At 40.0% G+C, this 109,959-nt stretch overlaps 4 protein-coding genes and 1 long non-coding RNA gene across 5 annotated transcripts; 3 read left to right on the forward strand and 2 right to left on the reverse strand.

Annotated features, from left to right (window-relative positions):
• Nucleotides 1-22,690: 22,690 nt before the first annotated feature.
• LOC134675203 (fumarylacetoacetate hydrolase domain-containing protein 2-like) lies at nucleotides 22,691-41,650 on the reverse strand. The gene is made up of 6 exons (XM_063533412.1): nucleotides 41,141-41,650; nucleotides 38,611-38,699; nucleotides 35,230-35,357; nucleotides 33,544-33,708; nucleotides 23,455-23,621; nucleotides 22,691-22,982 (listed from the first exon to the last, which is right to left on the reverse strand). The coding sequence occupies exons 1-6, from the start codon at nucleotides 41,446-41,448 to the stop codon at nucleotides 22,826-22,828; spliced, it is 1,014 nt and encodes a 337-aa protein (XP_063389482.1). The 5' UTR covers nucleotides 41,449-41,650; the 3' UTR covers nucleotides 22,691-22,825.
• Nucleotides 41,651-42,197: 547 nt separating this feature from the next.
• On the reverse strand, nucleotides 42,198-43,075 carry LOC134675241 (large ribosomal subunit protein bL35m). Its single transcript, XM_063533459.1, has 2 exons — nucleotides 42,954-43,075; nucleotides 42,198-42,818 (listed from the first exon to the last, which is right to left on the reverse strand). Exons 1-2 carry the CDS (start codon nucleotides 42,973-42,975, stop codon nucleotides 42,322-42,324), a joined length of 519 nt encoding a protein of 172 aa, XP_063389529.1. The 5' UTR covers nucleotides 42,976-43,075; the 3' UTR covers nucleotides 42,198-42,321.
• Nucleotides 43,076-43,235: 160 nt separating this feature from the next.
• On the forward strand, nucleotides 43,236-71,396 carry LOC134675264 (MICOS complex subunit Mic60). Its single transcript, XM_063533484.1, has 19 exons — nucleotides 43,236-43,390; nucleotides 45,346-45,524; nucleotides 47,400-47,556; nucleotides 49,590-49,680; nucleotides 50,607-50,678; nucleotides 51,118-51,287; nucleotides 52,617-52,743; nucleotides 53,627-53,790; nucleotides 54,739-54,864; nucleotides 55,694-55,766; nucleotides 56,481-56,569; nucleotides 56,943-57,053; nucleotides 57,760-57,877; nucleotides 60,201-60,335; nucleotides 67,000-67,103; nucleotides 67,796-67,897; nucleotides 68,364-68,449; nucleotides 69,073-69,266; nucleotides 70,563-71,396. Exons 1-18 carry the CDS (start codon nucleotides 43,346-43,348, stop codon nucleotides 69,248-69,250), a joined length of 2,127 nt encoding a protein of 708 aa, XP_063389554.1. The 5' UTR covers nucleotides 43,236-43,345; the 3' UTR covers nucleotides 69,251-69,266; nucleotides 70,563-71,396.
• Nucleotides 71,397-71,678: 282 nt separating this feature from the next.
• Nucleotides 71,679-73,116, forward strand: LOC134675286 (uncharacterized). Its single transcript, XR_010099715.1, has 2 exons — nucleotides 71,679-72,827; nucleotides 72,903-73,116. It is a non-coding gene; the product is annotated as an uncharacterized LOC134675286 (long non-coding RNA).
• A 707-nt stretch (nucleotides 73,117-73,823) lies between these two features.
• On the forward strand, nucleotides 73,824-104,826 carry LOC134674978 (uncharacterized). Its single transcript, XM_063533121.1, has 21 exons — nucleotides 73,824-73,866; nucleotides 74,699-74,788; nucleotides 76,202-76,323; nucleotides 79,435-79,625; nucleotides 81,750-81,812; nucleotides 82,303-82,445; nucleotides 84,065-84,191; nucleotides 84,837-85,000; nucleotides 85,036-85,155; nucleotides 85,191-85,310; nucleotides 85,346-85,465; nucleotides 85,898-86,023; nucleotides 86,720-86,792; nucleotides 93,217-93,317; nucleotides 95,919-96,029; nucleotides 98,194-98,311; nucleotides 100,853-100,990; nucleotides 102,420-102,517; nucleotides 103,112-103,213; nucleotides 104,028-104,122; nucleotides 104,649-104,826. The coding sequence occupies exons 1-21, from the start codon at nucleotides 73,834-73,836 to the stop codon at nucleotides 104,824-104,826; spliced, it is 2,433 nt and encodes an 810-aa protein (XP_063389191.1). The 5' UTR covers nucleotides 73,824-73,833.
• Nucleotides 104,827-109,959: the final 5,133 nt, after the last annotated feature.

Below are 109,959 nucleotides of genomic sequence, written 5' to 3' on the forward strand. Positions count from 1 at the left end.
TCCCTTGCTTGCCGTCCTTCATGCTAAAAATCTTTGAAAACTGCAAGTTTTCAGAATATTTAGGGTACTTTTCGCTTTTGTCTCCCCTTTTCACAAAGTTTGCGGTCGAGTATCACTTAAAGCTCTCAGCAGTTCTTTAGCGTGATTATCTAGCTGTATAGTTCAGGTTTCAAAAATCTCTTGCTGGCCGTTTCAGCACTTGTAGCTCTCAGCAGCCACTTAAGTAAGAAAATCTTAATATTATAATTTTCTGTTAATTGACTAGTCTTATCGATCGAGTATCAACTTGCGACGCACAATCGTTTGTAGGTTATGACAGTAGCTATCTGTCACATAGGTCGAAAATCCCTTGCTTGCCGTCCTTCATGGTAAAAATCTTTGAAAACTGCAACTTTTCAGAATATTTTGGGTACATTTCGCTTTGGTATCCCCTTTTCACAATGTTTGCGGTCGAGTATCACTTAAAGCTCTCAGCAGTTATTTAGCATGATTATCTAGCTGTATAGTTCAGGTTTCAAAAATCTCTTGCTGGCCGTTTCAGCACTTGTAGCTCTCAGCAGCCACTTAAGTAAGAAAATCTTAATTTTATAATTTTCTGTTAATTGACTAGTCTTATCGATCGAGTATCAACTTGCGACGCACAATCGATTGTAGGTTATGACAGTAGCTATCTGTCACATAGGTCGAAAATCCCTTGCTTGCCGTCCTTCATGGTAAAAATCTTTGAAAACTGCAACTTTTCAGAATATTTTGGGTACATTTCGCTTTGGTATCCCCTTTTCACACTGTTTGCGGTAGAGTATCACATAAAGCTCTCAGCAGTTCTTTAGCATGATTATCTAGCTGTATAGTTCATGTTTCAAAAATCTCTTGCTGGCCGTTTCAGCACTTGTAGCTCTCATCAGCCACTTAAGTAAGAAAATCTTAATTTTATAATTTTCTGTTAATTGACTAGTCTTATCGATCGAGTATCAACTTGCGACGCACAATCGTTTGTAGGTAATGACAGTAGCTATCTGTCACATAGGTCGAAAATCCCTTGCTTGCCGTCCTTCATGCTAAAAATCTTTGAAAACTGCAAGTTTTCAGAATATTTAGGGTACTTTTCGCTTTTGTCTCCCCTTTTCACAATGTTTGCGGTCAAGTATCACTTAAAGCTCTCAACAGTTCTTTAGCGTGATTATCTAGCTGTATAGTTCATGTTTCAAAAATCTCTTGCTGGCCGTTTCAGCACTTGTAGCTCTCATCAGCCACTTAAGTAAGAAAATTTGAATTTTATAAATTTCTGTAAATTTACTAGTCTTATCGATCGAGTATCAATTTGCGATGCACAATCATTTGTAGGTTATGACAGTAGCTATCTGTCACATAGGTCGAAAATCCCTTGCTTGCCGTCCTTCATGGTAAAAATCTTTGAAAACTGCAACTTTTCAGAATATTTTGGGTACATTTCGCTTTGGTATCCCCTTTTCACAATGTTTGCGGTCGAGTATCACCTAAAGCTCTCAGCAGTTCTTTAGCAGGATTATCTAGCTGTATAGTTCAGGTTTCAAAAATCTCTTGCTGGCCGTTTCAGCACTTGTAGCTCTCATCAGCCACTTAAGTAAGAAAATTTTAATTTTATAATTTTCTGTTAATTGACTAGTCTTATCGATCGAGTATCAACTTGCGACGCACAATCGTTTGTAGGTTATGACAGTAGCTATCTGTCACATAGGTCGAAAATCCCTTGCTTGCCGTCCTTCATGGTAAAAATCTTTGAAAACTACCACTTTTCAGAATATTTTGGGTACATTTCGCTTTGGTATCCCCTTTTCACAATGTTTACGGTCGAGTATCACTTAAATCTCTCAGCAGTTCTTTAGCATGATTATCTAGCTGTATAGTTCAGGTTTCAAAAATCTCTTGCTGGCCGTTTCAGCACTTGTAGCTCTCATCAGCCACTTAAGTAAGAAAATCTTAATTTTGTAAATTTCGGTAAATTTACTAGTCTTATCGATCGAGTATCAATTTGCGATGCACAATCATTTGTAGGTTATGGCAGTAGCTATCTGTCACATAGGTCGAAAATCCCTTGCTTGCCGTCCTTCATGGTAAAAATCTTTGAAAACTGCAACTTTTGAGAATATTTTGGGTACATTTCGCTTTGGTATCCCCTTTTCACAATGTTTGCGGTCGAGTATCACTTAAAGCTCTCAGCAGTTCTTTAGCATGATTATCTAGCTGTATAGTTCAGGTTTCAAAAATCTCTTGCTGGCCGTTTCAGCACTTGTAGCTCTCAGCAGCCACTTAAGTAAGAAAATCTTAATTTTATAATTTTCTGTTAATTGACTAGTCTTATCGATCGAGTATCAACTTGCGACGCACAATCGTTTGTAGGTTATGACAGTAGCTATCTGTCACATAGGTCGAAAATCCCTTGCTTGCCGTCCTTCATGGTAAAAATCTTTGAAAACTGCAACTTTTGAGAATATTTTGGGTACATTTCGCTTTGGTATCCCCTTTTCACAATGTTTGCGGTCGAGTATCACTTAAAGCTCTCAGCAGTTCTTTAGCATGATTATCTAGCTATATAGTTCAGGTTTCAAAAATCTCTTGCTTGCCGTTTCAGCACTTGTAGCTCTCATCAGCCACTTAAGTAAGAAAATATTAATTTTATAATTTTCTGTTAATTGACTAGTCTTATCGATCGAGTATCAACTTGCGACGCACAATCATTTGTAGGTTATGTCAGTAGCTATCTGTCACATAGGTCGAAAATCCCTTGCTTGCCGTCCTTCATGGTAAAAATCTTTGAAAACTGCAACTTTTCAGAATATTTTGGGTACATTTGACTTTGGTATCCCCTTTTCACAATGTTTGCGGTCGAGTATCACCTAAAGCTCTCAGCAGTTCTTTAGCATGATTATCTAGCTGTATAGTTCAGGTTTCAAAAATCTCTTGCTGGCCGTTTCAGCACTTGTAGCTCTCAGCAGCCACTTAAGTAAGAAAATCTTAATTTTATAATTTTCTGTTAATTGACTAGTCTTATCGATAGAGTATCAACTTGCGACGCACAATCGTTTGTAGGTTATGACAGTAGCTATCTGTCACATAGGTCGAAAATCCCTTGCTTGCCGTCCTTCATGGTAAAAATCTTTGAAAACTGCAACTTTTCAGAATATTTTGGGTACATTTTGCTTTGGTATCCCCTTTTCACAATGTTTGCGGTCGAGTATCACTTAAAGCTCTCAGCAGTTCTTTAGCGTGATTATCTAGCTGTATAGTTCATGTTTCAAAAATCTCTTGCTGGCCGTTTCAGCACTTGTAGCTCTCATCAGCCACTTAAGTAAGAAAATCTGAATTTTATAAATTTCTGTAAATTGACTAGTCTTATCGATCGAGTATCAATTCGCGATGCACAATCATTTGTAGGTTATGACAGTAGCTATCTGTCACATAGGTCGAAAATCCCTTGCTTGCCGTCCTTCATGGTAAAAATCTTTGAAAACTGCAACTTTTCAGAATATTTTGGGTACATTTCGCCTTGGTATCCCTTTTTCACAATGTTTGCGGTCGAGTATCACTTAAAGCTCTCAGCAGTTATTTAGCATGATTATCTAGCTGTATAGTTCAGGTTTCAAAAATCTCTTTCTGGCCGTTTCAGCACTTGTAGCTCTCAGCAGCCACTTAAGTAAGAAAATCTTAATTTTATAATTTTCTGTTAATTGACTAGTCTTATCGATCGAGTATCAACTTGCGACGCACAATCGTTTCTAAGTTATGACAGTAGCTATCTGTCACATAGGTCGAAAATCCCTTGCTTGCCGTCCTTCATGGTAAAAATCTTTGAAAACTGCAACTTTTCAGAATATTTTGGGTACATTTCGCTTTGGTATCCCCTTTTCACAATGTTTGCGGTCGAGTATCACTTAAAGCTCTCAGCAGTTATTTAGCATGATTATCTAGCTGTATAGTTCAGGTTTCAAAAATCTCTTGCTGGCCGTTTCAGCACTTGTAGCTCTCAGCAGCCACTTAAGTAAGAAAATCTTAATTTTATAATTTTCTGTTAATTGACTAGTCTTATCGATCGAGTATCAACTTGCGACGCACAATCATTTGTAGGTTATGTCAGTAGCTATCTGTCACATAGGTCGAAAATCCCTTGCTTGCCGTCCTTCATGGTAAAAATCTTTGAAAACTGCAACTTTTCAGAATATTTTGGGTACATTTCGCTTTGGTATCCCCTTTTCACAATGTTTGCGGTCGAGTATCACCTAAAGCTCTCAGCAGTTCTTTAGCATGATTATCTAGCTGTATAGTTCAGGTTTCAAAAATCTCTTGCTGGCCGTTTCAGCACTTGTAGCTCTCAGCAGCCACTTAAGTAAGAAAATCTTAATTTTATAATTTTCTGTTAATTGACTAGTCTTATCGATCGAGTATCAACTTGCGACGCACAATCGTTTGTAGGTTATGACAGTAGCTATCTGTCACATAGGTCGAAAATCCCTTGCTTGCCGTCCTTCATGGTAAAAATCTTTGAAAACTGCAACTTTTCAGAATATTTTGGGTACATTTCGCTTTGGTATCCCCTTTTCACAATGTTTGCGGTCGAGTATCACTTAAAGCTCTCAGCAGTTCTTTAGCATGATTATCTAGCTGTATAGTTCAGGTTTCAAAAATCTCTTGCTGGCCGTTTCAGCACTTGTAGCTCTCATCAGCCACTTAAGTAAGAAAATCTTAATTTTATAAATTTTTGTTAATTGACTAGTCTTATCTATCGAGTATCAACTTGCGACGCACAATCATTTGTAGGTTATGTCAGTAGCTATCTGTCACATAGGTCGAAAATCCCTTGCTTGCCGTCCTTCATGGTAAAAATCTTTGAAAACTGCAACTTTTCAGAATATTTTGGGTACATTTCGCTTTGGTATCCCCTTTTCACAATGTTTGCGGTCGAGTATCACCTAAAGCTCTCAGCAGTTCTTTAGCATGATTATCTAGCTGTATAGTTCAGGTTTCAAAAATCTCTTGCTGGCCGTTTCAGCACTTGTAGCTCTCAGCAGCCACTTAAGTAAGAAAATCTTAATTTTATAATTTTCTGTTAATTGACTAGTCTTATCGATCGAGTATCAACTTGCGACGCACAATCGTTTGTAGGTTATGACAGTAGCTATCTGTCACATAGGTCGAAAATCCCTTGCTTGCCGTCCTTCATGGTAAAAATCTTTGAAAACTGCAACTTTTCAGAATATTTTGGGTACATTTCGCTTTGGTATCCCCTTTTCACAATGTTTGCGGTCGAGTATCACTTAAAGCTCTCAGCAGTTCTTTAGCGTGATTATCTAGCTGTATAGTTCATGTTTCAAAAATCTCTTGCTGGCCGTTTCAGCACTTGTAGCTCTCATCAGCCACTTAAGTAAGAAAATCTGAATTTTATAAATTTCTGTAAATTTACTAGTCTTATCGATCGAGTATCAATTCGCGATGCACAATCATTTGTAGGTTATGACAGTAGCTATCTGTCACATAGGTCTAAAATCCCTTGCTTGCCGTCCTTCATGGTAAAAATCTTTGAAAACTGCAACTTTTCAGAATATTTTGGGTACATTTCGCCTTGGTATCCCTTTTTCACAATGTTTGCGGTCGAGTATCACTTAAAGCTCTCAGCAGTTATTTAGCATGATTATCTAGCTGTATAGTTCAGGTTTCAAAAATCTCTTGCTGGCCGTTTCAGCACTTGTAGCTCTCAGCAGCCACTTAAGTAAGAAAATCTTAATTTTATAATTTTCTGTTAATTGACTAGTCTTATCGATCGAGTATCAACTTGCGACGCACAATCGTTTCTAAGTTATGACAGTAGCTATCTGTCACATACTTAGGTCGAAAATCCCTTGCTTGCCGTCCTTCATGGTAAAAATCTTTGAAAACTGCAACTTTTCAGAATATTTTGGGTACATTTCGCTTTGGTATCCCCTTTTCACAATGTTTGCGGTCGAGTATCACTTAAAGCTCTCAGCAGTTATTTAGCATGATTATCTAGCTGTATAGTTCAGGTTTCAAAAATCTCTTGCTGGCCGTTTCAGCACTTGTAGCTCTCAGCAGCCACTTAAGTAAGAAAATCTTAATTTTATAATTTTCTGTTAATTGACTAGTCTTATCGATCGAGTATCAACTTGCGACGCACAATCGTTTGTAGGTTATGACAGTAGCTATCTGTCACATAGGTCGTAAAATCCCTTGCTTGCCGTCCTTCATGGTAAAAATCTTTGAAAACTGCAACTTTTCAGAATATTTTGGGTACATTTCGCTTTGGTATCCCCTTTTTACACTGTTTGCGGTAGAGTATCACTAAAAGCTCTCAGCAGTTCTTTAGCGTGATTATCTAGCTGTATAGTTCAGGTTTCAAAAATCTCTTGCTGGCCGTTTCAGCACTTGTAGCTCTCAGCAGCCACTTAAGTAAGAAAATCTTGTTTTATAATTTTCTGTTAATTGACTAGTCTTATCGATCGAGTATCAACTTGCGACGCACAATCGTTTGTAGGTTATGACAGTAGCTATCTGTCACATAGGTCGAAAATCCCTTGCTTGCCGTCCTTCATGGTAAAAATCTTTGAAAACTGCAACTTTTCAGAATATTTTGGGTACATTTCGCTTTGGTATCCCCTTTTCACACTGTTTGCGGTAGAGTATCACATAAAGCTCTCAGCAGTTCTTTAGCATGATTATCTAGCTGTATAGTTCATGTTTCAAAAATCTCTTGCTGGCCGTTTCAGCACTTGTAGCTCTCATCAGCCACTTAAGTAAGAAAATCTTAATTTTATAATTTTCTGTTAATTGACTAGTCTTATCGATCGAGTATCAACTTGCGACGCACAATCGTTTGTAGGTTATGACAGTAGCTATCTGTCACATAGGTCGAAAATCCCTTGCTTGCCGTCCTTCATGGTAAAAATCTTTGAAAACTGCAACTTTTCAGAATATTTTGGGTACATTTCGCTTTGGTATCCCCTTTTCACAATGTTTGCGGTCGAGTATCACTTAAAGCTCTCAGCAGTTCTTTAGCGTGATTATCTAGCTGTATAGTTCATGTTTCAAAAATCTCTTGCTGGCCGTTTCAGCACTTGTAGCTCTCATCAGCCACTTAAGTAAGAAAATCTGAATTTTATAAATTTCTGTAAATTTACTAGTCTTATCGATCGAGTATCAACTTGCGACGCACAATCGTTTGTAGGTTATGACAGTAGCTATCTGTCACATAGGTCGAAAATCCCTTGCTTGCCGTCCTTCATGGTAAAAATCTTTGAAAACTGCAACTTTTCAGAATATTTTGGGTACATTTCGCTTTGGTATCCCCTTTTCACACTGTTTGCGGTAGAGTATCACATAAAGCTCTCAGCAGTTCTTTAGCATGATTATCTAGCTGTATAGTTCATGTTTCAAAAATCTCTTGCTGGCCGTTTCAGCACTTGTAGCTCTCAGCAGCCACTTAAGTAAGAAAATCTTAATTTTATAATTTTCTGTTAATTGACTAGTCTTATCGATCGAGTATCAACTTGCGACGCACAATCCTTTGTAGGTTATGACAGTAGCTATCTGTCACATAGGTCGAAAATCCCTTGCTTGCCGTCCTTCATGGTAAAAATCTTTGAAAACTGCAACTTTTCAGAATATTTTGGGTACATTTCGCTTTGGTATCCCCTTTTCACAATGTTTGCGGTCGAGTATCACTTAAAGCTCTCAGCAGTTCTTTAGCGTGATTATCTAGCTGTATAGTTCATGTTTCAAAAATCTCTTGCTGGCCGGTTCAGCACTTGTAGCTCTCATCAGCCACTTAAGTAAGAAAATCTTAATTTTATAATTTTCTGTTAATTTACTAGTCTTATCGATCGAGTATCAATTTGCGATGCACAATCATTTGTAGGTTATGACAATAGCTATCTGTCACATAGGTCGAAAATCCCTTGCTTGCCGTCCTTCATGGTAAAAATCTTTGAAAACTGCAACTTTTCAGAATATTTTGGGTACATTTCGCTTTGGTATCCCCTTTTCACAATGTTTGCGGTCGAGTATCACTTAAAGCTCTCAGCAGTTATTTAGCATGATTATCTAGCTGTATAGTTCAGGTTTCAAAAATCTCTTGCTGGCCGTTTCAGCACTTGTAGCTCTCATCAGCCACTTAAGTAAGAAAATTTTAATTTTATAATTTTCTGTTAATTGACTAGTCTTATCGATCGAGTATCAACTTGCGACGCACAATCGTTTGTAGGTTATGACAGTAGCTATCTGTCACATAGGTCGAAAATCCCTTGCTTGCCGTCCTTCATGGTAAAAATCTTTGAAAACTGCAACTTTTCAGAATATTTTGGGTACATTTCGCTTTGGTATCCCCTTTTCACAATGTTTGCGGTCGAGTATCACTTAAAGCTCTCAGCAGTTCTTTAGCATGATTATCTAGCTATATAGTTCAGGTTTCAAAAATCTCTTGCTAGCCGTTTCAGCACTTGTAGCTCTCAGCAGCCACTTAAGTAAGAAAATCTTAATTTTATAATTTTTTGTTAATTGACTAGTCTTATCGATCGAGTATCAACTTGCGACGCACAATCGTTTGTAGGTTATGACAGTAGCTATCTGTCACATAGGTCGAAAATCCCTTGCTTGCCGTCCTTCATGGTAAAAATCTTTGAAAACTGCAACTTTTCAGAATATTTTGGGTACATTTCGCTTTGGTAACCCCTTTTCACAATGTTTGCGGTCGAGTATCACCTAAAGCTCTCAGCAGTTCTTTAGCATGATTATCTAGCTGTATAGTTCAGGTTTCAAAAATTTCTTGCTGGCCGTTTCAGCACTTGTAGCTCTCAGCAGCCACTTAAGTAAGAAAATCTTAATTTTATAATTTTCTGTTAATTGACTAGTCTTATCGATCGAGTATCAACTTGCGACGCACAATCGTTTGTAGGTTATGACAGTAGCTATCTGTCACATAGGTCGAAAATCCCTTGCTTGCCGTCCTTCATGGTAAAAATCTTTGAAAACTATCCCTTTTCAGAATATTTTGGGTACATTTCGCTTTGGTATCCCCTTTTCACAATGTTTACGGTCGAGTATCACTTAAAGCTCTCAGCAGTTCTTTAGCATGATTATCTAGCTGTATAGTTCAGGTTTCAAAAATCTCTTGCTGGCCGTTTCAGCACTTGTAGCTCTCATCAGCCACTTAAGTAAGAAAATCTTAATTTTGTAAATTTCGGTAAATTTACTAGTCTTATCGATCGAGTATCAATTTGCGATGCACAATCATTTGTAGGTTATGACAGTAGCTATCTGTCACATAGGTCGAAAATCCCTTGCTTGCCGTCCTTCATGGTAAAAATCTTTGAAAACTGCAACTTTTCAGAATATTTTGGGTACATTTTGCTTTGGTATCCCCTTTTCACAATGTTTGCGGTCGAGTATCACTTAAAGCTCTCAGCAGTTCTTTAGCGTGATTATCCTAGCTGTATAGTTCAGGTTTCAAAAATCTCTTGCTGGCCGTTTCAGCACTTGTAGCTCTCATCAGCCACTTAAGTAAGAAAATCTTAATTTTGTAAATTTCGGTAAATTTACTAGTCTTATCGATCGAGTATCAATTTGCGATGCACAATCATTTGTAGGTTATGACAGTAGCTATCTGTCACATAGGTCGAAAATCCCTTGCTTGCCGTCCTTCATGGTAAAAATCTTTGAAAACTGCAACTTTTGAGAATATTTTGGGTACATTTCGCTTTGGTATCCCCTTTTCACAATGTTTGCGGTCGAGTATCACTTAAAGCTCTCAGCAGTTCTTTAGCATGATTATCTAGCTATATAGTTCAGGTTTCAAAAATCTCTTGCTGGCCGTTTCAGCACTTGTAGCTCTCATCAGCCACTTAAGTAAGAAAATCTTAATTTTATAATTTTCTGTTAATTGACTAGTCTTATCGATCGAGTATCAACTTGCGACGCACAATCATTTGTAGGTTATGTCAGTAGCTATCTGTCACATAGGTCGAAAATCCCTTGCTTGCCGTCCTTCATGGTAAAAATCTTTGAAAACTGCAACTGTTGAGAATATTTTGGGTACATTTCGCTTTGGTATCCCCTTTTCACAATGTTTGCGGTCGAGTATCACTTAAAGCTCTCAGCAGTTCTTTAGCATGATTATCTAGCTATATAGTTCAGGTTTCAAAAATCTCTTGCTTGCCGTTTCAGCACTTGTAGCTCTCATCAGCCACTTAAGTAAGAAAATCTTAATTTTATAATTTTCTGTTAATTGACTAGTCTTATCGATCGAGTATCAACTTGCGACGCACAATCATTTGTAGGTTATGTCAGTAGCTATCTGTCACATAGGTCGAAAATCCCTTGCTTGCCGTCCTTCATGGTAAAAATCTTTGAAAACTGCAACTTTTCAGAATATTTTGGGTACATTTCGCTTTGGTATCCCCTTTTCACAATGTTTGCGGTCGAGTATCACCTAAAGCTCTCAGCAGTTCTTTAGCATGATTATCTAGCTGTATAGTTCAGGTTTCAAAAATCTCTTGCTGGCCGTTTCAGCACTTGTAGCTCTCAGCAGCCACTTAAGTAAGAAAATCTTAATTTTATAATTTTCTGTTAATTGACTAGTCTTATCGATCGAGTATCAACTTGCGACGCACAATCGTTTGTAGGTTATGACAGTAGCTATCTGTCACATAGGTCGAAAATCCCTTGCTTGCCGTCCTTCATGGTAAAAATCTTTGAAAACTGCAACTTTTCAGAATATTTTGGGTACATTTCGCTTTGGTATCCCCTTTTCACAATGTTTGCGGTCGAGTATCACCTAAAGCTCTCAGCAGTTCTTTAGCATGATTATCTAGCTGTATAGTTCAGGTTTCAAAAATCTCTTGCTGGCCGTTTCAGCACTTGTAGCTCTCAGCAGCCACTTAAGTAAGAAAATCTTAATTTTATAATTTTCTGTTAATTGACTAGTCTTATCGATCGAGTATCAACTTGCGACGCACAATCGTTTGTAGGTTATGACAGTAGCTATCTGTCACATAGGTCGAAAATCCCTTGCTTGCCGTCCTTCATGGTAAAAATCTTTGAAAACTGCAACTTTTCAGAATATTTTGTGTACATTTCGCTTTGGTATCCCCTTTTCACAATGTTTACGGTCGAGTATCACTTAAAGCTCTCAGCAGTTCTTTAGCGTGATTATCTAGCTGTATAGTTCAGGTTTCAAAAATCTCTTGCTGGCCGTTTCAGCACTTGTAGCTCTCATCAGCCACTTAAGTAAGAAAATCTTAATTTTGTAAATTTCTGTAAATTTACTAGTCTTATCGATCGAGTATCAATTTGCGATGCACAGTCATTTGTAGGTTATGACAGTAGCTATCTGTCACATAGGTCGAAAATCCCTTGCTTGCCGTCCTTCATGGTAAAAATCTTTGAAAACTGCAACTTTTCAGAATATTTTGGGTACATTTCGCTTTGGTATCCCCTTTTCACAATGTTTGCGGTCGAGTATCACTTAAAGCTCTCAGCAGTTCTTTAGCATGATTATCTAGCTGTATAGTTCAGGTTTCAAAAATCTCTTGCTGGCCGTTTCAGCACTTGTAGCTCTCAGCAGCCACTTAAGTAAGAAAATCTTAATTTTATAATTTTCTGTTAATTGACTAGTCTTATCGATCGAGTATCAACTTGCGACGCACAATCGTTTGTAGGTTATGACAGTAGCTATCTGTCACATAGGTCGAAAATCCCTTGCTTGCCGTCCTTCATGGTAAAAATCTTTGAATACTGCAACTATTTAGAATATTTTGGGTTCAGTTTGCGTTTGTCTCCCCTTTTCTCCAAGTTTATGGTCGAGTATCACTTATAGATCCCAGCAGCTTTTGCTGCATGCTGCATGGAACCGGTTTTAAAAACCTCTAGAGCTAGCTTGCCGTTTTATTAGGCGATATTACAGATAGCATGAGTTCTGTGGTTAAAATGTACATATTTTAGTTTTTCATCACTTGTAGTCTTGTTCGGTCTGTTTACTTTGTAATTACATGTATCAGGTGCTCTTTTAGTGGTTTTCTATGACATTTTTTACATTAAAAATGTTGACTTCTTAATTTGGTTGGGTTATCGGCGGCTGCTAACTTTGGCTGCTAACTTCACACCGGTAGTTCAATTTCCTAATGCTCGCGAGTGCGTAAAGCGATGTATGTTTATATTTAAAAATACTGGCCACTTACAGCAATTAAAACGAATATTTTTAAATTTCGAACAACGAACGCTCCCGAACGATCATCCCGCGTGCACATGTGTAACCACGTATTTCATTCATGACATGTTAAGCGATTCTGAATTTAGTCATAATGGCAGTAGAGTCCAATTTAAATTGCCTTAGTAGGATGAATCTATGGCTTGTAATAAAATAGAAGTGACACGTGCATTATTTGCATAATTGTTTTTTGTCGTGGTAGCCCAGACGTTTTTTTGAAAGTAATTCTTAAGACGAAACAGGAGCTGAGATTTAAATATTTTAGGTAAATATACCCGTCTCGCCAACGGAAGCGGCTCCTAAAACTATAGTGCGATAAGGACAAGGCGAAAAATCTCAAAAATCGAGGTTTCGTACTCGACTGTTTCCTCCTCCAAAACTTAACCAATCGTAATTCGTAAACAAATTTGGAAATCTAAATATCTGTGTCGGACCGTTTTGCTTTTTTGTCTAATTGATATAAGTTTGGAATACCACGCCTCTCATCGCTGCATAGTCAATTAGGCCATTTTGGCCATTTTTGAAAGACTCTAGCGCCTTAAAAAACAAAAATATAAAAATAGCTGAACGGTGCAACACAGATATTGACAATATTAATCTGTGTTGAAAAAATCATTGCTCTAGCTTCAAAACCCACGGAGGAAACAGTCGAGTACGTTTGTATGGAGAAATGACTGTTGGCTCTTAAGAGAAACTTTAGACAAGTATAGAGTTAGACCAAGACAAGTCTGCAACAATTTTGATAACACACGCAGTGCAAGTGTTATACGTCATATTTTCATAGAAGTTTGACGGTTAAAATAACACTAGCACTGCGTGTGCTATCAGAATCGTCGCAGACTTATCTTGGTCTAGAACAGCGGTCGGCAACCTGCGGCCCGCGGGCCGCATGCGGCTCGTGAACCTGTCACTTGCGGCCCGAGTGCCGCCTTGGTTATTTTGTAAGTATGTAATAGTGACAAACGGCAATGTCTCATGAAGTTATAAATATTAACTAAGTACGGCCCGCGACACCTCCGATAACTACTATGTGGCCCTTTGGCTGCTAAAAGGTTGGCGACCGCTGGTCTAGAGTGTTCTAGTAATAATAGCTTCTCAAGTTGGTAAACTAAGAATTGATATTTTTTGGCAGTCTATGAAATTTAAAGTATGACCGATTTCATATTATTTACGTATTTATTCCAAACTTACGAGTGCTTCTGTCTTTATTAATTAAATTGCATTATGTATACCTACGTCAAATCCGGCAAAAATAGTACAAATGAAATAAAAATAACCTACAGACTACAGACGGCTCGATTCGGGAAATGAATTAGAGACTCACTAGATATGAAATAGTAAAGATATGTGAAGTTCCATTGCAAAAGGTACCTTATGGCGGCTGGCTCCGCGATTCGGGAAATGAATTAGATATTCAATAGGTAGATATGAAAATAGTGAAGATACGTGACGTTCCATAGAAAAAGGTACCTTATGGCGGCCGGCGCTTACGTTGCACAGCGCTGCAATAATATTGGAGCGGCGTTATTGATAGCGTAAGCGCCAACTGCCATAAGGTACCTTTACCCGTGGGACGTCACATATCTTTACTATATCGTTTCTAGTTAATCTCTAATTCATTCCCCGAATCGCGCCGAGAGTTAATGCTTGACATATCTCTGGCCCAATATTACAGGGTTCTATGTTACCTTTTCAAGATAGTTAAAATTTGACTTAATGTCACCATGATAATGTTCCAGTTCGATAAAAGTTAAACATAATAGAACCCTGTAATATTGGGCCAGCGAAATGTCAAGTTACTATATTTTGGCCATACAATACCGGGCACTTTTCAACCAATACGGCTTGGGGATTCCTAGAATAATTAATTAACTATATTTAAAATATTAAATACATTGCACCCAGGCTAACCCAAACAACCGTGTAAATAAATAATTACTTAATGGCTATAATTAATACCGACGACATTTAGTTTATCGGTTGTTTACAACTCATCTCTACACGTCAACATGCTTTAATAGACCGATTGACTCAGTTATGTACATGCAGTCGCCATCAGATATATCGGAGCGGCTGAGGTGCTCAAAAATATCTGAACACGCACTCTATCGCCTTGACAATAGAGGCGTGTTCAGATATTTGTGAGCACCTTGGCAGCTCCGATATATCTGATGGGGACTGTACTAGACCAGAGTTCGTGTGAGCTAACTGTGTACCAACTTTGCACTGAGGAAGTGGAAACGTAATATGGTGCATTATCTATGAAAAGGGACCAGGACCCCTATTCGACAAACGACGTTTGACGTATCGTGATCTCCCGTTGTTGTGGGTAAATTCATAAGTTCTCGAATACGTACAATGTCAAAATTTGACATTAACAATCCACAGTTAGGGTGACAAGCAAACCAAACCGAACCACCCTTATAGTTCGTTTTTTTTAGCATTAGAAAGAACTCCACAGAAGTAAGCGTACAGTTTTTATCAGGCTCTTTAATTGTTAATAATTATTGAATTTTCTAATGTAGCACGGTCAATACATATAATTTACTTCAAATTATTACCGCTAAAAGTGCCGGATTTGGAACCACAAGCTTACTTCTGCGAAGTTCTTTCTAATGCTAAAAAAAACGAACTATAGTTTAGAGTTGAGTTTTAGCTGTACCAAATGATATTATCCACCGTTGATAGAATCAACACTCAGTATGCAATAAAATCAACTGTTGATTTGACGTGGATGCGAAATTTGACAGTTGTACGTGTCGAATTTGGCCCCTTATTGTCGATGGCGCTTACGCCGCACAGCGTCGCGCGGCATTGTATTGATATGGGAGCATCGTTAAGAGCCAACAGAAGTGGTAATTTCTCCATACAAACGTACTCGACTGTTTCCTCCGTGGGTTTTGATGCTAGAGCAATGATTTTTTCAACACAAATTAATATTGTCAATATCTGTGTCGGACCGATTTGCTTTTTTTGATATTTTTTTTAAGGCGCTAGAGGCCTTCAAAAATGACCAAAATGGCCTAATTGACTATGCCGCAATGAGAGGCGTAGTATTCAAAACTGATATCAATTAGCCAAAAAAGCAAAACGGTCCGACACAGATAATTTCATAATCATTTAGATTTCCAAGTTTGGTTAGGATTGGTTATGTTTTGGAGGAGGAAACAGTCAAGTACAGAACCTCGATTTTTGTCGATCGAGTACGAAACACAAATACATATATCCCATAGCTCTTACAAGTAGGTCGGTGCGTTAATAACTACGCCATACTTAAAAAAAGTAAGCTGTGTTCACCCATTTTTTTACACTAGACAATACAATACCTAGATATGTTTGGCCCAGTAGTTGACTGATAGAGAATGCCTCAAGGCGTTCAGTCCGCCTTTTGTACTTTTTACTTGTTTTTGTGCAATCAAGTTAAAAATAATAAATAATAGAAGCAAATAAAATCCTTAAAAAAAATTACAATGACAATAATTTAACATTTTTTATAACCTATTAATCCTACAATATAGCGATACGATTTTTGCTTGTGATTTATTTCCTCTATTGTCGACTTGCGATGATTACAAAAACCGGGCAAGTGCGAGTCGGACTCGCGCACGAAAGATTCCGTACCATAATGCAAAAAAAAACAAAAAAAGCAAAAAAAAAAAACGGTCACCCATCCAAGTACTGACCACTCCCGACGTTGCTTAACTTTGGTCAAAAATCACGTTTGTTGTATGGGAGCCCCATTTAAATCTTAATTTTATTCTGTTTTTAGTATTTGTTGTTATAGCGGCAACAGAAATACATCATCTGTGAAAATTTCAACTGTCTAGCTATCACGGTTCGTGAGATACAGCCTGGTGACAGACGGACGGACGGACAGCGAAGTCTTAGTAATAGGGTCCCGTTTTACCCTTTGGGTACGGAACCCTAATAATAGGGTCCCGTTTTACCCTTTGGGTACGGAACCCTTAAAAGTATAGCGAATTTGAACATCAATTAATTATTATTAGAGATGCCCCGAATAGTGAATTTGGCCGAATACCGAATACCGAATATTCGGCCCCACCTCTCGGCCGAATACCGAATATTCGGCATGAAATGCGAACATTTTTGAGTCACAATTATTATGAAAACTGTTCGCCAACAAATCACAACGTTTGCTAACATATATGTTTATGTTGAACAAAATCAATTAATGTAGTTAGAGTCAATCAAATCAGACCCATGATAAAAATAAAATAATCTGTAATCAACAAATGCTCAAAACCGTACCATGGTATTTAACTAACTTTCCAAGAATACATTATATACCTAGTTTTTGGTTATTTTTTGTGCAAATTTTCTTTTTAGGTAGGTGCAACAGGTAGGTATTCGGTATTCGGCCGAATAGTAGGCAACATTCGGCCGAATACCGAATATTCGGCAAAGTGGCCGAATAGGCCGAATACCGAATAGTTGCCGAATATTCGTGGCATCCCTAATTAAGTTTTTACATAAATAAAAGAATTAACTAAATAATTAAACTAAAAATTAAAATTATAACTAAACTCTAACAACTATACTATACACATATTTACAGATAAAAAATGGGAGCTAGCTCGGCGCCGGATGGTAGGGTGCCCAGAAGGCTGGTGGCATTGCCGCGCTGAATGGCAATGCCAATTCGTTGGGCAAGGAAGTACCCAGCCCTCTGGTCACCCGTAGCAAGACGCTTCGCCAGCTCCCTAAATATTTGGTGTGCCCCGGGTCCCCAAGGCCCGAGGGTTTCCACCCCAAACGGCTCAAACATGCATCCCTAATTATTATTGTGTGATGTACTTAGTGAAATAGGGGCTACCAGCTATAACCATTAATTTCCGCTAGGAGCAGATAAGTATACCCGCATCATAAATGCAGTTTTTGGGTTAGGGTCTTTTGCGTGTAGTGTATGTGTCCGAGTCTAATTTAATTCGACTTTCCCATAGAATTAGGTAGAGTCAGACCAAGAAAAGCCTGCAGCGGATTTGATAGCCCACGCAGTGTAAGTGTTATTTTAATCGTCAAACTCTATGAAATCATGACGTATAAATAACACTTGCACTGCGTGGGCTATTAAATCCGCTGCAGACTTCTTGGTCCGACTCTAACACTCATTACAAAAATATTTGGAATTGAAGTGTAAAATTGGAAATCGGGAGCGTTATTTAACACATTCATTGCCACTAAAGTGCTACGGGTTACGCTCGTAGCGCGTAACCACGTCTTTGCCGTATGGAGCGCGTAGTCGCTACGAACAGTGTACGCAACAGTCGGGTCCTTGGCGCTGAATTTGTTAAACCCGCTTTCTTTTTTCACAAACGATTGGCATGTTGGCTAGGGCCCCAGACCTTGCACCAATCGCATGTAATTTTAGCCACAGTGCCGGCTTAGTAGATTCAACACATATTAAACCATATATATGTTAAACGAATTCAATTATTAATAGGTCAAATTCCGCAATGTACTTATCAAAAATTGCATGCGATTGTTCGCAAGGTAAGGGCCCCCACATCTGGCGTCTTTCGAGCGTCGGCGTCTGTCGGCGTCGGTCCAGCGCTATGGAAAATGACGTCGCTGCGCAGTTGCGTCGACGCTGCGTCGACGTTGCGTCGACGTCGGCCATAGAATTGTAGACGCTGACGCTCGAAAGACGCCAGATGTGGGGGGGCCCTAAGTAGAAACCTAAGCCTAAAGCCACTTCTACAGATGTGCTCTAATTGATCTTTGCTCATCGATCATCACCATTTAATTTTAAATCACATCTTGCAATTTATCGAATTATACAAGTGTCACCTAATTGTTCTGATTGAGATTTTCCGCCCACTTCTGTCTGTTCTTCGCTCTATGGCGGACGCGGCCAATTGAGCAATTATATTGTCCAGTATATTTTGAATCCTGCGTGTGTTATAAGTTTATAAAAGCAGGGGTCAATGTATATTGGTGACTATTTAAGGAGCTAAGCGTTGTACGTTACATATTGCAATGCAGAAAAGATAAATTATATCAGTAGGAATTAAAGTCTGCTGAAAGCTGCGGCACTTCTAAAAAGATAAAATTACAATTTGATTATTGCAGTGGGCGCTTTGGGAAATACCTAGATTTTCATCTTTAAAACACTTCAAAATCGGATCACAAGGCCTACCGCCAAAATCGAAAATTCGTTAAGATAGACCAAGAAAAGTCTGCGGCGATTTTGATAGCCCAGCACGCAATGCAAGTGTTATTTTAAACGTCAAACTTATATGAAATTATGACGTAAAAAATAACACACTTCGTGGGCTATCAAAATCGCTGCAGACTTTTCATGGTTTAACTCTAGTAGCAGTAGAGAGGAAAATAACGAGTTACGATTTTTCGATGTAGGCCAGGGGACCGATTTTTGAAATTCGACCACTCGACTTTGTGTATTTCGTTAAATGATATCTCCACTACTAGGCGTTTAAATTCTACTAATAGAATTGAAATCGAGTGGTCAATACCACTAGATTCCAAATTTCGATCGCTCGTATTTCAAAAATTAGCATTTCGCCGTTTTCCGCTGATTTTCGAGTGACGAAATCGGCCGATCGAAATTCAAAAATCGGGTCCCAGGCATGACAATCGTATAGTTTCAGATAAACGCCAATCAAAAATCAAGGATGACAGAATATAGGGTATTATACTGTTTTTAAAATAAATTATTTTACACCCTGCATGAAATAAAGCACCAGATAATTATTAGAAAAACACAGACAGAAGTTATTTTTAAACACAAGTTCTATTTAATAAATCGGATAGAAATATAAAAAGTAGGTGAGTTGACCGTGACGTCACGATGTAATATTTCATATAAATTCTATATGAACAAATCGTTTTGACAGTTCTAAAAAAGTAACTGATTTGACTAGTAGGAAAATACCCTATTGGAGTCTCCTAAACGATAATCATTTGGCTGGACCCCGAGACGCCTCGAATACCACACGCGCTACCACCAATTTTCAATAGAAGCAGTGATGTGAACGATTCTTTTTCACCCCTCCTACATACTTTTGATCAGAACAGCAACATTAAAATTCCTGGAATAATATAAATAATCCCCCTTCTTTGGCGCTGGTCGCTGCCCATTCCACGTTGAGCCCTAACTTACAAGCAAGTCATATGTTCCAAGGGCCAAGTTATGTTGGTCGTCGGTAATACTTGATTATGATTGCAGACAGAGTTTAATTGAGCTTTATGGCCGCGTTATGTTGGCGGTTCGTTGGAGTATTTGACGAGATGTATATTACTTTGAAAAATCACCATGAGGCATGGGCGCCGCCAGGATTACTTTCAAGGAGGTGCATGTGTAATAGAAGCACTCGATGCCGTCATTTAAGTACGTGTCAATGTTATTAACAATACTTAATATGCAATTTTATTCAAACAATAATAGGGATGTAACGATACCGATACCGATACGATATATCGGCCGATATAATCGGCAGACCGATATATCGGCATCGCCGATTTAAATTCAGCCGATATTACAGTTTGAAAAGCGCGCGAAACGAATGACGCTGCTAATAATTTGAATACACTTTGTTTCCATAACAAATAACCCTCCTTTTGCGTTGCCGTAGTCGGGTAAAAACTACCTAAAGTGAACTATAATTACTGATTTGGATTTACTTTTGCATTGATTGCTTGGTGGTTACCTAAATAAATGTTTTCTTTGATTTTGATTTGGCATTTTTCTTTATTAGTTTTACAGTTTTTCACGCTTCACAAAATCGAGTGTCTATTAATACATATGTATGTTTTATGCATAATAAGTATATAATTCCTTAGGAATTTGTTATATCTATTAGCTAACTACTGTGCCATTGATATCGGTATCTGTATCGGTATCGCCGATTATTTACTTCAAAAATCGGTATCGGTATCGTATCGGCAAAATCATGTATCGTTACATCCCTAAACAATAACATAATAATGCTGGCGTATTCAGGTAAAAAATATTTATTTTGTACATTTTCCTACGTGTTTTCTTTCTTGCCAGGGGGGTGCACCCCCTTGCACCCCGCTGCCGGCGCCCATGCCATCAGCTAGAACTAAAAATTTTATACTTAATAGCTGTTTAACTTTTTCATGTGTGTAGGTACACTAGTGTCCGAAATGAATGAATTGCGAAAAAAAAACCTAATTAAGCACATTTAAGAAGCTGAGATTAGTCTTAACTTAATTGATTCATCTGTGTTACGAAAATTAACTATGTAAATTGTATTTATTGTACTTAAATCGTACACATACTCGTATAAGTCTATAAGCATACGCTAACACACTTTCATGCATCTAACTTAAATAGAAATGGCTTAGCTGTCGAAACACAATGGAATCAATTAACTTTAGACTAATTACAGGTGCTTAATTACCTATGTAAAATTTTTTTGCAATTCACTCAAATCATGTTACGACCGAAAGTTCGGTATTAGGTATCAGCATCGGCTAAAATTCGGTAGCGCCAAAACTGTATTTTCGGTAGTGTCTAGCCTAAGTTTCGGTTCGGGTATAAAAATAAGGATTCGGTCGAGGGTTCGGTTAAATTATGTTTTATTTTATATAGGCATTATTTGATTTAGTCTGCAAAATTCGATATAGTGATAATTGTAACATTTCACAGGTTAAGAAACATCAAGAAGAACAGAAGAGAATAGAATAACTAAATCTTGTTCCTAAGTACTAGTGCCGCAGGAGTTGTTTGGATATCTCCTGCTGCTTAAGTGCTTATCAATGAGTGTTTAGTGCTCGACAGAGACGGAAGAGACAGCCAGATTGTGAAGATTTGAAGATCTGCAACTCAATATTTCAAGACTTGCAAGATAGAAGTACCTAATAGTTACCTAAATCAGTAGTCTGGTCGGGGTACATTACTTTGACTCTACAAGGTTACTTTGTAATGATAACCTATTTTATTATATTAATAAATTCTTTAAAACTAGGACCTACATTATGTGATTCATCGGTTTTTGTGTCAGCGTCAAGTGTCGGTTTTAAGAATTTCTTAATTTAATAAAATAGGTTTAGGTATCATTTCGTACAAATTTAGATAAAACAAATTGCCCTTTTGTGCACACATCAAAAATGCATAAACCACTCTCACGTATTGTCACCCTCAATAACCTATAACAACATAATACACCAATATATCTCAATGACAAAATTACTCTAAATCTATTCACTTCCCGTTTCGCTAGTTTTAGACACCATTTTATACGGACTCGCCTGCCTCGCGTCATATAAACGGCCTCGGAGGCCGCGCGCCAGCCCGTATCCCACTTAACTCAATAAGTCCATAAGTCCCCTTGGCATTATATTTAATGGACTATGAAAGGGAGCACGGCAAATGGCTCTTCCTGTGGTGAACGGAAGACAGCCATTGGTTCAATTGGCTGAGCTGTTCGCCAATCAGCGACGGTTTACGTTCGTAATTCGAAGATGTTGGGTGACATAATTTTTTGATGGAGTCAGGTGGATATTACTTGAAAGTTGTGTGTAGGTAGTTATACTCTGTATCTTTAGGTATTTAAATAAAAGTAAACAAAATCTACCCTCAAATGGCTCCATAAGCCAGTTAAGGGTAGATGAAAACATTACACGATCAAATAATGTAGGTTAAAGTCAGGTCGTTAAGTGACTGATCCAGGCGGTTTTGAAATTGGTCGGTTAGCCAATAAATGTTAGAACTACCCGAAAATTTACAAATTGTTTGTATACTTTTATTTAAACACCTAAAGATACAGACTATAGGATGTCTAAAATATTGGGTCTTGAAGTCTTGAATAGGTATAGCCATGGTAGCCTTATTTACTAGTAGTATTTAGACAGTTTACATTGACGTGGACTTTTTAGGTTCTTGACATAGCCTCCTAAGGCCCAGCCATACAAATGAAAAATCCAAAATTTGCCACTGCAATTTGAACCTATCTTGTAAGAAATAGAGTTGATTTTGCTTTGTATAAAAATTTAACGAAACAATACAAATGCGACTCTGTTCCATTTGGGTATGATTTAAATTTCATCGAACTGAATAAGTACTTTAGGTAGGACCTTGGGCCTTACGAGGCTAAATAGGTACTGCAACTGCACGGTACTAAGTACTTTGATTTCATCGTAATTCAAATGACGCTATACAGCGCCATCTATGCCAGCAGATAAATTGGTGTTGTAATAGGATGCACTATACAACGCCCTCTATGATGAGATGCTTAAAGCCGTAACAGACTACCGCACTAACTCTCTCGTTGTCACTTATGGGTGCGGCGCACCAAGGTCGCGGTGCGGTAGTCTGTTACGGTCTTTACAGTAGTTTAGATTTTTTGTTTTTTAAGCTGTTGGTACGTATGTTTTTTTTTAATTAGGTAGGTAAAGCAAGATAACATTCAATTGAATTTTAATAATAAAACAAATATATTATTGAACAGTCGTATTATAATATTATAAAACCTTTATACATTATAAACTATTTTATATACAATATTACTCATACAATGAAAACGGAACACTGTGCAACTGTTTCACACAAACTGGCCCGTTTTTATTGCAATCTTAGAAGGCCTCAACTCTTGTGACGAGTTCGCCGATATTCTCTATCTCGCTCTTGATGACGTCACCCGGCTTGAGGTATTCAGGGGGGGAGCGGTACATGCCTACTCCTCCTGGGGTCCCGGTTAGGATAATATCCCCTGGCAATAATGTGATCACACTGCGAAAAAAATAACAAATAATTATAAAAAAAGAACATCCCAATATAAATGTACGAGTAGGGGTGCCAAAAATCATTGACTTGTAACGAAAAACCTGAAGCCAGAGAATATAATGGCTTAGGTATGGTCGAAAGTATTAATTTATGACTCAAATTTAAACCAAAATATTACTTTGCTAATCCGCGTAAAAGATAACGTGCTAGTCAATCAGTGCTAACCCGTTATACTTAGTTGCGTATTTTTTACATGCAATTACTGTTCCCACCGTCCCACCGCAAAAATAAATACGCAAATAAATATAACAAACCACCAGATATTTATTTTTTAAGGACACTTCCTATAAAACCGAAGTTTGAGAGCGATTCAGGGACGCATCATGCTATCGCATTCTTATTTATGGCACTATCTTTTACGGCTATTTAGGGTTGTCAAGAAAGTTAATAATGTAGTTAAATAAAATAGCCCACTTACGAGGTCAGCCTCTCGATGACATCTTGTATCTTATGGACAAGTTGATCAGTATTACTGGTCTGTTTGACCACACCGTTCACAGAACACTGGATTTTCAGTTTCTGCGGGTCACCGATTTCGTCGCTAGTGGTGACGCATGGCCCGATGGGGCAGAATGTGTCCATCGCCTGAAAAGAAAAAACATTAAATTAAAAATAATAAAAAAAACTACCAAACAATGTAGTTGTTTAATTTTATTACTTCCTATCCTAATGTTCCTATGATATCCATTAGATTCATTATTAAAGTACCTTCCAAGATTTGAGAAAAATAGGTACATACGTAACAAAGCCGGTAAGTTCAATTTAAACTTATAAGCGCCACTTGCACCATCCCGCTAACCCGGAGATAACCGGTTAAACCATTACCCCAATGTCAAATTCAAATTGTACTAGTAAACATGGTAACTCCAGGTTTAACCGGTTAACCCCGGGTTAGTAACTGTTGAAAATAGCCCTAAGAGTAAGTAAATTCAACTCGTGCTCTGAGTTTTTTGAACAATTACAAATAGATGCAACTCTGACAGTCTGATGGACAAAAAGTTTGGACATTGGATCAGATCGGATAAATCTTGGAAAGTAACAATGCCATGACGGGATGGTATAAAAGACGTTTTTTAACCTCAAAAGTAGTGGTACTTAACCTAATTAACTTTTTCTTCCGAAATGCTAGGGTTCCTATGGTACCTACCTACCTATCTACGCATAATATTGCGGTACAAAGAGCAACACTCTTAACCGTCGGTCTCTGACCTCTGTCCGTCGGTGGCCCTTATACCTTTTGTAATATATGTCAACGACACTATAGTTCAGTGCTTAGATACTCATTAGGCGGAGAAAAGTTACCACCACTTCTGAGGTTATAAAATTTGTAATCTGAAAAAAAAAGGACGGAATGAGTAAAAAATCGCGTTTTATACTCACATTAGCAGAATAAACAGAGACAGAAACAGAGAGGGTGTTCAGAAAATGTCAAATTGCGGTATCCATGTAGACACTAGCAGCAATTACAAAGAATACGAAGCGAAATTGAATTAACCCCTCAAATGGCTGACCTCACAGATTTATTACTTTCTATTGGACAAATTAAGGTAACGAGGTCGATATAGTACGGCCAGCGACCAGGTAGTTACGTACATTGACCTCTCACTATAGTTCGTTTTTTTAGCATTAGGAAGAACTTGGAAGAAGGTAAGCGATTTTGGCATGTCTTTTAATTGAAAAACGCTTATTAAAAATCAGTAACTATCATTTATGAAAGCAGAAGAATATAAATGATCGTATTAGATTCATAATTGTTACATATTTGCCGTAACTTATTTTTAAAATGTGTTTTTCAATTAAAAGACACATCAAGATTGTTTACCTTATTTCTAATGCTAAAGAAAAACGACTATACATGTGATTAAAGTTGAGCTACGGTTTTACTCCAGTACTTAAATAATGATTACTAGTAGTATCCATACTAATCATGGGTAGAATAAAGGGGCCCACTGATTAACAGTCCGCCGGACGGTATCGGCCTGTCAAAACAAAATTTTGACAGTCCCGAACAACTGACAGGCCGATACCGTCCGGCGGACTGTTAATCAGTGCGCACCTTAAAAGGGTACCACCGGGAAGGGTCGCGCAACCCACGACAACTCTTATTTTCAATATCTAGGGCGAGTACGGTACATGATTAAAGATACTTAACAGTCTTGATACTTGCCAAGCTCCTGCCCCAGCTGTCTAGCATTGTTCTCCTTCTGCCAATCCCTGGCAATGATATCCTGAGATCATCAGGCAGAGTAGGAAGATAGTAAGAGGACCCTACGGTCGTTAAGACAAACTTGTTGTATGTGCCTGCGAAGTCACGTTGTCATGGAGTCACAGTTTTCTGTGACAATAGTCTTGACTTTACCTCTACCTATCTATAAACTCAGGGGTCTAAAGCTTCTTACCTTGCCAAGCAGGAATTGTCCGGCATTCCACTCTTTCTGCCAATCCCTGGCACTGATATCTTGAGCCACAGTGTAACCGGCAATGTAGGGGAACGCGTCTTTCTTACCTTGCCAAGCAAGAATTGTCCAGCATTCCTCTCTTTCTGCCAATCTCTGGCACTGATATCTTGAGCCACGGTGTAACCGGCAATGTAGTCGAACGCATTTTTCTTACCTTGCCAAGCAAGAATTGTCCAGCATTCCTCTCCTTCTGCCAATCCCTGGCACTGATATCTTGAGCCACGGTGTAACTAGCACAGTTAGACCAGCGGTGGAACAAAAATGGGTTTTGATAACATTAAAGTTTTTTCTTTTTTGATATGTTATTGTAAGCATGTTAAATAACATTCATGTAAAAAGTTAGAAAATTTTAGGTGGAGCGTTCGGCCATATTTAAATTTTTAATTTTTGCTAAATAACTATGTAAATATAAAATTAAAGTTACAAAAAACTTTAACATATTCAATAACACTTTAATTTATTCACACTATTCGGTTTTTAGAAATCTGGAACAGCTGCTTTCTGGTGAACGTAAAAACAGGAATTATTATGAAAATACAGAATTAGAGTAGCTGATATTGCAAAATTACGATATTATCTATCAACTTAGTATACATGTAAAAAGTTAGAAATGTAGACAATGTGCTTGTCTAGATATTGATTTCTCGTTAAGCAGTATAGCCAATATTGAATTAAAGTTTGTAGAGTTAATATTACACGGTCATAATAAAGATCTTACTTCTCACACAAAAGATTAGAAATATAAAATCACGGCGACACTAAATACTGATACGTAAGTATGCATTCCGAGCTTATATTAAGTTACATTTCAAACGCGCGGCGTTTGCGCGCGCCGCGCTGTGCGCCGTGGCAGGAGGCAGCGATCGACGGTCGCGGGCTAGCGGTTAGCGCGGTGCCCTTAAAAATACGCAAAGCGTTTATAAAATTATTATCAATGGTAAATAGTTATTTTACACAGTACACTAATGGAAACTTACCTTCCCTTATTTATTTCTATATGTACTAGGGATTGCCCGCGGTTTCGTTTACGTAGAATTCGTTATCGTGTTAAGTACAGAAATAATAGATACATTTGAAAATTATTTTAGGTGCATTGTCATACAGATAACTACCCTTGTTAAAGTTTTCTTCAAATTCAATACACAGGTGTCATTTCAATATAATTTTGCGTAATTTGGCGCTTTTAGGTTATAAATGACTAGCGACATATATTTTTAAGAGCGATCATCTCCGATAATATTTACTTTATCATAAAATCAATTTTTATTCAATATTTATCATTTTAAAGTCAATATTACCAACCAACTGATCCAATTTACCTACGGTAACAACTCAAAATTTGCATCAAATTAAATGCCACTTTTCTTATCCGTTACGAACAATCAAGAGGGCCTTTACGAGCTGATGTGGTGAAAATTTTATTTAACCTTCGTCCCTTGAAACCTTCACTACGCTCAAGGTTCAACTTTACGAACCACTAACTACGCTCGTGGTTCAATTTTAGAATGTTTGAATTTGTGAATGCCTCGAACAGCCAAACTGTGGAATGAACTGTCCGATACGACCTTCAAACCTTCAAAGACCCCCATCTTAAAGGTCGGCAACGCGCTTGCAACCCTTCTGGTGTTGCGGGTGTCCATGGGCGGCGGTAATCGCTAACCACCAGATGATCCGTCTGCTCGTTTGCCTCCTATTTAATAAAAAAAAATGTTTCGCTTGTTTGGGTATCAATATTAGCACGAGCGGTTAATCAACAACTTTTCCCCTTGTAAAACAAATAAATAAGGTAGATGAGGTGCAGGCATATGAGGCCCGGCGGGTAACAAGGCCCAGCATTCAAAAATAGCAGTTGCTCCCTATTATTCCCAATTATTCTGAATTTGTACTTGTTGCTAAGAAGGCCCACTGTCAGTGCAGGTAAAAAGGTCTAGTCCCGGGCCTTATTGAACGTATGAGATGAAATATTAGATTAAAATATTTTAAGATAATTTTCAATATTTTTAATCTCTTATTAATAAGGTCGATTTGAAGAAACTTCTATGAAATTATGACTTATAAATAACACTTGCACTGCGTGGGCTGTCAAAATTGCTGCAGACTTTTTTTGGTCTAACTTTTTCACTTGCTTTATTGACCTAAAGACGTTTTAAAGAATCAAAAAGTCTAATAACATTGAGGCACTTATACTTTTTAAAGGCAGTAACTAATTACAAGTGACTTTTTTTTGTTAATACATAGGTAGGTATTTACGATCATCATCATATATTTAAGAGTATGACTCTTGTCGGTGGAGCAAATTCCATGTTTGGCGGTCCTCCGCCTTCTCTTTGACAGCCCGATACGACACGACTTGATGATCTTTTCCTTTATTTGATCCATGTACGTTCTCCTTGGTCTTCCCCTCTTCCTGTTTGCTTCAACTTTCCCTTCTATGATATTTTTGATAAATTCGTCGTGTCGTATCAGGTGCCCAAGCATCCTTCCTCTTCTATTGTCTATAGTTCTTAACAAACTCCTCCTCTCTCCTACTACATAGGCCACACTGAATGTTTTGCACTACTGGCCACTGGTAAACATTTAAATTATGAATTGTATATTTAAAAAAAATACAGGCTTTTAATTATGGAATGTGACAAATGTTGGCGACAAAAAGATCGTCTTTTGTTTTTAATGGCTTGTCAAAGTAAGTCAGTGCGTTGAACGTGGCTTTAACGCGAAAATATTTTTAGAGCTATGATTTTGTTATGATTTTAAAAGTTCGCTTACTCCGCAAGAGTGTAGTGCTTGCCTTCAAAATACTTTTGGGATTGAAGCACCACATCTGAGCATCGTGAGGCGTTGGTATGGTGAATTTAGTAGAGACAGTATTATTCTAGATAATGATTTTCGTGAAGGTCGACCGTCCACGGCGATCATTCAAGGAAACGTGGCTACTGTGAGACGACTCATTGAAGAAAACCCACGAATCACCTATGACGAAATTTGAGGACAATTAGGGATAGGTATGAGACAAATACAAAAGATTTTACAAGAATATTTAAAAGTCGGGAAGCCTTGTTGTCTTTGGATTCCTCACGAATTAACTTCAGTCCAAAAACAGGTACTTTTTGACTGGTGCCGAGAAATGCTGCGTAAGTACAAGCAAGAAAGTTCAAATGCTGTATATAACATCGTTAGAGGAGATGAAATCTGGATTTACTGCTAGGATCCGGAAAAAAGGCATTAGTCCAGTCAATGGGTCTTTCGAAGGTGACAGGAGGCCCATAGAAGTTCAACAAGCCAAAAGCGTTGCCAAACATTTTGATCGTCTGTTTTTTTTAAACGCGACTTTTTTGTACCGTACTTTTAAATAATAAAAGAACGTTAAATACTGAGTAGTACACTACCATTTGTGTGCCCGCAGTCATTGAAAAAGACCGCGAGAGACGACCGAGAAGCCGCATCCTCCTGCGTCATAATAATGCGTCCACCGATACCGCAATAAAGGCAAAAACATTTTTTAATTACGAAAACGTGGAAAATGTCTCTTATACGGATTATAATCCAGACATTGCACCCTGTGACTTCTATCTATTTCCCAAAATTAAGGATTTAATTTGGGGTTTGACATTTAAGACCCCGGATAAGGCAGTTACTACGTTTCATCACCACGTCGAAAACATGCAGTCAAGTGATTGGGCCTCATGCTTCCAAAAATGGTCTGAGCGAGTGAATATGTGCATAGAATGTAAAGGGAAACATTTTGAGAAGCAATAAATGTATTATTATGGTTATAAATGATTTTATTCAAAAGTTACGCAAAACTTTCAGTGCGGCCCTCGTATGCGTAAAACCTCTTCGTTAGTTTTCTTTTCTTTTACGATAGAATTGCGAAAAATAGATATTTTGCAACGAGTGACGAATTTTAAAACATGGTCAAAGGGAGTGTTTTAACGTGCTTATTATAGCACCGGTCGTAATGTAGCACCAGATGTACTGTAAAAATTATGTTAAAAGATAATACTTACTGTTACGAATAAATATTTTTACTGTAATAAAATATCCCACCAAACACATTTTCATGTAAATTTTGTTGCTAAGACGAAACCATAAGACTCGCACTGTCAAAAAGTTGTCAGATCTCTTGTCGAGCCAAGCTTCAAACTCTACAAGCCCTAACTTCACTAACTCTACACCTTAGTCAAAATATGTGGCTTGGCTGTTTCGCTACCGCCACATGGGCATAAGGTGAAAAATTTATTAAATTCATTATTTTTAGGGTTCCGTACCTCAAAAGGAAAAATACTGAACCCTTATAGGATCACTCGTGTGTCTGGCTGTCCGTCTGTCACAGCCTATTTGCTCCGCAACTACTGCACCAATAAGTTGAAATTTGGTATACACATGTAAGTCTCTAGCCCAAGGACATACACGTAAAGTAAATAATAGAAATTCAAATAAAGGGGTCACTTTTGAGATGAATGATAAATAGAAGAAAAAAAACTATATCTTGTTATAATTAATATAAGAGAATTAGAATATGAATTAATATAAGAGAATTTTGTTAGAATTTTAATTAGTATAAGATAGATATGTATATTGTCATGTTATTTTCTCGAACTCCCCATCGGCATACAAACCTCCTCAAGGTTTTGCCCACGATGGGTCTTGTAATAATAATGTACTTTATTTAGCTTATTGTTCAATAAATTAAAATATATATATATATATATATATATATCAAACGAAGGGGCTCATTGTAAGAATCTCAGATATATTTTTTCATAATTTTAAAATAAATAGTTTAGAAGTTATTTAAGAAAATACGCAAAAAATGACCATTCCCCCCTCCCCCCTTATCTCCGAAACTACTGGGTCTAAAATTATGAAAAAAATACACATATTAGCTCTCTTCCTATAGATGACAGGAAAACCTATTAGAAATGTGCAGTCAAGCGTGAGTCGGACTTAAGTACCTAGTTTTCCGATACCTACGGGTTTTTTAAAGACTACTAACTTTTCTCTTAAAAAAATATATTGTTAAAAATTGTGTAATGTATAGAACCCTTGGAACGCGAGTGCGACTCGCATTTGGGCGGTTTTTGTATTATACTTACATACAATAGTTCTTGTAGAAACGAAACGGCCAAGCCACACACTTTTGGTGTAGAGCTAGTAAAGTTAGAGGGCTTGTAGAGTTAGAAGCTTGGCAAGAGATCTGATAACTTTTTGACAGTGCGAGCCTTATGGTTTCGTTTGGGCAACATTGTACATCAAAATGTTTTTGATGGGATTTCACTTCTTTTTGTAAGTTGTTTATGACAATCTTCCATCCCCTAATTTAAAGGGTTGGGGGTGATTTACTATTAAAAATCCTGAAATAAGTATCTGGGGGCATCTGTTACACAATGTACTTCTTACTGATTCCCCATATAACCCTTCACCCCGTAAGGGTAAACTTTGGGGTTGAAATCTGCCTTCACCCCGTAAGGGTAAACTTTGAGGTTGAAATCTATTCTATATCCTTCCCCATGACAATACCTATCTACATACCAAATTTCAACTAAATCGGTTCAGCGATTATTGATTTCCCATACAAAATTAAACCCCATCTTCATCCCCTTAGGGATAATTTTTTTTTGAATTTATTTGTTGTTTGTGTACTAAAACTATCTTACATACCAAATTTCAGCTTCTTAGAGGACTTCAGGAAGTACCCGGTATTGATGATCATCAAGTGAGTGAGTCAGTGACGAAATCGAAGTTTTTAGATATGAATAAAATCTAAAGTATAAGAGCTATGCAATTGATATGCTTAATAAGTCCGAGAACTTTGTTTGTCTGGTATAATCCAACCCCAAGTTATGAGGGTTCCAAAAAACGACGAAGCGCTTCGAGAAAAGGTAGATAGTGCCCTTGCGCTTTTCTCGTCTTGGCGGGGGCACTGCCGTGCCCCCAGATGTTAAAAGATGAGACTACTGTAACTAATAAAGATTTATGTTTAGTTACCTACTATTTTGGCGTAAACTAGACAATTTTTATATCTTTAGTTATTAAGACCCAAAATAATTATTTTCACTTATTATAAATAAATCCTCCTGTTATGAAGTATCAAATATTGTTATTTGTATATGTATAAGTCTTAAGTTAAAAACAATAAAATCTGTTATTACCTACTGTCAAAATGATTATTTTTTGCGGGATTAAGTAATACACTGGTAGTGTTCAATAAGGCCCATAATAGGACTTTTATAAAAGGTATATTTTCCAAGAGTATCGTAATATTTTTATAACTATTTTGGTATAATGAAGAAACTTAAATAAATGAGAAACCTATTCGAGTGAGTTTTTCATACTTCATATCCTGTTTATTAAAAAAAAATCATTTTAATTTAAGGTGGGCTGTATATAGGCATATACGGCCCACACGGAATATACAATAAGGTAAGTGAGGCCACTTACCTTATTGTATATTCAGGATGTATACCGTGTAATATTGATCAGTTGGTTTATACATATTATGATATTGACGTTGAATAGGACAGGACATGACAATAGGAACCAGAAATAGGTATAGTTGGTCAAACCAATTTGTCAGTAAATAAAAACAAAAAACTATATTCATCCTTTTCTTTTGGGTGCTAGTACTAGTGTAAGTCAAAGATAGTATGATGATTCTCCCTGTCTATGTTTGAAATGAGACAGTCCTTTGACAACCTATGTATAGTAAAAAATAGTTGTGAATATCTTGTACATTTTTATTACAATATTAGTCAAGATAATGAAATATAGCTGGTCAAGCAAATCTTGTCACTAAAAAAAGGCGCGATATTCAAATTTTCTATGGAACGATATCCCTTCGCACCTACATTTTTCAAATTTGCCGCCTCTTTCTACTGACAAGATCTGATTGACCAGCTGTAGGTATTTTTACTTAATAAGATATTTTAATTTCACGTAATGTCCGCATCTAATTTATATATGTGCACGGTAAACAAACAAATGAATGATAAGAAAAGACAGACAGTGTTACTGAGCGGGAGGTGGGGCGAGGGGCGAAGTATAGGTAGGCTATGATAGGCTCTCGAGCGCCGCGCCGGCGACTGACGGACCAGCGCGGCGTATGTATGAATTTCGCGCCTTTTTAACTAGATTTTACTATTACAATGCAAGCTACACACAGAAATTTCTTACTTTCCATAATATGGCTGCGTATATTATTTTATAGTAATAGACTTATTTTTACAGACTCTAATTCAATATTAGATCTTATAGGACAAAAAACGTATATTAATTCTAAAGCATATATCTTATTCTTCTAGCTTTTTAGCTTGCCTATTAACTTATAAATTTAGATATGTTGTTGTGGATTTATTAAACTTTAATTCAATATCGACAAAATAATAAGCTAATTGTAGTTTGACAAAGAAGCACGTTAAAAAAAATTCTAATAATTTTACATTATAAAGCGTCATACATATTATAAACAATGGAACTTAAACATTGCACTTTAATTCAATATTAAAAAATCATTACTAAAAATATATAAATACCTAATTTATATCTAACGCTCGTTCTAACTTTTCATCATATATAGCATATATGCTTAAAAATATGTCCTATATCAGATAAGTATCACTTTTTCAACTTTAGAATTATCAAAACTTTTAGTGCAAAAATCCGGTCCCACTATTGAGCTAAGTAGTCGAAAGCGTCTTTCTTACCTTGCCAAGCAAGAACTGTCCAAATGTCCAGCATTCCTCTCTTTCTGCCAATCTCTGGCACTGATCTCTTGAGCCACCGTGTAACCGGCAATGTAGTCGAAAGCGTCTTTCTTACCTTGCCAAGCAAGAATTGTCCAAATGTCCAGCATTCCTCTCTTTCTGCCAATCTCTGGCACTGATATCTTGAGCCACGGTGTAACTAGCACAGTAGTCGAAAGCGTCTTTCTTACCTTGCCAAGCAAGAATTGTCCAAATGTCCAGCATTCCTCTCTTTCTGCCAATCTCTGGCACTGATATCTTGACCCACGGTGTAACTAGCATAGTACTCGAAAGCGTCTTTCTTACCTTGCCGAGCAAGAATTGTCCAGCATTCCTCTCTTTCTGCCAATCTCTGGCACTGATATCTTGAGCCACGGTGTAGCCGGCAATGTAGTCGAACGCGTCTTTCGCCTTTACGTCGCTCGCTTTCTTGCCGATGACTACGGTTAGTTCAACTTCCCAGTCCACTTTCTGTAAGTAATTAAAAATAATAGGTTAAGACGAAACAGGAGCTGAGGTTTAAATATTTTAGGTAAATATACCCGTCTCGCTAACGGAAGCAGCTCATAAAACTAGTGCGATAAGGACAAGGCGAAAAATCCTGCGTAAAAATCTCATAAATCGAGGTTTCGTACTCGACTGTTTCCTCCTCCAAAACTTAACCAATCGTAACCAAATTTGGAAATCTAAATGATTATGAAATTATCTGTGTCGGACCGTTTTGTTTTTTTGGCTAATTGATATTAGTTTTGAATACTACGCCTCTCATTGCGGCATAGTTAATTAGGCCATTTTGGCCATTTTTGAAGGGCTCTAGCGCCTTAAAAAACAATAATATCAAAAAAAGCTAAACGGTCCGACACAGATATTGACAATATTAATCTGTGTTGAACAAATCATTGTTCTATCTTCAAAACCCACGGAGGAAACAGTCGAGTACGTTTGTATGGAGAAATGACCACTCCTGTTGGCTCTTAAGGATCTGAAAGTAAAAGGAAGTCATCATAAGTAATAAATATCTGGGAGACCGATCTTTGCTTGGAAAACATATAAAAACTCATAATTGCACGTTTTCCCAGAGATAAGACCTAGCTAGATCGATTTTTCAGCCCCGAAAACTCCCATATAGCACATCGAAATCGTTAGATAGATAGAGATGGGTCTGACACGACTACTCCCGTTGTGAGTCGTTTGTCCCCCCCCCCCCCCCATTATTCCTATTTCAACTGCACCATTATCTGTCTCGTGTCACGTCGTCCCTACCTACTTGCCACCTACGCGGTATGAGTTACATGCTCAATTTGCTTCAATAATTGACCCCAATTTGACGAGAGTGGACCCTGTGATTCATACATAGGCATCTGACACAAGAAGTAGTACTTATCTACACTTATAAAAAAATTACACTTCTAACAAAATTATAAACTTGCTAAACTGTGTCTAAGTTGCTATACAAAATACTCATATAGTGTGCTTATAAAAAATTTACAGTGTTTCTTTTTTTCAGGATCCCACTGTTAGACCTGAGCAGCAGAGCGACACTTTTGTGCGACATAAAAACATCATTAATATGTGGGTATAGAAGCTAGTGAACACTGCCGCTCTCGCAAATATCTGAGGACTTGACGCGAAAAACGAAAATTTCCTTATCTTCATCTCTATCCCTCGAATATGCAAGCGTGATAGAGAAGCAGATAAACGAAATTTCGATTTATGTTTTTACAGGGACACCCTGTTAACCCTTTTCCAGGACGCACCAATTTACAAACAAGCAAACAAGGTTTTTCCAAAAATATCCAAATATATTCCAATCAATCCAGCTGATTAATTAGAAGACATGTCACATTTCTCGAATGTCCAATCTAGTTTAAACCTTAAATCGGAATGCTAAAGTTGAAATCCTATTGGCGCATATGTGGTCGATAAATCATACTATGCCTGTAAAAGGGTTAATGGCACTGCACTTTAACATCTCAAATTAGTAATACCAACCGATGTAGACTTCCGCAGTCGCACCGCATCCTTAGGCCCGACGACGCAGCTGGGAAACTTGCCGAAGATCATCGGCACCGCTGGAGGCGTCAGGTTCTGCTCCTTGCAGTGGTCCATGTAGTTCAGGCCTTAGAAGAGATATGAGCCAAATATATTACCATTATATAACTATCCAAGACGTGAACGGCAACGGCGACCCTGGCTAATTCCGAACGTGCAGCTCTGGGACCTCAGGGCTATAACCGCGAACACCGAAGTTCGCAAATTGCGGGTATCTTTCTCAGTCACTTTAAATTATGCCTTAATTGGAGTAAAAGAGATTGAAATGCCCGCAACTTCCGAACTTCGGTGTTCGCGGTAGGCCCTCTGATATGGCTAGCAAATCCGAACTTACTTTTTAAGACTATCGCACGTGGGGCAGTAACGTTGACCACAACTATATTATTATAATTATATTACTCTTATAAACCTGGCGAAACTAATCATTCTTGCATAGGGATTTAGAGGGCGATTGCGGTGGAGGAATAATTCCGGAGCGATAATTACATATAAATATGAAAGTCTAATTTTGATTAGAAAACACTGAGAAATGTAATTTTTAATAATACCTGTCTGTAATACGAGTACATCTATTAGACTACGTCTTCAAGCTATGTAACCTCTCAACTCCCATGGGTCTAAATTTGCCAGACAAAAACGAACGAACGAACGTAGGAATCGGTGGATAGCAAGGGGTAAATGTGATATAAGTAGGTAGCAGTGGCGGCGCGTCAAACATCCAGGCATATTATATATAGGCAAGCCGGGGCTAATTTAGATTACATATTTGCTTTACAACTCTGCTCAAACGTCCAAAAACAGGCAAGTCGGTGGGAATTGGCTTTTATAGACGCGCCGCCACTGGTAGGTAGCTAGTGTTAGCTACTACCGAAAATACTCTACTGTCAAAGTACAACTAAAATGGCTCTCTATTTGCTACCAACAACATTTTTAGGCTGCCCTTCCTGAGCGCCTTTTTGATGAGGCATGCAGTTTTCCAGCTGAAACGAGGAGATAACCTATGCTATTTGTTCAGGCATAATAGAAAAATGTCTATCGGCTACGTAATTCAAATAGCGCCACACACTATACAGCCACGCCACTCGCCGGTTAGCTCCCTTTTCTGCCACGGAGGGAACTAACCGGCGAGTGGCGTGGCTGTCGCGCGGTTGATGCAAGCACGGCGATTTCCCGCGCTATTTGAATTACGTAGCCGATAGACATGTTTCTATTATGCCTGAACACTATTGGTTGTTTCTCGCAGGTTTCCTCTTATCTCGCCTTAGTGAAAGGTAGCCTCAACTGGTCATTATGACCTTATTTCTATGCAAGGTTTACAAAATATCACTTAGAATGGTGCACTAATATCAATATAAATAATCTACGCGAAGATATTAATGAGTATAATGACCTCAGTAATACATCTTATCTTCAAAGCATCTTTAGGGCCTATGACGCAGCTGGCAAATTTGCAGAACATCATGGGAACGGGAGGGGGGGTCAGCTGGTGCTGTTCGCAGTGGTCCTTATAATTAAGCCCTAGTGCAAACGAATTGTATAAATAAAGAAATATGATTTGAGCCTGATTTTATAAAGGTATAGTTGCGGAGCAACGATAGCGGAGCGTGATTGATGGTACTATTTGCAGCTGTTACATATATTTGGCTCGAGTCTTGGTATTCTTCGAGCAACACCGGCTTCCGACACATCTTTCATATTATGTATCTACCTACATACCATAGAGCAGCGGTCGGCAACCTGCGGCCCGCGGGCCGCATGCGGCTCGTGAACCTGTTACTTGCGGCCCGAGTGCCGCCTTGGCTATTTTGTATGTAATAGTGACAAACGACAATGTCTCATAAAGTCATAAATATTAACAAAGTACGGCCCGCGTCACCTCCGTTAACTACTATTTGGCCCTTGGCTGCTAAAAGGTTGCCGACCGCTGCCATAGAGTAAAGAAAGAGTGGTAACACCATACATCCCCATCAGCCCATTCATAATAAAAAAAAACATCAGTTTTCTTACAAAAACGCGCGTTATTTCGTTGTCGACATCTAGCGCCGTGTAGCGGAACTATCAGTACCCCTACTCGACACCAGATGTCACAAGTGTATATAGCTATAGCTACTGACGAAAAATGTATTATTAAAACAATTTACAACTAATATTATAAGCAGAAAGGGTTGGAAATAGACTGCCAGTTAATCCGCTTATAATATTAGCTGAAAATTGTTGAGCATTAGAGTTTTCGTTCGCCGAGACATCTATTGTCAAGTAGCAGTACCTACTGATAAATTCCGCTACATGCCGCGCGTTTTGGTAAGAAAATTGATGTATGGAATTACCACTCTTTCTTTACTTATATTACTCTATGCTACGAGTCATCATCCATCATCATTTCAGCCTATATACGTCCCACTGCTGAGCACAGGCCTCCTCTCATGCGCTTGGGCTATAGTCCCCACGCTAACCCAATGCGGATTGGGGACTTCACATACACCTTTGAATTTCTTCGCAGATGTATGCAGGTTTCCTCACGATGTTTTCCTTCAACGAAAAGCTAGTGGTAAATATCAAATAATATTTCGTACATAAGTTCCGAAAAACTCATTGGTACGAGCCAGGATTTGAACCCGCGACCTCCGGATTGAAAGTCGGGCGTCATATCCACTCGGGCACCACCGCTACCTAATGCTACGCTAATGCTACGAGTACATACATAGATATTATTTTAGCAGTGACAACTCTCAAGTGTTTTTTGATATCTTGATACTGATGATATTGATGGAATACCGTGATATCTAATGCAAATTTATCAGTATTATGAAGATCAAACAATTCGATTTGAATATGTGTATACTTCTAGCTTTAACAATAAAGTCGAAAGACAAAGTAAAAACCTCTGACAGAACTTATGTACTGCACTGACTAACCCCCTTATTCATAAACGCTTACTAAAGTTGACAAGCCGATAATAATCGTTTGTCCCTTTCCGACGTATCATAATGATGGAAAGGGACAAACGATTATTATCGGCTTGTTAACTTTATAGTTCGTTTTTTTAGCATTAGAAATAAGGTAAACAATCTTGAAGTGTCTTTTAATTGAAAAACACATTTTAAAAATAATTTACGGCAAATATGTAATAATTATGAATCTAATACAATCATTTATATTCTTCTGCTTTCATAAGTAGTAGCTACTGATTTTTAAAAAGCGTTTTCAATTAAAAGACTTTCTTTCTAATGCTAAAAAAAACGAGCTATATATATTTTTAGTAAATGTTCATGAATAAGGGGATTTTGAGAGTTGCAATGTAGGTAGTATAAATGAACATACCTATGCAAAGAACTTTGTCCATGCCAGTAATGGGTGCCTCCAAGTTAACTGATGATAGCGGAATTGATGCTTCCTTTGTTGACTTTAGCCTGAAATTAAAAAGTTTTTTGTCAAAAAAAAATTTTTTTATGCATAATTTATTGCAGACTGTACTTTTCTTTTAAATGTCAACTAATACTCATCAAGAAAGTATACACAATCAGGCGTGGCTCACTCCGCGATTTCGTCGCTTTACTACAGGTAAGTATAGCTAAAACTACAAACTACATCCGTTTGACCCCAATTTTGGGGTTTGCTTCAAGCCGCGCGTGGCGCTGTCGCCACCTAGCGGCCATATCTGTGCTGATCGTGACAGACGCGTTTTGTTACAGAGTGAGTCTTCTGTACTTAGTACTATTATTCTGTGACACAATACATACACAATAAGGTTAATTTTTTTTATGACAGAGATCCTATGGTCTCCATCATTAGATCAGCTTGGCTGGCCAATACCATCGCCCACACTGTTAACTATGCCTCGATGGACCCTATGCCTTTTGTAATAAGGTCCATCAATGTACAGTTCACTGCCCCTGACGCACATGTGCGTTCACCGTCATACAGGTTTGTTCCTAGGCCACGCCCCCTGGCAGTGAATGCGTTAGGAGTGTTGCTGTTTGTACAGTCGCTATCATATATATCGGAGTGGCCAAGGCGCTCACAAATATCTGAGCACGCCTCCGGAATCATCCTGAGGGTCGTGAAGTTGGAATCTCGACACAATGTGAATTTTAATCCTTTTGTGCTGAGCGTTCCGACTGAACAACTAGCGACCTTCACCAAGGAGGAGTTTTGGCCGAAGGGTGTCAAGTTCCGGCGGTTCCGCGGCCGGCTCCCTGACACTGCGGGGTTGCGAACTGCATCGGAGCCATAATTGTGTTTTTAGTTTTAAGATATATTTTGTATTAATATGTATGCTAGTTTTAAGGTATTTATCTATGGGCCAATAGTTGCCTGAAAATAAATGTTTTCATTCATTCATTTATTCTATTGTCAAGGCGTTAGAGTGCTTGTTCAGATATTGTGAACACCTTGGCCGCTGCGATATATATGATGGCGACTGTACTGACGCTATGGAATGTCTAATTTAGCTAGAACCTTAAATGGCGTAAATATTTATGGAGCATGACTGTACATCACACGAATTTCATGATTTTTGACCCCTCCCCTCTCCTTGCCACATAAGTTATTTTTGGTTTAGCAATATGATGGGCATGATTGGTGGTATTGATATTTACTGGATCAAATTTCATTAAGTATTGCAGGACTAAACTACTTTTCAAGGTAACAAAGATGTATTAAATGTATGTAGTATAAAAACTAAAATATATGTCTCAATATTAAAGAAACAGTGATAAAATCAACATTTATAGAGTGGTTTATCTACTTCTTGATAAAAGTGACATAGATAACAAGAATGCTACAAAAATATAGATACAATGCTATTATTTTTAGTTTGTGCATAGCATGTTGTTTATCTATTTGATTTCCTACCTTATTGCAATGGGAATAGGGTTAATATTACAAGTATCATGTAATCTGGTGGAATTTTGTAACTATTGACTTTATTTTATATGTGTTAAGGTAGAAAATTAAATGGGTAATCATATGTAAATCATATAAAGCATACACTAAACTTTAAAGTACTTTGAGCAGGGTTTTAAAAGAATAGGTAACTAGTTAATATAGTTGAAGTTAAAGTTAAAGACTCGTCATCCTCTGCTTTCTACACGGTCGTCAGAGACGCGTTGGACAGAAACCGGTGGAGACAGATCATCCGCTCCAGATGCAACCCTGATACTGACCACGATCCTCAGACATGAGGGACCGACCAAAGAGAAAGAGATAGTTGAATCCAAGAAAATAATTTGTTACAAAGTTAAACCTGCCATCGCCCAGTATGATTGGGCATAGCTTTGTTTACCTTGAGCTCTCAGAAAATTAAAGTCCAAAAGATAATTGTTTTTAGGGTTCCGTACCCAAAGGGTACCTATTACTAAGACTTCGCTGATTCGCTGATAAAGATTTAAGTGGGGCTCCCATACAGCGAACGTGATTTTTGACCAAAGTTAAGCAACATCGGGCGTGGTCAGTACTTGGATGGGTGACCATTTTCTTTTTGCATTTTTTTCCGTTTTTTTTTTGCTTTATGGTACGGAACCCTTCGTGCGCGAGTCCGACTCGCACTTGCCCGGTTTTTTTTTAGGGATTGCCATGGTGTAAAATTATCTATGTAAAACCTAAACACCTAAACACATTTACCCCGGGCAGGCTCAAAACCAGGATAAAACAAAGGAAACCCAGATGTGTATTTTTCTATGTTTCTGTTGCACCAAAAGGTTGCCCCTTTGTCCGTTTTATTACCAAATTAACCATTTCCTAACAAAGGAGTATTAAATTCTCTTGAAAACTACACTTTTGTAGCAACTACACAAGGTTTATTTTCGTTTGAACTGTGTACTTACACTTAACATAAATATACAATACTTACTTTTTCACTTTTTCAATGTCACCACTCTGCAAAATACCCAAGAGGGTAGAGGGTAAACTGGAGTTCAATTTATTTATATCCACGACATTGCCTCCTTCTAAAAACCCCACCCTTACTTCTGGATTGGAATTCTGCGAGAATTGAACGAGTTTCATGTTTGTGGCGGGAGTTACTGATAAATGTCTGATGCCGGTTACTGCCGAGGAACTATTGACTGTTTCTCTGGGTAAAATGTGACTTTTTATTGATGATAACGCAGTCCGCGACAACAGCGTAGCACTACGGCCCAGCAACGCATTTCCAGCCATGGCCAAGGTCAATTTATTCACGGAATTACGTAAACTGTATGGTTATGTTTTTAACTAGAATCAAGGTTTTAATTGTTACGTAACAGCCGGTTGACGCCAGCCGTTTGGTACAGAGTGCAAGAATTGTTCAATTGGATGCTGAATACAGATATGATTACTTTAGATTAAATAAATAAGATAATAAATACGAATATACTGAGAACTGAGAAGTTGTTATTATTTTTTACGGCGCCCCTTCAGTACGTTTCGGCATTTATGGTTTTCGAACGCGCTTACATTCTTATTTCTTATCATTTAGTTGTTATTTTACATAAACTGAAATAAGAAATAATACTTCGATAAAGCATTTCCCTTTTTACACGAAATAATATAATTGAGTAGCTAACAAACGTAACTTTATTGAAGTAATTATAAATTATCTACTGCAAGTTGTGGTATTTAAAATTAGTATCTGAATGATCCTCTCATGACAGCTGTTGCATAACGTTCCGTTTTACGTGAAAATTTTAAATGTCAATCTTAGTTTTTAATTAATTAAAAATGGAACGTTTTGTACTGAGTTCACTTCACTAGTATAGTCAGATTTATTTATTTCATTTTCCTTAGTTCTTTATCCTGGTTTGGTTCTATACCACATACGGCGTTGGTATGTCATAAGTGCATTTGGGGTTTATACTTTATATGATATGGGAAGCTCTATAAAACCTGAGATAGGTGGACAAAAGCAGTAGCCATAAATAAACTGTATAGATATTCAAACATTCATTTAATTGAACATTTCATTACTATTAAAACAAAGCTATTTTAAAGAAATATTGTTTTCTAGTATAACAATTCCTTTTTTTTAATATTTTGCATATCAATACTTAGTATTCAAGTTCTTACTGCTGGCTTCCTTCTAGTAGCATAAAATTCATCCCTTGTATGGTATGGTGTATATGGATCGTCAACATAGTACTTTGGCTTTTTCCAACACTTGGTAACCATCTTGTCCAGCAATTTAGTTTGTGTACCATTGGTAAAGACATGCTGGCGCAGACGTCTCCGCTGCGGTGGTGATTTCTTCCACATTTTCTTATGCCTACCAATCATTGGCCTGATCCAAATACCCCAGTGTAGTCTGAAGAACCTCTTTACAGCTGCCTTCACAGTTTTCCTCTTACCCTTTTTAAGACTGAATTTAGTTACAGTACGTACGGGCATTGGGGATATATTGTTGGCGATTTGTAGAATTTGGCTGTTGTTGATCAAAGACTTGCAGGCTGGAACATTGTACACTTGTCTGTGAAGAGTTGTGAAACTTCGCACATCTCTCGTAATCCTGGCAGCTTTGCATTGTTGCAACGCAAGAGGCCGTATACATCGAGCAGCTGAAAAGACAAAATTAACCTCAAACAGCCGTCAAACGTAACACAAAATATTAGTTTTTACAGGGCTTATTTACAAGATTTAAAGTTCATTACAATCTTTAATCATAATTGCAACAAACGTAAGTTATATCATACCTGATATTAGAGTACGAAGCATGATATTCTACGAAATTTAACTATTCCATTCAATATTATTCTTGATGTAGAATCGAAACAACTTGACATTTGTGTGCAATGCAAACTGTCATCTTAGAATACGAGGTTTTTAGCCTGGTACTTGTGATTTCGTATTGTTCAATGGTGCCTTTAGAATTTCGATTTAAATTTCAACTTGCGGTAATATACAATGATGACCTATTCTTTACTGTTTTCAGAAACTAATCAGTCAAATACAAAGGATAAAATCAAGACCAGAAAATTTTGGCCATATGGGCCATGCACTTCTAATCTATAGTATTTTAGTCTATGGTCTCTTTTCTCTAGTCTCTGATTTTTGACAGCCGCAGTGGAAGAGATTCAAGCCGAAAATGTACAAATTTACGAACCATTTAGCCAACGCAAGGTTGGTTTTGGTATGTAATTATGCGTATTTTATTCTTTATCGTGTAGAAAATCCTAAACTCCTTTATATAGTTCATAAAATTGGCATATTTTATTGATTTACGGAACCTTGTTTTGCCTATGTTTTGGCGTTCGCGCTGACGATTTTCAATGATTTCGACATCATTATCCAGAACTTGAGCCTCCTTATAGATTATATTTTTGGAGAGCCTAATTTGGATATTGTTGTGGCTTACATAACCGTAAACGTCATTTTCGTAAATAACCTAAACACTGCAATTGATGGCAGTAACTTCATGATGTCACTGACCAGGTGACCCGACCGGCCTACCAACTCATTTTTATAACCCAATAAGTTGGTACATTTTATTACTAACGCGGGGTAACGTCGACTATCCTATTGATTTATGTTGCAATAATTTTCAGAAATTATTCTTTTAAAAATTAGTTTTTGGCAAAAATTTCATTTTTGGTACAAGCTTTTATCGCTGACTGTACTTTTCTTACGACAGACAACTAATACTCATTGAGACAATTCTAAAAACCCCTAACACAATTAGGTTGCGTTGTTTCATCACAGAGTTCCTATGGCCACCTCCTGCCTCCATCATCAGATCAGTTCGACAGTACCATATTATTGTATTGTCACCAGAACTACATCCAGCTGCCAATTTTCATGACGCTACAATCAGGGTTGGGCAAAATACTGGCTTCCACGTATTTCAAATACAAATTACAAAATACATTTTTAAAAGTATTTGAAATACCAAATACAAACTACTTTGGTGACTGGTATTTGAAATACAAAATACAAATTACAGTGTTTAAAATAATGTATTTCAAATACAAAATACTTTTCATTTTTTTTGTTTAATCATTTAGTTTTTTAACGAATATCCTTTCCTAAAACCGTATAGGGTCATTGCGCTTGTTTTTGTCCAGCTCTAGTTTTCATCCACTTGACGAAATTTGAATATAAACCTACATTGCTGCAAATAGTAAATTAAAAATGAAATATATTATTTGCCTATGGGAGCGTTCAAGTATTACGTAACGCAATTTTTGGACATTTTTGACCCCCCTCCCCCCCCATGTAACGCGCCGTAACGTTTTTCCGTCTTGTCCCCTGGCGGTTGACGAAAAGTTCCGCGCAGAATAACTCGCGCATTGTACCTATTTGCCCTCGTACAAGTCGTACATTATATTTAAAAAAAAACGTCCCATTTTAGGATCATAGAATTTAATAAAATGTATTTTGTAGAAATGTATTTTGAAGCTTGAAGTATTTGAAATACAAAATACAAAATACATGTGAGTGCAGTATTTGAAATACCAAATACAAAATACTTTTCCAGGTAGTATTTGAAATACAAATACAAAATACTATAATGTATTTCAAATACGTATTTCAAATACATGTAATTGAAATACTGCCCAACCCTGGCTACAATCCTTGGAAGATGGTTAAATTAGCTACCTTAGATTCCATTACATAGTTAGTTACATACAGGTCGAAAGTTCATGGCCACCTCCTGTCTCCATCATCAGATCAGTTCGACAATACCATATTATTGTAATGTCATCAAAACTACATACAGCTGCCAATTTTCATGACGCTACGATCCTTGGAAGATGGTTAAATTAGTTACCTTAGATTCCATTACATAGTTAGTTACATACAGGTCGACCTAATAAAAGCTTGTTAATGATTAGTAGGTCATACCTACGATATGTATTTTCGGGATGAAATAAATCAAAACCTATTAAATACCATAAACAAACAAAACACATACACACACATACTAAAAAACACACATCAGTACAAAAAAGTAGCACTTTCTCAAAAACAAATGATTTTGAAAACTGAATTCTCAGTAATTTACTTACTAAACTTAGCAGGGAAGAATTGTACTGTGTTCAAGTAAGCAGCACTCTACGGTTAATCTATATTATTGACAAATTTCAGGTACGCAAGCAGCTGGACGGCACCTGTGCCGCCCTGGTGCTTATGCGCCAGCGGCGGCCACTGGGCACCAACCCCCCTGAGAATTGCCCGCAGCCACCGACTCGGCCTAAGAGTCGGAAGCTGCTATATGGCACTCTTGGGGCTGTGCTGCTCACTGGCGGCGCCGTTGTCTATGCCAAGTAGGTTATTCTTTAAGGACAATATCAAATACAACAAGCCACCCTGATGCTTGGTAGGCCATTGGCCAATCAAACATCAAACATCAAACATCAAACATCAACATTTATTCAGCAAATAGGCCACAAGGGCACTTTTACACGTCAACATTGAATTTACATAAAAGCAAAAATAATAACATCAACAATTTTATAAAATAAAACTAACAATTCAATCTAACGTATTACAATTACTAAGAGATGTATATGGTCTCTTAATGTCGAATTACATACAAAATACAGATAAAAAACACACACACAAAAAAAATCTATAATATTTAGAGGTGTAAATGTCTCTAGGTGTCAGAACTATAAGATTATATAGTTTATCAAGTTATCCTTAGAGATGTATAAGGTCTCCAAGAGTCAATATCCTGTATAATTAATACATTCATTAAAAGAAAAGAAACATACGAGAACAGAATGAGGCGTCTCACTGTAATTAATTAATAAAAGTTACTAAGTATAATAGCTCGTGTTAGCTTAACAGACCAGTCTCCACAAACAGCACCCGTTCACGAGTATGACGCGTATCTCAGCCATCGCCTCCCTCAACCTTCATTCGGGAAAGTGGCGACCCGATCAACAACGCCACCGTAAGCAAAGACTTTTAATGTCCCGGAGATCTGCCCACAGCCAACGACTCTGTCCAAGAGGGCGCCATTGTCTATGCCGAGAAGGTTACTTAAAATAAAGTGAAGCAGAAGTAGAATAAGAATGCAACACACTCTGTATGCTAAAATAACGATGGGGCTTTCATTTCCATTGTGCAAGCGGAACAGCAAAATACTTATGCACATGCAATAGAGATTGAAATGGCAGGTTGATGTAAGAAATTTTTCGTGCTTAGCATCCCCACTTTAACTTTTAACGCATTCACTGCCAGGGGGCGTGGCCTAGGAACAAACTTGTATAGCAGTGAACGCACATGTGCGTCGGGGGCAGTGAATGTGTTAACTTAGTTAAACAGATAAATGAGATTCTACAGTTGATAATTTACACAAATTCGCATGTATGGAATCACATGTACCATCACGCTCTGCGATTGTTGCGCCATTTAGGGTCCTAGCTAAATTGGTTGTTCAATACTTACGCTATAGAATTTCGAATTTAGCAAGAACCCTAAATGGCTTAATAATCCCATCTGACTGTACAAACAGCAATACTGTTTAAATGTCTATTGGTGGATCTTATTACAAAAGGCTTAAGGTTCACTGTAGGACAAACAGTGTGGGTGATGGTACATAACCAGAGCTCGGCAGGGGTGAGCCATTTTGACGTCACTTATGTCAAGTGTAGATATTAATATAGATACACCTTGGAAAGAAATATTAAAAAATAACTTTATTAATTATAAATAAACTAAAATGACAATGCCTTATGTACAAATAAACTTTTCGACCCTTTTTTTTTCTTTTTTTTGTGTCTGAGTACCCACAACACAAGCCTTCTTGAGCTTACCATGGGGCTTAGTCAATTTGTGTAAAAATGTCCTATATTATTTATTTATTTAACTTTAATAATAGCATGGATGGATATACATATTATTTGAAGAGGTTTACTAAAAAAGTTTGCTATAAAATTAATTTGTTTTAATGACGACGTAAAGATCGTAGCGGAAAGGCAGCCTAAATAAAATAATTTCTTTAGTTATTAAATTACATCACATATACCCTCGAATGACAAGGCATGTCCATGTTGTGCAAACTCTGAAAACAGCTCACCCCCGCCAAGCTCTGTACATAACACTGAATTGAACTGAACATTCAGCCACATAACACTGAATAAAATTTTTCCAGCTCGCTGTTCTATAGTATTTAAAGGTTATTTTCTTTTCAGGAACAGTCCCGAAGCCCGCAGCTGGGTGGAAAGCAACATGCCTTTAGCAAACGACTTCATCGCACTAGTGTACCAGGAGAACACAACCTATTGGCAGGCAGCTGTCGATAAGTTCAACAGTATCAGTACTTCACTTGGCCACGTGATGTTCGGAAAGGTAATGTAACTTTCACTTATGTAAAGTGTATTCATCCTTACTTGTCCTATCATGTAAACAAACACTCCTCGAAGACATTATAACACTTTTCTCTGGAATTACACAATAATCATCACTGATGACGGTCTGACATTGGTTCCATGGCAGAAGGGTCGGTGCCTCCTGTGGGATGCAACGTGCGTCAGTACGTTTGCGCCGTCCCACTTGAATCTCACGGTGAGGTCCGCTGGCTCAGCCGCGGAGTATGCGGCTAAAATGAAACATGCTAAGTACTCTGCCCTGGAGCCAATGTACGACTTTGTGCCAGTTGCAGTCGAGACTGCGGGACCTTGGGCTTTGGAATTCGTAGGGGATTTGGGCCGGCGGCTGAGGGACAGGGGGTGTGACCCTCGGTCCGGATCGTACCTGGTTCAACAAATATGCTGACGTCGCCGGTCAGCCTGTCGCAGCTAACCGGGTCAACCCGCCTGTCAAGGTGAATGAAGCACGGGCTCTACTTAAGGAGAAGTCCTCCCGCACCGATGTGGATAAGGAGGGATTCACACTGGTGGAAAGGAAACACAAGGCGCGCAGGGCGCCTCGTAAGACTCTGTGTGGCACTGCGGAGCCGGTTAATTCTGGCCTACAAGTTGCGACACCGAGTAAGGCGCTTTACGTGTCACGCCTACATTACTCCGCCGTAGCCGACGAGGTGGTGGAGTACGTTCGCCGGAAGACTGGCTACACGCTGAGGGTGCACCAGCTACAGTCGCGTCACTATGTGCACTTCAGTTCATTTGTGGTGCGCGTGCCGCGGCCGCTGCAGGACACCATCGCAAGCGCGGACTTCTGGCCGAAGGGTGTGGTGTTTCGGCGGTTCAGGGGCAACCTGCCGAACCCTACACCGAGTCAGACGACGCTACGGAGCCACGCCGTTACGCCGTCGCCCAAATCTAGTTAATTTAATTTTTTATGTGTATTGTTTTTCTTTGTCTTTTCTTTTACTTTGTAGTTTCACAGTGCCTTGGTTTTATACTGTAATGCTGTGTTACTTATTTGATCAATAAATAAAAAAAATAAAAATCTCATTGGCCATTCAACGTGGTAACGCTGCCAGTGTGTTGGGAACTTTTGAGCCAGGTACGATTCGTGACAATTGCTTTGCGAATTAACTTTGCTTTATTGTTTAAAAAAAAATGACGAACCCTGTTGCGGATATCATCATTGGTTTGTTTTGGACGAAGCATGTTGCGGATTTGCATTTGTAGCCACCTGACGAAGCCTGCGTTGTGGATATCCTAATTAAAAATTTGGTGTAAGTAGTTGTAACATAAAAATGTATATTATGTATAGTTTCATATGAAAAATTAAAAGATGTAAACGTATAATCATCACTTAAGATGTTGTTGTATACTTAAAGAATCTTACAAAGTATTGAAATCAACCAAATAACCACTGAAAAATATCGGTACTGGAAAGATTTTAGAAACAATATTAATTAACAGTCACTTATACTTATTTATAATCATTAATAATCGCATTAACGAACCGATCACCTCAAAACATCAGACATTATACGATGTCTAGATTCTCTATGAATCGTATTGTTGGAATGTCACGTTGACGTCACGTTTGTTTACATGATAAGACACGTAAGGATGAATACACTTTAGGGTTCTATGTTAAACTACTCCTATTACGATCACTCTTAAGCTTTCTCGAGGACTATCAATAATTACAGACGTTCTGAAGCGTAGAAAGATGTTTTATGAGAAGTGTTTGTTTACAAAGTTTACATAATAGGACAAGTAAGGATGAAGGCCTTCACCTGAGGGGTTCCTGTTTATTAGATTAAGAGTAAAAATACTAACAAAAATCAATTTAACTAAAAAACAAATAAATACTAACCAAATCTAACTAACCAAACAAATCACGTACCTATCAAATAGCAGGAAATAAAAGGCTTTTTATTTATTATTATAAGGATGAACACACTTTAGGTAGTAGTGTGTTAGAACCGAAGCTTATTTCCTTATTTTATTTTCTCTTCACAGGAGGGTGTGGTCCCGGTCGAGGTCAGAAAGAAGACCAATGAGGAGTTTGAGGCTGAAGCCAAGATAAACCTTGGACCCAAGAATTATGAATGTATGTATATGTAACTTATCATCAACAAGTATGAATATGGTGACATTTTTAATACATTCATTGCCACTAAGTGCTTCGGGTTACGCTCGTAGTGCGTGGCCACGTTTTCGCCGTATGGAGCGCGTAGTAGTGTACCCGACTGTCGGGTTCTTGGTCCTGAATGTGTCAAGAGATATAGAAACATTTAACAAAGTGTTGAAGCTAAAACTTGTGCCCTTTAATCTTCAAAGCTCTTATTGGCCACTACCTAAAGGTTGTCTGGAAGAGATCGCTTTTTATCGATAAGGCCGCCTATTGTTTACCTGTTGTTCATGTATTGTTTGGGTTTCTATGTACATTTATTCTGAGGTTGTGCAATAAAGAGGATTTGTATTATATTGTATGATGAAATTACTTATAATGAATTGATGAAACACGTTGTGGAGCATTCCATGAAATTGTCTACCGTTGTCCCGTACAAACGCGAAGCTTCTGAAGATTTAAAGGTATAAGAGTTTCCTTTTCTATGACAAATGGTCAAAAATATGCACAGAAAAATAATCGCCTGCTTTAAATGACGAGAAAAAAGTCGCAACACAGGAAATAAAATGCGTTTGTACGGGACAGCCCGTGGAATGCTCCTTGTATGTTTTATAATAATCTCATTTGTTTAACCTCCATAAGTTCATAACAAAAAGAGGGGTGGTGTGTAAGTTTAAATGTTTCAATTTTCCTTTGCTATATATGGCTCAATTTTTGTCGATTAAACTTAAATATTATTATATATTTATGATTCAACACGGTGTTATTGTTAAGTGTAAATAAAACTAATGTGTAGGTATTGTGTATGCATGAGATCATTGTGTGAACGTGTTGGTTTTACTTTTATTAATTTACATCAACATAGTAAAATAACACTTCATTCATTACTAATACTAACTTAACAGTGCCCCCGCCGGCGTTCGAACCCCTGTACTACGAGGAACCGAAAATAGTCGCCCCTGAGGTACACCAGCCAGGTATGTAAAACGTCTAAAACTGCATACATTTGAATGACATTAACTAATTACATATTGTTTTTTTAATATAACCCTTAATTTATTTCATAAAACCAACGATTCATATTACATTACGAAATACAATTCGAAATTGTTTGTAAAAATTTAGAGTTTTCTAAAAAGGACTCAAGTCTATACATAAGACTTGGGTCTCTAACAAGTTGAAAATAACTCGAGTTTAGACTTACATAATGTAAGAGTCTTAAAAAACTGAGATAACTAGGGTAATTCGCCAGTTTGGTCGCCTTAAACTAAAAATGAATTCTATTCACCTATAAACAGAATTGATTTTAGTATAAGGTTTCAATAACTGGCCGCCTTATCACATTAGGCAGGACAGTAACTAAAAGTGGCCAGTTACTGGCGAATTACCCTATATGTATATATTTTGTTCCTCCAGCAATCCTCATCCAATCGGACAAAAGTGAGCCCCAGCCACCATTGAAGATCGAGATCACCAAGGACCTCGTAGAACTTGAACAAGACATGCACGACAACACCCGAATCGCCGTCGACAACTATAAAGAAGCGGTTAAATACGCCGAGAGATACAACAAGGCGTTGTATAGGGTAAGATATACTTTATTGCAAAGATATAAGGTCGCAAATCATCAACTTCATCTAAACCCTCATAGACACGGGCAAGAGTGACCCTGTGTGGGGTATGGGTGCATGCGTTACACCCTCGGCCACCAATGAAGGTCGAAATCATCAAGACATGCACGACAACACTCGTATCGCCGTCGACAACTATAAAGAAGCGGTTAAATACGCCGAGAGATACAACAAGGCGTTGTATAGGGTAAGATATACTTTATTGCAAAGATATAAGGTCGCAAATCATCAACTTCATCTAAACCCTCATAGAAACGGGCAAGAGTGACCCTGTGTGGGGTATGGGTGCATGCGTTACACCCTCGGCCACCAATGAAGATCGAAATCATCAAGACATGCACGACAACACTCGTATCGCCGTCGACAACTATAAAGAAGCGGTTAAACACGCCGAGAGATACAACAAGGCATTGTATAGGGTAAGTTATACTTTATTGCAAAGATATAAGGTTGCAAATCATCAACTTCGTCTAAACCCTCATAGAAACGGGCAAGAGTGACCCTATGTGGGGTATGGGTGTATGCGTTACACCCTCGGCCACCAATGAAGATCGAAATCATCAAGACATGCACGACAACACTCGTATCGCCGTCGACAACTATAAAGAAGCTGTTAAACACGCCGAGAGATACAACAAGGCGTTGTATAGGGTAAGTTATACTTTATTGCAAAGATATAAGGTCGCAAATCATCAACTTCGTCTAAACCCTCATGGGCAAATTGGGCAAGAGCGACACACAGCCACCATGAGGATCGAAATCATCAAGACATGCACGACAACACTCGTATCGCCGTCGACAACTATAAAGAAGCGGTTAAACACGCTGAGAGATACAACAAGGCGTTGTCGGCTCGATTCGGAAAATGAATTAGATCTCTACTAGACCTCAACAAGTTCCGATATGGATAATTTAAAGATATTTGTAAGATAGATAGGATTCTGGAGGTCCTCTTGAACGATTTCGACAAGTTATGCCTTAGATATCCAAGTCACATCTAGTCGATATCTAATGTAAATCTAGTTGATCTCTATATCGTCTCTAGATCTTGTGATTATCTCGTTTCCCGAATACGCGTGTGTATAGGGTAAGTTATACTTTATTGCAAAGATATAAGGTCGCAAATCCAGACTCACAGCAACCAATGACACATTTTTTCATGTATGAGGTGTGAATGTACAAATGATTTGAGTAAAATGAGCCCAAGAAGTCAATATTGTGAAGACATGAATGACATGTAATTTTTTTTTGAAAACGCTCATAAAAGTATTTTTTTTATTTCAGCTTGTGGAATGCCCCGTCGAGGATTTGGACGGCACGTTGTTCAAGACTCTGCAATCCTCGAAGCACGAGCTCGATGCATATGAAACTAAGGCTAAGACCGCTTGCACAAAGGCCCGCTGTGCCATTGGTTAGTATATGCTTTTAACTAATAACAGAATAGGGAGTATTACTGCAATGTTCTGCCGCCAGAGTGTAGCACTAATTGGTTTAGTTAACCATAAAGTAATTTATTTATTCTTAAAAAATGAAAAATTATAAAAAAGTTAACCTTAGAGTAACTTATACATATTAAGCCTTAAACAGTTTTTTGACAAGTTTTCACAGACATTAAAATATGACATTGATGCATCAAGGCGGTTTGTTAACAAGGGCCTACCGGGAAACGAAATTTCGATTTTCTTGTTTCGCGTTTGACCCCCAGATTGTGACGGATAGTTGTAGGGGCGCCTCCTACGCAGAGTTTCGCGTAATATTCCCTATCATATTGATTAAGTTAGCCTTACTTCTCACAGATACAATTTGTGTGGGTATTTTTTAAAGATTTGTCCCAATTCACCCCAGTCATCCCTATTCGCCCCGGTTGACAGTACAATCTAATATGAATCTTTTGAACATCAGATTGAGGAAACCTGCATACATCTGCGAAGAAAAACAAAGTTTGTTTACAATTTCTGAACGCAACCATATCAATAAGTTGTGTGTGTATACCTACTAACATTAGTTGTAAGATTAAAATGTGTCACTAACGAAATTGATCCTTTGTTGGTCTTAAATAAATTTAATTTAATTTTTATAGCTGTCAAATGTCAATCAACAAATTGAATATTGCATTGACTGTCCAAATTTTTTCACTGTTAAATGCAAAATACGCGATTACGAATTTTGCGGATATATGTTGTCGATTCAAAAGTGTTCTTTTTTTACGCTCTTTCGTTTGAGCATAATTTCATTTGTTTCTACCGTCAAAGCCGGTCGCCATTATTTATAAGGATATTGGTTCTAATTTCCAGAGACCATTGACCGTATGCTCAAAGCCGGCGTGAAGGCGCCCCCGGAAAGCATCGCGTCCACCAAGCGCTACCTCAAGCAGTTCCGCGAAGACCTGTCCAGGGTCGAGATGGCCTTCAACGAGGAAAAGGAAAAGGCTGTGCTCAGCGACAAGTACTGGGAAAAGGTACCGCCATACAGCGATTATCATAAAGGCTAGGTGGTATTCCAACTGTCCAATTTCTTTGTCCAATGTGCATTTGCATGTCGCATTATTACAGCTGATTATTTCCTTAATTTAAATGTTAGGTTTCAATAACTGGCCAGCTTTCAATAACTGGCTACCTTAAACATGAATTATATTTATAGGTGATTAGAATTCATTTTTAGTTTAAGGCGGCCAATTACTAAAAGCGGCCAGTTACTGGCGAATTACCCCACCTAATGCCTAAATAACATTTAATACATTATGAATAAATGACTATGACATTTTGCTTAGTGAGAGAGTGAGACGCAATGCACATTGGAATAAGATATCGGACAGGTGGTATACCAACCTAATAAAAGATTAAAATCAGGAATAGAAAATCATTTCTAAACATTATTTCGTAGACATACATAGTAATACAAAATAATACACATATCAACAGTTGAACCAGGTTTTATCTGTATTTATAATAAAAGATACAGCATTTTTCACAGAAAACTTCGTCATGTTTGACGTTTGACAATTGTTGACGGCCGAAACGAGACTGAGCGCAAAAGCCGTGCCCAAGACGTTCGGCCATTTTTTCGACTGTGTGTAATATGAATCCAGTTAATGTAATTATAATACTTCTACTAGCCCGTTATATTGTCCCACTGCTGGGCAGAGGCCTCTCCTTGATCTCCACAACTCCAGTTGTTGGGCTTTTTCAGGCCGGTTACTGATAAAGGTGTTTAAGTCATCCCGCGATGGGCCTACCACGTCCGCGTTTCTTTTGCGGCATCCTAGCACACCTATCCGTATGCAGGTAGACGTGACCCGCCCAGTCCCACTTCAGCCTGGCGGTCTTCTCCCCACGTCATAATGCGTCATGTGTCACATGAGTGATAATAATTATAGGATCATATTAAAACCGTATCTCGGTTGCAGGTGAACCACGCCCGTCAGACGTACAAGCGCGAGCTGCAGGCCATGTTCCCCGGCTTGGATCTGAGCGCGAGGAAACTGGACGTGCGAGGAGACACCGACCTGCTCCTCTTGTACACGCTCCGCCAGGTCTGTATACAACATCATCATCATCATAATTTAAGAGCATGGCTCTTGTCAGTGAAGTATGCGCCAGTTTTCGCGGTCCTCGGCCAGGTTCTTTAGGTCCCTGTAAGACACGACATTTGCTTTTGCTTTTAGTTGTTGTGTATGGCTTGCTCGTGGTTTTCCTCTTCCTCTCTTAGCTTCGATTTTGCATTCTAATATAGTTTTAAAGAAAGTGATACAACATTGAACTATTATTACTAACGTATAGAACTGGCACAGAGGACCAGTATTCTGCGCCATGAGTTGTTGTTATTTTGACAACAAATCATGTGGAGCGTGAATCTCGCAACTAAACGCGTAAGCGCCACTAGGATTAAATTCAGAGTAAGCACAGAATGAAAGCAACTTAAGTGCATAAAATTGTAAGGTAACGTCTTGGGTCGTCCCATTCGTTTTTCGTCAAGTTCTTGAATTAGTCCTATTCTGCTTTCGTCACTCATTCTAAATTCGTCACAAACGTCGGTGGCTTTCAATGTAGAATGAGTGACGAAAGCAGAATAGGACTAATTTAAGAACCTGACGAAAAACGAATGGGACGGCCCAAGACGATACCAATTGTATAAAATGCTGCCTCGCCAACAAACTGCATTTTAAATAGTTTGGTGAGTAACTTTAAAATTGATTATGCATAATTTTATATGTGCCTTTGAACAAAAAATAAATAAAAAAATAGAGTGAAAATGCATGTTTCGCTTTCAAAATATTGACTTAAAACGCAAGAGACAACTAAATGACATTTTTGAACCTTAACTGTATTGAATTAGAATTCAAAATCGAAACTTCGTTTCAGGTGGCGTATCTTCAAAACGAAATCGCCGAATTGCAGACAGTCAGAGAACTCAAAATGAACAGAGCCATTGAATGTAAGTAAACTACAATATTTTTTAATAACTGTTATCAAAAACGAAAACTAAAAATCGTTTAATAATGTGGCAATATCACCACAATTTTTCAGGGTTCCGTACCCAAAGGGTAAAAACGGGGCCCTATTACTAAGATTACACTGTCTGTCTGTCACCAGGCTGTATCTCATGAACCGTGATAGCTAGTTGTAGTTGGAGTTGTAACAGTTGGAATTTTCACAGGTTATGTATTTCTGTTGCCGCTATATAAAGAAAGAAACTACATTTATTTACGTCAACCAACCAGTTAAAATTACAAATTATACATAGACACATGGACGTTAAAAAGTACGGAACCCGCGGTGGGCGAGTCCGACTCGCACGTGTCCGGTTTTTTATTTACATATTTTACAATGATTTTAAGAGTAAGGTTCTTACCTTACAATAGGAAAAATCGTATCTTAGGCACTGGTCCCACCGCGAGCTAGTAAGCTATGAGCTATCGGCTATAAACACGAACAAAAGATAAGCACTCCCGTGTAAATAAAAGAGACACGGCGATATTTATAGTTACTCGCCCAGCGGTGAGCTATAAATATCGCCGTGTCTCTTTTATTTACACGGGAGTGCTTATCTTTTGTTCGTGTTTATAGCCGATAGCTCATAGCTTACTAGCTCGCGGTGGGACCAGTGCCTTATAATAAGTTATGAATGACTTTTTTAACTTGTGAACAGGTCACGACGAGAAAAAGCTGATCGAAGCTAAAGTGGAGGACATGATTAAGAAGGAACAGTTAGAGAAGGACAAGGAATTCAATAAAAAGGTATATTCTTCTTCCTCGCGCTATCCCGGCATTTTGGCACGGCTCATGTTAGCCTAGGGTCAACTTGACAACTAATCCCAAAAATTTACGTTAGGCAATAGTTTTTACGAAAGCGACTGTCATCTGACCTTCAAACCCAGAGGGGAAACTAGGCTTTATTGGGATTAGTCCGGTTTCCTCACGATGTTTTCCTTCACCGAAAAGCAACTAGTAAATATCAATGGATATCTCGTGCATAATTTCCGAAAAACTCATTGGTACGAGCTGGGGTTTGAACTCGCGACCTCCGGATTGAAAGTCGCACGCTCTTACCGCTAGGCCACCAGCGCTTCCAACCAGTTATGTCTAATGTAATTGAACTTGTGTTTGTCAGATCCTAGAGGTGCACGCGGAGGCGGCGCGGCAGATGAGGGAACAGCTCAAGAAACAGTTCGAGGTCCAGCAGGACGTGATGCAGGCCGCCCTAGCCAGGAAGGAGCAAGAGGTACAGTATATTATTATGAAACTTTTGTAATGTAGTGTAACATGTGTACGTCAGCTGCTAGAGGTGCACGCGGAGGCGGCGCGGCAGATGAGGGAATAGCTCAAGAAACAGTTAGAGGTGCAGCAGGACGTGATGCAGGCCGCCCTAGCCAGGAAGGAGCAAGAGGTATAGTTTGTAGATTTTCAATAGGCCCCGACGGCTAATCCTTTGTCTATTGTTAACACGTTTACCGTCCGTGCATTATATGACATGCACCGTCAAACTAGCTCTGTCACGTCCAAGTGACGTCAGAAATGGGAATGCTCTATACATTTGTGCATTACCTGTAATGCACGGACGTATCGATCCATGTGAGTAGTGAAGGCGAGGGACAGTAAAGTGTTAAATAAAACCGCTCGTGCTACCACCTGCATGAAAAATCGTTTGTTCACTTTACCCAGGTTTGAATTACGACTCCTATGGAAACTGCAACAAGATTCGAAATGAACTAATGGATAAATATTTTGTCAGGATGTGTGTGGTCCGTTCCACTCAAAAGTAGTGTTATAAATAAACGTTTTCTATTGAAATGGTAGGGTTCCTATGATATATAATATTAAGATTTAATTTTGAAGGAAATAGTTACCATTTTTAGGTTATAAAATTTCTAATCTGGAAGAAAACGAACTATATAACGAATGGTCCAAATCAAATAGCTTTTTTTCAGGTGATGTCTAAATTCAGCCGTCAAGTGTCCGAACAAGTTGAAAAGGAAAGAGTCATCTTCAAGCGTGAACTTGCCGCCATGGCGGGTAAATTGCAGGCTATAGAGCAGACACTCAAACGTAAGTAACATAGTTGTGTTAATTAACAATCGTTAATTTAGCTGTTGAGATATTCAGTGCCCGCACGAGCATTGTAGCCGATAACAGGGAAAAATCGTATGTAGCGAAAAGCGATGATCAAAATAGCGTTGGCCTATGTTGCACCAAACCTGAGTTCCACTAGCTAAAGCCAGGGTTCAGCATCAGCTTTATCTTGGGTAATGCTCTCCCAAGTGCTCATCAAGATGTGACGGTTGACCAAAATAGCGTGGGCCTATGTTGCACCAAACCTGTGTTCCGCTAGGTACACTAGGGTTCAGCATCAGCTTTATCTTGGGTACTGCTCTTCCAAGTGCTCATCAAGATGTGACGGGTGACCAAAATAGCGTGGGCCTATGTTGCACCAAACCTGAGTTCCGCTAGGTACAGCGAGGGTTCAGCATCAGCTCTATCTTGGGTACTGCTCTTCCAAGTGCTCATCAAGATGTGACGGGTGACCAAAATAGCGTTGGCCTATGTTGCACCAAACCTGGGTTCCACTAGGTACAGCGAGGGTTCAGCATCAGCTCTATCTTGGATACTGCTCTTTCGAGTGCTCATCAAGATATAACGGATGACCAAAATACCGTGTGCCTATGTTGCACTAAACCTGAGTTCCACTAGGTACAGCCAGGGTTCAGAATCAGCTCCATCTTGGGTAATACTCTCCCAAGTGTTCATCAAGGCGTGACGGACGATCAAAACAGTGTGTGCCTATGTTGCACCAAACCTGAGTTCCACTAGGTACAGCCAGGGTTCAGAATCAGTTCAGATCTATGTATAGTAAAACCTTCTCTCGAATGTAACACTTTTCTGAAAACCGCATCACAATCGGTTTAACCAAACGTGAGATAATCGCGAACAAACATATATACATAGGAACAGTCAAACTGAAAACCTTTTTTTTAAGGCGGTTAATAGTACATTATTGCAGAGGCCGGGAAAGGGCAATTCGTGGATGAGTTTCGACTTTTTCGGACGACGCGAAGCGGAGTCCGACAAAGAAGACGAATCCACGAATTGCTATTCCTGCCGAGGCATATATAGTGCTTTTCTCCAAACATGCGAGGAAATAAGCTAAAATAATTATTATTTAACCATCAAGCATCACTCAAATCAAACCTTCACATCCAAAATGTCAAAAACAATTTCCCTCTTTAATTAATTTTTAAAAGTTAAAGTTACAAACTTATTCTGCCATTCAGTATTCGTTCATTCAATATAATTGTGCAATATAGTTGATCAAACCAACTTTTCAGTCAGTAAGAACCAGGAAAACTATACCCATCCTTTTATTTTGGGTGCTAGTACTAGTGTAAGACAAAGATAGTATGATTCTCTTTGTCTATGTTTGAAATGAGAAAGTCCTTTGACAAACTATATAAGCTTTATGAACACGGATGAGATTTAAAAAAAATATAAAAATAATCTTTGATTTTATTAAGCAGTATTCGCACGATCATACACGTGAAATGATAGCTGATCGGGTCGTGTAGAAGCGGCTCGCGGCAATAATAATTGGCCGTTTGCGTTTTTTATTATTAAAAAGTAAAAAACACTACAGTAATAAGTTATTACTGTAGTGTTTTTTTACTTCCCGTCCGCTAGAACAGGACAGCGATAGTTTGATGTTTTTTAATTAGAGTTTGACATTAACGAAGAACTTCCCGTAGTATTTTTGCTAAGGTGAACATTCCCGAGCATATTGGAGAAAAAATACATTAACTTTGACATTTTTGGCAGTAATGCAGTCGGCAGCTATACTGCAGCAGTATTTCAGCATGCACTACTGCCGTCTGAATCACTCGGGCAAATATCATAAATTCGGTCGGCAACATCGTATTTGACATTTGCAGCAGTAATGCAGTCGGCAGTATTGTCGCAATATACTGCTGCAGGCTACAAAACGCTCGTGAAACTATTCAACGTCCACGATCATGCTTTCCAAAGTCCAACGTTCAGTAATCGAGGGACCGCTCGCAACGCGCGCCGTGTCGTGTGTGACCGCGCGGGCGGGGTCAGCGCAGACCGCGCGCGCCGCGCTCGCGTCACGCTCGCACCGCGCCCCGCTCACGCCGCGCTTTGAAAACGCTCGTGTGTGACGGAGCCTTTATGGTAGAGCCGGCACCGCGCGGGACTCCAAGAGTTAGGGCCAGTTGCACCAACCACATTTGACAGACTGATCAAGGTCAGCCAGCGCGCCCCGGGCCTATGAAACCTTACATACATAAAAATTTAGCGAACTCTTTAACGATACGAACAGTTTGGTGCAACCGACCCTTAATCAGTTGTCGTGTGTCGTCAGAGCGCGCGAAGGCCGAGGAGGAGGCGCGGCGCTCGCAGTCGCTGTGGGCGGCGGCCGAGGCGCTGCTGGCCGCCACGCGCCGCCCCGCGCCGCACGTCTCCGTCGACAAGGAGCTGGACGCGCTGGAGAAGGCCGGTGAGCAATACTTATTGTCAGAGCAGTCGCTGTGGGCGGCGGCCGAGGCGCTGCTGGCCGCCACGCGCCGCCCCGCGCCGCACGTCTCCGTCGACAAGGAGCTGGACGCGCTGGAGAAGGCCGGTGAGCAATACTTATTGTCAGAGCAGTCGCTGTGGGCGGCGGCCGAGGCGCTGCTGGCCGCCACGCGCCGCCCCGCGCCGCACGTCTCCGTCGACAAGGAGCTGGACGCGCTGGAGAAGGCCGGTGAGCAATACTTATTGTCAGAGCAGTCGCTGTGGGCGGCGGCCGAGGCGCTGCTGGCCGCCACGCGCCGCCCCGCGCCGCACGTCTCCGTCGACAAGGAGCTGGACGCGCTGGAGAAGGCCGGTGAGCAATACTTATTGTCAGAGCAGTCGCTGTGGGCGGCGGCCGAGGCGCTGCTGGCCGCCACGCGCCGCCCCGCGCCGCACGTCTCCGTCGACAAGGAGCTGGACGCACTGGAGAAGGCCGGTGAGCAATACTTATTGTCAGAGCAGTCGCTGTGGGCGGCGGCCGAGGCGCTGCTGGCCGCCACGCGCCGCCCCGCGCCGCACGTCTCCGTCGACAAGGAGCTGGACGCGCTGGAGAAGGCCGGTGAGCAATACTTATTGTCAGAGCAGTCGCTGTGGGCGGCGGCCGAGGCGCTGCTGGCCGCCACGCGCCGCCCCGCGCCGCACGTCTCCGTCGACAAGGAGCTGGACGCACTGGAGAAGGCCGGTGAGCAATACTTATTGTCAGAGCAGTCGCTGTGGGCGGCGGCCGAGGCGCTGCTGGCCGCCACGCGCCGCCCCGCGCCGCACGTCTCCGTCGACAAGGAGCTGGACGCGCTGGAGAAGGCCGGTGAGCAATACTTATTGTCAGAGCAGTCGCTGTGGGCGGCGGCCGAGGCGCTGCTGGCCGCCACGCGCCGCCCCGCGCCGCACGTCTCCGTCGACAAGGAGCTGGACGCACTGGAGAAGGCCGGTGAGCAATACTTATTGTCAGAGCAGTCGCTGTGGGCGGCGGCCGAGGCGCTGCTGGCCGCCACGCGCCGCCCCGCGCCGCACGTCTCCGTCGACAAGGAGCTGGACGCGCTGGAGAAGGCCGGTGAGCAATACTTATTGTCAGAGCAGTCGCTGTGGGCGGCGGCCGAGGCGCTGCTGGCCGCCACGCGCCGCCCCGCGCCGCACGTCTCCGTCGACAAGGAGCTGGACGCACTGGAGAAGGCCGGTGAGCAATACTTATTGTCAGAGCAGTCGCTGTGGGCGGCGGCCGAGGCGCTGCTGGCCGCCACGCGCCGCCCCGCGCCGCACGTCTCCGTCGACAAGGAGCTGGACGCGCTGGAGAAGGCCGGTGAGCAATACTTATTGTCAGAGCAGTCGCTGTGGGCGGCGGCCGAGGCGCTGCTGGCCGCCACGCGCCGCCCCGCGCCGCACGTCTCCGTCGACAAGGAGCTGGACGCACTGGAGAAGGCCGGTGAGCAATACTTATTGTCAGAGCAGTCGCTGTGGGCGGCGGCCGAGGCGCTGCTGGCCGCCACGCGCCGCCCCGCGCCGCACGTCTCCGTCGACAAGGAGCTGGACGCACTGGAGAAGGCCGGTGAGCAATACTTATTGTCAGAGCAGTCGCTGTGGGCGGCGGCCGAGGCGCTGCTGGCCGCCACGCGCCGCCCCGCGCCGCACGTCTCCGTCGACAAGGAGCTGGACGCGCTGGAGAAGGCCGGTGAGCAATACTTATTGTCAGAGCAGTCGCTGTGGGCGGCGGCCGAGGCGCTGCTGGCCGCCACGCGCCGCCCCGCGCCGCACGTCTCCGTCGACAAGGAGCTGGACGCACTGGAGAAGGCCGGTGAGCAATACTTATTGTCAGAGCAGTCGCTGTGGGCGGCGGCCGAGGCGCTGCTGGCCGCCACGCGCCGCCCCGCGCCGCACGTCTCCGTCGACAAGGAGCTGGACGCACTGGAGAAGGCCGGTGAGCAATACTTATTGTCAGAGCAGTCGCTGTGGGCGGCGGCCGAGGCGCTGCTGGCCGCCACGCGCCGCCCCGCGCCGCACGTCTCCGTCGACAAGGAGCTGGACGCGCTGGAGAAGGCCGGTGAGCAATACTTATTGTCAGAGCAGTCGCTGTGGGCGGCGGCCGAGGCGCTGCTGGCCGCCACGCGCCGCCCCGCGCCGCACGTCTCCGTCGACAAGGAGCTGGACGCACTGGAGAAGGCCGGTGAGCAATACTTATTGTCAGAGCAGTCGCTGTGGGCGGCGGCCGAGGCGCTGCTGGCCGCCACGCGCCGCCCCGCGCCGCACGTCTCCGTCGACAAGGAGCTGGACGCACTGGAGAAGGCCGGTGAGCAATACTTATTGTCAGAGCAGTCGCTGTGGGCGGCGGCCGAGGCGCTGCTGGCCGCCACGCGCCGCCCCGCGCCGCACGTCTCCGTCGACAAGGAGCTGGACGCACTGGAGAAGGCCGGTGAGCAATACTTATTGTCAGAGCAGTCGCTGTGGGCGGCGGCCGAGGCGCTGCTGGCCGCCACGCGCCGCCCCGCGCCGCACGTCTCCGTCGACAAGGAGCTGGACGCACTGGAGAAGGCCGGTGAGCAATACTTATTGTCAGAGCAGTCGCTGTGGGCGGCGGCCGAGGCGCTGCTGGCCGCCACGCGCCGCCCCGCGCCGCACGTCTCCGTCGACAAGGAGCTGGACGCGCTGGAGAAGGCCGGTGAGCAATACTTATTGTCAGAGCAGTCGCTGTGGGCGGCGGCCGAGGCGCTGCTGGCCGCCACGCGCCGCCCCGCGCCGCACGTCTCCGTCGACAAGGAGCTGGACGCACTGGAGAAGGCCGGTGAGCAATACTTATTGTCAGAGCAGTCGCTGTGGGCGGCGGCCGAGGCGCTGCTGGCCGCCACGCGCCGCCCCGCGCCGCACGTCTCCGTCGACAAGGAGCTGGACGCACTGGAGAAGGCCGGTGAGCAATACTTATTGTCAGAGCAGTCGCTGTGGGCGGCGGCCGAGGCGCTGCTGGCCGCCACGCGCCGCCCCGCGCCGCACGTCTCCGTCGACAAGGAGCTGGACGCGCTGGAGAAGGCCGGTGAGCAATACTTATTGTCAGAGCAGTCGCTGTGGGCGGCGGCCGAGGCGCTGCTGGCCGCCACGCGCCGCCCCGCGCCGCACGTCTCCGTCGACAAGGAGCTGGACGCACTGGAGAAGGCCGGTGAGCAATACTTATTGTCAGAGCAGTCGCTGTGGGCGGCGGCCGAGGCGCTGCTGGCCGCCACGCGCCGCCCCGCGCCGCACGTCTCCGTCGACAAGGAGCTGGACGCACTGGAGAAGGCCGGTGAGCAATACTTATTGTCAGAGCAGTCGCTGTGGGCGGCGGCCGAGGCGCTGCTGGCCGCCACGCGCCGCCCCGCGCCGCACGTCTCCGTCGACAAGGAGCTGGACGCACTGGAGAAGGCCGGTGAGCAATACTTATTGTCAGAGCAGTCGCTGTGGGCGGCGGCCGAGGCGCTGCTGGCCGCCACGCGCCGCCCCGCGCCGCACGTCTCCGTCGACAAGGAGCTGGACGCACTGGAGAAGGCCGGTGAGCAATACTTATTGTCAGAGCAGTCGCTGTGGGCGGCGGCCGAGGCGCTGCTGGCCGCCACGCGCCGCCCCGCGCCGCACGTCTCCGTCGACAAGGAGCTGGACGCGCTGGAGAAGGCCGGTGAGCAATACTTATTGTCAGAGCAGTCGCTGTGGGCGGCGGCCGAGGCGCTGCTGGCCGCCAGGCGCCGCCCCGCGCCGCACGTCTCCGTCGACAAGGAGCTGGACGCACTGGAGAAGGCCGGTGAGCAATACTTATTGTCAGAGCAGTCGCTGTGGGCGGCGGCCGAGGCGCTGCTGGCCGCCACGCGCCGCCCCGCGCCGCACGTCTCCGTCGACAAGGAGCTGGACGCACTGGAGAAGGCCGGTGAGCAATACTTATTGTCAGAGCAGTCGCTGTGGGCGGCGGCCGAGGCGCTGCTGGCCGCCACGCGCCGCCCCGCGCCGCACGTCTCCGTCGACAAGGAGCTGGACGCACTGGAGAAGGCCGGTGAGCAATACTTATTGTCAGAGCAGTCGCTGTGGGCGGCGGCCGAGGCGCTGCTGGCCGCCACGCGCCGCCCCGCGCCGCACGTCTCCGTCGACAAGGAGCTGGACGCACTGGAGAAGGCCGGTGAGCAATACTTATTGTCAGAGCAGTCGCTGTGGGCGGCGGCCGAGGCGCTGCTGGCCGCCACGCGCCGCCCCGCGCCGCACGTCTCCGTCGACAAGGAGCTGGACGCACTGGAGAAGGCCGGTGAGCAATACTTATTGTCAGAGCAGTCGCTGTGGGCGGCGGCCGAGGCGCTGCTGGCCGCCACGCGCCGCCCCGCGCCGCACGTCTCCGTCGACAAGGAGCTGGACGCGCTGGAGAAGGCCGGTGAGCAATACTTATTGTCAGAGCAGTCGCTGTGGGCGGCGGCCGAGGCGCTGCTGGCCGCCACGCGCCGCCCCGCGCCGCACGTCTCCGTCGACAAGGAGCTGGACGCGCTGGAGAAGGCCGGTGAGCAATACTTATTGTCAGAGCAGTCGCTGTGGGCGGCGGCCGAGGCGCTGCTGGCCGCCACGCGCCGCCCCGCGCCGCACGTCTCCGTCGACAAGGAGCTGGACGCGCTGGAGAAGGCCGGTGAGCAATACTTATTGTCAGAGCAGTCGCTGTGGGCGGCGGCCGAGGCGCTGCTGGCCGCCACGCGCCGCCCCGCGCCGCACGTCTCCGTCGACAAGGAGCTGGACGCGCTGGAGAAGGCCGGTGAGCAATACTTATTGTCAGAGCAGTCGCTGTGGGCGGCGGCCGAGGCGCTGCTGGCCGCCACGCGCCGCCCCGCGCCGCACGTCTCCGTCGACAAGGAGCTGGACGCGCTGGAGAAGGCCGGTGAGCACATTGACGTATAGGCTAAGCAATAGGAAGGTATAGAGGGAAATGCAAGGAACACAATTTTTGACTAGTTAAGAGGTGAACATATCAAAGGTCCCCGGCCGTAGCCCCGGTGCTGGGGGGTAGAAGGGGGAAGGAAGGTCTCATTTTTCGGTTTTTCACTTATATCTTGGAAACTTTGCGTCTACCTTCCTTTCCAGCACCGGGGCTACAGCCGGGGACTTTTGATATGTTCACCTCTTAACTAGTCCAAACAAAGTTACGGAGTCAAAAATTGTGATCCTAGCATTTCCCTCTACAACGTTTTTTGAGCATTTATTTCCTGACCTAGTATAATGGACGGGCTAATGGGGCACTAAAAATGGCATTAGTTCAACAGTGTTACTCACGAATTCCTGCCAATCGTGCAGTCTAACGCGACTAGTTGCGACCAATAGCGCGCGTAATGCGAACGCGTCAACCAATCGCGTGCGTGATGCGAACTCATCGACCAATCGCGTTCTGGCCCCTGTCATGCCTCATTATTATTGCCCGTAAAGCCAGTCCCTACTTATCTATTCAACGGGTAAGCAATATACTGTTCTCCTCTCTCTTTCTCTCTCTCTTTCTCGACCGACTGGATATGTATACTCTTTAGTGGTGACATTCATGAACAAAGCACGCGCAAGCACGTCGCTCCCAATCTCTGAGTGGTTGCCGAGGCCATCCTAGCGGCGCCTCGCAGGCCTGTGACTCAAGTATCTGAAGACAAAGAGCTTAATTAATTTTCTCATTTCCACCCCCCTTTTCACCCTCTTTAGATTACTTCTAAATACTATCGTATGTCCTTCCCCAGGACTTAAACTATCTCTATGCAAAATTTAAACTAAATCCGTTCAGCGGTTTCAGCATGTAGAGGTAACAGACAGACTGACAGACAAACGGACACACTTTCGCATTTTATTATATCAGTATGGATTCTGTGGTATTGGACTGTAGCAGCGCACATTAGTTGACGTCTTTTGCGGTTAATACTAGAGTACCTATTGGTAGACTTTTAACAATGACTGTAATTCATAGTCTAATAATACATGGTCTTCACTTCCCAGAGTGACACAAGCCTACGTCACAATAACATGGCCGCTATATATAGCGCCATGGCATATTATCATATAGCGCTATCGCACGATGACGTAGGCTTGTGTCAGTCACGTGACCACGAAAAGACGGGAAGAGAGTACCAGGCGGAGTATATTATTATACCATGACTAATTAAAGGCACTGGATTTGCGAGAAAAACAAAATGTAATCTGCCATAATAATAAATAGACAAAAATAGCAGTAAAAACCATAAACAAAATATACGTAAAAAAGACAGATTTATACAAAAAGGTTGTGCAATCTTTCACATTAGACCTTTATGGCGAATTTAATTAATTTATACAAGCATTTATTTAGTTTCACCTGACCGTTGTCTGTAAACAAATCTTGCAAGTTAAATTTGATCCACAATTGAGCTGAAATTTTGCATGCATGTATAAATCAGATGACAATGCAATATTATGGTACCATCGAGCTGATCTGATGATGGAGACCGGAGGTGGCCATAGGAACTCTGTGATAAAACAACGAAACCTAATTGTGTTTGGGGTTTTTAGAATTGTCTCGATGAACATTAGTTGCCTGTGGAAAGAAAAGTACAGTCAGCGATAAAAGCTTGTACCAAAAATAAAATTTTTGCCAAAAACTTATTTCCTTTCAGGTAAAAACGATAAGCTGGTCGTGACCGTGCTGAAAGGCATACCGGAGGACGCGCGCAAAAAGGGCATTGCCACGGAAAAGACGCTCCGGGATAGGTTTGATAAGGTGAGCATTTTGTAAAAAAAACCGGCCAAGTGCGAGTCGGACTCGCGTTTCTAAGGTTCCGTACATAAGTCCGACTCATGCTTGACTGCACCTTTCTAATAGGTTTTCCTGTCATCTATAGGTAAAGAACTATTTTGTATATTTTTTTCAAAATTTTAGACCTAGTATTTTAGGAGATAAAGGGGGGGGGGGGTAATTTTTTTTGGCTATTTTCTTAAATAACTTCGAACCTATGTTTTTTAAAATATATAAAAAAAACATTGCCAAAGTGTGCCAAATTTTAACTTAATTGGTCCAGTAAGAGAAAATAGGCTGTGACAGACGTACAGACAGACGCACGAGTACTCGCCTATTTTCTTGGAAACTACTGGACCAATTAATTTGAAATTTGGTACACATAATTATGTAAATTAGTGACCCAAAGATGCACATGTTTTTTTATAATTTTAAAATACATAGGTTCGAAGTTATTTAAGAAAATAGCCAAAAAATGACCATTCCTCCCCTTTATTACCGAAACTACTGGGTCTAAAATTTAGATGACTGGAAAACCTATTAGAAATGTGCAGTCAAGCGTGAGTCGGACTTATGTACGGAGCCCTAGAAACGCGAGTCTGACTCGCACTTGGGTGGTTTTTATTCATAATTACACTATTAGATTTATTAAAAAAAAAATCATGTGTGTTTATTAGATGGAGCAAAACGCAGTGAAAGTGGCGTTAGTTGGACGACAAGGTGCTTCTCTACCCATCTACTTTCTCTCGTGGCTGCAGTCCAAACTACTCTTCCCTAAGGTACATTACAAGATTTTACAACGCCATTTGACTTTGATCCTTATTCTTTCACTGATATGTGTTATATTTGTTAAATATTAAAAAGTGTCGCCATCTATATCTACTGGCGCTGTCGCTCGAAAAGATGGCACTGTATCTTTGGCCTATACCAGGCGTAGCTCACTCCGCGATTTCGTCGCTTTGCTACAGGTAGGTAAAAGTACATCCGTTCGACCCCAATTTTGAGGTTTGCCATAAGCCGCGCGTGGCGCTGTCGCCACCTAGCGGCCATATCTGTGCTGATTGTAACAAACGCGTTTTGTTAGAGAGTGAGTCTTCTGTACCTAGTACTATTATTTATTCTGTGCCTATACTCGAGTAGATGGCGTCACTTTTTTATATTCTATAGTTATTATGAGTAAGTTTACTTATAATAACTGTTGTCCCCAAATATCTATAGTATTTATTTTATTTTTATTTATTACAGCTAGCTGAAATACCGCAAGACGAATTAGACAACCTGCCTACAGACTTCTCGCAGTTAGACACCTTCGACATTATCCAGAGGGCAAGGTAAAATTAAAAAGTTTACGACCAGTGCTATAATAAGCACATTACGTAACTACGTCGAAAATTTAAAGGGTATTATACCATATTATATGTACTGTATTCACAACGAGGGGCATTAAATTAAAATAGGATCGAAGGGAGAGTTTTAAATCGGCTCGCATTGCAAATTACCTATTCGCACATGTATCGTACAACGTTTTACAGTACATATGGCCGTTAAGTTTCCAACATGGAAACCCCACCCCGCCGCCGGGCCGGGCCGTCACCGGGCGTCAGACCGTCAACAACTCCTGAGGATGCCTCGTAGAGAGGCGAAACATCATCATCATCATCATCTCAGCCATAAGACGTCCACTGCTGAACATAGGCCTTCCCCTTGCTGAACATAGGCCTCCCCCTTAGATGAACGGATTAGGCGAAACACCTGTCGAGTATTATTCTTTTGGTGGTGGTTTGTTATATTTATTTGCGGATTTATTTTTGCGGTGGGAGGGTGGCAACATTAATTGCATGTAAAAAATACGCAAGTAAATATAACGGGTCGGCACTGATTGACTAGCACGTTATCTTTTACGCGGATTAGCAAAGTAATATTTTGGTTTTAATTAGTCATTAAATGTTGTCAGGTACTACATGGACCACGGCAACCTGCCAGCGGCGTTGCGTTATGTAAACCTCCTGCAGGGCGGCCCGCGTGCGGCGGCCATGCCGTGGCTGGAGTCTGCGCGCGCGCACCTCGAGATCAAGCAGGCCGCCGAGGCCGTCATGGCACATGCTTCCGTTTCCGGCTTACTATACTTGTAGACTACAGGGTGATTAGGTAGATACATTACAGTTTCAACATTGAATAAAAAACCGGACAAGTGCGAGTCGGACTCGCCCACCGAGGGTTCCGTCAGTGGGTTAGACACTCGGCTCCGTTCGGCTCAGCATTGCTCAGAGCAATTATTTGGGTTGGCACCACTTGACGTCTTGCGAGCACGATCACAGATAAGATAATCACTTGAATTTTGACAACCGTAAATAGCCGAAAGGGATGGTGTCGTATATTAGAAAGAGATAGCATGGTTCGACCCTGAATCGCTGTCATACTTCAGTTTTGTAGGAAGTGTCTTTTCTGTACGGTAGTACTATTATGTATTCTATGTTTCCGTACTTCTTAGTTATGGCGGCAACAGAAATACATCTGAAAATTTCAACTGTCTAGCTATCACGGTTCATGAGATACAGCCTGTTGACAGACAGACAGACAGACGGACAGACAAATGACGGACAGTGGAGTCTTACAGGGTCCCATTTTTACCCTTAGGGTCCGGTACCCAAAAATATGGAAACTAAGTAAAAGAAAGAAATAAACAGTCAGTATAACATTTTATGAGGTTGATTAACATTATAATATACCCATAACTTTAACCTAAATAAGGGTGGTATTCCACCTATCCAATTTCTTTGTCCAAAATGTATCGCGTCTCACATTTTCCTGGCACGGTCGCCATGTGAGGTTGAGCGTTAATGATACAACCGATAGGTTATAAGTAAGGCATTATTCTGGATAATATAATATAACACTTGTATATATATTATATAAGGCTACGCTGAAGGGGCCCACTGATTCCCCGCTTTCTGGGGCCCGGACGGTATCGGCCTGTCAGTTAGAAAAAAATTTTGACAGTTCCGAACAACTGACAGGCCGATACCTCGGAGTAAGTAACAATGGAGCCGCCATTAACAGGCGTTCCCCTCTGTCGAAAATAGGCGGCCAATGGTCAACCTCATGTCAACCATATGTATGGACTGACGTTTATCTGACATGACGTACCTATACATTTGATGTGCCCCTCCCCCGCAAAAAACGGCAGACTATTTTGTACCGAAAATTTTAGACATGGCGTCTCCGTTGGTTATATCCTCTAAGGCCGATACCGTCCGGCAGACTGTTAATCAGTGGGCCCCTTAAGAGAGTGTGAGTGTCGCTACAATACACCACAAGACACACACAGACACCACAAGACGCACTGATATTGGACAAAGAAATTGGACAGGTGGAATAGCACCCTAAGGTGTGTCACAATATGTTTTATATCACCAAGTTAATAACAAATGTTTTGTTTATTAGTTTTATTACAGACTTGGAGCCCAATCTAGCAGGATTCACATAAAACATGGACTTCCCATAAAAAGAGGAAAATGGCCAACCTGGTAACGTCATACTAATTTTGAAATATATTTATTCAAACCACAGTAAATTTCTTTTTTAGTACACAAACCGTTATAGACTCTAATGGAATAGCAATAAATTTCAATTTGCATTGTTACCAATTTGTAACGAATTGTAAGTACATATATGTGACGTCCCACGGGTAAAGATACCTTATGGCGGTTGGCGCTTACGCTATTATTAACGCCGCTCCAATATTATTGCGCTATATGACGTAAGCGCCAGCCGCCATAAGGTACTTTTTCCGTGGAACGTCACATATGAAATGACTGTTATTTGTGTACTGAAGGATATATTCTCTAAGACCGATGTAGGAATTATTTTACTGTAAAAAAAACGGCTAAAAATCATCACAGACGATGAAGACAGTAGTAAAAAAAAAAAACAGTAAAATATTTATAAACTGTTTAGAAGGCAACGGTTTCACTCACTTGAATTTTTAGTCGCTATTATCACGCGTGGCTCACTCCGCCATTTCGTCGCGTCGCTACAAGTACATGCGGCCCACACCAATTTTGGTGTCTAGCAGTAGTGGTTGCCGCGCACCGCTACGGAACGGACGCCTGTTTGCGCTTGCGCTTCTAGCTCGTAATAGACCGTTTTGTTAGAGAGTAAACCTTCTGTACCCAGTTCAATTATTTATTCTGTGCTATTGTCGCGTATTTTGTGTTGCCGTTGTCATCTAAACGGTTTAAAATACAGCCTGCCAAAAAAGAGTAGAAATTAAAAAGTGGCAACACTGTAGTGTCCCTTTCAAATCAATTTATATAGAGAACGGGACGACACTACAGTGTTGCCACTTTTTAATTTCTACTCTTTTCTGCCAGGCTGTATGTCTCACGAAAGTTTAATTTCGAGTCTAAGGCACTGGTCCCACCGCGAGCTAGTAAGCTATGAGCTATCGGCTATAAACACGAACAAAAGATAAGCACTCCCGTGTAAATAAAAGAGACACGGCGATATTTATAGCTCACCGCTGGGCGAGTAACTATAAATATCGCCGTGTCTCTTTTATTTACACGGGAGTGCTTATCTTTTGTTCGTGTTTATAGCCGATAGCTCATAGCTTACTAGCTCGCGGTGGGACCAGTGCCTAATGTTTGTTTGGTTAGTTCAAATATTTTTTTACTTAATAAAACAGTGTACTTTGATGTTTCTATTTGTTAAATGTGTACCTATGTATTGTTTTTCAATCATTTTGCTTTTCTTTGTAAATTGAGACCTGTCACTTCATGTTAGACAATGATGGGTTTTGACACAAAATGTATTAAAAATAAGTGTCTTAAATTTACATGTAAGTGGTGATCGACAGTAAATATCATTATAATATTTTCTACATAGCTTGGGTACGGTCACAGCTGTCATAACATAACCTTATTCAATTTATAAGTTTTATAACCTTAAAAACGCAAAATCGGCAACATATATATTGAAATGACAGCTGTCATTGTATCCAAGCTTTGTGTACAATATTGTAGGTCACACTCTGTAGTTGAGTCTGTTATTTTTCAAGTACTGTCGCAGTCAAAAATATCTTTACAATGTGGGTGCTGAAAGATATTTAAATATGCACTCCTTTAGACGTATATTTGTGAAATATCGGCAATATTTTGAGAAAAGCTCGTACTTTGTTCTGTAAATCAAAAATTTTGTGGTATATCTAAATATATGCCTTTCAACTTTTAGTAGTGTGTGAAATACGAGATTTTTTAAAATTAGTGCCGATGTGGTGAATGTACCTATAATTGAAAAATAAAATCTAAGAAATTAAGTGGAATCTTGGTTAAAATAATGATCGAACAGTATGAATTTATTTATTTAGTATTGTAAAAAAAATGTCCAGAGTCCAAAAATGTTCTGTCATATTTAAATTATGGCTACTAACTGTAAAATAGATAATTTGTGAGATGAATAAAATATAGGGTAAACAATTAGAAAATTGTATGATTAATACAGTTCATTGCATAAATCTGAAAAAATAAAGGCGATACAGTCGGCAGCGAAAATAGCTCGAACAAACTTCATAACAATCTGAAACCGACTCTGTTCTTCAGAATATAAGGTTCATACAGATCCGTTTTGAAGAATTTCTCTTTGCAAAGCTGTTTTTGGTTGCCATGACATTTTGAGAATTCACGGTAAGCTGCTAATTTTTAGGGTTTCGTAGTCACCTAGAAACCCTTATGATTTCGCCATGTCTGTCTGTCTGTCCGTCTGTACTGGGCTTGTTTTCAATAGTATAATTTGCATTTATAGCGACTGCCGAGCATCTGCTGTTCAAACGTTGTCTGTTAGAAAGAGACAGATGCTTATGTCTGGGGCAATGGACTCTTTAGTCAAATGGCACTTAATAACTATATCGCACCGTACAGTTTAGAACGGAGTTAAATTTAGTAATTTATGTAAATATGAAGATATTGTTAATTTAAATTAAACAATGATTTTTATTTCATGCAGTTGTTTTATTTATTAGTTAATATTTCATACAAACAAAAAAATCTTACGACGAAACAGGACCTGGGTTTTAAATATTTTAGGTAAATATTACCCGTCGCGCTAACGGAAGCGGCTCCTAAAACTAGTGCGATAAGGACAAGGCGAAAAATCCTGCGTACAAATTTCAAAAAGGTTTCGTACTCGACTGTTTCCTCCTCCAAAGCTAAATCAATCGTAACCAAATTTGGAAATCTAAATGACTATGAAATTATCTGTGTCGGACCGTTTTGCTTTTTTGGCTAATTGATATCAGTATTGAATACCACGCGTCTCATTGCGGCATAGTCAATGAGGCCATTTTGGCCATTTTTGAAGGGCTCTAGCGCCTTAAAAAACAAAAATATCCAAAAAAGCAAAACTGTCCGACACAGATGTTGACAATATTAATGAAATATATTAAAATCATTGCTGTGTTGAAAAAAATCATTGCTCTAGCTTTAAAACCCACGGAGGAAACAGTCGAGTACGTTTGTATGGAGAAATGACCACTTCTGTTGGCTACACTCTTATACTACTACTCTTTGGTTCCTCTGTTTCAGTTCTAGGTATCTGGCATGTTACTTTTACGGCAGGCCTTTTGACAGCACGTCACTTGTGTCAAAGAATATTTCAAATATGTGTCAAGTCTTTATATGAACATTTCTGTAATCCAAACATAACATTTCAGACCGATATGTATAAGGCCATACCGTATATAGTTAAATTGGTAAGTAAATAGTAGTTTATTCCGATTCAGTGTAAAATAAGGTCTATCCTACCAATGAGCTCCGCAGAGGAGCCTCCTTCACACCTGCCATATCTCAGCTCGAAAATGTATTCGCTATGTGCACGACTGGTGCACTGCCCTAATTTTGTCGAAATTTCAACGTTATATCTTATGGAGTAAAATTAGTTCAAGCGGCTGCCGCTAGTACTAATGTCGGACATTCCATATAGGGAGTGCTCCCGGTACTGGTTTTCTATACAAATACTGTACCGGAACCGGGAATTCCCGGTTCTCGCCATACAAACTCAGTACCGGGAGCATTCCCTAATTCCATAAGATTACTTGTGTTTGTGACGTTCAGCGCCACCGACTTCGCACGTTCCCAATAGGGACCGTGCGCGTTGGAGGGGTCTGCCATCTTGTGGCCTGAATCGGAAACATATGTGAACATGTAGGTACATCATCATTCATCACATGTGATGAAAGAAATGATGCCTTTCACCCGAGTTAAGAAACTAGGGAAGTAAAATGCATGATTTTTTAAACATTTTACTTAGTGTAGACTAACCCCCTTTTTCATAGAAGTTTACTAAAGTTAACAAGCCCATAATAATCGGTTGTCCCTTTCCATCATACCAAATACGTCGGAAAGTGACAAACGATTATTATCGGCTTGTCAACTCTAGTAAACGTTTATGAATAAGGCGGTTAGTATAAATTTTTATAGTATTTTTTGAGGGTAAGTAATAATTAATAAATTAATAATTTAGGTAAAAGCATTTTTCAAAGCATAAGTAATGAAAAAGTCTATTGATGTCTAATTATCTTCCAGCACACGTGTAAGCATGTAAACCCGCGCGTCAACCATGTGGCCTACTTTTACCAGAACAATACTCGGCCACAGAAAACTACGTATTCGCAGGTGAGACCTTTTTAGGGGTTCCGTACCCGAAGGGTAAAAACGGGTCCCTAAGAGTCCGCTCTCCGTTCATCTGTCTGTCACCAGGCTGTATCTCATGAACCGTGATAGCTAGACAATTGAAATTTTCACAGTTGATGTATTTCTGTTGCCGCTAAGTATAACAGCAAATACTAAAAACAGAATATAATAAATATTTAAACGGATGGATGGAGCCCTCCCATACAACAAACGTGATTTTTTGCCGTTTTTTGCCTAATGGTACGGAACCGTGCGTGAGTCGTCCGACTTCCGTTTGGCCGGTTTTTTGAAGATACCGTATTTATTATCTAATATATTCCTACTACTCTACCTACTAAATGCCAGATAGGTACCTATACGCTATACGCTTTAGTTTTGACCAATAGCAACACACGTTTCTGCAAAAAATATTTGCCTTTTAAGTAATATCGGCATCGATAAAATGTAGAATGCCTGGGGTAGTTGTATGCCATGTGGCTTTTTAAACGTCAGCGCACGGAGCGGAGCCGCAGCTGATATTATATATCGCGAGACTTCATAACGCAGGTCCGGCAGGTCTCTGAATTTGAAATAATTAGCGGCTCAGACGACCTTAGCCATGAAAATCTGTTGCTTAGATAAAACACCAGGTGGCCTAGCACGGTCGCGTTTTTATCCCTTGTCACCATGCCTGTCACGTTCTAACAAGTATATAAGTGCGAAAGGGACGCGCATAGTGATAGTCGATAAAAATGGAACCGTGCTGCGCCCGCAGGACATAGTCGACCTCCTTGGTGTTAACAAAAAAATATAGACCTCGGTGTTACTGTTACTGTCATAGTAGCTTCCTTACTTGGTTGGCGCGATGACCCAAAATGAGTCTTGGCACTCTTGGCCTCCAACACAAGAGCACGCCACTTTGCTCGGTCCAGAGCGGTATCCCGCCAGCTTTCGCCGACGCCGAGCTTACGGAGATCTGCCTCCACTCTATCTGCCCAACGGTATTTAGGTCCTACTTGGGTCGACCAACTGGACGACTGTGGGCCCGATTCGGATTTTGAAATAGACATCTATTAGATATCTTTTAGTCATCACCAAGATACGATAACGATATGTTTAAGATCTAACCTGTCAAATTTGACATTTTCGCGATTCTGGAGATACTCTTGAACGATTTCCACAGGATATGACTTAGAGATCCAATTCAGATCTAATAGATATCTTACTCTATCTAACGTAAAAGTGACATTGGTTGCCCGAATTGCGCTGCAAAAGAGAACTAGTTGATATCTAAACTATAACGTATCTAGAATGGATCTAGTACGTGCCGTCTCTTGTGAATATGTTGAAGTTCAATTACGGCAGTGTAACTGTAATGTGTACATACATTTTGTAACCCATTATTCTTGCACGTAGGTGGAGGAGCCTGACCCGTGCAAGCAGCCTGACCCCTGCCCTCCACCGCCAAAGAACGACCGGCCGTTTTGGGGCGCTATGGCCATCCTCTTTACCATGGGTTGCTTCGGTGTATATGCCAAGTAAGTTTTTGATGCATACAGCAGGGTTATCCGCAGATGGTCTAGAACGCAAAATAACTAGTGTGTTGTTTTGCCTAAATCGCAATTAGTCTACATCGCAAACGGTGTCTAGAACGCAAAATGCCCACTTTTTATATCACCACATTTTACATAGGTAGGTTAGGTTCGTTAGGTATCTTTAAATGGCCGAAGGCCAAACAGCACAGAATAGGAGCCCTGCGGAAGCGGGGCTCCGTTGACATCGCAACGAAAAAATAATTCGGGCATTTTGCGTTCTAGACTGTTTGCGATGTAGACTAATTGCGACTTAGGCAAAATAACACACTACCTAGTTATTTTGCATTTTAGAATCTAGACCATCTGCGGATAACCCATACAGCACACCTTTGCATAATACGAGTTCCGTTGAATTCGATGGAATATTGGGAGAGCTCCGTATACCTCTAGCCGCCCTGTTCAGTCCACGGTGCGGCGTCGTGATGTCCTTTTCTATCATATACGTCCCTATCTCTCCCACACTCCCACCACAGCAGTTGCTTTGACAGATACAGCAAAAGCAAATTTCCAAGTCACTGGCTTACTGTTTTTCCATCTGGAAGGTGGATGGGCTCGGTTATGTTAGGTTGAAATACAACAATGCAATTAGAATTAAAACCAAAATATTACTTTGCTAATCCGCGTAAAAAGATAACGTGCTAGTCAATCAGTGCTAACCAGTTATACTTACTTGCGTATTTTTGGCATGCAATTAATGTTCCCACCCTCCCACCGCAAAAATAAATACGCAAATAAATATAACAAACCACCACCAAAAGAATAATACTCGACACGTGTTTCGCCTCTCTACGAGGCATCCTCAGGAGCTGTTTACGGTCTGACGTCCGGCAACGGAATGACGTGTCCAGAATGGTCGAATGAACGTTATCTTTTTATGCGGATTAGCAAAGTAATATTTTGGTTTTAATTAATATGGATTTCCGCAAAGTAACGCCTGATTCTATTCACTAATGCAATTAGAACCTAAATATTTGTAGAAAATTTTCTAAGTAGGTAGGTTATCAATTGCTAAAGCCGTTTTCAAAAATTGCAAAGCTATAAACATGTATATAAAAGTCTTCATGCTAATAAATTGACCGCTTATTTACGGCTAAGTACATATAAATAAATAAATATTATAGGACATTTTTACACAAATTGACTAAGTCCCACGGTAAGCTCAAGAAGGCTTGTGTTGTGGGTACTTAGACAATGATATATGTAATATATAAATACTTAAATACATAGAAAACAATCATGGCTCAGGAACAAATATCTGTATCATCATACAAATAAATGCCCTTACCAGGATTCGAATCCGGGACCATCAGCTTCATAGGCAGGGTCACTACCCACTAGGCCAGACCGGTCGTCACATATATATCAAGGGACGTACACTTGATCAACACATGAGAGTAAAATAAAGTGGCCTTGTACTAACTCCGAAAACTGCGACCTATGGTTATTATTATGAGTTCTACTTGAGTGTGCTATCAGTCTTTATTAGTATTATGAAGGAAACCGAGTGCTTGTAAATTTTCGACTCTATTTCGAACCTTGTAAGGTTTATTTTTCACGGGGAGAAAGCAAGTTCTATTTATATGTTATGGACATGGTGGTTTTCTACAACAATGCCTCAATGCTAGGACATAAAATAAAACCGGGCAAGTGCGAGTCGGACTCGCGCACGAAGGGTTCCGTACCACAATGCAAAAAAAAAACAAAAAGGCAAAAAAAAAAACGGTCACCCATCCAAGTACTGACCCCTCCCGACGTTGCTTAACTTTGGTCAAAAATCACGTTTGTTGTATGGGAGCCCCATTGAAATCTTTATTTTATTCTGTTTTTAGTATTTGTTGTTATAGCGGCAACAGAAATACATCATCTGTGAAAATTTCAACTGTCTAGCTATCACGGTTCGTGAGATACAGCCTGGTGACAGACGGACGGACGGACGGACGGACAGCGAAGTCTTAGTAATAGGGTCCCGTTTTACCCTTTGGGTACGGAACCCTAAAAATTGACAATACTTATACCTATCCCTATTGTGCATCTCTTCGTCATTGACTCTTCTGAGTACTCACGAAGTAAGTATAGCTAGGCCTTCGGCTAATAAAGCTTTTAGACCAACTTTTTAGGCTATTTAGGTCACGTGGGACGAAATTCTACAAGTGCGTCTGATCTACGATTACAAGGGTAATAATTAATAATATAGACGCGTAAAAAAGTAGTGCAAAATATAGTCGTTCGAAGTACTTTTACTTCTACGAAAAACTACAAGTAAACGTTATAACGGCGCGATTCGGGAAATGAATTAGAGATTAACAAGATACGATATAGTAAAGATATGTGACGTCCCACGGATAAAGGTACCTTATAGCGGTTGAAGCTTACGCTATTATTAACGTCGCTCCAATATTATTGTGGCGTTATGCGACGTAAGCGCCAGGTGCCATAAGGTACCTTTTGCCGCGGAACGTCACATAACTTTACTATTTCATTATCTAGTGAATCTCTAATTCATTTCCCGAATCGCGGCACCAGCCGCCATAAGGTACCTTTTCCATAATATCGTTGGAAGTCAAAAGCATTCTCTGAAAGGTAAATTCCGATAGATTCCGTGCAGACAGAAAAATATTTTTCTGTTCTCCGTGCGGAAAGCGTCAACTTTCGGCACACTGCGCTAAACGAAGTTGCCGATTTCCTGTTCCGACAGACAATAAATATCGGTCAGTAAAGAAAAAGCCTTCGACCACATGGGATTGCTGGCCGAGGCGAAGCCGAAACTATCATAATTGTGAGACGTTTCTTATTTTACTGCCTCAGGTTTCTTATTTTACTGACTATTAAAATCTTGTAAGTACCTCGCCTTACAAATAGTTTTCGCATGTGTAGGTACTTATAGTTGGTCAAGCAAATATTGTCAGTAGAAAAAGGTGGCAAATTTAAAAAAATATGGGCGCGAAGGGTTATCGTCCCATGAATTTCACGCCTTTTTCTACTGACAAGGTTTGCTAAACCAGCATATTTTATTTTAAATATATACATATATATATTTCATTTTATTTTTCATAGACACACGCCAGAAACTCGCGACTGGCTATCTATAAACGCGCCCTGGTTCGACGACCTCATCGCTATCGCCTACCAGGAGAACAAAACTTACGAGGAACACGCCAAAGACTTCGTAAAGGCCATCCAGGCGTATATGAATAGGCCAGAACCTCCTCGACTGTGCGATTCGGCGGGGAGACCTATAAAACAACGTGAGTAACTTAGACCACATGGCGTTTTAGGGGGTAAAGTCATAGCGTACCAGGAGAAGACATACGGGAAACAGCTTAGCTGCATACTTAATTACACAAACGGGTCTACCGCGATATAATTTTATTGTTTTTACCTTTCATTGTTTTTATATGAAATTATATCGCGGTAGACCCGTTTGTGTAATTAAATATCCCATCAAAAACATAAATGTAAAAAAGGAGAGCCAAGTTCAATACAAAAATTATGCTTGGCTGTGGGGTTCGCCGCAAAAAGAATGGAGATTTAAATGAGTGCCAAGTTCTATGCAAAATCCAAATATGTATTTATAGGAACAAAATAACATTATAAACAAGTATTAAACTCTATTTCTTTGCTTTATTGGATACTATAAAAATTGCTGTTATTTAAAAAAAATGCGAGATCTTAAAGCAGGTTAGATTTGACTTGGCCAGTTTTCATTACATCAGTCATTTTATACAGTTATTCAACATATATATTTTGTAATTCTGATAAAAACTGGCCAAGCCAAATCTAACCTACTTTAAGATCTCACATTTTTTTTAAATAACAGCAATTGTTATAGGTATCCAATAAAGCAAAGAAATAGAGTTTAATACTTGTTTATAATGTTATTTTGTTCCTATAAATACATATTTGGATTTTGCATAGAACTTGGCACTCATTTAAATCTCCATTCTTTTTGCGGCGAACCCCACAGCCAAGCATAATTTTTGTATTGAACTTGGCTCTCCTTTTTTACATTTATGTTTTTGATGGGATATCAATACTTTTTGTAAAGAAAACTAGGCAGGTATTGAGATTTAATGTTTTTTCTTGTGTTTCCGCTGCATGTTTTTTACTTCTGTTCTTTGTATTAATTATGTGGTGCCGCGCCGCCAACGACACACCGTTGGCCGGTTGTTTAGCGCGTATTACAGGTTTTTTGTATGGGGACCCCCCCTATTTTTTAACTTTTTTATTTTTAGATTTTTTCCTACGCTTACACACAATTACCGAGCTGGATACCAAATTTCATCCTTCTAGGTCATCTGGAAGTAGGTTAGGTTTCGGTTTAGGTACTATATGCCAGTCACAATAAAAAAGAAATTTGTATGGGAACCCCCCCTATTTATTAACTTTTTATTTTTTTTAGATTTTTTCCTACGCTTACACACAATAACCGAGCTGGATTCCAAATTTCATCCTTCTAGGTCATCTGGAAGTAGGTTAGGTTTAGGTACTTATATGTCAGTCACAATAAAAAATGGTTTTTTTGTATGGGGACCCCCCCTATTTTATAACTTTTTTTAATTTTTAGATTTTTTCCTACGCTTTCACACCATAACTGAGCTGGATTCCAAATTTCATCCTTCTAGGTCATCTGGAAGTAGGTTAGGTTTAGGTACTTATATGTCAGTCACAATAAAAAATGGTTTTTTTGTATGGGGACCCCCCCTATTTTATAACTTTTTTTAATTTTTAGATTTTTTCCTACGCTTTCACACAATAACTGAGCTGGATTCCAAATTTCATCCTTCTAGGTCATCTGGAAGTAGGTTAGGTTTAGGTACTATAGGTATGTCAGTCAGTCTTAAAATTTACCACATTTTGACCTTCATATCTTTATAACCGTTTGAGCTAGCTTCATGAAATTTGGGCTTCTAGATGTCCTTATGGATATAATTAAACACACGTAGTTTTATGTGTTTACGTTAAAGATGTTTTGAGTTATAGAAGGGTCAAAAGTGGCACCAAGTGGTTCGTGTAATATTACACTTGGCGCTGGCTAGCCAGTTCCTTTGCTTGAACTTGGCTTGACACGCTGCCGCGTGTCTAGATGTGTACAAAACGCGAGACCGCGAGAGTTTAAAGTGTTATAACAGCTTAGCAGCTGATTTAAAATTTTTAGAAAGGAGTACCGCTTATAATATTAGTTGTAGTTTACAACACGGCCCCTGATGTCGAATTTATTTACAAGGACTAAGCTGTGAAATTGAGATACTAGAAAAGCTAGCTTTTGAGCAAACTATAAAAAAAACATGAATTTTCACTGGAATATCGCCAACGTTCACGATTCAATTCAATGGCATCTCATATTAGTTTTATTTTGGATTGTATTACAGCGCCAAAAGAAAAGAAGAAACAAGCCATAGAGCTGGTGTGCCCTATAGAGGTTGAGGAAGAAGGTAAATTAATCCTTTTCCAAGCATAGTCACAGAATAAATAATAGTACTAGGTACAGAAGACACTCTCTAACAAAACGCGTCTGTTACGATCAGCACAGATATGGCCGCTATAGTTCGTATTTTTTTAGCATTAGAAAGAACTTGCAAGAAGGTAAGCGATCTTGACATGCCTTTTAATTGGAAAACGCTTTTTAAAAATCAAAAACTATTACTTATGAAAGTATTAAAGTATTAGATTCATAATTGTTACATATTTGTCGTAACTTATTTGTAAACTGTGTTTTTCAATTAAAAGACACATCAAGATTGTTTACCTTATTTCTAATGCTCAAAAAAAACGAACTATAGGTGGCGACAGCGCCACGCGCGGCTTATGGCTAGCCACCAAAATTGGTGTGGAACGGATGTACTTTTAGTTACCTGTAACAAAGCGACGAAATCGCGGAGTGAGCCACGCCTGGCCTGGTAAAGAATAATTACAAATTTCTAGGGCCAATACATCCATGTCAGAAAGCAACGAAGCCCCCATCTCTGAAGACCATATGCGAGATTGAGAAGTGTCTCCTCACTAATGGAGAGGACTGCATCAATAACTACTGGACGGCGAAAGAGGCCTGCAGGGTGTACAATGAAGTGAGTTATTTGATAAGCCTCAAGTTATTCCTCTAGCCGCCCATACGTCAAACCTTGACAAGCAAAATGAAACTTTAATTCAGTCAACACAAAGTTCAAATTAGAATGGAACAGGGGGCCTTTTTATAGGTCTCTGGGCCGCTAGAGGTTATGATAGAGGAGGTAGACGAGGCCGAGCAGTAACGGGGCCGATTGATTACCAGTCTACCGGACGATATTGGCCCGTCTGATAAAAGCAAAATTTGACAGCTCCAAACAACTGACAGCCCGATATCGTCCGGCGAACTGGTAATCTGTGGGCCCCTTCGAATCACCTGTGGCCTATTTTATAAAGCTACAAGTTACAATTTACAAGCGGAAGTCTCTTTCTAACTCTATGTGTTAGAACGAGACTTCCGCTTGTAAATTGTAACTTGTAGCTTTATAAAATAGGCCACTGATGGTAAGCAATAGTGATGTGTGTGAGAATTCCTTTCCGAAGAAAAGTATTAGACCTCTGTGTAAAAAGTCTCTAAATATGTTTCAATATTTTATACATAATGAAAAAAAGTTCAAACATTAACCTATTGACAGGTGGCGGTGCCAATATTTCGATAAAACACCCGAATATGATTCCCTTTAACGCGTCTCTGCTTATTTATTTATTTATTTATTTAAACTTTATTGCACAAAGTATATACAAAAATGTACAAATGGCGGACTTAATGCCAAATGGCATTCTCTACCAGTCAACCATAGGGCCAAACAGACATCTACAATTGGTGCAGAGAGAGAAATATACTTATTCAGTGAAAAAAAAAAGCAAACTATACATATAAACTACATAAATAAATAAAATATATATGAACTACTACATATTTATACAATACATACTATAAATATAATAATGATGGATATTATTCGAACTCTTGTTTTAGCAAATGCTTACGCAACAACCGCTTAAAGGAAAACTTACTTGGAGCTTGTCTAATATTTAGAGGGAGTGAATTCCAGAGACGCTTATGTTTATTTTTAATAGTTCCCGATACTTAGTACTAGCTTTTGTCGGCGATTTCGTCTGCGTGGAATTGTGACAGCAGCTAAAGTAGGTACAGCGCCTGCGTAATGTTATTGGCAATCATTCAATTCGCGCATTGCTTACTTCAATTATTAGGCAATTCATTAACTCTTTCAATTCCATCTTCCTTTGCACTCTCTTCAGATTGCTCTTCTAAACTAAAAGCTAAACTAATGTCCTTCCCCGGGACTCAGTTTATCTTTATACCAAATTTCAACTTAATCGGTTCAGCGGCTTAAGCGTGAAGAGGTAACAGCTGTCTGTACAGACAGACACACTTTCGCCTTTAGAATATTAGTATAGAAGTATGGATTTCAGTGGCGGATTTGCCCTAAGGCACAGTAGGCCCGGGCCTAGGGCGGCAAGATATTTAGGGGCGGCAAATTGTGACAAAAAATTCGCTGATAGTAACAAGAAATAACTCAATATGTAGTCAATATTATGGGTGCCTTGAAAGGGGCGGCTACAGGGCCTGGGCCTAGGGCGGCAAATCCGCCACTGATGGATTTGTAGTGTAAATGACATGTTATCTTTAAAAACGCATGTTTGTCGTGTTTCCTAGCTGGTGGAAGATCACCTGACGAACTTCACATACGCAAGGTTGAAGGCCCTCCGACCAGCGATGTTGGAACGGTTCCGGTTGCTGAATGAACACGCGTGTGCCGCTGCAAGACAACTTAACACTTTAGGTGGGTATCAGTACTGAGATTTTTATTAATTTTTACAAGCATTTGTAACGTCCCACGGGTCTTTACCCGGTACCTTTGTACCTTATGGCGGTTGGTGCTTACGCTATTATTAACGTCGCTCCAATATTATTGAGCCGCTATGCTACGTAAGCGCTAATCGCCATAAGGTACCTTTTGCCGTGGAACGTCACATTTTATCAACTTGCAATGTACCTATTATGTAAGTAAGTAGTTTACTATGTAAAGGTATAAAAACATGACAAAACCAACTTAAAATTACAATGAAGTAAGTATTAGATAAGGGGTAAACGGGAGGGAGCTGTTTCTCCCTGCACTCCTCCCCCCCATGCCCACCCTCGCCCATGCTGACGATAGAGATGTAGGGGAATCAACCAATAACATTGGTTATGTTCTCCGCTGGATTAAATATAGCTAATATAGGTAACCAATTCTATTGGTTGATTCCCTCCATGTCTGCTCTCATCTCCGTTCATCTTCGCATCAGTGAAAAGGCAGCCTTAATGCAAGGAAACCGCTCACTGCGTCAGTTTGCGGTGATATTGGCTATTAACCACTCTATTCACTATGACTTTTTAGGAAGATTACAATTTTGAATTTCGATTTTGATGATAGAATATATTTCAGAGGAACTGTGCCGTATAATGGAATGTGGCATCAGTGCGCCAAAAGACGCCATAGATAACACCAACGCTATGCTGAAACAGTTCATGGCGAAGATCAAGGTCATGCAGACGGAGTACGTGTGGGAGCAGGACCGCGCACTCGCCGCCGACTGCAGGTGGCAATATGTATGTACATCACTCTCACTAATGTGAGGTCAAAGGACGCCATGGACAACACCAACGCCATGCTGAGACAGTTCATGGCGAAGGTCAAGGTCATGCAGACGGAGTACGTGTGGGAGCAGGACCGCGCACTCGCCGCCGACTGCAGGTGGCAATATGTATGTACATCACTCACACTAACGTGAGGTCCAAGGACGCCATGGGCAACACCAACGCCATGCTGAGACAGATCATGGCGAAGGTCAAGGTCATGCAGACGGAGTACGTGTGGGAGCAGGACCGCGCGCTCGCCGCCGACTGCAGGTGGCAATATGTATGTACATCACTCACACTAACGTGAGGTCCAAGGACGCCATGGACAACACCAACGCCATGCTGAAACAGTTCATGGCGAAGGTCAAGGTCATGCAGACGGAGTACGTGTGGGAGCAGGACCGCGCGCTCGCCGCCGACTGCAGGTGGCAATATGTATGTACATCACTCACACTAACGTGAGGTCCAAGGACGCCATAGACAACACTAAATCCATGCTGAGACAGTTCATGGCGAATGCTACATTTTTAACCCTTTGCCAGGCTGACATTTCAAAAATGACAATCGAATGTCAGTGTTACTCATCGAAATTAGAATGTTTGAAGTGCCGTATGTGGGAAATATGTGACGTCCCACGGGTAAAGGTACCTTATGGGGGTTGGCGCTTACGCTATTATTAACGCCACTCCAATATTTCTGCGGCGCTATGTCACATAAGCGCCAGCCGCCATAAGGTACCTTTTTCAGTGGAACATCACAGATATATCCCTTAGCCTGGTAAAGGATGAACTGATTTCCTACAGGAGGGTCCATAAGAAAAAAACCTGTAGTGAGGTTAAAGTTTTTAAAACGGTTTACTTGTTTTAGGTCGAAAAACTGTTGGATCAGTACATCAAAGAGAACGAAGTGATGTTCCCAGGGACGGTCTACGACAGCGAAAAACCCCACATCATTGGCGGCACTGACCTGTTGCTGATGCATACACTCAAATATGTATGTTTTTTTTGTGGGTACAATATGTTCTCTTTACGACCGCTATATCGGTATCGTCTTGGGTCGTCCCATTCGTTTTTCGTCAAGTTCTTAAATTAGACCTATTCTGCTTTCGTCACTCATTCTACATTGAAAGCCACCGACGATTGTAACGAATGTAGAATGAGTGACGAAAGCAGAATAGGACTAATTTAAGAACTTGACGAAAAGCGAATGGGACGACCCAAGACGATACCTATAGTCTCCTATGATCAACTATCTTGCTTGGTAATATGGTTAAATTTTTATATGGATAGTGGGTTATCCGCAGATGGTCTAGAACGCAAAATGACTAGTGTGTTGTTATGCCTAAATCGCAATTAGTCTACATCGCAAACGGTCTAGAACGCAAAATGCCCTCTTTTTATATCACCACATTTTTTAGGTAGGTTAGGTTCGTTAGGTATTTTCAAATGGCCGAAGGCCAAACAGCACAGAATAGAAGCGCGGAAGCGGGGCTCCGTCGACATCGCTATATAAAGTTAAGATAAAACGGAAAAAATAATTCAGGCATTTTGCGTTCAGACCGTTTGCGATGTAGACTAATTGCGATTTAGGCAAAACAACACACTAGTAATTTTGCGTTCTAGACCATCTGCATGCGGATAACCCGTTTTTCGTACATCGTAAGTTTAACCTCATTGGAGTGCATTTCAGAAAGCTTTGCTAGAAACTGTCTTGCAAGCTGGTAGCCAAGCTGCCTCTGAAAGAGCGGACCGTTGCATAGCATGTGAGTTATATTTGACTACTTGCCTGCTGCCTGAAGGTCTACCGCGAAAACCGAATTCGCAAATTGCGGGGATCTTTTTCTTTTAAGACGAAACAGGACGTCAGCGCGATCTCAGTTTTGAGATTTTGAGGTGAATATCGCCGTCGCGCTGACGGGGGCGGCGCTGCGTAGTGAAGGACTATCCCTGTGTGTGTGGTGCGCGCACACAGACGCAGACGTCATTTGCCTTCACGGGCCTCGCGAAGCGGTCGGCCCGGTATAGCTTTGCTACACCTAGTTCTTTTCTTATAGTACAAACTTATTCTTCGGTGGTAACTCGTTAGCTCGCTACCGCCACTAAGCGTTTACTTATTTGATTCGGTCAAATTGTGATTTTAGAAAAACTAACTATAGCCAGCATTTTATGAATGTAGTATGATACCTTTGGGTATGGTGCTTTACGCACACTAGCGTCCTACCCCCTCCCCATGACGCACCCCCCCCCCCTTTTAGCATGAAATATGTCCCGGTTGGCAGTTTATTTTTGGGGGGGGGGTTGCGTCAGGGGGAGGGGTCGGGACACTAGTGTGCGTAAAGCACCATAGCCCAAGGTATCATACTACATTCATTGAATGCTGGCTATAATTTGTTTGTCTTCCCCATACATTAGAACAGAATTTGACCGAATCACATTCCCTGTTATTGTGATTTAACTTCTTGACTTTAGGTACCTAACTGAATTCAATATCCGTCTACAACCTACAATCAAATTAAAATCTTAATAACTGTTTTATTAGTGGTCCGATATTTAGAGTTGCGTAGTCACCAAAGAAACCCTTATTGTTTCGCCATGTTCGTCTGTCTGCCTGTCTCTCCGAGGCTTTGACTCGTGATCGTAAGTACATGAATCACACATTCCGACGGAACGGTAAAATAAAAACTATTAAAAAAGAATTGCAGACCTGAGACCTCCCATACAATATTCGATACCTTTGGGTTCAAGTGGCGTAAAGGACAAAATGCAATTTTTCAGTAGACAGAGATTTATTTTTGTTGTTTATGGAGCTATATTTTGATGTGCATTAAAAAAGTACTCAACATGTTAGTATCTTTAACCTGAATTAGCAATCATATGTATAAATTCAAAACGAAAGAAGTTAATGTCCTATAGAATTGGTCAAAAACACTATGATGTCCTTTACACCCATGCTGCGTTTTTGATAATATAGTGTATCTTGTTTAGTAGGGGTCGTAAGTGACATTCTGAGACTATTTTATTCCAAATTCGGGGTGTATTAGTTACCAGCCACGGTACCTACACATGTTAACTGTTTTCAGCATAGTTTATAACGAAGCTTAAAAATGTATCAAACGGTAGTTAATGGTATAACCCGATTAGGTACAGTTGTTATTAATATTTTTATAATAATATAGTAATAATAAAGAAAGCACAATATTTTGAACCAATTGCTCACAAAGTAGCTAATATTCGAGAATGAAGGTGAATTAAATGTCCCAGTGCTTAACACTAGCCGCCTTCAATCGTAACATGACAGCCTTTAATCATAACAAGGGAAGTATAAGATCAGCTAACGATGATAAGAATTAGCATATCAAACATTTGGAACGTCCTTAGTGAATTCTATAGTTTAAATTTTTCAAGATGTCTTATTTCAAAATACGAAACAATAAGATATTAAATCGTTTTTTTTATTCCTATTTAAGTAGTAATTTCTGTGTTATTTCATCCCTGTTAACTGTAGCTGCAATAATTTCTAATTTCAAATACTTAAAAATATCTTCTGTTAGAAATTATGAAACAAGTAAGTAAACGAATTAATTATAACCGATTCGGTCATTAAGTATTAATTACCACTTCGTCCAGATACGTTCCAAACTTTGTGAGTGTGTTTGAAACGAAGCATTGTTCTTTATTTCAACTAGTTATTGTAGCCGAGCTCCACCAATGACACAAATAATTAAATTACGCACAATAAACAACTTCCACCGCTCAGGAACGGATAATAAATAGTCAGGAGCGAGGCAATGGGCAATCGCTGATACACCTTACCTACAATCCTAACTATAACATAAAACGAACTTTAATTAATGTAGCGAGATCTTCTCATATTAGAACAACCTTTGCGAATCCGCTTTCATATATAATTGAAACGGAATTGATTAAGGAATGGAATTCCTTGCCGGCGTCTATATTTCCGTGCTCTTATAACCCGGCAACCTTCAAATCAAGAGTGAACAGGCACCTTCTGGGCGAGCTCGCTCCATCGTAGGCCACGTCTACGCCTCGGCTATTCTGTGGCCATGAGTAAACCCATGCATAATAAAAAAAAAAAAAAAAATCAATAAAATCCTAAACATTTACCCTAAACAATCCCATGAATGTAAGTCTACTGTAACCAAATGGCTCAAAACTAAAACATATGAGAAAACAGAGAGCCTTTTACGATGAGTACCATCACACACACACACACACACGCGTGCAGGCTTGAGTACTTTTCTGATCACATATTTTTATGCTTATAGTCAATAGTTATAATTAATGTATTGCTTGTAATTAGTATATAATTATTATTTGTAAATAGTATAGGTAGTAAATATTTTGTGACTTGTAAATAGTGTAGCTTAGTATTAGTTAGATTTCAATAATAACGGAAGAGCGGTGCCTCCCAATACAGGCATATATTGCTTACCGGGAGACACCATCCCTCAAATTTATGTACAGATTTTTATGAAATAAAGAATTTTGTATTTTGTATTTTTTGTATTTTGTACCTGTCTCGTTCTCCTAATCAACAATAAATGCGAGTCGGAAAGGTTCAGGGTGTATTATGCACAGGCTAGTACATATGTTATTGTCGCAAGACTATAAGAGATTCCACTGCGAGTAACACAGTAATAGGTGCGGAAAAACACTCTGGAGCTGAGTTTTCTAATTTGAAGGGCAAACGTTATATTTTGGTAATAAAGGACCCATAAAACTATTTATCAACTTGGCTTTATAGACCTAATTACGTCCATGAACAAAGATAACTGCGGAAAAAACTCTTGCGTAAATACTTTCAAATTTGACGGCAAACATTACATTATAGTAATAAAAGTCCCCGAAAACGACTTTTTTTGATAGTCTACATACTGCTACGTCCATGTTATTTGTTTGCAATTTGGAGTTTAAACGACACAAAAATTAGAAAAGTCCTTTACAATTTGTTCGCCTCGTATACTTAAGGTAAAATCATTTTTAGAACGGGTCGTAAAGGGCAAGTAAAATAATTTCAATAGTCAAATAATGTCCTTTACGACCATCTTGACCACACGATATGAAAAATTATCGTGACAAATGAAGGGCTAAATGACGACAAAGGACATTTTAGTATTGTTAGTCCTTTACAACATAATTTATTTACAAAAAGAAGAAAAAATAACTGGTTATTTACGCCCCTTGAGCTAAGCTGTTTTTGCAAGCTCATAGTGTAAAAAATTGGGTCGTAAAGGCAACTTTTTACGAGATATCGAAATTTTAAATATACAGAACAAAAGCGCTTGGAATTCTGAACAAAACTGTATATTTATTTATTTAATCGTATGGCATGCATGATTAGGCAATCAGAGTACAGCTTTGAGGTTGTTAAGCCAGGTATTAAAACTGTATATATAACTCATTTTCGCTAAAATGTCCTTTACGCCAATTGAACTCAAAGGTTGAACTCGTATATATATATTTTTTTTTATTTGCTTAGTCCCCATACCCCCTTACCCTTACCCTACCCTTGGATAGGTGTTTCAAAACGAATAAAGGTCTCCTTAAAACATTTTTTGAAAATTTATATATTTTCGGAAATAATCGCTCCGAAAGAAAAAAATATCCCCACCACCCTGTAACTTTTGAACCATGGTTCAAAAACATGAAAAAAATCAACAAACGCTTAATAACTACTTTCAATGAAAACTATATAGCGAATATGACCGGACTCCAGTCGGTTTTGAGTTATTGCAAAAAATCTTCTGTTCTTAGTAAAAATCTAAAAATACGTAAAACGCTGTGTAGTCCCTTGTAAATGTATGATACTGACTTGTCGCCCCGGTTTGGACTATTTTGACAGAACGGTAACTACGAAACTCTACACTGAGCATAGCCCGACATGCTCTCGGCCGATTATTTTTTTTGATTTAGATTTGGATACATTTAGGTACCTATGTTTGAGGAGCTCCTGATTCTGGTCGGAATAAATACGAAACCCCAATTTGGGACAACAGTATAGTACAAGTTCAAAGGTGTGATACCTCATTGGATTCGGAATGATGTTTAGAAAAATGTATTCAAAGCGTTTATTACCACAGATATGATGTGTTGCTGAAAAAACTGGGTGGAATTGGCTTCTCTCCCAGGTTGATGTCTTTTTTCGCAAACTATCTACGTGATCGGCAGCAATATGTTCGGCATGGATGCTTCGTCTCGGCTCCATATCACACTCGATCTGGGGTCAGTCAGGGCTCCATATTAGGACCTTTCCTGTTCGGAATAATGATCAATGACATCCAGTCGGTTCTCAAGTCGTCTCAATGTCTCCTTTATGCTGACGATCTGAAGTTAGTGTACGGTGTGGAGCAGAGAACTGATTGTGAGTCATTGCAAAGTGATATCAACTTGGTCTACCGATGGAGTGTGGAAAACAAACTCCTTTTTAACTCTGCCAAGTGCTGTGTTTGTAGTTTCAGCCGTGCGCGTTCTCCTATAATTGCGAATTACGTGCTGGGATCCGAGCCCATAACTCGGGTCTCCACGGTTAAGGATCTTGGAGTTGTCTTCGATATGCGCCTCACGTTTCACGAGCACCTGTCGGCACTTGCTACGAACTGCTATCGAAGACTAGGCTTTCTAATTCGCAACATGCGCGACTTTAAAGAGCCATTAGCACTGAAACTGGTTTATAACGCCTTGGTTAGAAGTAAGTTGGAGGCATCGTCGGTCGTGTGGCACCCACACGAGTCAACATATGCCTTGTTACTTGAAAAGGTTCAAAAAGCTTTTTTAAGATTCTTGTACAAGAAATTGTACGGGTATTACCCATTTCTGTACCCAACCAAATACTTGTTAGGGACCCTCGGTTATAACTCGTTAGAGGTCAGGCGAAACTTTTCTTTATTGACTACGGCTTTGCGGGTCCTGCGCGGCGAGTCAGACTGCCCAGAGCTGGTCTGCCGTCTGGTACGTCTGTTTGTCCCCGACGTTCCCAGGATAGCTCTCAGGCCCCGCCGACGTGACTTATTGGCAGTGCCTGCGGCTCGCACTGTGTCGCGTAAAAACTCGCCACTTCTTCGTGCTCTCACATTGTTGAATGCGCTCCTGACATCAGCTACTGACTGCGATATGTTTGCGTGGCGATGGACGGCTGTGTGCAGTGAATGTTTGAGGTATTGCGAGAGGATGGATGATAGTCGTTGTTCAACTGTAATAATTTAGTCAATCTTATGTATGTATACTGTAATTTAAATGTTACTACTTTCATGGCGCATTAGTTATACACTGTAATGTCATGTAAACGTGTTTTCAATAAAAATAAAAAAATAAAAAAAATATGAAATCAAAAATTATTATAAAATAAAAGTGCGTCTACTCAGCTTTGTATGAACCAAGAAATAATATTGTTAAACGGTTTCCCCTGAGGCAAAAGTGCAATAGGTATTACTTACTTCACTAACTTCGCCTACTAAGGGGCAAATCGCGACTTTGTTATGGTTTATCGATAACTTCTCACATCACTAGATTATCGATATTACATGTCGACTATTGCCCATCACTTTTCTGTCTGTGTACGTATTTAGAAACTTGAACCCGCCCCTAAAATTAGTGCGATAGGGACAACTGCAGCTGAGGCGAGAATCCTGCGTAAAAATGACAAAAATCGAGGTTTCGTAGTCCTCTTTTTCCTCCCCCAAATCTTAACCAATCGTAACCAAATTTGGAAATCTGAATGATTATGAAATTATCTGTGTCGGACCGTTTTGCTTTTTTGGCTAATTGATATCAGTTTTAAATACCACGCCTCTCATTGCGGCATAATCAATTAGACCATTTTGGCCGTTTTTGAAGGGCTCTAGCGCCTTAAAAAACAAAAATATCAAAAAAAGCAAAACGGTCCGACACAGATATTGACAATATTGATCTGTGTTGAAAAAATCATTGCTCTAGCTTCAAAAACCACGGAGGAAAACGAGGACTACGTTTGTATGGAGGAATGACCACTCCTGTTGGCTCTTAATCCAATGAAGGCGTAATTAGTGTGACAGAGAAAGATGCCCGAAATCTGCGAACTTCGATTTTCGCGGTTATAACCCTGTTGTTTACCTCTGCTTGTGTTTATTTTCTTTATGATTGTTTTCTCTTATTGAGGTGTGTAAAAGAGACCCTATTGTAAATTTTCAGCATTACCTCAAGATGCTAATGCTGTAAAAGCTCGTGAAGCGCTCATACAAAATGAATTTAAGAAGAAACAGGCGGAATTGCAGCAATGGTATAGGAATAAGGTATATATAATACAATAGGTCGACGGACGAAGGAGTCTACTCCTCCCTCTAGGGCGTGCACCCAGTAGATGGTCAGGTGTGGTCCAAAATATTACCCGAGGCCCAATATATGGCCGAGGATCGAGAGGCCTGGAGAGCAGTATGAAGAATACCCCATAGGAGTCACGTCCCTCAGACATGTCATGAGGTCACGACCAAGAAGAAGAATACAATAGATCAGCGGTCGGCAACCTTTTAGCAGCCAAGGGCCACATAGTAATTGACGCAGTTGACGCGGGCCGCACTTTGGGGATATTTGTGACTTTAGCAGACATTGTCATCATCATCATCTCAGCCATAAGACGTCCACTGCTGAACATAGGCTTCCCCCTTGGACCTCCATTCGTACGGACACATCGACAGACATTGTGATTTGTTAATATTATGTACATACAAAATACTAATAGCCAGGGAGGCTCGCGGGCCGCAAGCGAGAGGTTCGCGGGCCGCCAGTTGCCGACCGCTGCAACAGATAATAGTTTAACCTCGAAAGTGAGTGACGGTTTTGTATAATGAAGTATGGCATTCAAACATTATTGATAATTTTGCTTAACCCTTTACCAGGTTAAGGGATATATATTTCCCACATACGGCACTTCAAACATGTGTTCTATTTTTCGATCAGTAAGACTGACATTTGATTGTCGTATTTGAACTGTCAGCCGGGTAAAGGGTTAAAAAGCGACACAAGTGTGAAAAGGGAAATATGTTCTCTCTCTCTCTCTCTTTCCATCCTGTTACCCCCTGCTGGGGTGTAGGGCTCGAATCTTTTTCTTCCACTGACTCCGGTCCTGGGCAATATGGAAAATATACATAGCCACGTCAAATTAAGCCGAATTTGGGCAAGCTGCGGAAATAATTCGTGTAGTTTTGAAAATTGGTACAGGCATACCTTGTGGTGTCTAGATAAACATACTAAAAGTCCTCGAGGGTAGGGGGTGTGCTGGGGGTGTAGAGGGGGGTTGAAGGTACCTTTTTTCATATTTTTGCTCATATCTCGAAAATGTGTACGAATTGCATTATAATTACTTCGGACAAAAGTTTTAACATAAAATTTACTACAAATTTGGTTATGTTTATTTTTACTCTGCGGTCAATACTTTAGGAGCTACAGGCTGTTAAAGTTAAATAAGAGATAAAAAATAGACGGTTTAAGAAAACGTCGTATTTTCATAATTGTTCATCATAAATAAAAAAATTAATTGAGAATAAGCAAGATAAATGACCTGCTGATAAAATATAAAAATACCGGCCAACAGCATGTCGGGTCATGCTCAGTATAGGGTTCCGTAGTTACCCGTCCGTCAAAATAGACTATTAGCAAAAACTTAAAAACTGCTTAATCGATTAGGTTCGCTATATTTTTCTCTGAAAGTCTTTACTAAGCTTTACTTTCACGATTTTTTTCATATTTTTTGGACCCATGGTTCAAATGTTAGGGGAACTAAAGTGGAAAACACAACTTTTTTTTTTCCGATCGATTATTTCCGAAAATATTAAGCAGATCAAAAAATGGTTCTCGAAGACCCGTATTCGTTTTAAAAGACCTATCCAACGACACCCCACACTATAGGGTGGAAGCGAAAAAAAATTTCATCCCCTTTTTAATGTACGGCAGCCACCCTAAAAAAATATTTTTTTCTAATTTATATTTTACAACTTTGTCAGCGTAACTGATTTATATATTCGTGTCAAATTTAAACGTGAAAACTAGAATTTTTTTTTTATGGTGGTTGCCCTACATTAAACTGGGGATGAAATTTTTTTTCGCTTCCACCCTATAGTGTGGGGTGTCGTTGGATAGGTCTTTTAAAAGGAATAAGGGTCTTCAAGAACCATTTTTTGATCAACTTAATATTTTCGGGAATAATCGATCTGAAAGAAAAAAAGTTGTGACTTACCCCTTAGTTCCCCTAACTTTTGAACCATGGGTCCAAAAAATATGATAAAAATCGTGAAAACATAACTTAGTAAATACTTTCAAGGAAAAATGTAGCGAACCTAATCGGTATAGCTGTTTTTGAGTTATGGCAAATAGTCTATTTTGACAGACGGGTAACTACGAAACCCTACACTGAGCATGGCCCGACATGCATATGGCCTATTTTTTTATATTTTATCAGCAGGTTGCTTAGCTTGCTTACTCTAAGCTAATTTTTTTATTTGTGATGAACAATTACAAAAAAACGACGTTTTCTTAAACCGTCTATTTTTTATTACTTATTTAACTTTAACAGCCTGTAGCTCCTAAAGTATTGATCGCAGAGTAAAAATAAACATAACCAAATTTGTAGTAAATTTTATGTTAAAACTTTTGTCCTAAGTAATTATAATGCTATTCGTACAGATATTCGAGATATGAGCAAAAATATGAAAAAAAGTACCTTCAACCCCCCTCTACACCCCCAGCACACCCCCTAACCTCGAGGACTTTTAGTATGTTTATCTGGACACCACAAGGTATACCTGTACCAATTTTCAAAACTACACGAATTATTTCCGCAGATTTTTCTAATTTGCTTAGGCTAACAGGGAAATATGTTAATCATTTAAAAATTGTAGGTGGACTGGCAGAAAGCTGAAGTCGACAAAGCTTTGAAAAAGGCGCAGGCTGAGCTCAAAGAACGCCACGAGCGCCAAATGGTTACCTATCTTAAACAAACGGAAGACGAGGTATATATTATAGAGGCTACCCATACCCAATATAATAGCTCTTCTACACGATGGGCCAACGCCGGCCACTCCAAGGGACGCAGCCATGCGGTAGAATGAGATAGCAATATCACTTGCTCCCTCTAACGCATAAATGCGTCCCTTGGAGTGGCCGGCGTTGGCCTATCGTGTAGAGGAACCATAATAAATAACTTTTTTTTTACTACGCCGGCTAACAAGCATATAGCCCACCTGATGCTAAGCAGTCTCCGTAGCCTATAGACGCCTGCAACTCCAGAGGTGTCACATGAACTCGCTGGAACCTGGTTGAGCTCTGGCATCCTTACTCACGTTTTTTATTTAACCTTACTCTCCATTCATGTCTTGTGGGGCCAGCAATGTATGTACGACGAATTGTTAGGCCCCCCCCACATCTGGCGTCTTTCGAGCGTCGGCGCGGTCGGCGTCTGGTCAGCGCTATGGAAAATGACGTCGCTGCGCAGTTGCGTCGACGCCGCGTCGAGCAGTGGCCATAGAGTTGTAGACGCCGACGCTCGAAAGACGCCAGATGTGGGGGGGGGCCTTAATAGGGGATATTACTGCAATGTTCTGCCGCCAGAGTGCAGCACTACCGACTTTAGTTATCTGCCTCTTTATCGCTCTAATATGCAAGAGTGATAGAGAGATTAGATAATGAAATTTAGATTTTCTTGTTTCGCGGTAGGCCATGTGATTAACGTCACGTGTGATGTGTCAGTGTGGTTTGTTTACTGTATGTGCCACAAAGGTGCCACTAGGGATTGCAAACCGGATTGATTTTCAATCCGGCCGGATCCGGCCGGATTTTGGCCTCAATCCGGCCGGATTTTGGCCTCAATCCGACCGGACCCGGCCGGACCTGATCCGGTTAGGTATAAGGATATCAAAGTTAATTAAATTACATATTTTTCAAGTTTTATGCGTTATGTGAGAAATAAAGGGTATTTTTACAAATTTATTCATAAAACAACAATTTGAAGTTCATAAGAAATAACTTTTTAACAATTAAATAAAACTATGTATTAAAAAGTGTCACATAGTCAATCTCAAAATAAAAATAAATAAATAGTACTATTTGAAATCTAAGTCATTTATTAATTTTATTATATTCAACCATGCACATTCTGCTTACGTTTACAATAAAATTATTAGAATCTAAAGCCTGTTAATGGGATAATTATGGGATGGGAAATGGAACTCCTTGAAAAAACAAGTTTTCGTAACTGTCCTTTGATGAAATTATTTGTAACGCTGAAATCCATTCTAGTAACAGGCTATTTAACTTCTAACCAAAATTGTATGAAATGCGCTCCAATATTATCTTGCTTTCATTTTTATCCGTGAAAATAGTTTTATAGCCTAAATCACAAATAAATACATAATTCATGAATAAATATTTAGGGACAATCTTATACAGATCGACCTACTCGTAGCCCCAAACCAAGTAAAGCTTGTAATATGGGTACTAGCTAGCTTTAGGTAGTACTACTAGGCGACGATATATATAAGTATAATATATTGATAAATACATGCTTATAAATATACATAGAAAACACCCATAACTCAGGAACAAATATCTGTGTTCATCACACAAATAAATGCCCTTACCAGTATTCAAACCCAGGACCATCGGCTTCATAGGCAGGGTCACTGAATGTTCACTACCCACTAGGTCAGACCGGTCGTTCCAAATGCCTTCCATGACATCTCCATCCTTTAATTTTTACTTCTAATTATTTAAGTAACCGTCGTATCGTGCCGATTCGTGCCACCAACATGAAAGAAGAGGAAATCCTCTTCTGTTCTCAATCATCGTCATATCAAATAATATATCTTCTTATTTTACTAAATTTAGATTTTTTCATTCGTTCTTTATAGTGTTTAACTTCTTTCTTCTATCCGTCGCCTTTATCTCACCTAAAACGCGCAGTGGGTGCTGCGTGCGGTCATTTTTTCTATTTTCCCGGATTCGGTCCGGATCCGGTGATTTTAACCGGATCCGGTAGCTTATAAAAAGTGCCGGATCCGGCCGGATTACCGGATCCGCCGGACCGGATTGCAATCCCTAGGTGCCACCTACGCAGAGCTTTGCCTAATATTCCCTATTGACAAGTGACATGAATATTAAAGTACCATTGTATTCCAGGCCAATAAGAAGTTGGACAAAATGGTGAAACAAGCGGTGGACGCTCAGAAGGCCAAATTCGCTTTAGAGCTTACCGACTTGTCGCTGAAAGTTAAGGCTGTAGAGAACAAACTAGAAGGTGTGGAAGACCTTTTATTATGACAATGATGTAGTGAATGGACCAAAATTAATGATCATACCCCGGCCGGCGAGAGCAAAAATGCGTCTGCTCCTAGTGCTTAATTAAATATCGACTATTCTATCGTCATATGGATGTCGATAGAATAGTCGACTTTTAATTAAGCACAATTTTTTTTTTAAACTGAGCCATTAGTATTTGTTATTTATTTCAACTTGATACCTCCACGCGTTTCTAAGAATAACCCTAAAACAATTTTCTATCAACATAAAATTATTATTATTATAAAGTTATTCACAATAAGTATCAGAATGTGTTGAAGAAGAACGTTGGCATTTTAACTTTAAACAATTTAAATAAATTGATATCTGGCAGAGAAGTGGAACTACCTAATACAGAACAAATTCATAATCACTATTTCGTTTTGCTCCGATTACTACAGTAGATTTAGAACGGTCCTTTAGTTGGATGAAATGGATTTTATCGGCAAGGCGAAGGAGTTTAAAATCAGAAAATTTAGAAAAAATGCTAATTGTATATTACGAAAATTACATAAAATACTGAATAAATAAAAACACTTGGTTTTAATTTTGTTTACAACAATAATTAATACTTCTGCATATCATAACGGTGGTCCAGTACATCGTGTTGTTTTTATCGACATCGACCAAAGTGTGTGTCCTCGCACTATTAAGCTGTCAACGCATTTTTGCTCTCGCCGGCCGGGGTATGTTAACCCTTATCTTGGCATCGTAACACCCGTGATACATGGAACATAAAAAAATCTAGCAGGTTCACTTTATTACTTAACAAAATAATTCTGCTATAGATATGTCGATCTACCCTCCTTTATTATAGCAAAAAATAATACATACAAGTGTCATTGTAAATTAATTAATAATTATCAACATGGCGCCACGGAAACAACAGATCTTGTTTCGTGCTGTAAGTTTTGCACTTATTTCTTAGATTAGTATATATTTTTGCATAATCTACATTTTAATACACTTACTATCTGTTAGTGTATTAGGATTCACATAGTGGTCCCATTTAAAAACATTTAACACATAAAATATTTACATAAAACTATTACGTATCATATTTGATACATTGCCAAGAACTCATAAAAGTACATGTGTATTATATTTAATACATTGCCAAGTTGTCGTCAAAATAGCTGTAGATGATTTTTATTTTTTATTTTTTTTATATATTTGTGAGGGGTTGAAATATATGTTTTCAATACGTCATATTAGTCATCATAGTAATTAGTTAGTGAACTTTGTTTTTTTTAAAGTAACGGATGTTATTTAACAGTATATTAGGACGCCGTAGCCTTTTTGCTACGCCGTAGCACGTAGCACGGAAAAATATATGAATTGCAAAAAATGGCCCCAAAGTAAAAAAACTATTTTTTTTTACTTTTACTTTATTTGTTTACTTTTCATATTTTACTCAACTTCTTGCTGACGACTTTTTTGCAACTTTACGGGATCAAATTTTCCGCCCATGTGATCAGGTATTCGTAGATATAATTCATTTTTACAGGTGCAATAGTCATCTGATGCTTTAGATTGCGTTTAATTAGCAATAAATGTTAATTTCTGTTGCATTACATGTTTTATTTTTACTATAATCCACATTTTTCTTTTAAAAAGTAGGTAACTATTTTGTCGAGGGATTGGCATTGTATCAAATATGATACATATGATTTTCCGAAACTGGAAAATCCTGGATTTTTTTCCTTATTTTTTAATAGTCTAGTATGCTCAAAAGGTGACTAAAAACTAAAAAAATATTTATATTTAAGATATTTTGAGTCTTGCCAAGATAAGGGTTAATGATACTACCTGCTAAACCTTTTCGACGCCGTGTCAAACACAAAAGCTGTCACTCGGACGCCACGTCACCGAAGTGTCAAAACTGAAATTGAACTTTATGCATAGGCACGTAGGTCTTTGTTGCTCTGTGGTCTGTGACCGATTAATCCGTCTTTGGCGTTGGACCTGCGGTGCGGATATATCGGTCATTGGCGTCCAAAAGGTTAATATACAGATTCGTTTATATAATTAAATAAGGGCTTATGAAAAATCCTTTTCTATAGTTAACAAGTAAAGTAATCCGTAGAGTAGGGATAATTTTGCCCTTGTTTTTGATGCTCTGATGTAATAAACTACCTTGTAGGCATTTCACCAATGGCGGGAACGTTTATTTTAACCCTTTTCCAGGCCGCACCAATCTGCAAGGTTTTCCTGAAAAAATCAAATATTTTCCAATGAATCCATCTTTGATCATTCATTTGAAGACAAGTACACAATCTAATTTTAGCCTTCAATCTGATTGATAGGGTTAAAATTCTCTTGGCGCGTATGGGCTCGATAGATCGGAGTACGCCTGGAAAAGGGTTAAGACAATAGTTGTGAATTTCCTATAAAAATAAACGCCAAAGGCTCTTTGTGTCAAATATTGAGTATGTTTTCAGCAGAAGGCAGTATTGTATCTTAGAATGAATAACCTAAAATAATTTTATTAAACTAACAGCGCGTCTAAAAGCCGAGCGAGAAGCGAAGCGCTCTCAACAGCTGTGGTCTGCCGGGGCTTCCTTACTCGCTGCTTGTAAAAAAGGAGACCCGCATGTCTGCGTGGCCAGAGAAATCAGAGCTATCGAAGCGGCTGTTGGTATGTATGTCAACACCAAATAATAGTCATTATTAGGGTTCCGTACCCAAAGGGTAAAACGGGACCCTATTACTAAGACTGCTGTCCGTCCGTCCGTCCGTCTGTCACCAGGCTGTATCTCACGAACCGTGTTAGCTAGGCAAGTGAAATTTTCACAGATGATGTATTTCTGTTGCCGCTATAACAAAAAAATATAAAAACAGAATATAATTAATATTTAAGTAGCGCTCCCATACAATAAACGTGGCCTTTGCCGTTTTTTGCGTATAATAGCTAGACAGTTGAAATTTTCACAGATGATGTATTTCTGTTGCCGCTATAACAACAAATACTAAAAACAGAATAAAATAAAGATTTAAGTGGGGCTCCCATACAACAAACGTGATTTTTAACCGAAGGTAAGCAACGTCGGGCGGGGTCAGTACTTGGATGGGTTTTTTTTTTGCCTTTTTTTGCATTATGGTACGGAACCCTTCGTGCGCGAGTCCAACTCGCACTTGGCCGCTTTTTTATTTAATCCTCACCGTGTTTGAAAGAAGACGAGCTTGAAGAGTTCCCATCATATTTTTCCTTATGCTGCAAAGCGAGACATGATGTCCTTCCGAATCGTTCCCACCAACTGGGAAAGGGAGGCTGAAGATCGCGACCACTGGAGGAAAACCCTGGGTGAAGGGGTTGCACACGATGAAGCGTGGTTTAGCCTTCTTCACACTAGGCGAGAACTGAGACACCAGCGCACCGCTCTCCCACTTTCATCACCGGGCACGGCACTCTCCTGCCAGCTATGCGGTCGCGGCTGCCGCTCACGTATTGGTCTTAATTGTAATTTGTGGAAGTGGCGCACTCTTATGGACGCTGTTTATTGTTTAAACCATCATTTTATTGATGTTACAGACTGATGATGAATGAATGAGAGAATGATGATGATGACTATCAACTATTAGAATAGGCAATCCTACCCGTTATAGGTATATAGAGTGATCAAGAAATTAGTGTTACATGCTTGTGTGCCTGTGTGGCCAGATCAATTAGAGTCAACGAAGGAATGCTGGTCGTACCTACCATTATTTCCGCTGAACTTTCTACAATAACTAATAGAGGTGCCATTTACAAAGGCACACCCAACTCATGGCTTTCCATTCCCCTTATTTCCTACCCGATTTAGGCTACTAGTTATTTCAGCCTTATCTTCGGCTTAACCTTTTCGATGCCGTGTCAAAAACAAAAGCAGTCACTCAGACGCCACGTCACCGAAGTGTCAAAACTGAAATTGAACTGCATATGCACGTAGGCCTATGTTGCTCTGTGGTCTGTGACCGATTAATCGGTCTTTGGCGTTGGACCTGCGGTGCCGATATAGCGGTCATTGGCGTCCAAAAGGTTAAAAGGTTATTTAGCTGTGGTGTGTTACCTGCAGGTGATGGTGAAGGTGATAAACTTGTGCTGACCGTTCTAAAATCGATACCAGAGCAAGTGCGCAAGGAAGGACTGGTACCAGAGAGCGTACTGCGCGAGCGATACCATCTGGTAAGTATAGTTTGTCTAAGGACTGTCTCACTTCAATCATAGACAGAGAATATACTATCTTTGTCTTACACTAGTACTAGCACCCAAAAGAAAAGGTTGTGTATCCTCCTCGTTCTTACTGACTGACAAATTGGTTTGACCATATATATCTGTTAGTTTTATCGACATCGAAGAAGGGTAAAGAGAATAAACATTAAAAGAAATAAACATTAAAGAAATAGAAGGAGAAGTTTTACTTGCAAACCTTAGTCCGTAACCTTGCAAAGTCTGGATATATTATGATAGGATCGTCAACACGTGTTGTAATTAGTCATGTTTTCGTGTTAAACTAGCAAACAGCGCAAAACGAACACAAAATGCTATTTACATTATTTGTGGTATGACAACGGTATGGTCTACCCTGTAAAGATTGCATTTGGTACCTATTTATCGTTAAATTTTTTCTTGTTCCGTCTGCTGCTGCAGAGATATCTGACCCCTCTACGAAGCAAGTTTCTATGCAGGAGAGTCAATTATTTCTGCAACTTACTGTACGTGTGGGCAGGTTTAAGACTACCTAATAACTAACACCAGTCAAGTTTTACGTGTGTCCAGATGGAGAAAACGGCCAAACATGTGGCCCTGGTGGAGTTAGAAGGCAGCCCGATGCCAGTCTACATCGTCTCCTGGCTTCAATCCATGCTTCTCTTTATGAGGGTAACCATCATATCATTAGCTAGCCACTTACAATTAAGACTAGAAGAATCACCGCACTCTAGAACGACGCATTTATAGAGCCAGGGGGCCGATTTTTGAATTTCGATCGCTCGATTTCGTCACTCCAAAATCGGTGGAAAACGGCGAAATGCTAATTTTTGAAAAACTCGATTTCAATTCTATTAGTAGAATTTAAACGCCTAGTAGTGGAGATATCATTTAACGAAAACGATATCGAGTGGTCGAATTTAAAAAATCGGCTCCCTGGGCGACAAGAGAACTGTCATGGAATATATTTAACCCTTGACCAGGCTTCCACTTCAAAATTGACAATCGAATGTCAGTCTTACTCATCGAAAATAGAACACATGTTTGAAGTGCTGTATGTGGGAAATATAATATATCCCTTCGCCTGGGAAAGGGATAAGGTAACCAATACATTCTGTAACTCTTCTCTTTCCGCTCAGACTCTAGTGGGTGGTGGTTTCGATAAAAACTTTTTATGATCATTTATGAGGTTAACTTCTTCATAATAATATAATTATCATTACCTATATAACATAAGAAACTTATTAGGAAAAGAAGATGACCATTTCGGCCACACAACTGTCATAAGTGACCCACGGGTCATAATAAGTGTATGTGGCACTGATGTAACCGGAAGGAAGTTTGGACTGGCAATTGAGTCTCTGGCCTTCATCTCTTTGTATCTTATCAAAATGTCGGTTCCAACTTTTTTTGTATAATAGATAAACTTGACATGTTAGGTGCATGAAATCTGGTGGATTTTACTTACTATGATGTATTATTTCAGCTATCTGGCATTCCACAAAAGGACATTGACAGTCCGATAAAAACCAAAAAGGAACTTGAGGATTTAGACACATTCGACCGGTTAAATTACGCCAGGTAGGTTATATAATATGTTTAATCATTACTGCCTTGAAGGCTTGTACACGTATACAAGTGGTAATACCTACATTTTGAGGTTCTCTCATTATCAGGCTGACAATTCAAAAATGAAAATTGAATATCTATCTTACTCATTCAAAATAGAACACGTGTTTTAAGTGCCGTATGTGGGAAATATATCGCCACACAATATTACATCTCCCCATGCAGTTAGAGCCGTGTCATAAGAAATCTCGCTCGCACTTATTCGTGCACGTGAGGTGACTAGTGACTTAAAAACAAATTGTTAAATACGAATCGTCTCCTTAAACGCATAAGCGCATAAGGCACTCTAAACTCAGACACCTGATGAAAGATCTAAAATTTTGTAATGCACCATTACGTGAAATTAAACCTTTATAAAAGGCATAAGGGTTCAGAAATTATGCAAAATTGAACCCTATCGCTTTAAGATAAGTTCAAAATCAGGTGGGAAATATATTCCCTCCGCCTTACTAAGGGTTAAACTACATTTCTTACACAGGTATTGGATAGAGCAAGGAAACTTGGCTCCAGCGCTCCGCTACGTTGAGTCTCTAGAGGGCGCCTCTCGCGTCGCCGCCGATCCTTGGTACAAGGATGCTAAGAGCCATCTCGAGATCAAGCAAGCGGCTGAGGCCGTCATAGCTCACGCTACTGCTTTGGCCTTGCAATATATTTGAGGTTAGTTATTATCATTATAAACCCTTTACCAGGCTGACAGTTCAAAAATGACAATCGAATGTCATCGAAAATACAACACACGTTTGAAGTGCCGTATGTGGGAAATATATATCCCTTAGCCTGGTAAAGGGTTAACGTCTTTATGTTTTTTACAGATTTGTTTTGACCCGTTACCACTTTGTATAAACTCCAAATACTAAATATTAGTAAATATTCTTCAAAAAACTAGTTTTCTAAAAAACAATGATTTCCTGTAAATAAGCTTGTTGGGGAGAATTACATCATACTTAATATTGATTGGAGGTTAAGTTTCTTGAATCAAGCCGTCAGGGGTCAGTTAATATTTTAGACTACCTATATTGTGTCCTAAAGGACTTTCTGTGGTTCATAGCTCAATTTTATTTAAACCAGGCTGACATTTCAAAAATGTACACACCAGAATCGCGAACGCGAATGTCAGTCTTGCTCATCGAAAATATAACACATGTTTGAATTGCCGTAGGTGGGAAATATATATCCTTTAGTCTGGTAAAGGGTTGAAATTCAAATGTAAGGTCAACTTTACAGTACTGTATTTTAACTACATTTTTGACAATAGCTTCACATGGTTGTGATTTATTTAGTTTGTTTTAATATAGCAAGTTTTATTCTTTCAGTTTCAACGCGTGGTTTGGCAGTTTGACTACAGGGTGTGAGAAAATTGTTAGTTTTTGTGAAGTTTTAAATCCTAATGTGTTCAAAATTGAAAGATGATGTCGTTTTTACATACACTTTGGTCCTAAATCGTTTGATAAATCGCTTTTTATTTTTTGTAAGAATTTTGAAATATAATAATAATATAATTTTTACAAAATGTTATTTTTCTTTACAAGTTTCGTATAAAAATACATAAGGGCATTTCCATTTAAAGTTGTACCATGACTCACTTGACGAGTTGAAAATATAATTTGGATTATTTGGTACTTTTTTATGTGATTCTAGGAGTAAATATATTCTAGTTTACGAAACACAAAAGAGAATCGTTATATTTTTAGCATAAACCAGTTAAAATTAATATTTAATAGGATGAGGGAGGTTTTTTGCGGTCCGTTTGGTTACAAATGGTTATTGAAATAGTCAATAAAAGACATACTTGAAGCAAATGTTTTTATGTTTAAAGCATAATAATGTTAATAAACAACCTAAAAACAATCATCATTGACCAATTTAGAACAAACATTTTTCATAAAAGGAAATTTTAGGTGGTTTGGTTACGAGGTGGTCCCAAATCGTACGATATTTTTAGGTTTATTAAATAGTTATTGGCATTACTGCCATGTGACGAATAACAATAATTAGAATTACCAAAACTAAAGATTATTGTCAGAAAAATTAAATATTTTAGCTTATAAACTTTGAATAAACAATAAAAAATACTTTTGAAATCAAGGGGACATTTCCAAATGGACACCCATGTACCTTAATGGACAAAGTAAAGACGAGATCACAATAATCAAAAATTTACACAAATACTCAGTGGTTAACCCTTAAAGCGTTTCTGTCACTTTTTTAGTACAGGTACTAAATGTGACGCTAAGTTTAAACACTAAGTGCAGGCTTAAAAAGGAAGTACGTTAAAGAAAGTGCAAGAATTGTACTTTTTTTCCTAGTTTAAGACAATATCAGGCAAAATTCGGTTTATGCGCAGGCGGCAGTTGAAATTTGAAATTCGCTGAATTTGCGACGGAGTGTGTTCCTGACGCCATAGAATATGAAATAAATAGCCAAAGTGTTTTCTTTGCATTGATACTATTATTAGATGAGTTAGACATTGTTATTGTATATAAAGCTCATTAAATCATAGATTAATTCTCAGTCAAAAATTGCGAAATAAATCTTGTCCCATTTATATGACATTGTCGATAGTACTGGTAACAAAGTACCATTTAGCACGTCCTAAAAAACGGTCAGTGCCGGCTTGTGCGGAGACAAGATTGTGACAGAAAACGGACAATGCCATACTTAGGGCATATATATTTTTTCATTTATCGTCGTTTTATAGGCTATTGTTGCGTTGGGGTTATGTTATACATAAGTATATGTATACATTTTTTTATATTTTAGTCTCAGGTGGTTCCACCATCTGACTCAGAAGAGTGAGATAGCTAAAAAGACGACGATGACGAAACTTTACTAGAGGCAGATTGTACATCTGCCTTGCCTCAATCTGACTCTTTTTCAGCCGGGTGACTTTCTAAGAGTATGTGAAATATGATGGACAAATATATGTTTATTTACGAACACGCGCGCTTTTATTCTTATTGTCGTGCTATTAAAGTTTAGTGCGCCTCATTGTGAATGGCACTGTCTGTATTTAAATATAATTTCGAAGTCTAACGTAGTCCTTGTGGGGAAAAAGTTGTTCATAATATTCGACCTGATGACCTAAACACGACCTGTCCGCTAGTACTTCATCTACAAAACTTGATTCCTCGCCATTAAATGCATAACTCGCTTCAGTATCCAAATTATTGGCACGTCTTGAGATGTCCTACGGTTAAAACCTATTTCAAGTCGATGATGAAGATGCTACTGTTCCTGAGGCCTGTAAAATGTAATCTCTACAAAATTCAGGAGACTAAATAGCTAATTTCGAATCTAGTCTTTCATATGTCGGACAGACGAAGCAAAGCATTTCTACTAGGGTACAAGAACATATTATTATAGCTGATTCTGTCAAGCACCGTCAACTAAAGCTTGCGGTTTGGGAGCGTGACATGGATAAGACTCTGTTTCTCGCCAAGGAGGAGCCATATATTCCCAGAATGTTGCCAGAGGCCATTTGAGACTGAAAAATATCTAAACTTTTACAGAAACTACAGCTATTCTCTACCACCAGCTTAGGTTCCAGATAGTCCGGGTAATAAGAAAACAAGAAAGACATAGAACAGCGAGACCATAGTGATAAATGGTGTGGTCATTTATGTAAAGTAATATTACTTACAATAATTGTAATGTGTAACTAGCTTTATGAGCCTATTATGCATGTATACGTAGCTTTAAAATGTATATTTTTGTTTAATATATCTGTACGTGACGTGGGTCGTTTTACACATCAACACTAGAAGTAAATATAGTATTATTATGTGTCCCATAAGATTTTTCGTCTTGATAATTTAAATAAACATTTTTTCCAAACATTCACTAGTGTGTTATTGAAATAATTTTAAATTTTCTTGCGCTGTTATTCTTTAATAATTTTTATTTTCTTAAACTGTATAACAGCATTGTCCGTTTTTTAGGATAACCTTGGGAGCAATCAATATATAAGGTTCGTGGCAATGTTCGTTTTAACGGACGTCCTGAAAACCCTACTTTCAGAATGCTTTTAATTTTTTTTTCTTAAATATAGTACTTTTTTACTCATTACTATCCCCAAAAACATTCCACGTGATAGGTGGCTACATTATTTCATGTCTTGCCATGTTAAGGGTTAAGAAAAGGACTACAAAATATGTACCAAAATCAGTAGATAAGGTTTTAAACATAAGAAACTCAATATTACTTAATAAATTATGACTTAATAATTGCATATGAATTAAATAAATATAGACAAAGTCACGGTAAAAACTATACATACTCAATGTGCGTGCGACTTTACCGTGTCCGTTTGGTTACATTTTTCTAGTCCGGCTATATGTTACGCTTCAAATTGTAACCAAAAGGACGTAACGATTTGTCTGATCCAGAATTAAATCTATTCAAAATAATACAAAACTAACCGCAATGTTCAACTTATGTGCTTGATAAATAACTATATGAAACATGGTTTTATTTAATATTAACAGTGTTTTAATTACTTAAGGTTCAAGTTGCATAAACAGGTGAACAAAACGGACAAAACATTGAGTAAAATTACCGGTCACACACCTGCCCGCCTTGGAGGTTGCGAATTGACTGTTATAAATCAAATTTGACGTTTAAACAAGCTTTATCTATGGTCACAGAGTTTCCAGGATGGAAAAAAACCTAAAATGTTGGTAAAAAGTATTTCACTAAGTAGCGAAAACTGCGTAACCAACCTGGACTATGTCCGTTTCACCATTTCGCGGGGACAACGTTTTTATCGAAATTAAACCCTATTATTGGTGTTTTTAAAGCTCTTTTTCATCAATAACACATTTTTCAACATTTAAACTATGCCAGGAATGCATTACTTGGTGTTGCCTTCCTAGAAAAAATATGTGTAAAAGTCCACCAAAAATTGAAGTCGGTGAAGGGGACAGTACTACAGAGTGATTTTATCATATCTAAAAACCTGATTTTAAGTAAGAAAAAAGTGATTTATTGTGCATTAAACTTAATAAATGATGTGTCTATATAATATATTTCAATAAAAAACATCATTTGCCTAGTTAAAAAATTCGCCTTAAGAGTAAAACGCAAAAAATGTAAGGGGACATGCGAAAAACTCGAGGGTACAACTTTAAATGGAAATGCCCATAATACATACAGATGTAGTGCATAATTGTTTTCCATCGCATTTTCTCGGAAACGTTCGTATTTGTACCTAAACCTCAGTGCTTTTTGTACTGAGACTGACTGAAATAGCAAGACACGTTCGTACGTTTCCGTGAAAATACGATGGAAAATAATTATGCACTACATCTCTGTATGTATCGAAGATTCTGTTCAGAATTAAGTACAGTCGCCATCAGATATATCGGAGCGGCCAAGGTGTTCACAATATCTGAACACGCACTCTAACGCCCTGACAATAGAGACGTGTTCAGATATTTGTGAGCATCTTGGCCGCTCCGATATATCTGATAGCGACTGTACTTATCTTCATGCCAATGAACCCAACATTGTCAGAGCACGTAAACCATACGCAGTAAAACGTAAAACACGTAAAAACAGCCTAATCCCTATCCCGATTCCATAAATGACACTCCATTACTTAAAAAAGTCTAAAGCTAAGCGACTTTGAACCTTACCCCTCAAACATAAGATACATAAGCTACACAATGCGTCGGCTAATTCACAAACCTCGTATCTCCTCCAAAGGAGACAAGAGGTTTGAGGCTTTAAGTATTGATAGCTAAAGTTGAAAATCCTAGTGTCCTTGAAATGGAGTTACGAGGTTTGCGGTT

This window comes from Cydia fagiglandana, chromosome 21 (assembly GCF_963556715.1).
Source record: "Cydia fagiglandana chromosome 21, ilCydFagi1.1, whole genome shotgun sequence".
Classification (NCBI taxonomy): Eukaryota; Metazoa; Arthropoda; class Insecta; order Lepidoptera; family Tortricidae; genus Cydia; species Cydia fagiglandana.

What these genes read in the sequence shown, in the direction of transcription:
- LOC134675241 (XM_063533459.1), bottom strand. Translation starts at nt 42,975, where the DNA reads ATGCTTCGTACTCTAATATCAG. An exon ending in GCTTCGTACTCTAATATCAG is followed by an intron (nt 42,819 to 42,953) that starts GTATGATATAAC and finishes TTGTCTTTTCAG; the next exon opens with CTGCTCGATGTATACGGCCT.
- LOC134675264 (XM_063533484.1), top strand. Translation starts at nt 43,346, where the DNA reads ATGTACAAATTTACGAACCATTTAGCCAACGCAAGGTTGGTTTTG. An exon ending in TAGCCAGGAAGGAGCAAGAG is followed by an intron (nt 57,054 to 57,759) that starts GTACAGTATATT and finishes GCTTTTTTTCAG; the next exon opens with GTGATGTCTAAATTCAGCCG. An exon ending in TATAGAGCAGACACTCAAAC is followed by an intron (nt 57,878 to 60,200) that starts GTAAGTAACATA and finishes GTGTGTCGTCAG; the next exon opens with AGCGCGCGAAGGCCGAGGAG.
- LOC134674978 (XM_063533121.1), top strand. Translation starts at nt 73,834, where the DNA reads ATGTATAAGGCCATACCGTATATAGTTAAATTG. An exon ending in CCGACTGCAGGTGGCAATAT is followed by an intron (nt 85,311 to 85,345) that starts GTATGTACATCA and finishes GTGAGGTCCAAG; the next exon opens with GACGCCATGGACAACACCAA. An exon ending in TGCGCGAGCGATACCATCTG is followed by an intron (nt 102,518 to 103,111) that starts GTAAGTATAGTT and finishes ACGTGTGTCCAG; the next exon opens with ATGGAGAAAACGGCCAAACA.
- LOC134675203 (XM_063533412.1), bottom strand. Translation starts at nt 41,448, where the DNA reads ATGGCTGGAAATGCGTTGCTGGGCCGTAGTGCTACGCTGTTGTCGCGG. An exon ending in GACATTGAAAAAGTGAAAAA is followed by an intron (nt 38,700 to 41,140) that starts GTAAGTATTGTA and finishes TTTTAATTTCAG; the next exon opens with GCTAAAGTCAACAAAGGAAG. An exon ending in GTCATCGAGAGGCTGACCTC is followed by an intron (nt 22,983 to 23,454) that starts GTAAGTGGGCTA and finishes TTTTTTTCGCAG; the next exon opens with TGTGATCACATTATTGCCAG.